Genomic DNA, 124,058 nt, shown 5'->3' on the forward strand with positions numbered 1-124,058 from the left:
GACTGTGTGAGTTGCCCTTTGTGAGAGTGAACAAGTTATCGGAAAGATGGCCATGTTAAAGGTTATGAAGACCATAAACTGTTGGGGGAGGGGGACGCCATCAACACAAACCTGCATTCGTACAGGTAAGCCCGTTTATGTGGCCACTTTCATTGACAGATGCCATCCATCCAGTTAGACATTCACTGTTCCTTCATGTGGCACTGAAGGAACAGTGAGACATTCACTGTTCCTTCATGTGGCACTGAAGGAACTTGGAAAAAAGTGCAATTTGTCGTTGTTGTCTTTAAAGTTCATGTGCTCAGTCATGCATGACATTTGTCAATGCAATTAGGTACCGATGTAAAGAGGAAGAGTTCTTCTTTCATGACAACCAACATTGTGCTCTCCAGCCGACAATAATTATAAAATGGTAGCCCTCCAAAGTTGGATTACTTTTATTTTGTTAGACGCATTGTATTTATTGATGCATGGTATATTGCGTAAAGATGTCAGTTTTACGTACCCGGTATTGAAATGTATAAAGACGATAGACAATACGATGAAGGAAACTGTGTACATGTGGAGGCCTAGTAAAGTGTATTTACCTTTTTTATTTTAGCCATGGAAACTATAGAAAATATGAGGAATCGCTAATCCTATCTTGGCTTCAGTGACACGTCTATGTAATTTATAAAGCGTGAACTTAACCACCGAACCAGTTCACAGTTCCACTTTGCGCATGAGCAGAGAAAGGCCATTGGTACCAAAGGGCATGTTGGTTTTTAAATTTACTGACACAAGCATCCGTGATATAGGTTTTCCCGGTCAAACATCCACAATATCAGATCAAGTGTCACATCAGGTATTTCAAATGTCAATAGGGAAATCAAATGTCCACTTAGCAAGACCAATATCCTGTAAGGTAACTAGGATGTCCATAGCCAAGTCAAATATCCACACAACGGAACCGCTTTCAACCCCTTCGCTCCGTTCTTCCTCCACTCTCCAGTTATCACGTGGTCCCCGCACCTGTACCCGTTATGGTGATCATGGTGATAGGGCTTTTTCTGTTATTTCCCCACTTCTTTGGAATAAACTCCCTCTTTATATTCGTAATGCTGAAAATGTTGATAGGTTCCAGTCATTGTTGAAAACTTATCTGTTTACACAACCTTAATTCTGTTGTTGTTGTGACTGTCGTTGTATCATAACATGTGCATAATGCTGTATTTTATTTTTATGTTATACTTTCTTCTTTTCTTTTTCCAATACAACGCGCTTAGAAACATCAGTATTAAGCGCTATATAAATGTTATACATTATCATTATCATTTCGCGCCATCTCAGGTCAATGAGAGTATATCACGTCATTCATAGGTGATTCAGATACAACATAGGTAATTTAGATATGAGTTGACTCCAAAACACAGCAGAGATATCTTACTCAAGTAATTTTTTGAGATTGATAGCATCATGATAAACATTATCAGGCGAAAACAATTCCATTATCATTCATTATAGATAATCTGTCACGACTTTGTTAAAACAAATAAGAATCTCACTTTTTTTCTGAAGAACACTGATCTTTAGAACAGGGAATACAAAAGAGTGATGAAGCATTAGAAAACTGAAACTTGAGAGACAATTATGAATTTGCAGTAAAATGAACTGCAAGAAAACTAACAAAGAAGTATCATGTTTTCATGGGATGATGCAAAAGAGTTAATAATCATTCTCAGGAAGATTGATTTCCTGTATTTGTTTGTTTATTTATTTGTTTTTACCAAGGAAGTAAATAGTCAGAGCCAGAAAAGTTCTATTCTTATTAACTATGAGATTTACGATGAATGTCCTATCATAAGATCCACAAATAAATTTTTGTTGGTGTGCGAAGATTTCAATGGGTTTCATATTTCTTGCTACCGTAGTCTGGCATTTTGCTGTGTATAACGCACAGGAACATAATAGGCTTTCCCAGTCATAGGCTATAACCGAAGCAAGTATGATAGTAATTCAAATTTCATTATGGAAATCAAATGTCCAAATAGGTACATAAGAAGTCCATAACCAAGTCAAATGTCCACACAATAGAAATTCTTTTGTCACCTCAGGTCAATGAGAGTACTATGTTGGTCATAATAGGTAATTCAAATATCCGTTGACTCGAAAACACCGTAAAAATCCCTCTATCTAAGAATAGCAACAAGAATAGCATCTAAGAATAACAACAGATGTTGTGTATAAGCATTGTATTGTGGAGACTATGACATTATCATGCAAAGACAATTTTAAATGACTTTACAGAAATAATTTCGTTTCTCTTGTTGGTTTTCACTTTCTTGTCTGAAAAAAAAAAACACGATTTTTTTTTTTCCAGGGAATGCAAAAGCAGGCCTGTCAGGGCCTTTGGTAAGGTAAGAGTCGTACCACTTTATAGCCGAAAAGAAATGGGGAGGGAGAAGAATAGAGAAGATAAATGAGAAGAGGAGAGGGGAAAAAAAGAGTACAAAAAAGAAAAGAGAAGATAGGAGGGTGATAAAGGGCGATAGACCCCCACTGAAACCGTTCCACTTTCAAAGTCCTTCCGACAGGCCTGAAAGGACGGTGAAACATTCTTTAGAAAACTGAAACTTGAGAAATTGACATCAAAATTACAGGTTTACATTTATTCATGAACTGCAGCATAATCGCACCAAAAAGGTAGTACAAGAACGACCGTTTTGTATATAACTATTTTTTTTCCATATGGGATGAAGCAAAAAATCACAAGAAACAGTCTAAAGAAAATGATTTCCCTCATGTTTTAGACAATGAAAGTGAAAAGTCTCAAGCCAGAAAATTTCATCCTTTCTGAAATAAGAAATTGCACGTAAGGAAGTCACGCCGCTATTTGACTATAGTGAGATTCATGGAAGTTTTGCTATATTTTTTTTTTCAGTATGTAATTTTACAAAAGTTTTAATAAAAAAATCATAGTTCTCGACAGTTCTGGACCTGTGTTTGTGTATGTAAGTAAGTGCATGCAAGGAATATTACTGAAGAGTGCGTTTACGTATGTAAGGCTACGGTTTTATGTGGTCCAAATCACTATGTAACATTTTGATCTCTCTTAAAATGGACATTGCTCTAGTCACTTTGGATACTTATTTAACTATGCAACATTTTAACTGCCTAGTCTGATATTTGACATGTGCTACACGGACATTCCATACCTACATGGACATCATTTTGAACTGCCTATATCGACAATTGGTTTCAACCAGTGAATATTTCACTTGGAAAACCTGTCCTGAACAAGACAATTATGTGAAATGATAGTTTTCCGGCTCAAAGCATATTAGGGAATAGTCATTTGAAAACATTATTCGACACTGATTTCCTATATATACGTAATTGGATGTCTCTTTTGCTATGCGACATTTGAGCTGTATTGTCTCTTGTCTGACATTTAATAATATTCTATATGCACGGATATTTCATACCTAAGTGGACGTTCGAATTGCCTAATTTGATATCCATACTCTGTTATGAACATTATTCAGTGGACATTATGACCTGGAAAACCTACATAATGATTATTCTTGTAAATCCTTTTTACTCTAGCATATCCTCCTGACAACACACCCTGGTATTTGGTAATACACTGTATCAATAGACAGAGGTTCTTAATGCATACAATTAAAAAACCCCAAAACAAAACAACAACAATGAAATGGTGCCTAAACTGACGGACCATTCTGGTGTATACTGAAGTTCATTCATTGTCTGAACATGAATTTCAGAATTGTTACGTCGGAAAGCTTATGCATTGTGTCACATTGAAAACGAGTGAAATGCCCAATAGTCTGGGTGCCGAAGTCAGATTTTGGGCCTAACCTTGCTTTATCGTCTGCCCAATGTTTTTTGATGGTCTACCCTATTTCGAGGGTGCTGGATTCGAATTTGGATGATACAACTCTAACATCCTTGAGAGTTTTGAGATATTAAAAATGGCTGCCAAAATCTGAAATTCCAATATATTTCCTTATAAAGGGTGAAAAATTGGACGCAAAAATGCAGTTTTACCCCATATCCATATAGGGTGCTGAATCCGAATCTTGATAATGCAACTAATGCATTTTTGAGGTTTGTAAAATATTCAAGATGGCCGCCAGAAAAAAGGGAAATTCCCATATTTCCTTTGAAACAGTGAAAAGTGTGAGGAATCGATGTTCTTACCCTGTTTTGAGGGGGCATAATCCGAATCTAGACGAGAGAAAAAAAAACCCTCTTGCATTCCAAACGTTTTTGAGATACCCAAAATGGCCGCCAAAACCTGAAATCCTATTTTTAAGTATTTCATTATAAATTGTAAAAATTTGAAAATAATTTGATGGTTTTACCCTGTTTCGAGGGTGCTGGATCCAAATTTGGTTGATGCAACTCTTGTATCAATGAGGAATTTTTTAATATCCAAGATGGCCGCCAAAAATGTAAATACCAATTTAAATATTTCCTTATCAATGGTGAATTAATCAATACAACAGAATGTTTTACCCTATTTCGAGGGTGCTGAATCCGAATCTGGTTGATGCAATTCTTGAATTTTCGATATTTTCTAAATATCAAAGATTTTTAATATTTATTTTGGCCGCCATCTTGAATATTTCAAAAACTTCAATGACGCAAGACTTGCATCACCCAGATTCGGATTCAGCACCCTTGAAATATGGTAAAACCATCAAATTATTCTCAGTTTTGTACTACTTATAATGAAATACCTAATATTAGAATATGAATTTTGGCCGCCATTTTGGATATCTCAAAAACGTGTGGGATGCAAGAGTTCTTTTGTCAAGATTCAGATTCAGCACCCTCGAAATAGGGGAAGAACATCACTTTTTCACATTTTCACTGTTTTAAAGGTAATATATATGGGAAATTCCATATTTGGCGGCCATCTTGAATGTTTTAAAATCCTAAAGGATGCAAGAGTTGCATCATCCAGATTCAGAGTCAGTACCATCGAAATAGGGTAAAACCAGACGGTAAAACAAGGTTCAGCCTCTGGCACCCAGACTATAACAAACTGAGGGAAAAGGAAGAAGAGGAAAAAGAAGAAGAAAGCAAGATACGTCATTTGTACCAATGTCCAGGGGCATGAGATATCTCCGAACTGGTTTATTGTGATGTTCCTGTTGTTTCAGCTAATCGTACTATTGATAATAGCAATGCAGGTTAAGAAGAAATATACCGGTAGGCCTAATACGAATAGTCAGTGATTTATAAGATAAGTTTCGAAAGAAAACAAAAATGCAAATCCCTTCCAGGTTATATGGTTGATATTCGTCTATGCCATTAAAAGAATTTACGGTTCTACTATTATGAAATATTTGCCATGTAGGCTGATTCTCAATATTTTGCTTGGTTCACCTTTTACTTGTCTTCCACGAGGTCTCTAACATGAATATTCATAAGGTTTACATTTGTACGAGAGTCTGCCAAAACACTATTGATGCTCTTAACCCTTATAACCACAAACTGTCGCCTGAAGGGGCCCAGACTAATCTCAAGGCAGGGGACATTAGTATTTGAATGCAAACAATCGAGTACTAACTATTGTGCGTCTGGTCTGATGTAGTTTACATTTTCTCGGGTATCAATAGGAAAAAAGAATGTATAACTATATAAAAATACTAGTTGTTCAGCGCGTTCGCTCAGATTGCATGAAAATCTGTGTGGAGGTGAGATAAAGGGAAATCCCCTATCTGTACTTTCCCTCATCATGCTGATGACAATACGTGTTTAACCCTTAGTGTGCTTGGGGTGCTGATTGGCACACAAAAATTCCATGGCGTTTACACACTGTCCAAAAGTCTCTGGCACAAAAAGGGTTAAGTCTGCGTGAATGTCGTTATACCTCCCGCTGAGGTGCAGTCACAATGAGAGGTAAGGCAATGTGATCTCATCTTTTGTTGAAGCGCATCAACCGAGAGAATCGTCAAGAGGTTTACATTTTGCTGTTTGAATGATCCCGGGACTCCAATTTATAATGCACCGGATCTACGTCACCAACCATCGTGGCGTATTGATTTCTTATCGTGCAGATGGTGCGTAGCGTTTAGGTGTTTGACAACATAACTTTCGATCATATGAAAATATTCCCTTTGTTTTGTTTTCATATTCTCTTAATGAATCTTTAGTTGCTTTGCTCTCTCCACAAAAACTTTCGACTACACTGACATCATTGGAATTCTTCAGATAATGAAATACAACGAACTCCCGGTTACTATTCATTCATACGTAAGCTTAAAAATAAACTTCTTTTGCAATACTCTGGTGATAATATGAATCAATATAATTCAGCAGATGATTTGAAATTATTAATACTGATATAGAATATTCGGCATGATTGGAGAACAGATCCACTATGGTTTCATTTTTAATTCTTTTATTTCATATTTCTTTCCTCATGCAGCTGCTTTACCGTCATTGATTCTGTCAGACGGTCTTGTTGGTGTTTTTTCCTCTTCTTCTTTCTCATTCTCTTCTCGTTGTTGTGTGTGCACTTGCGTGCGTGCTGTGTGTGTGTGTGTGTGTGTGTTTGTGTGTGTGAGTGTAACAGTCTGTGTTTGACTCTCTTTCAGGGAACCTACTCTCACAAGCATCTGCTTCTATATGGGTTTCCACAACACACACAATTTTATTCATCCGTCATGAATGTAATGTACTTGAGAATGATTTCAACTGATTTTGTGTCATGTAAAATGTTATTTGTACATACTGAACTTATAATCTATGTATTACTTTACATTGTCATGGGTGATTTTATGATTTGTGTGGAAACTTAATAAATGAAATGAAATGAAATCCTTGCACCTGTGACCATTTATATAAAAAGTATGCTTTTTTTAGAATAAAGTGAAATAAACAATCATAACCAGGCATATAAAAATGAACAAAATATTAGGATCCTTCGAAGTCACAGCTATTGCAGCATTCTTCTCTTCTAAACACATGTGTTTAAGGTGCTTTCACTGATTAAAATAGTGTGTCGCCCATACAAATTAGGCGCATTACAAATTAGGATAAGATCCAAGAATACTTTCACTGGGTATGTGAAAGACACATTTAATTGTTAGCCTTTACTAACTGTAACCCTCCCTCTTTTGCAATAGTATTCAATTGGTGAATTATTCTCTTTGCGCTATTTTTCTTTTACATGCTCTTCGTCGAACCCATCTCTGGTATAATACATTTGCCCTCGCCAGCTGGTGTACCCCGATAAAGTGGCCCAAGAGTTTACATACACCTTGGCAAATCAATTTTCTGTTTGTATGCGTTTCTTTCAGATTAACCAATAATGATTACTGGTCTTCCCTGGAGCTGATAACCAAACTTCCATTCTACATCTTCTCTTCGGAGGCATTTTTTTTTCTCGTGGTCTTCAAGTTGTGACAACGGCCAAGTCACACTCTTCCCTAAAGTCCATTTTTGTGTTTTCATCCGCGTCGATGAATTCCACTTCCTCTTTGCGTTATAATACACAACTTTGCGGAGCTCAAGCATTCTGTATTTCAGTAGGTTGTATGTGGAAAATACGGAATTTATTTATAAATCCTATTAGTTTGACTGAAATCAATTCACCATCACCACATCATTGCACAGTCACCAACAAAATATACACTAGTGCCCATAGGGAGATGTGGTGCTAGCGAACTGCGGGGAGGTAGAAATCGGCGGTAGCATTTGCTGCAGTATATAGTATATGTTGCAATGGCGGGTTTTCCCCAACCTTGGTCCCACTAGCCATTCCGCCGTCGCAATTCACAAGACAATTGCAATCAACCAAAAGCCAATTATATCTCTTTGTATACAATAATATATCTGATAAGCCGTGCCATATACCATTTTATGCAGAACGTGATAAACGATGCATATTCACATTTATGAGCTATGTAATGCACAACATCACCTCACGCTATATGCATGACTAGTAGCATATATCATATCCCCCGTCGGGTTGTACACGTGTGTACATATACATTATATATATATATATATATATATATATATATATATATATATATATATATATATTATCACTATACTGATTATCCGTCGGAGGGAACAGACAGTATATACAGCAGTTTAAGTACCTTCTCTTGGAAATTTGGCTGTGAAGGGACTGATGACTTGTTGTCCCTATCACAAACCAGATAAGTCATAGATCTTATATATTTTTTTTTTGTAAATGACCTTTAAAACAAAAGTGATGTGAATTCTTTGTAATTGTTTGAAGCATTATGTCGAGAGACTAACCCTGGATCCGTCTTTATTCTCTGTCTTCTCTCTTTTAACCTGTTATAATTCTTTGATTTGGTTTTCTCTAGAATCATTTCGTCTCTTTTCCGTCATACATTCTCAGTGATTCTAGTCGTCGGGAATCTTATTCTATTTTGCATTTAGAAATGTTATGTGGCCCATTATATCACGTGACTTGGCTTTAGTGTAGGCAGGACGGTCCAAGGATTATGTTACGTACGTATTCTAACAAAATATTCATATACTCTTCACCCCACAATATCTAATTCATGGGGGGGGGGGGGGTTAGGGGTGTGATTATCATGATTATGTTAGTTTTGGTGAGAAGCAGTGTTTATTACGTTTATTTACGAGATATGAGATAGGGTACGGAAGCTTTAAATGAGTAGGTGACTTGAGCACTCGCTTATATAACAGTTTATAAGGCGGCGACACGGTGCCTTGACAGTAACCCATTGGAGACTAGTCCCGAGTATACTCAGGCAAGTGTCTATGGGAAATGCATGTTGTAGCAAAATCAGCCCATCATGGGTTGAGTTGGTTCAAGGCGCCTTCTGTCATTTTCGTCCCAGTCAGGGCAACTTGGCAGCCTTATGAGTCTGTGCCGGGTTGTCTTCTTACCTTCCTAATTCAAACAAGGTGCCTTAGCAAGTTTGTACACTGCAGGTCATCTTCTCGCATTTTCATCTCAGACAAGGACGACTTGGCGACTTTGTACAAGTCGCCTTCTCGTCATAAACAAGGCGAATTTGCGAATTTGTACATGTCCCCTTCTCGTCTTTTTTCTTTAATCAAAACAGGACGGCATAGCAAGTTGCAGAAATCGCCTTTTAAAGCTTCCGCACCTCTGTGTTTGTAGTCGCTGAATATGAAACGGATGGATGCGTTCATTCCTCTGGTAGGGCTGCCGGTTGTCATATTGTTGTCATGGAAACATAAGTAACAGTCTATCAGAGTCAACAATGGTATGGCACGTGTGCATATGTTGTTGTTTCGATTTTATGAACAATACTTACGACAATTGACAAGAGTTCAGACAAAAGTTTTACAACTGTTTGTTCGAAAAGGTCAAGTGAAGATCACAGTCGCTGGGAGGAGTCACCTAAGAAATGAAGTTGAGGTAAACCCCGCCGCCAGACTGCATGATAGATGTAATGTACTGCATGGCCGTTGTGATCAACTCAGTCTCAAAAACTCATCGCACTGAACCCACAAAATGTCATACCTTGATAAGCGAGAAATTTACAGAAAAAAAAATGTGAAAGAATAATCGAAAAATGTTTTGTAAGAGATTTTGATCATCAGACTGTTGGGTGAAGATTTGATGATTGCAGCCTTTGTCAGAAAGTATTTAACGAAGGCATGGATTTCTTTTCTGGCAACTCAATGCTATAAAATGATTGATCTGTATAAGCTTTGCCTAGAAGCCTGTGGCACACTTGTATTTGACTAAGCTTATAGGTCTCCTAGTTTCGTTTCAAACCAAGAAGAAGAAGAAGAAGAAGAAGAAGAAGAAGAAGAAGAAGAAGAAGAAGAAGAAGAAGAAGAAGAAGAAGAACAACAACAACAACAAAAAGAACAAGAACAAGAACAACAACAAAAACAAAAACAACAACAACAACAACAACAACCCTACAGAGAGTTTGACGCTGAGTTTCCCTCGTTTTCTCTTGGGCTTGGTCCAATCCCAAGGAAGCAGAGAAACTATATTTCCTGTTCAAGTGGGGCTTTCAATTAAATTTGAGATAATTACGATTTCAATCAATTTGTTCTCACGTACACAGTGCAACAAATTTGAACAATAATGAAGTGAAAAAAAAAGGAGACGAGGAGACCTTGGAAAATCAACTTAATAAGTAGATAACTGAATAAAAGATAAAGATAGAAGAGAAAGAGAAAGAAAAAAAAAAAGACTCTTGAGTTGAATGTGCTTGCAATTCACGATGATACTGATCACAATCGGACGAGCATAACAGCATTGAGAGGATGCAATTACTCGCTCACTATAGTAGTTTACATTATAGAGCTCAAAGCCTACTTCAATGTCGAGTGGACATGCACTTAAACGACTTGCATTATAATTATTTATCTCCGGATAGATGGTTGTGATTTACTTGTCTCTCAAAAGCTTCTAGGGCTGATGTAAGTCAGTGTAAGTGGTACTGCGAGTATTTCCCTTTTGTACATTGTGCTTCTATCAATGTGTTGTGCAGGTTGGATACCGACGGTGATACACAAACAAGAGGAAACGGACAAGGAAAATGCATAAAGACCATACCGTACTAATATGTATACAGCACGAGGCCCGATGAAGACCTTTCATACGTTATTAGCAAACAGCAAGCCATCGGCTTGATAAAAAGAAAGAAAGAAAGAAAGAAAGGAAGGACAAACAAGCAAAAAACGTATATGATTACAATGGTTAAAGCTTAAAGTGCAATTAACCCCATTAATGCCATATTGATTTTCATGTCTATACAGGTACAATAACATGTATGTCTATAATATGTATGTGTGCAAAATTTGTGCACATTTGATTCAGTGGAACAGAAAGGGTTAAGAATCTCGTTGAATTCTCTCAAGTGATCTCCTGTAACACTCATCTCGATATACTTTTGAGACTGCACAACTCTATCAATATAACATTTCTATTTCAAACGGCTGAAAGACAAAACGATGGTAAAGAAACCGGAACACTTTATCACTTTGATAAAGATAGACATTTCAATCAAAATAGCAGAATGGTAAAATTTTCTCTAGATCCTTGGATGAAGAAGGGATCGAGACTCTTTTTGAAAGTTTAACATTGTTTTACAAGACAGAGATGGTAGTCATAGTCACATGATAAATACATTGATGATGTCGTCGCATCACAAATCCTCACATTACTTTGATGGATGTCGTCTATCAAGTTTTTATTCAAATGAACTCAAATTAAATTCTAAAAGGAATTATATTTTCGTTTCAAACTGTTATTGATTTGTATGTATAACAACTAGGCAAAATATGGATTTAATCAATGGATTCTGGCACAGATATTACTTTTTATGTGTTAATTTTCAATGAAACATTTACTGTGTTGTATTATATATATATATATATATATATATATATATATATATATATATATATATACATTTATTTATTTATTTATTTCAATATTCTTTTAGCAGGGTAGCCCTTTCAGTTGGTTAACTGTTCTACCAAGGGACCCTGCTCACATTATGTACAGATAAAAATGTCATAAACATCATAACAAAATACAAACAATGAAATAGCTTACACTACAAATCAACCACTAATACTCCAAAACAAAAATACAAACAATTTCAAACATTATTACTATTACAGCTTCATAGGGCAATCAGAAAAGTATTGCCACATTGTCACATCAATCATGGTGAGTATCCTGCATGATTTTTTTTTTTTGAAAACAAACAATGACTGCGCATTTCGAATAAAATTTGGCAAATTATTTCACACATTTGAAGCTTGATAATGAAAAGAGTTCTTAAAATAATCCGTTTTGGGCACATTTATATTATATATATATATATTTTTTTCCCCCCTCATATCCGGAAATGGTTTAAGGTATAATGTACATTCATGGAACTTAATGAATATTCATGTACTGATTGGCAGTGATTGTCTTGGAAACTTTAGGGTCACCGATCCACGTCAATTCAAACTTTCATTATTTTTTGTGTATGCAGTGCCTGAGAGTTTTCTTTCTTGTTCGAATTGTTCTTGTTTTGTGTGAGCCTGCGTGTTATTTTGATTTTGTAATTTTACTGTGTATGTATATTTTTCACTTTTGGAAAATCATTTGTAATTCAGCCTCTGGCTGCGATCAATGATTTGTTGAATAAAGATACCATTAATAAATAAAAATAAATGAATAAAACAAGGGACAGTAACGGTATATCGTGTATGAAATGGTGTGTGTCTGAGATAACGCCGGCTCATCCCATTGATTATCTTATGCAAATATATTAAACTCTGGTACTGAACTTAAGCTACCTTCAACTTAAACGTGGAAAACAACAAAGAAATAGAAATAATGAAACACACACACAAACACACACACACACACACACACACACGCACGCACACACACACACACACACATACACACACATATATATATATACATATATATATATATATATCATAGAGTTGAGTTTCCCTTTAAATACTTGATGCTTAAAACCAACTGGACAGCGGGAGATACGTACTCCAGGTTGGTATGTCGGTTTTACAAGAAGACTCCACATAATTTTAAGTTGGTTTTGATGAGAAGATGAAAATTGAAGACAGTTCGGTGAACGTTATCATCTAAACCAAAGAAATGATAAGATGGTTTGCTTCAAAGCTAATAAATTGACGCTGACTATCAATATGGTCAACTGGCCATTCACATTTATATGCAAATCGAGGTATTCTATCGCCTGGGCACGTTCACATTCTATTTTATCAAAACTTTTCTAGGGTTAAATCTTTTCGTTACTACTTCAGCATCTGCAACCCCACCCAAGTAACTTACAAATTGTTAATCATCAATGCTAGATCAATACAACTGGCAGTGTGACTGGAGAATAGGCTTATGTTCTTGTTATAGTTGTTTGCATTTATTCTACTTCTCAAGTCCAAACAAAATACAATTACATTGTTATAAAGAGTTGAACAAAACATAACTAAAGCATAAAGAAGCAAAAGAAAAGTCTACGATGAAACATAGAAGTACTTTCTTCCCACGAATAAAAGAATAAGATACGTGACGATTTTGTGTGCAATAACGATCATTTGGAATAAAATGAAATTATGGGAAAACATGCTTGCACACAGATGTTCCCGACAAGAATGTACTACTTTACAGCCAAAGTTTAGTGCTTCACGGTGTATTTTGTTATTATACTCGTTATTGTGTAAGTGCAGAAAGAGAGAGAGAGAGAGAGATAGAGAGAGAGAGAAGGAGAGTGGGGGGGGGGGGGGGTTGAGCAAGATCTCGGAATAGAATCACTTTGAAGGTGTGCGTCTTTTTAATCTATTCACGAAATACGTGCATATACCTTGCAATTGCATAGATTCAGTTAGTATAGGCCTACACTGCAAGCGGATTGGGCTTATAACTTCCTAACCCCTAACCACCACTTCCCTCTTTGCCCTGATTCGACAATACTCAAGACCACACTGCGTGACGAGGTGCGGGTTTTCCAGGTGGGATCCTATCCCAGGTATATACCCTCACGGTAGGCAAAATAAAGCACAGCATTGAGTGAATGAAGTGGGTTGGTATCTCACCACTCTACCATGTCTAACGTATACTGACAGCAGTAGTGTCCGCGAAGCCTCTCCGTGGCGACCTGAGTTGGAGCCGACGGCTGTGGGACGCACTGGTGCGTGCGTGATGACAGCAACTGCATAGTCGTTCTCCATTCCGCGTTAAACTTGGTCACGAACATCCCCTTCAGTGGTAACGATCGACGGACTGGCGACCACGGACTGGCGACCACTGACTCGAGGTCGGGAGTATAGATACCTCATTGTCTACGCATAGGTAAGACAAATCTTTATGTTTACCTTCATCCAAACCTTTGAAATGATCTCTGGAAATACCTCTGCGCGTTATTTCGCCCAGGACAAAGACTTTGGAGTGAGAGAACACCAAGAGAATGTAGGCCGTATCATAATGAACATAATAGATCAGCACCAACACGGGAAGTCCACGGAGATACAGTTTGTAGCTCCGTGGCATTCAAGTCCATTACATGACATGCCAGTTGATCTGTGATCACTTTCTCACAGCTGGTGTTAATACCTGGTTCTCAGTTAAAACAGAACGAATCAACAATTCAACAAAATACAAGTGGAAACTTTTTGAGAGCTTATGGGGAAAGGAAGTGTTTACTCAGGTCAAATTTCATGAAGTTAGTGAGACCAAAGTGATCTTGGGATGAAAAAACATTTCGTCATCTTCCATGCTACGTGGAATGGTAACCAGTGCTTGGAATATTTTGTAATTTTTTTTAAACTTTTCACACGTTTTAAAGTCTTGATTTTTGACAACACGAAGTATTCATTCTTCATTTTATTGAATATCGATGAATATTCTTTAAGTTCTAGTACAATACATCGGGAAGGATGTGAGAGGGGATGTCCCCTCTCCACCCCACTGTACAAATCGTACTAAATATAATATTTTGACCTATTCTGACAAAAAATGTATTGACTCTTTGGGTTGTTGGAAATCCATGTTTTGTTATGTGTGTGCTTGTGTGTGACGACAATTTAGGCTAAAGTTAGAAGTGTGTGTGTGTGTGTGTTTTTTTTTTATATTCTAAGTTCTATCTCTGCTTGCTAGAATACCTCCCTTTTTCAAAATTTGGTGGCCCTCGATGTAATGTTTAATACAGATTTACTTTTCCACAAATCAATTTTACATGCAATATCTGTGCTTAGATCTAGAAGGAACATAAATTATGCAAATACTGTCTTATGAAGTCGACTTTGATGGTGTTCATGTACTTATGTCGGTCGGAACTTTATGCGCTGTGGACGGACACGATCTGCTCAGCGACTCCATTACGGGTTGTTTTATATAACTCTACAACAGAAATAAATGCTAACCCTGACCCTTTAACAACAGCACTGCCCCACCCCACAATATCTACCCTTAAGTGATTACATATCGGGTATTTTGAGGGTGAAAACGAGAAAATCGGAAAGTTGGCGCCACAGGGGGCTTAATTATTGACAGTTCTGTGCATCCGTGAAACCCTACATGTGCTTGGTATTATCATAGAGCTAATGTGTTGTTGCTTCATGGTAGCGTATTATCGCCTAGTATTATGGGGTGAAGTTATACCCGTTCAAGGGATTAACGATCCCACTGCCAAACTGGGTCAGAGAGTGAGAAGAGAGAGAGAGAGCGAGAGAGAGAGAGAAAGAGAGAGTGATATATATATATATATATATATATATATATATATGTATATATATATATATATATATATATATGCAATTAATGTCCAATCCAATGTTTAGATTGATACTAATGTTAAGCGCAATTTCGAACAAACGGAACAATGATCTCAATAGAATTGGGCAAGAAATTAAATCATACCGAAGTTTTCATGTTTTCGGCCACAGTAAATTTGGTAACATGATATACAAATAATATGATGTAATGATGATGTCACGGCATGTCCTTGTAGTTGTATGTCTCCAAAAAGCTAGTACACTTATTTTTCACTCACTTTCCTTTGATGTGAATTCACAAAGAAAAAAACACACAAAAGAAAACAAAATCTTCAAAACAAATTGATATAAAGAGTTGAAATGCTTAAACACAGACTTCTTACAGTAAGAAAGAACAGCAGGGCTTATTTCAGTTCATTTCATTTCATTTTCCATATCCAATTGAGACAAAATTGTTGCAAGACAACATTGACGATTTGTACAAGTAGGAGAATTGGCATGAAGCGAATACATATACAAACAATAGTATAACAATATATGCACACCTGCACATACATGCAATTATAGATACACATAATAAACAGATATTATGATCTTCATCAAATCAATGTGAATTGAAATAGCACTAGGTAGTAAGGAATTTGAAAAGAACTTGCAAACAAAGAAAAAAAAAAACCCGGAACTTGTACAAGCAAGTTCCCTGATTTAAAAATAAGTCTTTGTATACTTGCGTATGATAATATCATCGTATCTAAATAAACGATTTGCTCCAGTATTGAAGAAAGAGGAAAATGATGATTTTGTAATCTTCTCAAGCATAAACCATTGGGCGAGTTGTATTGCGACGACGGAATTACCTTGTCTAATGTTATTATAATGGGATTTTGTGATCAATAGCACTGTTTTTGCGTAAACGTGGTAGACTAATGAATTCCCTAATTTGTTCCTTGAGGATTTTAATGACACTTGCACCGCTCCGTTTAATTGACTTTTCCTTGTATCACTCTAAAATAAAAAAAAAGGAGTATTCCTTTAAAATGAAATTTAATTTAATGCAATTAGTTTAGATGCAGTAATTAAACGCATCAAATTATCATTGCCAGGGTAGAAGGCATCAAATTACTATTGTCAGAGTAAAAACAAGAGGAAACAAGAGTTTCACTTTTGAGTGAGTGCTTGATATGAATGAAAGAGAAAGACATTGTCCGAGCAAAACGACAATTTCACTTAAAAGGACTGTATACAGTACTGGTTGAGGTGGGGATTCATGTTTTGAACATTCCTAAGTGAGATAATGAGAAACCTCTTATGAAATATGAAAGAGCATGTAATTTTAAAATGGATTCAACATTCATTTGATGAAAATTGGTTTTTGAAATGGCTGAGATATCCCAAAAAGTGATAATAATAACAGGCGACATGCCACGCCTTTTATTAGGATCTCTTTGTTTCACCTTGTTTTTTTGATATCTCAGCCATTTCAAAACCGATTTTCATCAAATAAACTTTTGACACCCCTTAGAATTGCATGCTCTTTGACATCTCATAGAGTGGTTTCTGAATATCTCGCAAAACGTTAAAAGCTAAATCCTCACCTTGACCAGAACTGTACACACCCTTTAAACCACAGACTTTGCTCAAAAATACTCCTCCGCCTTTAACGGCCTCCGTTCATAATTGGTGTCACGAATTGGTAAATTAACATGATCATGTCTCTTTGTACAAGGAAATGATACATTATTATGTTTTCTGCGGTCCGAAAGTAAATAGATATCGCAGATCGTCATGGAACATCGCCAAAACACTAATGATATCTTGTTTCAGCCTCATTCGATGTAAACAACATGACGAATTCATGTAGATTTGTGAACCGTATGTGGTTTTGTGATTTTGTTTATGGACTGATTTTCGTGTTGTATATAGGACATTTATGAGCGAAATTGGTTCAAGTCTACAGTCAAGCTGTCTTTGTGGATGTCTATAATATTTAGGATTAAATGAATTCTTGTAAAACCAACCTCATAACTCTGAATGATTTTAAGGCTATATCGATGAAAATAGGGGACGTGATGTCGTCAGAGAAAGAAGAAAAGCAACATGAAGAGACACTATTAAACGTTCACATTGAGCGATAGGCCTACATTATGCATGTAGTTTTGTAAACGTGACCAAGGAGAACCCAGAGCGCTGATTCTTTTTGTTTTGGGAGTAAAGTGTATTTCATTGAAAACACATATTATGACGGAATACATATTGAACAAATGACACATTAACTCTCTCCCTCACATCCACCAATACTCTGCGCTAGTTTTCATTAATCAATTAATTAATTAATTAATGCATCCATCTTTCATTTACTCATTCATTCCTGTTTTCTTTTCATTTCAAAACAATATACATGGGTAATACAAACGTCCAAATAATGATGGTATATTCTTGTAACCTATGCAGTGTCACATGATCAGTAGGAAGCAGTTTTGAAGGAAACCTTCTTTCAAAAGTAGTCATATTTTCTTTAGTTATTGCGTCTATCTAAAGTGTACTTGAAGTCATCTATCTGTTGATGTGTTTTTTAATGCAGTTATATCTTCCTTTTTATTTTTTTATTTCTTTTTGATCTGTCAGACAGAAAGTAGCAATATTTTTGCAGGACATACAGATTATAAGCAAATCTGAAAACAATACAAAAATGTAAGTTAGATACTGAGAAATACAGTCTGTATCTGTTGACGTGTGAACGGCTACAAACATGCATGAGAGACAATGCTACTCATCCGCTGCACCGTAAAATTCTACAACAAAATAACCAGTACAATAAAAATCGCGAAAACAGTCTAGCACAGGACATGTGTGCAAAAGAAGCATCGTGATATCAAAAATGTTTGTTTGAGTGTAAAAGAGAGATACGTCAGAATGTGACGTGTTCGATAAAAATGTAAGAAGTATTGAAATATTTTGTAGGATGTATCACATGAAAACAATTATAATGATTAAGTGATAATTTGAAAATGTTAACATTGTAACATTGAAACATTGTAAGATGACAGGGAATGGGGGCATCAACAGAAGTTTTTTAGCAGGCACATGAACCGTGTTTCTAGATCCGTTTTGTCCTCAGCATGTAGTAGGTAGGGATGTAGACCCTGATGGACTTGATCGTTTTCCCCCAACTCTTTCATCTGGTAACACGACACAAGAGCGATCATGACCTGACCTCGTTGCCAAGACAACGATCTACGTAAACACGACAATGCTTAGCTCCACTGCAGGAGACGAGAATCAGTTCTACTTGCGTGTGGTGACGTTGTCACACAAAATATTTTTGGGGATTTTCACTGATATTACCCGACAGATATGCGCTTTTCTTCGAAGCGACTTGACACTTCCTACTTACGGGGAAGGGTGCTCTAGTGCCGGTTGGGTTTGTCGTTTTGGTGGTCTGTTCGATCGACGTCGCGAGATGATATCACACTAATTCATCGATACGAAAATAATTATCTCATTATCTCTTTTGACACTACGACTTAATTCATTAGTTCCACATTGAGCACTTTCCAATCAACTCCGTTATTTCCTTTATGAAACCGGTGTGTTAACAATGCCGATGGGATTTGTAGCCAATTGCTGGGTAAATTGTTTTTGTGTTGATGTTTTGTTTTGTTTGTTTGTTTGCTTTTTTCGTATCATCAGGCCATTGTAGTGAGCAGGGTTTTACGCGTCGCTTCCCGCATATATGATTTGCAATGGCGAGACTAGCCAAAACATCTACAACTACGTGCAGTTAAGCGCGGTGAGAAAACCACCTGTTGCGGGGGTATTATTGCCGTTACCATGGGAACGTCTATTCAACGAAGGCAGCAGTGAGCGGCCATTATGAACGGCTTGGTAGACTTTGAAGTGACATACTGCTTTTCACAGCGGCAATACACAGATATTTGGATATGGCTCGCATTACTAATTCATGTTAATGGTATATAATATAACACGAGGCTTCCTGTCGCTTTCGAAAATGACGTACTTAACATTATAAAAAGAAGATCTAGAAATATGGGAGCAATTTATTCGCATTTTAGAAGGCCCTAAGAGGGGGCAAACTCTCAGTCACATGCTTACGACTGTGGGAACCTACACCCGACATACATAATTTCTTAAAACCGGGTGGCCCGACATCTATTTCTGGCAGCCCCGGGCCACCGCTTATGTCGAGCATCGGGAATACGAAAGAAGTATTCATTTTCTCCTTGGTCATATTACATACGGAGTTTCTTCTCATTCGAACATATTATAAACCCTTACCAACTGGCAACTGCCACGACTGCTTACCGTATCATACACTTGCGATATATTTCATATAAGTTCAGAAAGCATTTCCAATGTTAGAACTTTTTTTATTTCTGTGAGTATTGTTTGAGCCGCATATGTAGCATGGTAATCACCGTAAATTTTCCTTATTCTCATTTTTTTCCCCCTGGCATTGACAGTTTGACTACTGGCATTTGAATTATGCGATTATAGTTTTCAATAGATAACAGATTGTAAAAGCATGCAGTAAGTATACTCTTTACCATCACGATAAGGTTGATTTAATTGCAATCACATCCCACTGTTTCGTAGCCCTTACTCCTGCCGACTTTCCTTATATTAAGATATTGTGGACTTTGAAATGTCTTACAGCACTAAAAATGTCAAAATGTAAGATCACAGGAAGGTTTTCGTCACTAGCTCTGCTTGCGAGCGATTATATTTCGTGTTCTTCTTCCCACATTATATCGCATTTCACGTCGTGTATTGGAGAAGCGCGCTCAATATCAAAGTAACAGACATGGGCGTAAATCCCGGGGGGGGGGGGATGGGGGGATATATCCCCCCTGAAATGGAGGAGGGGGGATGGCCTGTACAATCATCCCCCCTCCCTGAATTTTGAAAAAAAAAATGGAGGAAGCAGAAATGTGATTGTATCAATTTTGGCATATTGCGTGACGCTTGTACGCCGGCCTTCAGACAGGTAACAGAGCTGAACAGTATTCAATCTTGTAGGAAAATGTATACATAATTTTCTCAAGCGCTCGCTCGCTTCGCTCGCTCGCGAAGAAAGTAACATCGACATAACCGTCGGCCTTATGCCAAAAGGGCCTTAACACCATAGACTTTGTACACTATTAGTGCCCTTTTGGCATGAGGCCGACGATACTGTACAATGTAAGGTATGGCTCATACGTTGACAACGTCACATAGTATAGGCCTACATGTAAACATGCTATGATGCGAGTAACTTGGGATCATCTGCAAAATATGTACGAAAACAAACAAACAAACAATAACAAAAAAGCTATATCGCCATAATTGAACCCCCTCCATTTCCTGAATCATTCCTGAGAAACGACAGTGACTGGTGACTCAGTCAGGATACATCTATGGGCATACCCAGGGAAGATCAGGGCGTCGAATCTATCTCGGGGGGGGGGGGGGGGGGGGGGCAAAGGGGCATCTGCCCGCCCCTACGGAAGTGTTTAGGCAGACAAATCATTTATCCCCCAAGCAATTCCCGACATGAGGACAAATCTCGAACCTTCTTAATGGAAAATTGTCCAAATATCGCCAGAACTATGCACCAGATAGTTGTATTGCAATCTTAAACATGCAAAAGCTCCGCTATACAGGATCCCTTTCGATAGACTTTGTACACCTTTGAGATTGACGTATATTTCCCTAATTTATCAAAGAGTGTGCAGCAGATCTTTCACTTAACAAAAGCACCCTCATATGCAGAGGCGTCGATGGGGGGGGGGGGATGGTTCCCCCATAAAAGTGGGACAAACAAAAGCGAAAAATATAGCCACAAACGGCAGTTTTTGGAGTGTAAAATGTCAAAATTTTAAAGCTCGCTCGCTCCGCTCGCTCGTATTTAACCGCTACGCCATTCTCCTGATGTTGCTGCCAGTTGCGCCCGGTTCGCCCCCCTTAATTTCCAAAGCGAAATATATAGCTACAAACGGCAGTTTTGGGACTGTAAAATGTCAAAATTTTGAAGCTCGCTCGCTTTGCTCGCTTCCATTTAATCATTATACCATTCTCCTGATGTTGCAGCCAGTAATTGCCAGCAGTTTTCGCCCGATGCGCCCCCCTTAATTTCCCAAGCGAAAAATATAGCTACAAACGGCAGTTTTTGGACTGTAAAATGTCAAAATTTTGAAGCTCGCTCGCTTCGCTCGCTCGCATTTAATCATGCCATTCTCCTGATGTTGCTGCTAGTAATTGCCAGTAGTTTTCGCCCGGTGCGCCTCCTTAATTTCCAAAGCGAAAAAATACAGCCACAAACGACAGTTTTGGGGACTGTAAAATGTCAAAATTTTCAAGCTCACTCGCATTTAATCATTATGTCATTCTCCTGATGTTGCTGCCAGTAACTGCCAGCAGTTTTCACCTGGTGCGCCCCCCTTGATTTCCAAAGCGAAATAATACAGCCACAAAGGACAGTTTTTGGGACTGTAAAATATCAAAAATTTCAAGCTCACTCGCTTCGCTCGCTCGCATTTAATCGTTATGCCATTCTCCTGATGTTGCTGCCAATAATTGCCGGCAGTTGGCCCGGCGTGCCCCCCCTTAATTTCCAAAGCGAAAAAATACAGCCACAAACGGCACTTTGGGGACTGTAAAATGTCAAAATTTTCAAACTCGCTCGCTTCGCTTGCTCGCATTCAATCGTTATGCCATTCTCCTGATGTTGCCCGGTGCGCCCCCCTTAATTTCCAAAGCGAAAAATATAGCTACAAACGACAGTTTTGGGACTGTAAAAAGTCAGAATTTTCAAGCTCACTCGCTTCGCTCGCTCGCATTTAATCGTTATGCCATTCCTGATGTTGCTGCCAGTAATTGCCGGCAGTTGGCCCGGTGTGCCCCCCTTAATTTTCAAAGCGAAAAAATTCAGCAAGAAACGGCACTTTGGGGACTGTAAAATGTCAAAAGTTTCAAACTCGCTCGCTTCGCTTGCTCGCATTCAATCGTTATGCCATTCTCCTGATGTTGCATGCTGCCAGTAATTGCCAGCAGTTGTGCCCGGTGCGCCCCCCTTAATTTCCAAAGCGAAGAATATAGCTACAAACGACAGTTTTGGGACTGTAAAAAGTCAACATTTTCAAGCTCACTCGCTTCACTCGCTCGCATTTAATCGTTATGCCATTCCCCTGATGTTGCTGCCAGTAACTGCCAGCAGTTGCGCCCGGTGCACCCCCCTTAATTTCCAAAGCGAAAAAATACAGCCAAAAACGGCAGTTTTTGGACTGTAAAATGTCAAGATTTTCAAGCTCGCTTGCTTCACTCGCTCGCATTATTGTTATGCCATTCTCCTGATGTTGCTGCCAGTAATTGCCAGCAGTTACACCCGGTGCGCCCCCTTAATTTCCAAAGCAAATAAATACAGCCACAAACGGCAGTTTTTGGACTGTAAAATGCCAAAATTTTCAAGCTCGCTCGCATTTAATCGCTACACCATTCTCCTGATGTTGCTGCCAGTGATTGACAGCAGTTGTGCCCGGTGCGGCGCCCGGTGCGGCACCCCTTAATTCCCAAAGCGAAGAAGTATATCTACAAACGGCAGTTTTTAGACTGTAAAAGTATTATGTCAAAATTTTCAAGCTCGCTCGCTCCGCTCGCTCGCATTTAATCGCTATGCCATTCTCCTGATGTTGCTGCCAGTGATTGACAGCAGTTGCGCCGGTGTGCCCCCCCCCTTAGTTTCCAAAGCGAAGAATATAGCTACAAACGGCAGTTTTTGGACAGTAAAATGTCAAAATTTTCAATGTAAAAAGATTTCACCGTGGGAGAGGGGAAACCCCCCTACCATACCTCCCCTTGCTTGCTTCGCTCCCACACGATCTCATAACCGCTCCCCCTAAGATCAAATCCTGTCTACGCCGGTGATAGACCCCACTATTTTGTAGGCCTTCGCAGTGATGTCGCACAGGCGGAGCAAGAGCTGAAATACCACGATTTAGTCATTCAATAATATATTGTGAATATTTCATTAGGTGATCCGAGTATCCTCTCGGATCACCTTCTGTATCTGTACGGATTCTTTGTTAGGTGATCCGAGAATCCTCTCGGATCACCTTCTGTATCTGTACGGATTCTTTGTTGGTTCTTCTTCTTCTTCTTTAGGTGATCCGAGAATCCTCTCGGATCACCTTCTGTATCTGTACGGATTCTTTGTTGGTTCTTCTTTAGGTGATCCGAGTATCCTCTCGGATCACCTTCTGTATCTGCACGGATTCTTGGTTGGTTCTTCTTCTTCTTCTTCTTCTTCTTCTTTATTTCTGGACAAAATTTGTGTAGAGGTTAGCTCAGAAAGTCCTCTTCCTATCAATTTCAAAATTATACCATATATGTATCATGTCCCAAAGACGACAGATCTAATGTATAATAGTGATCAGTCGACCGTGACGTCACTGTGACGTCATTATATGAAAACACATTCTCAATCATATCTCACTAATGGAATAGAGTTTTTCAATGAAATTTACGTCACATATATTTCAAGTTATGCGCATTCTACTCATATTCTCAAAATTCATATTTTCTCTTAAAACGTGCGCGTACGCGCGCGTTGAAATATTTGTATCCTCAAATCGAGCTCAAAATTTTTCTGCACACGTTTCAGACCATTTGGAGCATTTTTTGAAAAATTGAAAAAATCGGACGGACGCGTACGCGCGCGCACATATACGCACGCACAGCTCATATGCAATGAAAATTTCCCGTTTTTTCACTTTGATCGGATGTCTGAAATGTCAAGGAATATTTCTACCAAGTTTCAAGTCAATCCCACTCAAAATGACGTCATACGGGCCCGTCAAAGTTGAAATTCCGCGCGCGCGTCAATGGCGATATACAGTACAACAATGCCAAAAAACCGCCAATTTTAAATCCGATTTTACTCGTCAGGATGGACGGTGACCCCCCATTTTCTTTACATATTCTGAAAGCTGATGAGTTGTACATGTCATTTCATGGGTTGGCAATGCTGGAAAAATGATGAAAAGATACCAAATTTCTTAATAAATCAAAACAAGTAAATTTTCAAAATGACGTCATCAAATTTCAAGTTTACTCGAGCGTATCTCACTTATCCTTAGTCAATTTTCACCCAGATTTCAGTATGCTGTAGCTTATTTAATACTCTATCAGTTATGTAATAACACAATTTTGATTGAAAGACAGCATGACCTCATAAAAATGAATTGAAAGTAACCTTGTCGAATTTGACCAGTTTACGTGTTATCTCTATGGGAGTGCAGTTTTTCTGGAAATGAAAATTGACATGACTGTCTTTTTCGAGCACTAGCTCACTTATGCTTCGGTGAATTTCTCCCAGATTTTAATATGTTGTAGCTGAGACCTTGGGCTATCGTTAATATGCATTTTGTTTTTTCATACGATGTCGGGATCACGTCAATAAACGTGGTTGAAATTAAAGCTTATATTCGTTGTATTGAAATATTTCTTTCTTTCTGCAACTTTCTTTGCAATAACTCAAGAAAAACATACCCTATCAACACCATATTTTGTACATGCTTAGTTCATGTCACGTTCATTATTTCATAAAATAACAACTACTTGATCAGATGCCATCTTGGTTATGTAAAGTAGGGTCAAAGGTCATAAATGTTTCATCCTGTATCTTGGTGAATACATCTCCTATCTTTCCCATATTTTGCACACGTAAAGACCATGTGACAAGGATCATATCACAAAATAACCACTTTTTGCTCAGATGACATCTTGTCTTTGCAAAGTGGGGTCAAAGGTCATATGTACTTCTTTCTTTATCGTCATTATGACGTGTTATCTCTATGGGAGGGATTTTTTCTAGATGTGAAAATTGACATGATTGTCTTTATCGAGCACTAGCTCACTCACCCTTCGATGAATTTCTCCCAGATTTTAATATGTTGTAGCTGAGACTTTGCGCTATCGTAATGTGTCCTCCGTTTTTTCATACGACGACAAAAGCACGTCGAAAAACTCGGCTTAAGTAATCAAAGCTTAGCTTCATTAGGTGATCCGAGTATCCTCTCGGATCACCTTCTGTATCTGTACGGATTCTTTGTTGGTTCTTCTTCTTCTTCTTCTTCTTCTTCTTCTTTATTTCTGGACAAAATTTGTGTAGAGGTTAGCTCAGAAAGTCCTCTTCCTATCAATTTCAAAATTATACCATATATGTATCATGTCCCAAAGACGACAGATCTAATGTATAATAGTGATCAGTCGACCGTGACGTCACTGTGACGTCATTATATGAAAACACATTCTCAATCATATCTCACTAATGGAATAGAGTTTTTCAATGAAATTTACGTCACATATATTTCAAGTTATGCGCATTCTACTCATATTCTCAAAATTCATATTTTCTCTTAAAACGTGCGCGTACGCGCGCGTTGAAATATTTGTATCCTCAAATCGAGCTCAAAATTTTTCTGCACACGTTTCAGACCATTTGGAGCATTTTTTGAAAAATTGAAAAAATCGGACGGACGCGTACGCGCGCGCACATATACGCACGCACAGCTCATATGCAATGAAAATTTCCCGTTTTTTCACTTTGATCGGATGTCTGAAATGTCAAGGAATATTTCTACCAAGTTTCAAGTCAATCCCACTCAAAATGACGTCATACGGGCCCGTCAAAGTTGAAATTCCGCGCGCGCGTCAATGGCGATATACAGTACAACAATGCCAAAAAACCGCCAATTTTAAATCCGATTTTACTCGTCAGGATGGACGGTGACCCCCCATTTTCTTTACATATTCTGAAAGCTGATGAGTTGTACATGTCATTTCATGGGTTGGCAATGCTGGAAAAATGATGAAAAGATACCAAATTTCTTAATAAATCAAAACAAGTAAATTTTCAAAATGACGTCATCAAATTTCAAGTTTACTCGAGCGTATCTCACTTATCCTTAGTCAATTTTCACCCAGATTTCAGTATGCTGTAGCTTATTTAATACTCTATCAGTTATGTAATAACACAATTTTGATTGAAAGACAGCATGACCTCATAAAAATGAATTGAAAGTAACCTTGTCGAATTTGACCAGTTTACGTGTTATCTCTATGGGAGTGCAGTTTTTCTGGAAATGAAAATTGACATGACTGTCTTTTTCGAGCACTAGCTCACTTATGCTTCGGTGAATTTCTCCCAGATTTTAATATGTTGTAGCTGAGACCTTGGGCTATCGTTAATATGCATTTTGTTTTTTCATACGATGTCGGGATCACGTCAATAAACGTGGTTGAAATTAAAGCTTATATTCGTTGTATTGAAATATTTCTTTCTTTCTGCAACTTTCTTTGCAATAACTCAAGAAAAACATACCCTATCAACACCATATTTTGTACATGCTTAGTTCATGTCACGTTCATTATTTCATAAAATAACAACTACTTGATCAGATGCCATCTTGGTTATGTAAAGTAGGGTCAAAGGTCATAAATGTTTCATCCTGTATCTTGGTGAATACATCTCCTATCTTTCCCATATTTTGCACACGTAAAGACCATGTGACAAGGATCATATCACAAAATAACCACTTTTTGCTCAGATGACATCTTGTCTTTGCAAAGTGGGGTCAAAGGTCATATGTACTTCTTTCTTTATCGTCATTATGACGTGTTATCTCTATGGGAGGGATTTTTTCTAGATGTGAAAATTGACATGATTGTCTTTATCGAGCACTAGCTCACTCACCCTTCGATGAATTTCTCCCAGATTTTAATATGTTGTAGCTGAGACTTTGCGCTATCGTAATGTGTCCTCCGTTTTTTCATACGACGACAAAAGCACGTCGAAAAACTCGGCTTAAGTAATCAAAGCTTAGCTTCATTAGGTGATCCGAGTATCCTCTCGGATCACCTTCTGTATCTGTACGGATTCTTTGTTGGTTCTTCTTCTTTAGGTGATCCGAGTATCCTCTCGGATCACCTTCTGTATCTGTACGGATTCTTTGTTCTTCTTCTTTATTTCTGGACAAAAGTTGTGTATCTACGTACTCAGAAAGTATTCAGAGTATCAACTTCAAACTCATACCATATACGTATCATGTCCCAAAGACGACAAATTTTATAAAATCATAGTGATCAGTCGACCGTGACGTCACTATGACGTCATTATATGAAAACACATTTTCACTCCTATCTCATTAATGGAATGGAATTTTTCAATGAAATTTACGTCACATATAGTTCAAGTCAAGCGCATTCTACTCATATAATCAAAATTCATATTTTCTCTTAAAACGTGCGCGTACGCGCGCGTTGAAATATTTGTATGCTCAAATCGAGCTCAATTTTTTTTTGCACACGTTTCAGACCAATCGGAGCATTTTTTGAAAAATTGAAAAAATTGGACGGACGCGTACGCGCGCGCACATATACGCACGCACAGCTCTTATGCAATAGAAATTTCCCATTTTTTTCACATTTATCGGATGCCTATAATGTCAAGGAATATTTCTACCAAGTTTCAAGTCGATCCGACTCAATATGACGTCACACGGGCCCGTCAAAGTTAAAATTCCGCGCGCGCGTCAATGGTGATATACAGTGCAACAATGCAAAAAAACCGCCAATTTTGAATCCGATTTTACTCGTCAGGATGGACGGTGACCCCCCATTTTTTTTACATATTCTGAAAGCTGATGAGTTGTACATGTCATTTCATGGGTTGGCGATGCTGGAAAAATGATGAAAAGATATCAAATTTCTTAATAAAATAAAAAAAGTAAATTTTCAAAATGACGTCATCGAATTTTAAGTTCACTCAAGCATATCTCACTTATTCTTTTGTTGATTTTCATCCAAATTTCAATATGTTGTAGCTTATTAAATGGTCTTTCAGTCATATAATAACAACATTTTGATTGGATGACGGCATCACCTCGTAAAAAGGGATTGAAAGTAACATTGTCAAATTTGACCAGTTTACGTGTTATCTCTATGGGAGTGCAGTTTTTCTGGAAATGAAAACTGACATGACTATCTTTATCGAGCACTAGCTCACTTATGCTTCGGTGAATTTCTCCCATATTTTAGTATGTTGTAGCTGAGACTTTGGGCTATCGTTAATGTGCCCTTCGTTTTTTCATACGGAGTCGGCATCACGTCAAAAAACTTGGTTGAAATTAAAGCTTATCTTCGATGTATTGAAATATTTCTTCCTTTCTGCAACTTTCTTTGCAATAACTCAAGAAAAACATACCCTATCACCACCATATTTTGCACATGTTTAGTTCATGTCACGTACATTATTTCACAAAATGACAACTACTTGATCAGACACCATCTTGGGTATGTATATTAGGGTCAAAGGTCATAGATGTTTTATCCTGTATCTTGGTGAATACATGTCCTATCTTTCCCATATTTTGCACACGTAAAGACCATGTTACAAGGATCATTTCACAAAATAACCATTTTTGGCTTAGAGGTCATCTTGTCTGTGCAAAGTGGGGTCAAAGGTCATATGTACTTCTTCCTGTATCTTCGTTATGACGTGTTATCTTTATGGGAGGTAAATTTTTCTAGATGTGAAAATTGACCTGATTGTCTTTATCGACGACTAGCTCACTTACCCTTCGGTGAATTTCTCCAGATTTTAGTATGTTGTAGCCAATTTAATACTCTTTAAGTTTTGTTCAATCAAAGTTTTAATCGGATGATGTCTTCACCTCGTGAAAATGGATATAATGTAACCTTGTCAAATTTAACCAGTTTACGTGTTATCTCTATGGGAGGGAATTTTTCTGGAAATGAAAATTGACATGACGGTCTTTATCGAGCACTAGCTTACTTACTCTTCGGTGAATTTCTCCCAGATTTTAGTATGTTGTAGCTGAGACTTTGAGCTGTCGTCAAGGTTTTCTCTATTTTTTCATACGACGCCGAGATTACGTCAAAAAACTTGGTTGAAATCAAACTTATCTTCGATGTATTGAGTTATTTCTTTCTTTCTGCAACTTTCTCTGCAACAACTCAAGAAAAACACCCCCTATCATCCCCATATTTTGCACATGTTTAGTTCATGTCACGTACATTATTTCATAAAATTACAACTACTTGATCAGACGTCATCTTGGGTATGTAAATTAGGGTCAAATGTCATAAATGTATCATCTTGTATCTTGGTGAATACATGTCTTATCTTTTCCATATTTTGCACACGTAAAGACCATGTTACAAGGATCATTTCACAAAATAACCACTTTTTGCTCAGATGCCATCTTGGCTGTGCAAAGTGGGGTCAAAGGTCATATGTACTTCATTTTGTATCTTCGTTATAGTGTATACGGAATTTGGTACCAAAGATGGCAGACCTGACTCCCTTTTCTAAATGAGAATCCAAACATCACACGGCCAATGTTCCTAAACACAGATGAAACCTGTATGGTCATGCCTATATTGGGATCAGAACTCAAATCATTGATTTTCGAAAAGATCGGATCACCTAATTTGTCAGTGTTGACAAATTCCAAGTCTAGTCTTCTTCTTCTTCTTCTTCTTTATTTCTGGACAAAATTTGTGTAGAGGTTAGCTCAGAAAGTCCTCTTCCTATCAATTTCAAAATTATACCATATATGTATCATGTCCCAAAGACGACAGATCTAATGTATAATAGTGATCAGTCGACCGTGACGTCACTGTGACGTCATTATATGAAAACACATTCTCAATCATATCTCACTAATGGAATAGAATTTTTCAATGAAATTTACGTCACATATATTTCAAGTTATGCGCATTCTACTCATATTCTCAAAATTCATATTTTCTCTTAAAACGTGCGCGTACGCGCGCGTTGAAATATTTGTATGCTCAAATCGAGCTCAAATTTTTTTTGCACACGTTTCAGACCATTTGCAGCATTTTTTGAAAAATTGAAAAAATTGGACGGACGCGTACGCGCGCGCACATATACGCACGTACAGCTCATATGCAACAGAAATTTCCCGATTTTTTACATTTATCGGATGTCTGAAAAGTCAAGGAACATTTCTAGCAAGTTTCAAGTCAATCCGACTCAATATGACGTCATACGGGACTGTCAAAGTTGAAATTCCGCGCGCGCGTCAATGGCGATATACAGTACAACAATGCCCAAAAACCGCCAATTTTAAATCCGATTTTACTCGTCAGGATGGACGGTGACCCCCCATTTTCTTTACATATTCTGAAAGCTGATGAGTTGTACATGTCAGTTTATGGGTTGGCGATACTGAAAAAGTGATTAAAAGATATCAAATTTCTTAATAAAGTAAAAAAAGTAAATTTTCAAAATGACGTCATCAATTTTCAAGTTTACTTGGGCGTATCTCACTTATCCTCTGCCAATTTTCACTCAGATTTCAGTATGTTGTAGCTTATTAAATGTTCTTTCATTAATATAATAACAACATTTTGATTGGATGGCGGCATCACCTCGTAAAAATGGATTAAAAGTAATCTTGTCAAATTTGACCAGTTTACGTGTTATCTCTATGGGAGAGCAGTTTTTCTGGCAGTGAAAATTGACATGACTATCTTTTTCGAGCATTAGCTCACTTATGCTTCGATGAATTTTTCCCAGATTTTAGTATGTTGTAGCTGAGACTTTGGGCTATCGTAAGTGTGCCCTCCATTTTTTCATACGAGGCCGGCATCACGTCGAAAAACTTGGTTGAAAATGGCACGTGGCTTCGATGCAGCGTCATTTTGCTTAATACACAGGGCCTATGGAGCATGAAATAGGTCATTGCATAGCGCATCCGACTCGTAATCCTAAGGTCCCTGGTTCGAGCCTCACCCTTGCCAATATTTTTTTATTTTTTTTCCAAACTCTTTTTTCTTCTTTTTCTTTATTTAGTCTTAATCTCCCTTCCTAACTTTATCTTTTTCTGATTTTTTAATGCTTCTCCTTCAAATTTCTATAAAATAACATAATTTTTTCTTTATTTTTCTTTCTTTCTACTACATTCTGTGCAATAGATGAAGAACAACAATGGTTATCAATCCCATATTTTGCACATGTTTAGTTCATGTCACGTACATTATTTCATAAAATAACAACTTCTTGATCGGACACCATCTTGGGTATGTAAATTAGGGTCAAAGGTCATAAATGTTTCATCCTGTATCTTGGTAAATACATGTCCTATCTTTACCACATTTTGCACACGTAAAGACCATGTTACAAGGATCATTTCACAAAATAACCACTTTTTGCTCAGATGCCATCTTGACTGTGCAAAGTGGGGTCAAAGGTCATATGTACTTCTTCCTGTATCTTCGTTATGACGTGTTATCTGTATGGGAGGGAATTTTTCTAGATGTGAAAATTGACATGATTGTCTTGATCGACGACTAGCTCACTTACCCTTCGGTGAATTTCTTCCAGATTTTAGTATGTTGTAGCCAATTTAATACTCTTTAAGTTTTGTTCATCAAAATTTTAATCGGATGATGTCTTCACCTCGTGAAAATGGATATAATGTAACCTTGTCAAATTTAACCAGTTTACGTGTTATCTCTATGGGAGGGAATTTTTCTGGAAATGAAAATTGACATGACGGTCTTTATCGAGCACTAGCTCACTTACTCCTCGGTGAATTTCTCCCAGATTTTAATATGTTGTAGCTGAGACTTTGGGCTATCGTCGGTATTCGCTCCATCTTTTCATACGACGCCGAGATCACGTCAAAAAACTTGGTTGAAATCAAACTTATCTTCGATGTATTGAGATATTTCTTTCTTTCTGCAACTTTCTTTGCAATAACTCTAGAAAAACAGCCCCTATCACCCCCATATTTTGCACATGTTTAGTTTATGTCACGTACATTATTTCATAAAATAACAACTACTTGATCAGACACCATCTTGGGTATGTAAATTAGGGTCAAAGGTCATAAATGTTTCAACCTGTATCTTGGTGAATACATGTCCTATCTTTCCAATATTTTGCACACGCAAAGACCATGTTACAGGAATCATTTCACAAAATAACCACTTTTTGCTCAGATGCCATCTTGGCTGTGCAAAGTTGGGTCAATGGTCAAATGTACTTCATTCTGTATCTTCGTTATAGTTTATACCAGGGAGGTACCTCCCTGGTTTATACCGAATTTGGTACCAAAGATGGTAGACCTGACTCTCTTTTGTAAATGAGAATCCAAATATCACACGGCCAATGTCTCTAAACACAGATGAAACCTATATGGTCATGCCTATTGCGATCAGGACTCGAATCATTGATTAAAAAAAAAAAAAAATCGGATCACCTAATTTGTCAGTCTTGACAAATTCCGAGTCTTAGTCTTCTTTAGGTGATCCGAGTATCCTCTCGGATCACCTTCTGTATTTGTACGGATTCTTTGTTAGGTGATCCGAGTATCCTCTCGGATCACCTTCTGTATCTGTACGGATTCTTTCTTTTTTTTCTTTATTTCTCCCCAAAATTTGTGCAGAGGTTAGCTCAGAAAGTGCTATGCCTATCAAGTTCAAACTTATACCATGTATGCATCATGTCCCAAAGACGACAAATCTAATGTATCGTTGTGATCAGTCGACCGTGACGTCACTATGACGTCATTATATGAAAACACATTTTCAATCATATCTCATTAATGGAATGAAATTTTTCAATGAAATTTACGTCACATATATTTCAAGTTATGCGCATTCTACTCATATTCTTAAAATAAATATTTACTTTTAAGAAGTGCGCGTACGCGCGCGTTGAAATATTTGTATGCTCAAATCGAGCTCAAAATTCTTTTGCACACGTTTCAGACCATTTGGAGCATATTTTGAAAAATTGAAAAAATCGGACGGACGCGTACGCGCGCGCACATATACGCACGCACAGCTCATATGCAATAGAAATTTCCCGGTTTTTTACTTTGATCGGATGCCTGAAATGTCAAGGAATATTTCTACCAAGTTTCAAGTCAATCCGGCTCTACATGACGTCATACGGGCCCGTCAAAGTTGAAATTCCGCGCGCGCGTCAATGGCGATATACAGTGCAACTATGCCAAAAAACCGCCAATTCTAAATCCGATTTTACTCGTCAGGTTGGACGGTGACCCCCCATTTTCTTTACACATTTTGAAAGCTGATGAGTTGTACATGTCATTTCATGGGTTGGCAATGCTGTCAAAGTGATTAAAAGATATCAAATTTCTTAATAAAGTAAAAAAAGAAAATTTTCAAAATGACGTCATCAAATTTCAAGTTTATTCGAGCGTATCTGACTAATCCTTTGTCAATTTTCACCCAGATTTCAGTATATTGTAGCTTATTTAATGTTCTTTGAAACATAAAACAACAATATTTTGATTGGATGACGGTATCACCTCGTAAAAATGGATTGAAAGTAACCTTGTCAAATTTGACCAGTTTACGTGTAATCTCTATGGCAGTGCGGTTTTTCTGGAAATGAAAATTGACATTACTATCTTTATTGAGCACTAGCTCACTTATGCTTCGGTGAATTTCTCCAAGATTTTGATATGTTGTAGCTGAGACTTTGGGCTACCGTAAGTGTGCCCTTCGTTTTTTCATACGATGTCGGGATCACGTCAAACAATTTGGTTGACATCAAACTTATCTTCGATGTATTGAAATATTTCTTTATTTTTGCAACTTTATGTGCAATAACTCAAGAAAAACATACCCTATCACCACCATATTTTGCACATGTTTAGTTCATGTCACGAACATTATTTCATAAAATAACAAGTACTTGATCAGACGCCATCTTGGGTATGTAAATTAGGGTCAAAGGTCATAAATGTTTCATCCTGTATCTTGGTGAATACATGTCCTATCTTTCCCATATTTTGCACACGTAAAGACCATGTTACAAGGATCATTTCACAAAATAACTACTTCTTGCTCAGATGCCATCTTGTCTATGCAAAGTTGGGTCAAAGGTCATATGTACTTCTTTCTTTATCTTCGTTATGACGTGGTATCTCTATGGGAGGGAATTTTTTTTAATGTGAAAATTGACATGATTGTCTTTATCGAGCACTAGCTCACTTACCCTTCGGTGAATTTCTCCTCAATTTTAATATGTTGTAGCTGAGACTGTGCGCTATCGAATGTGTGCCTTCCTTTCTTCATACAATGTCGGAATCATGTTAAAAAACTTGGTTGAAATTAAAGCTTATCTTCGATGTATTGAGATATTTCTATGTTTCTGCAACTTTCTTTGCAATAACTCAAGAAAAACAGCCCCTATCACTCCCATATTTTGCACATGTTTAGTTCATGTCACGTACATTATTTCATAAAATAACAACTACTTGATCGGACAACATCTTGGGTATGTAAATTAGGGTCAAAAGTCACAAATGTTTCATCCTGTATCTTGGTGAATACATGTCTTATCTTTCCCATATTTTGCACACGCAAAGATCATGTTACAAGAATCATTTCACAAAATAACCACTTTTTGCTCAGATGCCATCTAGGTTGTGCAAAGTGGGGTCAAAGGTCATATGTACTTGTTGTTGTATCTTCGTTATAGCGTATACAGATTTGGTACCAAAGATAGCAGATATGACTCCCTTTTCTAAATGAGAATCCAAACATCACACGGCCAATGTCTCTGACCACAGATGAAACCTGCATGGTCAAGCCTATTGCGATCAGGACTTGAATCATTGATTAAAAAAAAGATCGGATCACCTTAATTTGTCAGTGACGACAAATTACAATCTCTAGTATGTACTTGTTGCTGTATTTTCATTATAGTGTATACAGATTTGGTACCAAAGATGGCAGATATGACTCCCTTTTCTAAATGAGAATCCAAACATCACACGGCCAATGTCTCTGAACACAGGTGAAACCTGCATGGTCATGCCTATTTCGATCAGGACTCGAATCCATGACAAAAAAAAAAAATCGGATCACCTTAATTTGTCAGTGATGACAAATTACAATCTCTAGTTAGGTGATCCGAGTATCCTCTCGGATCACCTTCTGTATCTGTACGGATTCTTTCTTTTTAGGTGATCCGAGTATCCTCTCGGATCACCTTCTGTATCTGTACGGATTCTTTCTTTTTTTTCTTTATTTCTCCCCAAAATTTGTGCAGAGGTTAACTCAGAAAGTGCTATGCCTATGAAGTTCAAACTTATACCATGTATGCATCATGTCCCAAAGACGACAAATCTAATGTATCATTGTGATCAGTCGACCGTGACGTCACTATGACGTCATTATATGAAAACACATTTTCATGCATATCTCATTAATGGAATTGTATATTTCAATGAAATTTACGTCACATATATTTCAAGCCAAGCGCATTTTAATCATATCCTCAAAATTTATTTTTATTTCAAAACGCGCGCGTACGCGCGCGTTGAAATATTTGTATGCTCAAATCCAGCTCAAATTTTTTTTGCACACGTTTCAGACCATTTGGAGCATTTTTTGAAAAATTGAAAAAATCGGACGGACGCGTACGCGCGCGCACATATACGCACGCACAGCTAATATGAAATAGAAATTTTCAATTTTTTCACACGGATCGGATGTCCGAAATGTCAAGGAATATTTCTACCAAGTTTCAAGTCGATCCGACTCAATATGACGTCATACGGGCCCGTCAAATTCAAAATTCCGCGCGTGCGTCAATGGGGATACACAGTGCAACTATGCCAAAAAACCGCCAATTTTAAATCGGATTTTACTCGTCAGGATGGACGGTAACCCCCCATTTTCTTTACATATTCTGAAAGGTGATGAGTTGTACATGTCATTTCATGGACTGGCTATGCTGATAAAATGAGTAAAAGATAACAAATTTCTTAATAAAGTAAAAAAAGTAAATTTTCAAAATGACGTCATCAAATTTCAAGTTTACTCGAGCGTATCTCACTAATCCTTTGCCAATTTTCACCCAAATTTCAATATGTTGTAGCTTATTTAATGTTCTTTCATAAATGTATTTAAACAATTTTGATTTGATGACGACATTACCTCGAAAAAATGGATTGAAGGTAACCTTGTCAAATTTGACCAGTTTACGTGTAATCTCTATGGGAGTGCAATTTTTATGGAAATGAAAATTGACATGACTATCTTTATCGAGCACTAGCTCACTTATGCTTCGGTTAATTTCTCTAAGATTTTATCATGGTGTAGCTGAGATGTAGGGCTATCGTAAGTGTGCCCTTTGTTTTTTCATACGTTGTCGGGATCACGTGAAAAAACTTGGTTGAAATTGAAGTTTATCTTCGATGTATTGCAATATTTCTTTCTTTTTGCATTTTTTTTGCAATAACTCAAGAAAAACAGCCCCTATCACCTTCATATTTTGCACATGTTTAGTTCATGTCACGAAAATTATTTCATAAAATTACAACTACTTGATCAGACGCCATCTTGGGTATGTAAATTAGGGTCAAAGGTCATAAATGTTTCATCCTGTATCTTGGTGAATACATGTCCTATCTTTCCCATATTTTGCACACGTAAAGACTATGTTACAGGAATCATTTCATAAAATAACCACTTTTTGCTCAGATGCCATCTTGTCTGTGCAAAGTGGGGTCAAAGGTCATATGTACTTCTTTTTCTATCTTTGCTATGACGTGTTATCTCTATGGGAGCGAATTTTTTAGATGTGAAAATTGACATGACTCTCTTTATCGAGCACTATCTTACTTATGCTTCGGTGAATTTCTCTCAGATTTTAATATGTTGTAGCTGAGACTTTGCAGTCTCAGGACTCGAATCATTGATTAAAAAAAAGATCGGATCACCTTAATTTGTCAGTGATGACAAATTACAATCTCTAGTTAGGTGATCCGAGTATCCTCTCGGATCACCTTCTGTATCTCTACGGATTCTTTCTTTTTAGGTGATCCGAGTATCCTCTCGGATCACCTTCTGTATCTGTACGGATTCTTTGTTTTTCTTCTTCTTTATTTCTCCTCAAAAGTTGTGCAGAGGTAAGCTCAGAAAGTGCAATGCCTATCAATGTCATACTTATACCATATATGTATTGTGTCCCAAAGACGACAAATTTAGTAAAATCATTGTAATCAGTTGACCGTGACGTCACTATGACGTCATTATATGAAAACACATTCTCAATCATATCTCATTAATGGAATGAAATTTTTCAATGAAATTAACGTCACATATATTTCAAGTTATGCGAATTCTACTCATATTCTCAAAGTTCATATTTTCTCTTAAAACGTGCGCGTACGCGCGCGTTGAAATATTTGTATACTCCAATCGAGCTCAAAATTTTTTTGCACACGTTTCAGACCATTTTGAGCATTTTTTGAAAAATTGAAAAAATTGGACGGACGCGTACGCGCGCGCTCATATACGCACGCACAGCTAATATGCAATAGAAATTTCCCGTTTTTTCACATTTATCGGCTGCCTGAAATGTAAAGGAATATTTATACCAAGTTTCAAGTCAATCCGACTCAATATGACGTCATACGGGCCTGTCAAAGTTGAAATTCCGCGCGCGCGTCAATGGCGATATACAGTGCAACTATGCCAAAAAACTGCCAATTTTAAATCTGATTTTACTCGTCAGGATGGACGGTGACCCCCCATTTTCTGTACATATTTTGAAAGCTGATGAGTTGTACATGTCATTTCATGGGGTGGCAATACTGACAAAATGATTAAAAGATATCAAATTTCTTAATAAAGTAAAAAAAGTAAATTTTCAAAATGACGTCATCAAATTTCAAGTTTATTCGAGCGCATCTCACTAGTCCTTTGTCAATTTTCACCCAGATTTCAGTATGATGTAGCTTATTTAATGTTCTTTTAAACATAAAATTACAACATTTTGATTGGATGACGGTATCACCTCGTAAAAATGGATTGAAAGTAATCTTGTCAAATTTGACCAGTTTACGTGTTATCTCTATGGGAGTGCAGTTTTTCTGGAAATGAAAATTGACATGACTATCTTTATCGAGCACTAGCTCACTTACCCTTCGGTAAATTTCTCCCAGATTTTAATATGTTGTAGCTGAGACTTTACGCTACCGTAAGTGTGCCCTTTGTTTTTTCATACGATGTCGGGATCACGTCAAAAATTTTGGTTGAATTTCAGGCTTATCTTCAATGTATTGAGATATTTCTTTCTTTCTGCAACTTTCTTTGCAATAACTCAAGAAAAACGGCCTTTATCACTTCCATATTTTGCACATGTTTAGTTCATGTCACGTAAATCATTTCATAAAATAACAACTACTTGATCGGACACCATCTTGGGTATGTAAATTAGGGTCAAAGGTCATAAGTGTTTCATCCTGTATCTTAGTGAATACATGTCCTATCTTTCCCATATTTTGCACACGCAAAGACCATGTTACAAGGATCATTTCACAAGATAACTACTTTTTACTCAGATGCCATCTTGTCTGTGCAAATTGAGGTCAAAGGTCATATGTACTTCTTTTTGTATCTTCGTTATGACGTGTTATCTCTACGGGAGGGAATTTTTTTAAATGTGAAAATTGACGTGATTGTCTTTATCGAGCACTAGCTCACTTACCCTTCGGTGAATTTCTCCCAGATTTTAATATGTGGTAGCTGAGACTTTGCGCTATCGTTCAGTTGACCTTCGTTTCTTCATACGATGTCGAGATTACGATAAAAAACTTGCTTGAAATTAAAGCTTATCTTCTATGTATTGAGATATTTCTTCTTTCTGCAACTTTCTTTGCAATAACTCAAGAAAAACACGCCCTATCACCCCCATATTTTGCACATGTTTAGTTCATGTCACGTACATTATTTCATAAAATAACAACTACTAGATCGGACAACATCTTGGGTATGTGAATTAGGGTCAAAGGTCATAAATGTTTCATCTTGTATCTTGGTGAATACCTGTCCTATCTTTCCCATATTTTTCACACGTACAGACGATATCGCGAGAATCATTTCACAAAATAACCACTATTTCATCAGATGCAATCTTGGGAGTGCAAAGGTGGGTCAAAGGTCATATGTGCTTGTTGCTGTGTCTTCCTTATAGTGTATACAGAATTTGGTACCTAACATGGCAGATATGACTCCCTTTGCTAAATGAGAATGCAAACATCACACGGCCAATGTCTCTAAACACAGATGAAACTTGTATGGTCATGCCTACTGCGATCAGGACTCGAATCATTGATTAAAAAAAAAATCGGATCACCTTAATTTGTCAGTGATGACAAATTACAATCTCTAGTTTTTCTTTATTTCTCCCCAAAATTTGTGCAGAGGTTAACTCAGAAAGTGCTATGCCTATGAAGTTCAAACTTATACCATGTATGCATCATGTCCCAAAGACGACAAATCTAATGTATCATTGTGATCAGTCGACCGTGACGTCACTATGACGTCATTATATGAAAACACATTTTCATGCATATCTCATTAATGGAATTGTATATTTCAATGAAATTTACGTCACATATATTTCAAGCCAAGCGCATTTTAATCATATCCTCAAAATTTATTTTTATTTCAAAACGCGCGCGTACGCGCGCGTTGAAATATTTGTATGCTCAAATCCAGCTCAAATTTTTTTTGCACACGTTTCAGACCATTTGGAGCATTTTTTGAAAAATTGAAAAAATCGGACGGACGCGTACGCGCGCGCACATATACGCACGCACAGCTAATATGAAATAGAAATTTTCAATTTTTTCACACGGATCGGATGTCCGAAATGTCAAGGAATATTTCTACCAAGTTTCAAGTCGATCCGACTCAATATGACGTCATACGGGCCCGTCAAATTCAAAATTCCGCGCGTGCGTCAATGGGGATACACAGTGCAACTATGCCAAAAAACCGCCAATTTTAAATCGGATTTTACTCGTCAGGATGGACGGTAACCCCCCATTTTCTTTACATATTCTGAAAGGTGATGAGTTGTACATGTCATTTCATGGACTGGCTATGCTGATAAAATGAGTAAAAGATAACAAATTTCTTAATAAAGTAAAAAAAGTAAATTTTCAAAATGACGTCATCAAATTTCAAGTTTACTCGAGCGTATCTCACTAATCCTTTGCCAATTTTCACCCAAATTTCAATATGTTGTAGCTTATTTAATGTTCTTTCATAAATGTATTTAAACAATTTTGATTTGATGACGACATTACCTCGAAAAAATGGATTGAAGGTAACCTTGTCAAATTTGACCAGTTTACGTGTAATCTCTATGGGAGTGCAATTTTTCTGGAAATGAAAATTGACATGACTATCTTTATCGAGCACTAGCTCACTTATGCTTCGGTTAATTTCTCTAAGATTTTATCATGGTGTAGCTGAGATGTAGGGCTATCGTAAGTGTGCCCTTTGTTTTTTCATACGTTGTCGGGATCACGTGAAAAAACTTGGTTGAAATTGAAGTTTATCTTCGATGTATTGCAATATTTCTTTCTTTTTGCATTTTTTTTGCAATAACTCAAGAAAAACAGCCCCTATCACCTTCATATTTTGCACATGTTTAGTTCATGTCACGAAAATTATTTCATAAAATTACAACTACTTGATCAGACGCCATCTTGGGTATGTAAATTAGGGTCAAAGGTCATAAATGTTTCATCCTGTATCTTGGTGAATACATGTCCTATCTTTCCCATATTTTGCACACGTAAAGACTATGTTACAGGAATCATTTCATAAAATAACCACTTTTTGCTCAGATGCCATCTTGTCTGTGCAAAGTGGGGTCAAAGGTCATATGTACTTCTTTTTCTATCTTTGCTATGACGTGTTATCTCTATGGGAGCGAATTTTTTAGATGTGAAAATTGACATGACTCTCTTTATCGAGCACTATCTTACTTATGCTTCGGTGAATTTCTCTCAGATTTTAATATGTTGTAGCTGAGACTTTGCAGTCTCAGGACTCGAATCATTGATTAAAAAAAAGATCGGATCACCTTAATTTGTCAGTGATGACAAATTACAATCTCTAGTTAGGTGATCCGAGTATCCTCTCGGATCACCTTCTGTATTTGTACGGATTCTTTGTTGGTTCTTCTTATTTCTGGACAAAAGTTGTGTATCTACTTACTCAAAAAGTTCTCAGAGTATCAATTTCAAACTCATACCATATATGTATCATGTCCCAAAGACGACAAATTTTATGTATCACTGTGATCAGTCGACCGTGACGTCACTATGACGTCATTATATGAAAACACATTTTCATTCATATCTCATTAATGGAATGGAATTTTTCAATGAAATTTACGTCACATACATTTCAAGTTATGCGCATTTTACTCATATTCTCAAAATTCATATTTTCTCTTAAAACGTGCGCGTACGCGCGCGTTAAACTATTTGTATGCTCAAATCGAGCTCAAATTTTTTTTGCACACGTTTCAGACCATTTGGAGCATTTTTTGAAAAATTGAAAAAATTGGACGGACGCGTACGCGCGCGCACATATACGCACGTACAGCTCATACGCAATAGAAATTCCCCGTTTTTTAACACTTATCGGATGCGTAAAATGTCAAGGAATATTTTTACCAAGTTTCAAGTCGATCCGACTCAATATGACGTCATACGGGCCCGTCAAAGTTGAAATTCCGCGCGCGCGTCAATGGCGATATACAGTGCAACAATGCAAAAAAAACGCCAATTTTGAATCCGATTTTACTCGTCAGGATGGACGGTGACCCCCCATTTTCTTTACATATTCTGAAAGCTGATGAGTTGTACATGTCATTTCATGGGTTGGCGATGCTGAAAAAATGATTAAAAGATATCAAATTTCTTAATAAAGTTAAAAGAGAAAATTTTCAAAATGACGTCATCAAATTTCAAGTTCATTCAAGCATATCTCACTTATTCTTTAGTTGATTTTCGTCCAAATTTCAATATGTTGTAGCTTATTAAATGGTCTTTCAGATATATAATAACAACAATTTGATTGGATGACGGCATCACCTCGTAAAAAGGGATTAAAAGTAACATTGTTAAATTTGACCAGTTTACGTGTTATCTCTATGGGAGTGCAGTTTTTCTGGAAATGAAAACTGACATGACTATCTTTATCGAGCACTAGCTCACTTATGCTTCGGTGAATTTCTCCCATATTTTAGTATGTTGTAGCTGAGACTTTGAGCTATCGTAAGTGTGCCCTTCGTTTTTTCATACGGAGTCGGCATCATGCCCAAAAACTTGGTTGAAATTAAAGCTTATCTTCCATGTATTTTCATATTCCTTTCTTTCTGCAACTTTCTTTGCAATAACTCAAGAAAAACAAGCTCTATCAGCCCATTATTTTGCACATGTTTAGTTTATGTCACGTACATTATTTCATAAAATAACAACTACTTGATCGGGCACTTTCTTGGGTATGTAAATTAGGGTCAAAGGTCAAAAATGTTTCATCCTGTATCTTGGTGAATACATGTCTTATCTTTCCCATATTTTGCATACGTAAAGACCATGTTACAAGAATCATTTCACAAAATAACCACTTTTTGCTCAGACGCCATCTTGTCTGTGCAAAGTAGGGTCAAAGGTCATAATGTACTTCTTTCTTTATCTTCATTATGACGTGTTATCTCTATGGGAGGGAATTTTTCTAGATGTCATGATTGTCTTTATCGACGACTAGCTCAATTACCCTTCGGTGAATTTCTTCCAGATTTTAGTATGTTGTAGCCAATGTTATACTCTTTAAGTTTTGTTAATCAAAGTTTTAATCGGATGATGTCTTCACCACGTGAAAATGGATATAATGTAACCTTGTCAAATTTAACCAGTTTACGTGTTATCTCTATGGGAGGGAATTTTTCTGGAAATGAAAATTGACAAGACGGTCTTTATCGAGCACTACCTCACTTACTCTTCTGTAAATTTCTCCCATATTTTAATATGTTGTAGCTGAGACTTTGGACTATCATCAGTGATTCTCCATTTTTTCATACGACGCCGAGATCACGTCAAAAAACTTGGTTGACATCAAACTTATCTTCGATGTATTGAGATATTTCTTTCTCTCTGCAACTTTCTTTGCAATAACTCAAGAAAAACAGCCCCTATCATCCCCATATTTTGCACATGTTTAGTTTATGTCACGTACATTATTTCATAAAATAACAACTACTTGATCAGACATCATCTTGGGTATGTAAATTAGGGTCAAAGGTCATAAATGTTTTAACCTGTATCTTGGTGAATACATGTCCTATCTTTCCCATATTTTGCACACGCAAAGGCCATGTTACAAGAATCATTTCACAAAATAACCACTTTTTGCTCAGATGCCATCTTGGCTGTGCAAAGTTGGGTCAATGGTCAAATATACTTCATTCTGTATCCTCGTTATAGTGTATACCGAATTTGGTAACAAAGATAGCAGACCTGACTCTCTTTTCTAAATGAGAATCCAAATATCACACGTCCAATGTCTCTAAACACAGATGAAAGCTATATGGTCATGCCTATTGCGATCAGGACTCGAATCATTGATTAAAAAAAAATCGGATCACCTAATTTGTCAGTCTTGACAAATTCCAAGTCTAGTTGGTTCTTCTTCTTATTTCTGGACAAAAGTTGTGTATCTACTTACTCAAAAAGTTCTCAGAGTATCAATTTCAAACTCATACCATATATGTATCATGTCCCAAAGACGACAAATTTTATGTATCACTGTGATCAGTCGACCGTGACGTCACTATGACGTCATTATATGAAAACACATTTTCATTCATATCTCATTAATGGAATGAAATTTTTCAATGAAATTTACGTCACATACATTTCAAGTTATGCGCATTTTACTCATATTCTCAAAATTCATATTTTCTCTTAAAACGTGCGCGTACGCGCGCGTTAAAATATTTGTATGCTCAAATCGAGCTCAAATTTTTTTTGCACACGTTTCAGACCATTTGGAGCATTTTTTGAAAAATTGAAAAAATTGGACGGACGCGTACGCGCGCGCACATATACGCACGTACAGCTCATACGCAATAGAAATTCCCCGTTTTTTCACACTTATCGGATGCGTAAAATGTCAAGGAATATTTCTACCAAGTTTCAAGTCGATCCGACTCAATATGACGTCATACGGGCCCGTCAAAGTTGAAATTCCGCGCGCGCGTCAATGGCGATATACAGTGCAACAATGCAAAAAAACCGCCAATTTTGAATCCGATTTTACTCGTCAGGATGGACGGTGACCCCCCATTTTCTTTACATATTCTGAAAGCTGATGAGTTGTACATGTCATTTCATGGGTTGGCGATGCTGAAAAAATGATAAAAAGATATCAAATTTCTTAATGAATTTTAAAAAGTAAATTTTCAAAATGACGTCATCAAATTTCAAGTTCATTCAAGCATATTTCACTTATTCTTTAGTTGATTTTCGTCCAAATTTCAATATGTTGTAGCTTATTAAATGGTCTTTCAGATATATAATAACAACAATTTGATTGGATGACGGCATCACCTCGTAAAAAGGGATTAAAAGTAACATTGTTAAATTTGACCAGTTTACGTGTTATCTCTATGGGAGTGCAGGTTTTCTGGAAATGAAAACTGACATGACTATCTTTATCGAGCACTAGCTCACTTATGCTTCGGTGAATTTCTTTCATATTTTAGTATGTTGTAGCTGAGACTTTGGGCTATCGTGAATGTGCCCTTCGTTTTTTCATACGGAGTCGGCATCATGCCCAAAAACTTGGTTGAAATTAAAGCTTATCTTCCATGTATTTTCATATTCCTTTCTTTCTGCAACTTTCTTTGCAATAACTCAAGAAAAACAAGCTCTATCAGCCCAATATTTTGCACATGTTTAGTTTATGTCACGTACATTATTTTATAAAATAACAACTACTTGATCGGGCACCTTCTTGGGTATGTAAATTAGGGTCAAAGGTCAAAAATGTTTCATCCTGTATCTTGGTGAATACATGTCTTATCTTTCCCATATTTTGCATACGTAAAGACCATGTTACAAGAATCATTTCACAAAATAACCACTTTTTGCTCAGACGCCATCTTGTCTGTTCAAAGTAGGGTCAAAGGTCATATGTACTTCTTTCTTTATCTTCATTATGACGTGTTATCTCTATGGGAGGGAATTTTTCTAGATGTGAAAATTGACATGATTGTCTTTATCGACGACTAGCTCAATTACCCTTCGGTGAATTTCTTCCAGATTTTAGTATGTTGTAGCCAATGTGATACTCTTTAAGTTTTCTTCAATCAAAGTTTTAATCGGATGATGTCTTCACCTCGTGAAAATAGATATAATGTAACCTTGTCAAATTTAACCAGTTTACGTGTTATCTCTATGGGAGGGAATTTTTCTGGAAATGAAAATTGACATGACGGTCTTTATCGAACACTAGCTCACTTACTCTTCTGTGAATTTCTCCCAGATTTTAATATGTTGTAGCTGAGACTTTGCGCTATCGTTTCTTTGCCCACTCTTTTTCATGCGACATCGAAATCACGTCGAAAAACTTCGCAAAAATTAAAGCTTAGCTTCGATGTATTTTCATGTTACTTTCTTTCTGCAACTTTCTTTGCAATAACTCAAGAAAAACAGCCCCTATCACGCCCATATTTTGCACATGTTTAGTTCATGTCACGTACATTATTTCATAAAATAACAACTACTTGATCAGACACCATCTTGGGTATGTAAATTAGGGTCAAAGGTCATAAATTTTTCAACCTGTATCTTGGTGAATACATGTCCTATCTTTCCCATATTTTGCACACGAAAGACCATGTTACAAGGATCATTTCACAAGATAACCACTTTTTGGTCAGATGCCATCTTGTCTGTGCAAAGTGAGGTCAAAGGTCATGTGTACTTTTTTCTCTATCTTCGTTATGACGTGTTAACTCTATGGGAGGAAATTTGTCTAGATGTGAAAAATGACATGATTGTCTTTATCGAGCACTATCTCACTTACCTTTCGGTGAATTTCTCCCAGATTTTAATATGTTGTAGCTGAGACTTTAGGCTATCGTAGTGTGCCCTTCGTTGTTTCATACGATGTCGGGATCATGTTAAAAAACTTGGTTGAAATTAAAGCTGCGCTATCGTTTCTTTGCCCACTCTTTTTCATACGACATCGAAATCACGTCGAAAAACTTCGCTAAAATTAAAGCTTAGCTTCGATGTATTTTCATGTTTCTTTCTTTCTGCAACTTTCTTTGCAATAACTCAAGAAAGATATTCCCTATTACCCCCATATTTTGCACATGTTTAGTTCATGTCACGTACATTATTATAAGATAACAACTACTTGATCGAACACCATCTTGGGTAGGTAAATTAGGGTCAAAGGTCATAAATGTTTCATTCTGTATCTTCGTTGTAGTGTATACCGAATTTGGTACCAAAGATGGCAGACCTGACTCTCTTTTCTAAATGAGAATTAAAACATCACACGGTCAATGTCATTAAACACAGATGAAGCCTGTATGGTCATGCCTATTGCGATCAGCACTCGAATCATCGATTAAAAAAAAATCGGATCACCTAATTTGTCAGTGTTGACAAATTCCAAGTCTAGTCTTCTTCTTCTTCTTCTTCTTTATTTCTGGACAAAATTTGTGTAGAGGTTAGCTCAGAAAGTCCTCTTCCTATCAATTTCAAAATTATACCATATATGTATCATGTCCCAAAGACGACAGATCTAATGTATAATAGTGATCAGTCGACCGTGACGTCACTGTGACGTCATTATATGAAAACACATTCTCAATCATATCTCACTAATGGAATAGAGTTTTTCAATGAAATTTACGTCACATATATTTCAAGTTATGCGCATTCTACTCATATTCTCAAAATTCATATTTTCTCTTAAAACGTGCGCGTACGCGCGCGTTGAAATATTTGTATGCTCAAATCGAGCTCAAATTTTTTTTGCACACGTTTCAGACCATTTGCAGCATTTTTTGAAAAATTGAAAAAATTGGACGGACGCGTACGCGCGCGCACATATACGCACGTACAGCTCATATGCAACAGAAATTTCCCGATTTTTTACATTTATCGGATGTCTGAAAAGTCAAGGAACATTTCTAGCAAGTTTCAAGTCAATCCGACTCAATATGACGTCATACGGGACTGTCAAAGTTGAAATTCCGCGCGCGCGTCAATGGCGATATACAGTACAACAATGCCCAAAAACCGCCAATTTTAAATCCGATTTTACTCGTCAGGATGGACGGTGACCCCCCATTTTCTTTACATATTCTGAAAGCTGATGAGTTGTACATGTCAGTTTATTGGTTGGCGATACTGAAAAAGTGATTAAAAGATATCAAATTTCTTAATAAAGTAAAAAAAGTAAATTTTCAAAATGACGTCATCAATTTTCAAGTTTACTTGGGCGTATCTCACTTATCCTCTGCCAATTTTCACTCAGATTTCAGTATGTTGTAGCTTATTAAATGTTCTTTCATTAATGTAATAACAACATTTTGATTGGATGGCGGCATCACCTCGTAAAAATGGATTAAAAGTAATCTTGTCAAATTTGACCAGTTTACGTGTTATCTCTATGGGAGAGCAGTTTTTCTGGCAGTGAAAATTGACATGACTATCTTTTTGGAGCATTAGCTCACTTATGCTTCGGTGAATTTTTCCCAGATTTTAGTATGTTGTAGCTGAGACTTTGGGCTATCGTAAGTGTGCCCTCCATTTTTTCATACGAGGCCGGCATCACGTCGAAAAACTTGGTTGAAAATGGCACGTGGCTTCGATGCAGCGTCATTTTGCTTAATACACAGGGCCTATGGAGCATGAAATAGGTCATTGCATAGCGCATCCGACTCGTAATCCTAAGGTCCCTGGTTCGAGCCTCACCCTTGCCAATATTTTTTTATTAGGTGATCCGAGTATCCTCTCGGATCACCTATTGTATCTGTACGGATTCTTTCTTCTTCTTCTTCTTCTTTCTTTATTTCTCCCCAAAAGTTGTGCAGAGGTTAGCTCAGAAAGTGTTATGTCTATCAAGTTCAAACTTATACCATGTATGTATCGTGTCCCAAAGACGGCAATCGAACTAAAATCAAAGTGATCAGTCGACCGTGACGTCACTATGACGTCATTATATGAAAACACATTCTCAATCATATCTCATTAATGGAATGAAGTTTTTCAATGAAATTTACGTCACATATATTTCAAGTTATGCGCATTTTACTCATATTCTCAAAATTCACATTTTCTCTTGATACGTGCGCGTACGCGCGCGTTGAAATATTTGTATGCTCAAATCGAGCTCAAATTTTTTTTGCACACGTTTCAGACCATTTGGAGCATTTTTTGAAAAATTGAAAAAATCGGACGGACGCGTACGCGCGCGCGCATATACGCACGCACAGCTCATATGCAATAGAAATTTTCAGTTTTTTTACACGGATCGGATGTCCAAAATTTCAAGGAATATTTCTATCAAGTTTCAAGTCGATCCGACTCAATATGACGTCATACGGGCCCGTCAAATTCAAAATTCCGCGCGTGCGTCAATGGGGATACACAGTGCAACTATGCCAAAAAACCGCCAATTTTAAATCGGATTTTACTCGTCAGGATGGACGGTGACCCCCCATTTTCTTGATATATTCTAAAAGCTGATGAGTTGTACATGTCATTTCATGGGTTGGCGATACTGAAAAAATGATTAAAAGATATGAAATTTCTTAATAAAGTAAACAAAGTAAATTTTCAAAATGACGTCATCAAATTTCAAATTCACTCGAGCGTATCTCACTTAAATTTCGCCAATTTTCACCCAGATTTCAGTATGTTGTAGCTTATGAAATGTTCTTTCATTAATGTAAAAACAACATTTTGATTGGATAACGTCATCACCTCGTAAAAATGGATTGAAAGTATCCTTGTAAAATTTGACCAGTTTACGTGTTATCTCTATGGGAGAGCAGTTTTTCTGGCAGTGAAAATTGACATGACTATCTTTTTCGAGCACTAGCTCACTTATGCTTCGGTGAATTTTTGCCAGATTTTAGTATGTTGTAGCTGAGACTTTGGGCTATCGTAAGTGTGCCCTCCATTTTTTCATACGATGTCGGCATCACGTCGAAAAACTTGGTTGAAAATTGCATGTGGTTTCGATGCAGCGTCATTTTGCTTAATACACAGGGCCTATGGAGCATGAAATAGGTCATTGCATAGCGCATCCGACTCGTAATCCTAAGGTCCCTGGTTCGATGCTCCTCCCTGCCAGTGTTTTTTAAATTTTTTTAAACACTATTTTTCCTTCTTTTTCTTTAGTTAGTCTTAATCTCCTTTCCTAACTTTATCTTTTTCTGATTTTTTTCATGCTTCTCCTTCAAATTTCTATAAAAATAACACAATTTTTTCTTTATTTTTCTTTCTTAAGTCTACTTTCTGTGCAATAGATGAACAAAAATAATGGCTATTAATCCCATATTTTGCACATGTTTTGTTCATGTCACGTACATTATTTCATAAAATAACAATTACTTGATCGGACACCATCTTGGGTATGTAAATTAGGGTCAAAGGTCATATATGTTTCATCCTGTATCTTGGTGAATACATGTCCTATCTCTCCCATATTTTACACACGCAAAGACCATGTTACAAGAATCATTTCACAAAATAACCACTTTTTGCTCAGATGCCATCATGTCTGTGCAAAGTGCGGTCAAAGGTCATATATTCTTCTTTTTCTGTATCTTCATTATGACGTGTTATCTCTATGGGAGTGCAGTTTTTCTGCAAATGAATTTTGACATGACTATCTTTTTCGAGCAATAGCTCACTTATGCTTCGGTGAATTTCTCCCAGATCTTAATATGTTGTAGCTGAGACTTTGGGCTATCGTATTTTACCCTTCGTCTTTTTCATACGATGTCGGGATTACGTTAAAAAACGTGGTTGAATTTAAAGCTTATCTTCAATGTATTGAGATGTTTCTTTTCTTTCTGCAACTTTCTTTGCAATAACTCAAGAAAAACAGCGTCTATCACCCTCAAATTTTGCACATGTTTAGTTCATGTCACGTACATTATTTCATAAAATAACAACTTCTTGATCAGACACCATCTTGGGTATGAAAATTAGGGTCAAAGGTCATAAATGTTTTATTCTGTATCTTAGTGAATACATGTCCTATCTCTTCCATATTTTGCACACGCAAAGACCATGTTACAAGAATCATTTTACCAAATAACCACTTTTTGCTTAGATGCCATCCTGGCTGTGCAAAGTGGGGTCAATGGTCAAATATACTTCATTCTGTATCTTCGTTACAGTGTATACGGAATTTGGTACCAAAGATGGCAGGTCTGACTCGCTTTTCTAAATGAGATTCCAAATATCACACGGCGAATGTCCCTAAACACAGATGAAACCTGTATGGTCATGCCTAAATTATGTATTTGTTGCTGTATCTTCGTTATCTAGTGTATACAGAATTTGGTACCAAAGATGACAGATATGACTACCTTTTCTAAATGAGAATCCAAACATCACACGGCCAATGTCTCTAAACACAGATGAAACCTGTATGGTCATGCCTATTGAGATTAGACCTCGAATCATTGATAAAAAAAAAATCGGATCACCTTAATTTGTCAGTAATGACAAATTACAATCTCTAGTTTTTTTTTCCAAACTCTTTTTTCTTCTTTTTCTTTATTTAGTCTTAATCTCCCTTCCTAACTTTATCTTTTTCTGATTTTTTAATGCTTCTCCTTCAAATTTCTATAAAGTAACATAATTTTTTCTTTATTTTTCTTTCTTTCTACTACATTCTGTGCAATAGATGAAGAACAACAATGGTTATCAATCCCATATTTTGCACATGTTTAGTTCATGTCACGTACATTATTTCATAAAATAACAACTTCTTGATCGGACACCATCTTGGGTATGTAAATTAGGGTCAAAGGTCATAAATGTTTCATCCTGTATCTTGGTGAATACATGTCCTATCTTTACCATATTTTGCACACGTAAAGACCATGTTACAAGGATCATTTCACAAAATAACCACTTTTTGCTCAGATGCCATCTTGGGTGTGCAAAGTGGGGTCAAAGGTCATATGTACTTCTTCCTGTATCTTCGTTATGACGTGTTATCTGTATGGGAGGGAATTTTTCTAGATGTGAAAATTGACATGATTGTCTTTATCGACGACTAGCTCACTTACCCTTTGGTGAATTTCTTCCAGATTTTAGTATGTTGTAGCCAATTTAATACTCTTTAAGTTTTGTTCATCAAAATTTTAATCGGATGATGTCTTCACCTCGTGAAAATGGATATAATGTAACCTTGTCAAATTTAACCAGTTTACGTGTTATCTCTATGGGAGGGAATTTTTCTGGAAATGAAAATTGACATGACGGTCTTTATCGAGCACTAGCTCACTTACTCCTCGGTGAATTTCTCCCAGATTTTAATATGTTGTAGCTGAGACTTTGGGCTATCGTCAATATTCGCTCCATCTTTTCATACGACGCCGAGATCACGTCAAAAAACTTGGTTGAAATCAAACTTATCTTCGATGTATTGAGATATTTCTTTCTTTCTGCAACTTTCTTTGCAATAACTCTAGAAAAACAGCCCCTATCACCCCCATATTTTGCACATGTTTAGTTTATGTCACGTACATTATTTCATAAAATAACAACTACTTGATCAGACACCATCTTGGGTATGTAAATTAGGGTCAAAGGTCATAAATGTTTCAACCTGTATCTTGGTGAATACATGTCCTATCTTTCCAATATTTTGCACACGCAAAGACCATGTTACAAGAATCATTTCACAAAATAACCACTTTTTGCTCAGATGCCATCTTGGCTGTGCAAAGTTGGGTCAATGGTCAAATGTACTTCATTCTGTATCTTCGTTATAGTTTATACCAGGGAGGTACCTCCCTGGTTTATACCGAATTTGGTACCAAAGATGGTAGACCTGACTCTCTTTTGTAAATGAGAATCCAAATATCACACGGCCAATGTCTCTAAACACAGATGAAACCTATATGGTCATGCCTATTGCGATCAGGACTCGAATCATTGATTAAAAAAAAAAAATCGGATCACCTAATTTGTCAGTCTTGACAAATTCCGAGTCTAGTTAGGTGATCCGAGTATCCTCTCGGATCACCTTCTGTATCTGTACGGATTCTTTGTTGGGTCTTCTTCTTCTTAGGTGATCCGAGTATCCTCTCGGATCACCTTCTGTATCTGTACTGATTCTTTGTTCTTCATATTTTTATTCTTCTTTATTTCTGGGCAAAATTTGTGCAGCGGTTAGCTCAGAAAGTGCATTGCCTATCAATGTCAAACTTATACCATATATGTATCATGTCCCAAAGACGACAGATCAAGTAAAATCATAGTGATCAGTCTACCGTGACGTCACTATGACGTCATTATATGAAAACACATTTTCATTCATATCTCATTAATGGAATAAAGTTTTGCAATGAAATTTACGTCACATACATTTCAAGTTATGCGCATTTTACTCATATTCTGAAAATTCATATTTTCTCTTAACACGTGCGCGTACGCGCGCGTTGAAATATTTGTATGCTCAAATCGAGCTCAAATTTTTTTTGCACACGTTTCAGACCGTTTGGAGCATTTTTTGAAAAATTGAAAAAATTGGACGGACGCGTACGCGCGCGCACATATTCGCACGCACAGCTCATATGCAATAGAAATTTCCCGTTTTTTTATACTTATCGGATGACTGAAATGTCAAGGAATATTTCTACCAAGTTTCAAGTCAATCCGACTCAATATGACGTCATACGGGCCCGTCAAAGTTGAAATTCCGCGCGCGCGTCAATGGCGATATACAGTGCAACGATGCCAAAAAAACGCCAATTTTAAATCCGATTTTACTCGTCAGGGTGGACGGTGACCCCCCATTTTCTTTACATATTCTGAAAGCTGATGAGTTGGATATGTCATTTCATGGGTTGGCGATGCTGGCAAAATGATTAAAAGATATCAAATTTCTTAATAAAGTAAAAAAAGTAAATTTTCAAAATGACGTCATCAAATTTCAAGTTCACTCGAATGTATCTCACTAATCCTTTGCCAATTTACACCCAGATTTCAGTATGTTGTAGCTTATTAAATGATCTTTCATTAATATAATTACAACATTTTGATTGGATGACGGCATCACCTCGTAAAAATGGATTAAAAGTAATATTGTCAAATTTGACCAGTTTACGTGTTATCTCTATGGGAGAGCAGTTTTTCTGGCAGTGAAAATTGACATGACTCTCTTTTTCGAGCACTAGCTCACTTATGCTTCGGTGAATTTCTCCCAGATTTTAGTATGTTGTAGCTGAGACTTTGGGCTATCGTGAATGTGTCCTCCATTTTTTCATACGATGTCGGCATCACGTCGAAAAACTTGGTTGAAAATGGCACGAGGCTTCGATGCAGCGTCATTTTGCTTAATACACAGGGCCTATGGAGAATTGAATAGGTCATTGCGTAGCGCATCCAACTCGTAATCCTAAGGTCCCTGGTTCGAGGCTCACCCCTGCCAAAATTTTTTTAAATTTTTTTAAACACTTTTTTCTTCTTTTTCTTTAGTTAATCTTAATCTCCCTTTCCTTACTTTATCTTTTTCTGATTTTTTTATGCTTCTCCTTCAAATTTCTATAAAATAACATAATTTTTTCTTTATTTTTCTTTCTTTCTACTACTTTCTGTGCAATAGATGAACAACAACAATGGCTATCAATCCCTTATTTTGCACATGTTTAGTACATGTCACGTACATTATTTCATAAAATAACAACTACTTGATCGGACACCATCTTGGGTATGTAAATTAGGGTCAAAGGTCATAAATGTTTCATCCTGTATCTTGGTGAATACATTTCCTATCTTTCCCATATTTTGCACACGCAAAGACCATGTTACAAGAATCATTTCATAAAATAATCACGTTTTGCTTAGACGCCATTTTGGGTGTGCAAAATGAGGTCAAAGGTCAAATATACTTCATTCTGTATTTCCGTTAGTGTATACGGAATTTGGTACCAAAGATGGCAGGTCTCACTCCCGTTTCTAAATGAGAATCCAAACATCACACGGCCAATGTCCCGTCAACACAGATGAAACCTGTATGGTCATGAATATTGGGATCAGGACTCAAATCATTGATTTTCGAAGAAATCGGATCACCTAATTTGTCAGTCTTGACAAATTCCGAGTCTAGTTAGGTGATCCGAGTATCCTCTCGGATCACCTTCTGTATCTGTACTGATTCTTTATTCTTCTTTCTTTATTTCTTTATTTCTCCGCAAAAGTTGTGCAAGAGTTAGCTCAGAAAGTGCATTGCCTATCAATGTCAAACTTATACCATATATGTATCATGTCGCAAAGACGACAGCGCAAGTAAAATCATAGTGATCAGTCGACCGTGACGTCACTATGACGTCATTATATGAAAACACATTTTCATGCATATCTCATTAATGGAATGGAATTTTTCAATGAAATTTACGTCACATATATTTCAAGTTATGTGCATTCTACTCATATCCTCAAAATTCATCTCTACCCTTAAAACGTGCGCGTACGCGCGCGTTGAAATATTTACATACTCCAATCGAGCTCAAAACTTTTTTGCACACGATTCAGACCATTTAGAGCATTTTTTGAAAAATTGAAAAAATTGGACGGACGCGTACGCGCGCGCACATATGCGCACGCACAGCTCATATGCAATAAAACTTTCCAGTTTTTTCACTTCGATCGGATACCTGAAAAGTCAAGGAATATTTCTACCAAGTTTCAAGTCAATCCGACTCAATATGACGTCATACGGGCCCGTCAAAGTTGAAATTCCGCGCGCGCGTCAATGGCGATATACAGTGCAACTATGCCAAAAAACCGCCAATTTTAAATGCGATTTTACTCGTCAGGATGAACGGTGACCCCCCTTTTTCTTTACATGTTCTGAAAGCTGATGAGTTGTACATGTCATGTAATGGGTTGGCGATGCTGAAAAAATGATTAAAAGATATCAAATTTCTTAATAAAGTAAAAAAAGTAAATTTTCAAAATGACGTCATCAAAATTCAAGTTCACTCGAGCGTATTTCACTTATCCATTGCCGATTTTCACCCAAATTTCAGTATGTTGTAGCTTATTTAATCATCTTTCATTCATATTATAACATAATTTTGATTGGATGACGACATCACCTCGTAAAAATGGATTAAAGGTAACCTTGTCAAATTTGGCCAGTTTACGTGTTATCTCTATGGGAGTGCAGTTTTTCTGGAAATTGAAATTGACATGACTATCTTTCTCGAGCACTAGCTCACTTATGCTTTGGTAAATTTCTCCAAGATTTTAATATGTTGTAACTGAGACTTTGGGCTATCGTAAATGTGCCCTTCGTTTTTTTTATACCATGTCGGGATCACGTCAAAAAACTTGCTTGAAATTAAAGCTTATCTTCGATGTATTGAAATATTTCTTTCTGCAACTTTCTTTGCAATAACTCAAGATAGACAGCCCCTATCACCACCATATTTTGCACATGTTTAGTTCATGTTACGTACATTATTTCATGAAATAGCAACTACTTGATCGGACACCATCTTGGGTATGTAAATTAGGGTCAAAGGTCATAAATATTTCATCCTGTATCTTAGTAAATACATGTCCTATCTTTCCCATATTTTGCACACGTAAAGACCATGTAACAAGAATCATTTCACAAAATAACCACTTTTTGCTCAGATGCCATCTTGTCTGTGCAAAGTGGGGTCAAAGGTCATATGTACTTCTTCGTGTATCTTCGTTATGACGTGTTATCTCTATGGGAGGGAATTTTTCTAGGTGTGAAAATTGACATGATTGTCTTTATCGACGACTAGCTCACTTACCCTTCGGTGAATTTCTCCCAGATTTTAATATGTTGTAGCTGAGACTTTGCGCTATCGTTATGCGCCCTTTGTTTTTTCATACAATGTTGGAATCACGTGAAAAATCTTGGTTAAAATTAAAGCTTATCTTCGATGTATTCAGATATTTCTTTCTTTCTGCAACTTTCCTGGCAATAACTCGAGAAAAACACACCCTATCACCCCCATATTTTGCACATGTTTAGTTAATGTCACGTACATTATTTCATGCAATAACAACTACTTAATTGGGCAATATCTTGGGTATGTAAATAAGGGTCAAAGGTCATAAATGTTGCATTTTGTATCTTGGTGAATACCTGTCCTATCTTTGCCATATTTTGCACACGTATATAGACCATGTCGCAGGAATCATTTCACAAAATATCCACTTTTTTCTCAGATGCCATCTTGGGAGTGTTAAGATGGGTCAAAGGTCATATGTATTCGTTGCTGTATCTGCGTTATTCAGTGTATACAGAATTTGGTACCAAAGATGGCAGATATGACTCCCTTTTCTAAATGAGAATCCAAACATCACACGGCCAATGTCTCGAAACACAGATGAAACTTGTATGGTCATGCCTATTGCGATCAGGACTTGAATCATTGATTTAAAAGAAATCGGATCACCTTAATTTGTCAGTGATGACAAATTACAATCTCTAGTTCTTCTTCTTTCTTTATTTCTGGACAAAATTTGTGTATCGATTAGCTCAGAAAGTGTTCTTCCTATCAATGTCAAAATTATACCATATATGTATCATGTCCCAAAGACGACGGGTCAAATAAAATCATAGTGATCAGTCGACCGTGACGTCACTATGACGTCATTATATGAAAACACATTTTCATTCATATCTCATTAATGGAATGGAGTTTTTCAATGAAATTTACGTCACATATATTTCAAGTTATGCGGATTCTACTCATATTCTCAAAATTCATATTTTCTCTTAAAACGTGCGCGTACGCGCGCGTAGAAATATTTGTATGCTCAAATCGAGCTCAAATTTTTTTTGCACACGTTTCAGACCATTTGGAGCATTTTTTGAAAAATTGAAAAAATTGGACGGACGCGTACGCGCGCGCATATATACGCACGCACAGCTCATATGCAATAGAAATTTCCCGTTTTTTCACACTTATCGGATGCCTGAAATGTCAAGGAATATTTCTACCAAGTTTCAAGTCAATCCGACTCAATATGACGTCATACAGACCCGTCAAAGTTGAAATTCCGCGCGCGCGTCAATGGCGATATACAGTCCAACAATGCCAAAAAACCGCCAATTTCAAATCCGATTTTACTCGTCAGGATGGACGGTGACCCCCCATTTTCTTTACATATTCTGAAAGCTGATGAGTTGTACATGTCATTTCATGGGTTGACGATGCTGAAAAAATGATTAAAAGATATCAAATTTCTTAATAAAGTTAAAAAAGTAAATTTTCAAAATGACGTCATCAAATTTTAAGTTCATTCGAGCGTATCTCACTAATCCTTTGCCAATTTTCACCTAGATTTCAGTATGTTGTAGCTTATTAAATGCTCTTTCGGTAATATAATAACAACATTTTGATTGGATGACGGCATCATCTCGTAAAAATGGATTAAAAGTAACATTGTTAAATTTGACCAGTTTACGTGTTATCTCTATGGGAGTGCAGTTTTTCTGGAAATGAAAACTGACATGACTATCTTTATCGAGCACTAGCTCACTTATGCTTCGGTGAATTTCTCCCATATTTTAGTATGTTGTAGCTGAGACTTTGGGCTATCGTAAGTGTGCCCTTCGTTTTTTCATACGGAGTCGGCATCATGCCCAAAAACTTGGTTGAAATTAAAGCTTATCTTCCATGTATTTTCATATTCCTTTCTTTCTGCAACTTTCTTTGCAATAACTCAAGAAAAACAAGCTCTATCAGCCCAATATTTTGCACATGTTTAGTTTATGTCACGTACATTATTTCATAAAATAACAACTACTTGATCGGACACCTTCTTGGGTATGTAAATTAGGGTCAAAGGTCAAAAATGTTTCATCCTGTATCTTGGTGAATACATGTCTTATCTTTCCCATATTTTGCATACGTAAAGAACATGTTACAAGAATCATTTCACAAAATAACCACTTTTTGCTCAGACGCCATCTTGTCTGTGCAAAGTAGGGTCAAAGGTCATATGTACTTCTTTCTTTATCTTCATTATCACGTGTTATCTCTATGGGAGGGAATTTTTCTAGATGTGAAAATTGACATGATTGTCTTTATCGACGACTAACTCAATTACCCTTTGGTGAATTTCTTCCAGATTTTAGTATGTTGTAGCCAATGTAATACTCTTTAAGTTTTGTTCAATCAAAGTTTTAATCGGATGATGTCTTCACCTCGTGAAATTAGATATAATGTAACCTTGTCAAATTTAACCAGTTTACGTGTTATCTCTATGGGAGGGAATTTTTCTGGAAATGAAAATTGACATGACGGTCTTTATCGAACACTAGCTCACTTACTCTTCTGTGAATTTCTCCCAGATTTTAATATGTTGTAGCTCAGACTTTGGGCTACCGTGACTATACCCTCCATTTTTTCATACGACGCCGAGATCACGTCAAGAAACTTGGTTGAAATCAAACTTATCTTCGATGTATTGAGATATTTCTTTCTTTCTACAACTTTCTTTGCAATAACTCAAGAAAAACAGCCCCTATCACGCCCATATTTTGCACATGTTTAGTTCATGTCACGTACATTATTTCATAAAATAACAACTACTTGATCAGACACCATCTTGGGTATGTAAATTAGGGTCAAAGGTCATAAATGTTTCAACCTGTATCTTGGTGAATACATGTCCTATCTTTCCCATATTTTGCACACGTAAAGACCATGTTACAAGGATCATTTCACAAAATAACCACTTTTTGCTCAGATGCCATCTTGGCTGTGCAAAGTTGGGTCAATGGTCAAATGTACTTCATTCTGTATCTTCGTTATAGTTTATACCAGGGAGGTACCTCCCTGGTTTATACCGAATTTGGTACCAAAGATGGTAGACCTCACTCTCTTTTCTAAATGAGAATCCAAATATCACACGGCCAATGTCTCTAAACACAGATAAAATCTATATGGTCATGCCTATTGCGATCAGGACTCGAATCATTGATTAAAAAAAAAAATCGGATCACCTAATTTGTCAGTCTTGACAAATTCCGAGTCTAGTTAGGTGATCCGAGTATCCTCTCGGATCACCTTCTGTATCTGTACGGATTCTTTGGGTGTTCTTCTTTTTAGGTGATCCGAGTATCCTCTCGGATCACCTTCTGTATCTGTACGGATTCTTTGGGTGTTCTTCTTCTTTTTCTTCTTCTTTATTTCTCCTCAAAAGTTGTGTATCGATTAGCTCAGAAAGTGCTCTTCCTATCAATTTCAAATTTATACCATATATGTATCATGTCCCAAAGACGACAAATTTTATAAAATCATAGTGATCAGTCGACCGTGACGTCACTATGACGTCATTATATGAAAACACATTTTCATTCATATCTCATTAATGGAATAGAATTTTGCAATGAAATTTACGTCAAATACATTTCAAGCTATGCGCATTTTACTCATATTCTCAGAATTCATATTTATCATAAAACGCGCGCGTACGCGCGCGTTGAAATATTTGTATGCTCAGATCGAGCTCAAAATTTTTTTGCACACGTTTCAGACCATTTGGAGCATTTTTTGAAAAATTGAAAAAATTGGACGGACGCGTACGCGCGCGCACATATACGCACGCACAGCTCATATGTAATAGAAATTTCCCGCTTTTTCACACTTATCGGATGCCTAAAATGTCAAGGAATATTTCTACCAAGTTTCAAGTCAATCCGACTCAATATGACGTCATATGGGCCCGTCAAAGTCGAAATTCCGCGCGCGCGTCAATGGCGATATACAGTGCAACTATGCCAAAAAACCGCCAATTTTCAATCCGATTTTACTCGTCAGGATGAACGGTGACCCCCCATTTTTTTGACATATTTTGAAAGCTGATGAGTTGAACATGTCATTTCATGGGTTGGCAGTGCTGAAAAACTGATTACAAGATATCGAATTTCTTAATAAAGTAAAAAAAGTAAATTTTCAAAATGACGTCATCAAATTTCAAGTTCACTCAAGCGTATCTCACTTATTCTTTTGTTGATTTTCATCCAAATTTCAATATGTTGTAGCTTATTAAATGTTCTTTCATTCATATTGTAACAACATTTTGATTGGATGACGGCATCACCTCGTAAAAAGGGATTGAAAGTAACATTGTCAAATTTGACCAGTTTACGTGTTATCTCTATGGGAGTGCAGTTTTTCTGGAAATGAAAACTGACATGACTATCTTTATCGAGCACTAGCTCACTTATGCTTCGGTGAATTTCTCCCATATTTTAGTATGTTGTAGCTGAGACTTTGGGCTATCGTGACTGTACCCTTCGTTTTTTTCATACGGAGTCGGCATCACGTCCAAAAACTTGGTTGAAATTAAAGCTTAATTTCGATGTATTGAAATATGTCTTTGTTTCTGCAAATTTCTTTGCAATAACTCAAGAAAAACATACGCTATCACCACCATATTTTGCACATGTTTAGTTCACGTCACGTACATTATTTCACAAAATAACAACTACTTGATCAGACTCCATCTTGGGTATGTAAATTAGGGTCAAAGGTCTTTTAAAGGTCATGAATGTTTTATCCGGTATCTTGGTGAATACATGTCGTATCTTTACCATATTTTGCACAAGTAAAGACCATGTTACAAGGATCATTTCACAAAATAACCACTTTTTGCTCAGATGCCATCTTGTCTGTGCAAAGTGGGGTCAAAGGTCATATGTACTTCTTGTATCTTCGTTATGACGTGTTATCTCTATGGGAGGGAATTTTTCTAGATGTGAAAATTGACATGATTGTCTTTATCGACGACTAGCTCACTTACCCTTCGGTGAATTTCTTCCAGATTTTAGTATGTTGTAGCCAATTTAATACTCTTTAAGTTTTGTACATCAAAGTTTTAATCGGATGATGTCTTCACCTCGTGAAAATGGATATAATGTAACCTTGTCAAATTCAACCAGTTTACGTGTTATCTCTATGGGAGGGAATTTTTCTGGAAATGAAAATTGACATGACGGTCTTTATCGAGCACTATCTCACTTACTCTTCGGTGAATTTCTCCCAGATTTTAATATGTTGTAGCTGAGACTTTGGGCTATCGTCGTTACTGCTCCATCTTTTCATACGACGCCGAGATCATGTCAAAAAACTTTGTTGAAATCAAACTTATCTTCGATGTATTGAGATATTTCTTTCTTTCTGCAACTTTCTTTGCAATAACTCAAGAAAAACAGCCCCTATCACCCCCATATTTTGCACATGTTTAGTTCATGTCACGTACATTATTTCATAAAATAACAACTACTTGATCAGACACCATCTTGGGTATGTAAATTAGGGTCAAAGGTCATAAATGTTTCAACCTGTATCTTGGTGAATACATGTCCTATCTTTCCCATATTTTGCACACGCAAAGACCATGTTACAAGAATCATTTCACAAAATAACCACTTTTTGCTCAGATGCCATCTTGGCTGTGCAAAGTTGGGTCAATGGTCAAATGTACTTCATTCTGTATCTTCGTTATAGTGTATACCGAATTTGGTACCAAAGATGGCAGACCTGACTCTCTTTTCTAAATGAGAATCCAAATATCACACGGCCAATGTCTCTAAACACAGATGAAACCTATATGGTCATGCCTATTGCGATCAGGACTCGAATCATTGATTAAAAAAAAAATCGGATCACCTAATTTGTCAGTCTTGACAAATTCCGAGTCTAGTTCTTCTTCTTTATTTCTCCTCAAAAGTTGTGTATCGATTAGCTCAGAAAGTGCTCTTCCTATCAATTTCAAATTTATACCATATATGTATCATGTCCCAAAGACGACAAATTTTATAAAATCATAGTGATCAGTCGACCGTGACGTCACTATGACGTCATTATATGAAAACACATTTTCATTCATATCTCATTAATGGAATAGAATTTTGCAATGAAATTAACGTCAAATACATTTTAAGTTATGCGCATTTTACTCATATTCTCAGAATTCATATTTATCTTAAAACGCGCGCGTATGCGCGCGTTGAAATATTTGTATGCTCAGATCGAGCTCAAAATTTTTTTGCACACGTTTCAGACCATTTGGAGCATTTTTTGAAAAATTGAAAAAATTGGACGGACGCGTACGCGCGCGCACATATACGCACGCACAGCTCATATGTAATAGAAATTTCCCGCTTTTTCACACTTATCGGATGCCTGAAATGTCAAGGAATATTTCTACCAAGTTTCAAGTCAATCCGACTCAATATGACGTCATACGGGCCCGTCAAAGTCGAAATTCCGCGCGCGCGTCAATGGCGATATACAGTGCAACTATGCCAAAAAACCGCCAATTTTCAATCCGATTTTACTCGTCAGGATGAACGGTGACCCCCCATTTTTTTGACATATTTTGAAAGCTGATGAGTTGAACATGTCATTTCATGGGTTGGCAATGCTGAAAAACTGATTACAAGATATCGAATTTCTTAATAAAGTAAAAAAAGTAAATTTTCAAAATGACGTCATCAAATTTCAAGTTCACTCAAGCGTATCTCACTTATTCTTTTGTTGATTTTCATCCAAATTTCAATATGTTGTAGCTTATTAAATGTTCTTTCATTCATATAATAACAACATTTTGATTGGATGACGGCATCACCTCGTAAAAAGGGATTGAAAGTAACATTGTCAAATTTGACCAGTTTACGTGTTATCTCTATGGGAGTGCAGTTTTTCTGGAAATGAAAACTGACATGACTATCTTTATCGAGCACTAGCTCACTTATGCTTCGGTGAATTTCTCCCATATTTTAGTATGTTGTAGCTGAGACTTTGGGCTATCGTAAGTGCGCCCTCTGTTTTTTCATACGGAGTCGGCATCACGTCCAAAAACTTGGTTGAAATTAAAGCTTATCTTCGATGTATTGAAATATTTCTTTCTTTCTGCAACTTTCTTTGCAATAACTCAAGAAAAACATACCCTATCACCACCATATTTTGCACATGTTTAGTTCATGTCACGTACATTATTTCATAAAATAACAACTACTTCATCAGACGCCATCTTGGGTATGTAAATTAGGGTCAAAGGTCATAAATATTTCATCCTGTATCTTGGTAAATACATGTCCTATCTTTCCCATATTTTGCACACGTTAAGACCATGTTACAAGGATCATTTCACAAAATAACCACTTTTTGCTCAGATGCCATCTTCTCTGTGCAAAGTGGGGTCAAAGGTCATATGTACTTCTTTCTTTATCTTCGTTGTGACGTGCTATGTCTATGGGAGGGGATTTCTCTATATGTGAAAATTGACATGATTGTCTTTATCGAGCACTAACTCACTTACCCTTTGGTGAATTCCTTCCAGATTTCAATATGTTGTAGCTGAAACTTTGCGCTATCGTACGCGTGCCCTTTGTCTTCAAATGGTGTCGGGATCACGTCCAAAAACGTGGTTGAAATTAAAGCTTATCTTCGATGTATTTTCATATTTCTTTCTTTTTCCAGCTTTCTTTGCAATAACTCAAGAAAAACAGCCCCTATGACCCCCAGATTTTGCATATATTTAGTTCATGTTACGTACATTATTTTATAAAATAACAACTACTTGATCAGACACCATCTTGTGTATGTAAATTAGGGTCAAAGGTCATAAATGTTTCATCCTGTATCTTGGTGAATACATGTCCTATCTTTCCCATATTTTGCACACGCAAAGACCATGTTACAAGAATCATTTCACAAAATAACTACTTTTTGCTCAGATGCCATCTTGGGGGTGCAAAGTGGGGTCAAAGGTCAAATATACTTCATTCTGTATCTTCGATAGTGTATACGGAATTCGGTACCCAAGATGGCAGGTCTGACTCCCTTTTCTAAATGAGAATCCAAATATCACACGGCCAATGTCTCTAAACACAGATGAAAACTATATGGTCATGCCTATTGCGATCAGGACTCGAATCATTGATTAAAAAAAAATCGGATCACCTAATTTGTCAGTCTTGACAAATTCCGAGTCTAGTTAGGTGATCCGAGTATCCTCTCGGATCACCTATTGTATCTGTACGGATTCTTTCTTCTTCTTCTTCTTCTTTATTTCTTTCTCCTCAAATGTTGTGCAGCGGTTAACTCAAAAAGTCATTCACCTATCACTTCTAAACTGATACCATATATGTATCACATCATAAGGACGACAGATCTAATGTATCACTGTGATCAGTGAACCATGACGTCACTATGACGTCATTATCTGAAAACACGTTCACATTCGTATCTCATTAATGGAATGGATTTTCTCAATGAAATTTACATATCATATAGTTCAAGTCAAGCTCTATTGATATATTTCATAAAATTTAGTCACGTTCATAGTAAACGAGCGCGTACGCGCGCGTTGAAATTTTAACATGCTCCAATCGAGCTCAAAATTGTTTTGCACACGTTTCAGGTCATTTGGAGTATTTCAGAAAAAATCGACGGACGCGTACGCGCGCGCGTATATACGCACGCACAGCTCATATGCAATAGAAATTTCCCGTCTTTTCACACGTATCGGATGTCTGAAATGTCAAGGAATGTTTCTACCAAGTTTCAAGTCAATCCGACTCAATATGACGTCATACGGGCCCGTCAAAGTTGAAATTCCGCGCGTGCGTCAATGGCGATATACAGTGCAACAATGCCAAAAAACCGCCAAATTTAAATCCGATTTTACTCGTCAGGATGGACGGTGACCCCCCATTTTCTTTACATATTTTGAAAGCTGATGAGTTGTAAATATCATTTCATGGGTTGGCGATACTGAAAAAATGATTAAAAGATATCAAATTTCTTAAAAAAGTAAAAAGAGTAAATTTTCAAAATGACGTCATCAAAATTCAAGTTCACTCGAGCGTATCTCACTTATCCTTTGCCGAGTTTCACCTAACTTTCAGTATGTTGTAGCTTATTTAATGTTCTTTCATATTTATAATTACAAAGTTTTGATTGGATGACGTCATCACCTCGTAAAAATGGATTGAAAGTATCCTTGTAAAATTTGACCAGTTTACGTGTTATCTCTATGGGAGAGCAGTTTTTCTGGAAGTGAAAATTGACATGACTATCTTTTTCGAGCACTAGCTCACTAATGCTTCGGTGAATTTTTCCCAGATTTTAATTTGTTGTAGCTGAGACTTTGGGCTGTCGTAAGTGTGCCCTTCGTTTTTTCATACGATGTCGGGATCACGTCAAAAAACTTACTTGAAATTAAAGTTTATCTTCGATGTATTGAAATATTTCTTTCTTTTTGCAACGTTATGTGCAATAACTCAAGAAAAACATACCCTATCACCACCATATTTTGCGCATGTTTAGTTCATGTCACGAACATTATTTCATATAATAACAACGACTTGATCAGACGCCATCTTGGGTATGTAAATTAGGGTCAAAGGTCATAGATGTTTCATCCTGTATCTTGGTGAATACATGTCCTATCTTTCCCATATTTTGCACACGTAAAGACCATGTTACAGGGATCATTTCATAAAATAACCACTTTTTGCTCAGATGCCATCTTGTCTGTGCAAAGTGGGGTCAAAGGTCATATTTTCTATTTTCGCCATGACGTGTTATCTCTATGGGAGGGAATTTTTTAGATGTGAAAATTGACATGACTCAGTTTATCGAGCACTATCTTACTTATGCTTCGGTGAATTTCTCTCAGATTTTAGTATGTTGTAGCTGAGACTGTGCACTATCACGACTCGAATCATTGATTAAAAAAGAAATCGGATCACCTTAATTTGTCAGTGATGACAAATTACAATCTCTAGTTAGGTGATCCGAGTATCCTCTCGGATCACCTTCTGTATCTGTACTGAATCTTTCTTCTTTCTTTGTTTCTTTCTTTATTTCTCCTCAAAAGTTGTGCAGAGGTTAGCTCAGAAAGTGCATTGCCTCTCAATGTCAAACTTATACCATATATGTATCATGTCGCAAAGACGACAGCGCAAGTAAAATCATAGTGATCAGTCGACCGTGACGTCACTATGACGTCATTATATGAAAACACATTTTCATGCATATCTCATTAATGGAATTGAATATTTCAATGAAATTTACGTCACATATATTTCAAGTCAAGCGCATTTTACTCATATTCTCAAAATTCATTTTTATCTCAAAACGCGCGCGTACGCGCGCGTTGAAATATTTGTATGCTCAAATCGAGCTCAAAATTGTTTTGCACACGTTTCAGACCATTTGGAGCATTTTTTGAAAAATTGAAAAAATTGGACGGACGCGTACGCGCGCGCACATATTCGCACGCACAGCTAATATGAAATAGAAATTTTCAATTTTTTCACACGAATCGGATGTCCGAAATGTCAAGGAATATTTCTACCAAGTTTCAAGTCGATCCGATTCAATATGACGTCATACGGGCCCGTCAAATTCAAAATTCCGCGCGTGCGTCAATGGGGATACACAGTGCAACTATGCCAAAAAAACCGCCAATTTTAAATCCGATTTTACTCGTCAGGATGGACGGTGACCCCCCATTTTCTTGACATATTCTGAAAGCTGATGAGTTTTACATGTCATTTCATGGGCTGGCTATGCTGACAAAATGATTGAAAGATATCAAATTTCTTAATAAAGTAAAAAAAGTAAATTTTCAAAATGACGTCATCAAATTTCAAGTTTGCTCGAGCGTATCTCACTTATCCTTTGCCAATTTTCACCTAAATTTCAATATGTTGTAGCTTATGAAATGCTCTTTCATAAATATCATTACACAATTTTGATTAGATGACGACATCACCTCGAAAAAATGGATTGAAGGTAACCTTGTCAAATTTGACCAGTTTACGTGTAATCTCTATGGGAGTGCAATTTTTATGGAAATGAAAATTGACATGACTATCTTTATCGAGCACTAGCTCACTTATGCTTCGATGAATTTCTCTAAGATTTTAATATGTTGTAGCTGAGACGTAGGGCTATCGTAATGTGCCATTCGTTTTTTCATACGTTGTCGGGATCACGTGAAAAAACTTGGTTGAAATTAAAGCTTATCTTCGATGTATTGTAATATTTCTTTCTTTTTACAACTTTATGTGCAATAACTCAAGAAAAACATACCCTATCACCACCATATTTTGCACAAGTTTAGTTCATGTCACGAACATTATTTCATAAAATAACAACTACTTGATCAGACGCCATCTTGGGTATGTAAATTAGGGTCAAAGGTCATAGATGTTTCATCCTGTATCTTGGTGAATACATGTTTTATCTTTCCCATATTTTGCACACGTAAAGACCATGTTACAGGGATCATTTCATAAAATAACCACTTTTTGCTCAGATGCCATCTTGTCTGTGCAAAGTGGGGTCAAAGGTCATATGTACTTCTTTTTCTATCTTCGCTATGACGTATTATCTCCATGGGAGGGAATTTTTTAGATGTGAAAATTGACATGACTCTCTTTATGGAGCACTATCTTACTTATGCTTCGGTGAATTTCTCTCAGATTTTAATATGTTGTAGCTGAGACTTTGCACTATTAGGACTCGAATCATTGATTAAAAAAAATCGGATCACCTTAATTTGTCAGTGATGACAAATTACAATCTCTAGTTGGTTCTTCTTCTTCTTCTTCTTTATTTCTGGACAAAATTTGTGTAGAGGTTAGCTCAGAAAGTCCTCTTCCTATCAATTTCAAAATTATACCATATATGTATCATGTTCCAAAGACGACAGATCTAATGTATAATAGTGATCAGTCGACCGTGACGTCACTGTGACGTCATTATATGAAAACACATTCTCAATCATATCTCACTAATGGAATAGAGTTTTTCAATGAAATTTACGTCACATATATTTCAAGTTATGCGCATTCTACTCATATTCTCAAAATTCATATTTTCTCTTAAAACGTGCGCGTACGCGCGCGTTGAAATATTTGTATGCTCAAATCGAGCTCAAATTTTTTTTGCACACGTTTCAGACCATTTGCAGCATTTTTTGAAAAATTGAAAAAATTGGACGGACGCGTACGCGCGCGCACATATACGCACGTACAGCTCATATGCAACAGAAATTTCCCGATTTTTTACATTTATCGGATGTCTGAAAAGTCAAGGAACATTTCTAGCAAGTTTCAAGTCAATCCGACTCAATATGACGTCATACGGGACTGTCAAAGTTGAAATTCCGCGCGCGCGTCAATGGCGATATACAGTACAACAATGCCCAAAAACCGCCAATTTTAAATCCGATTTTACTCGTCAGGATGGACGGTGACCCCCCATTTTCTTTACATATTCTGAAAGCTGATGAGTTGTACATGTCAGTTTATGGGTTGGCGATACTGAAAAAGTGATTAAAAGATATCAAATTTCTTAATAAAGTAAAAAAAGTAAATTTTCAAAATGACGTCATCAATTTTCAAGTTTACTTGGGCGTATCTCACTTATCCTCTGCCAATTTTCACTCAGATTTCAGTATGTTGTAGCTTATTAAATGTTCTTTCATTAATGTAATAACAACATTTTGATTGGACGGCGGCATCACCTCGTAAAAATGGATTAAAAGTAATCTTGTCAAATTTGACCAGTTTACGTGTTATCTCTATGGGAGAGCAGTTTTTCTGGCAGTGAAAATTGACATGACTATCTTTTTCGAGCATTAGCTCACTTATGCTTCGGTGAATTTTTCCCAGATTTTAGTATGTTGTAGCTGAGACTTTGGGCTATCGTAAGTGTGCCCTCCATTTTTTCATTTGAGGCCGGCATCACGTCGAAAAACTTGGTTGAAAATGGCACGTGGCTTCGATGCAGCGTCATTTTGCTTAATACACAGGGCCTATGGAGCATGAAATAGCTCATTGCATAGCGCATCCGACTCGTAATCCTAAGGTCCCTGGTTCGAGCCTCACCCTTGCCAATATTTTTTTATTTTTTTTCCAAACTCTTTTTTCTTCTTTTTCTTTATTTAGTCTTAATCTCCCTTCCTAACTTTATCTTTTTCTGATTTTTTAATGCTTCTCCTTCAAATTTCTATAAAATAACAATTTTTTCTTTATTTTTCTTTCTTTCTACTACATTCTGTGCAATAGATGAAGAACAACAATGGTTATCAATCCCATATTTTGCACATGTTTAGTTCATGTCACGTACATTATTTCATAAAATAACAACTTCTTGATCGGACACCATCTTGGGTATGTAAATTAGGGTCAAAGGTCATAAATGTTTCATCCTGTATCTTGGTGAATACATGTCCTATCTTTACCATATTTTGCACACGTAAAGACCATGTTACAAGGATCATTTCACAAAATAACCACTTTTTGCTCAGATGCCATCTTGGCTGTGCAAAGTGGGGTCAAAGGTCATATGTACTTCTTCCTGTATCTTCGTTATGACGTGTTATCTGTATGGGAGGGAATTTTTCTAGATGTGAAAATTGACATGATTGTCTTTATCGACGACTAGCTCACTTACCCTTCGGTGAATTTCTTCCAGATTTTTGTATGTTGTAGCCAATTTAATACTCTTTAAGTTTTGTTCATCAAAATTTTAATCGGATGATGTCTTCACCTCGTGAAAATGGATATAATGTAACCTTGTCAAATTTAACCAGTTTACGTGTTATCTCTATGGGAGGGAATTTTTCTGGAAATGAAAATTGACATGATGGTCTTTATCGAGCACTAGCTCACTTACTCCTCGGTGAATTTCTCCCAGATTTTAATATGTTGTAGCTGAGACTTTGGGCTATCGTCGGTATTCGCTCCATCTTTTCATACGACGCCGAGATCACGTCAAAAAACTTGGTTGAAATCAAACTTATCTTCGATGTATTGAGATATTTCTTTCTTTCTGCAACTTTCTTTGCAATAACTCTAGAAAAACAGCCCCTATCACCCCCATATTTTGCACATGTTTAGTTTATGTCACGTACATTATTTCATAAAATAACAACTACTTGATCGGGCACCTTCTTGGGTATGTAAATTAGGGTCAAAGGTCATAATTGTTTCAACCTGTATCTTGGTGAATACATGTCCTATCTTTCCAATATTTTGCACACGCAAAGACCATGTTACAAGAATCATTTCACAAAATAACCACTTTTTGCTCAGATGCCATCTTGGCTGTGCAAAGTTGGGTCAATGGTCAAATGTACTTCATTCTGTATCTTCGTTATAGTTTATACCAGGGAGGTACCTCCCTGGTTTATACCGAATTTGGTACCAAAGATGGTAGACCTGACTCTCTTTTGTAAATGAGAATCCAAATATCACACGGCCAATGTCTCTAAACACAGATGAAACCTATATGGTCATGCCTATTGCGATCAGGACTCGAATCATTGATTAGAAAAAAAAAATCGGATCACCTAATTTGTCAGTCTTGACAAATTCCGAGTCTAGTTGGTTCTTCTTCTTCTTCTTTCTTTATTTCTGGACAAATTTTGTGTATCGATTAGCTCAGAAAGTATTCTTCCTATCAATGTCAAAATTATACCATATATGTATCATGTCCTAAAGACGACGGGTCAAATAAAATCATAGTGATCAGTCGACCGTGACGTCACTATGACGTCATTATATGAAAACACATTTTCATTCATATCTCATTAATGGAATGGAATTTTTCAATGAAATTTACGTCACATATATTTCAAGTTATGTAGATTCTACTCATATTCTCAAAATTCATATTTTCTCTTAAAACGTGCGCGTACGCGCGCGTCGAAATATTTGTATGCTCAAATCGAGCTCAAAATTTTTTTGCACACGTTTCAGACCATTTGGAGCATTTTTTGAAAAATTGAAAAAATTGGACGGACGCGTACGCGCGCGCATATATACGCACGCACAGCTCATATGCAATAGAAATTTCCCGTTTTTTTCACACTTATCGGATGCCTGAAATGTCAAGGAATATTTCTACCAAGTTTCAAGTCAATCCGACTCAATATGACGTCATACAGACCCGTCAAAGTTGAAATTCCGCGCGCGCGTCAATGGCGATATACAGTCCAACAATGCCAAAAAACCGCCAATTTTAAATCCGATTTAACTCGTCAGGATGGACGGTGACCCCCCATTTTCTTTACATATTCTGAAAGCTGATGAGTTGTACATGTCATTTCATGGGTTGACGATGCTGAAAAAATGATTAAAAGATATCAAATTTCTTAATAAAGTAAAAAAAGTAAATTTTCAGAATGACGTCATCAAATTTTAAGTTCATTCGAGCGTATCTCACTAATCCTTTGCCAATTTTCACCTAGATTTCAGTATGTTGTAGCTTATTAAGTGCTCTTTCAGTAATATATAACAACATTTTGATTGGATGACGGCATCATCTCGTAAAAATGGATTGAAAGTAATCTTGTCAAATTTGACCAGTTTACGTGTTATCTCTGTGGGAGTGCAGTTTTTCTGGAAATGAAAATTGACATGACTATCTTTCTCGCGCACTAGCTCACTTATGCTTTGGTGAATTTCTCCCAAATTTTAATATGTTGTAGCTGAGACTTTGGGCTATCGTAAGAGTGCCCTTCGTTTCTTCATACGACGTCGGCATCACGTCAAAAAATTTGGTTGAAATTAAAGCTTATTTTCGATGTATTGAGATATTTCTTTCTTTCTGCAACTTTCTTTGCAATAACTCAAGAAAGACAACCCCTATCACCCTCATATTTTGAACATGTTTAGTTCACGTTACGTACATTTTTTCATAAAATAACAACTACTTGATCAGACGCCATCTTGGGTATGTAACTTAGGGTCAAAGGTCATAAATATTTCATCCTGTATCTTAGTAAATACATGTTCTATCTTTCCCATATTTTGCACACGTAAAGACTATGTTACAAGGATCATTTCACAAAATAACCACTTTTTGCTCAGATGCCATCTTGTCTGTGCAAAGTGGGGTCAAAGGTCATATGTACTTCTTTCTTTATCTTCGTTATGACGTGTTATCTCTATGGGAGGGAATTTTTGTAGATGTGAAAATTGACATGATTGTCTTTATCGAGCACTAGCTCACTTATGCTTCTGTGAATTTCTCCCAGATTTTAATATGTGGTAGCTGAGACTTTGGGCTATCGAAAATGTGCCCTCCATTTTTCATACGATGTCGGGATCACGTCAAAAAACGTGGTTGAATTTAAAGCGTATCTTCGATGTATTGAGATATTTCTTTCTTTCTGCAACTTTCTTTACAATAACTCAAGAAAAACAGGCCTTATCACCTCCATATTTTGCACATGTTTAGTTCATGTCACGTACATTATTTCATAAAATAACAACTACTTGATCAGACGTCATCTTGGGTATGTAAATTAGGGTCAAAGGTCATAAATGTATCATCCTGTATCTTGGTGAATACATGTCCTATCTTTCCCATATTTTGCACACGTAAAGACCATGTTACAAGGATCATTTCAAAAAATAACCACTTTTTGCTCAGATGCCATCTTGTCTGTGCAAAGTGGGGTCAAAGGTCAAATATACTTCATTCTGTATCTTCGTTAGTGTATACGGAATTGTGTACCATAGATGGCAGGTCTGACTCCCTTTTCTAAATGAGAATCCAAACATCACACGGCCAATGTCCACTAAACACAGATGAAACCGGTATGGTCATGCCTATTGGGATCAGGAGACTCAAATCGTTGATTTACGAACAGATCGGATCACCTAATTTGTCAGTGTTGACAAATTCCAAGTCTAGTTTTCTATTGGGGTTTTTTTACGAAAAAAAAACACACAAATTTCACCAAACGTGTTCACCAGATCGCTGAATTTCAGGTCTTAAAAATGCAAAATCTTCCTCGTGTGGGAGAGGGATACACCCCCCCCCCATACACACCCTCCCCCCGTTCGGTCCCTCCGCTCCCTCTCACAAGCAACAAAAAAAGCAACAAGAAAAAAAATCTTCATATTTTTGCTGCCATTCTCCTCCCACTTTATATTTCTGCAAAAGAGTGGGACATTCGATCCCTGTAAAGTGTGTGTGTGTGTGTGTGTGTGTTTTTTTTTTTTTTGGGGGGGGGGGGCACAAAGCTTCCCTCCCCCCCCCCCCCCCCCCAAGGCTGCGCCGGTCCGGTTATGGGCTTGTGATCGTGGTGATGGTGACCATCCCCCCCCCCCCACTCCTCAGTACGGATTTACGCCGTTGGTAACAGAACATCAAAACAACCATAATCGTGCTGTTTTGTTATTGTTGAACAGAACTTGGTCGTTTTTATGGACCTCATGAAATGTGCAGTCCTTTTCGCTTTCATCGTGTCTTTTTATTTCTTGTTTTTCGACAACACTGATTTGCTACCACCTTTGCAATTCGAGTGTGGCTCCTCAACCGATAGTATTGTGCTAATGATAATCAGGGCAGAACCCCAGATTGGTATATCAAATCAATCTAAAACTGTGCGGATGCTCATATTGAATAAAATGATCGAACATCGATAATACTTCGTTATCTAAAGTAGAAATAGTTTCTACCAGCGTGTGATATAACTTGAAATGCGGACAAGAGAATATCGCGATTTTTTCCAGCCAAAGTGCAATGTTCGATACCGTAATCTGACACAAACCGCTCGTGATGGATTACCCGAGGTAATCCCTCCGCGTGATGGTTAAAGTAATATGGATCAAGCGATGATCGCTATTCCTGACCAGTCTTTAAGCTCCACTAATATCTGCTTCTCATGTTACCATATATGCAAAATATTTTCCGGGTTTCGAGAAAGTGTTAACACACATTGTTTCATAGACAACGATATTAAGTGACATTGTCATTGAAATTAATAATATATCAGTAACAGGTCGAGGGAATATGCATATTTTTTTTATTTGATAATGATATTTGTGGAAGTTCTTTCTTTATATATATATATATATATATATATATATATACATATACATTTACATTATTGTCCTGCAGTGACGTCACGAACTGAAGTAGTCATCTCTTTTGTCGATATCGACACTGAAACTGTTAAAAGTCATAACTTTTCAACGGGTTGTGAGTTTTCTTCAAACTTCGCCGATGCGTTATAATTTACCATGTATATTGCTGCACGGATTCACTCAATCCACATGAATGTGGGTTTTATTTTCCTGTAAACCTCCTTGATATATAAACACGCTCATAAAAACATGTACACGCGTACACTCACAAACACACGCACGAACACGGACACACACACATACACACACGCAGACAAGCTAGCAATAGGTACTTGTGGGATTACCCCATTGTTTCTCCCGTAGACAAATACTCCCACAATGTAATTTTTACCCCCATCAGTGTCCAACTAAATAAAGCGAAACATAGGATGGATCCCCCCCCCCCCCACATTGCTCCTCATGCTCGTCCACATATAATACGGGCACATAGAAAGAAAAAGAGATGACCTTAGCTATCTAAGCAAACATTCACTGGCACATTTTCCAAGTGTATTTGTATACTATTAAACTTAAATAATCGCAGCATGACATTTTTGCTAATTACTATTGAAGCCGATGGTCTTTTCCACGGCATGAAATTTTCACGAATTACCCATGTCTGTGCCAGTGGATATGTAAGAACTTTCGCATGCATTTCGCATGCGAAATTCGCGAAAATTTCATGCAAGCAAAATTTTGTGGTTTAACAGTACAGTACCAATCGACTAAATGACAAGTCGTGACGAAAACTGAAACAAAACCAGACATATAAGACGGACGATGTATTTCCGGTTCCCGTATTTAAAGGACACGGAATCCCGTATATTGCTTCTTAAGGTGACCTCCAGATGATCGTTAGACTTTTGCTTTGAGCATCTATATCGATCATACGAGATACGGAATGTCGGAATTTATAGTGATTGGGATGAGAATGTCTTTAAAATTCATGACAAATCACAATGAACGAGGATGATGACATGGCAGCTTCACATAAAAATGCGTGACTGAGTGCTATAGGAAGCAGAAAAAAAAAAAGAGAAAGTATGCACAAACTTGACACATGAAGCTGTTAAGCTAGTGATAGTAGAATAACATTAGTATATCACTCGAATATGTGAGCTTCCTACGTCATCATCGTTATTCAGTGTATTATGCTTGGGGTTTTTCAGAATATTAGTCAATCTGCTTAAGGACAATAATAAATTCCACAAATCTATCCATGACACTATCACCTATGTACTACATGACAACGCAGAGATAATAAAAGAAACAGGAACAGATTGAACGAAATCAGAGGAGACGTCCCCCTCCACCCCGCCTCCCCCCAAAAAAAAAGGTAAAAGCTGAACTAAAGAAAGGGGAGCTCACTCGATTTTGAATTTGTTGTTGTTGTTGTTGTTGAAGTGAATGACTACTAGTATCTAGTAACCATCTTGTCTGCAAGATTTTTTTTCCTTAATTCGGGAAAAGGAAAGAGATGGAGAGAGGGAGAGAGATGGAGAGAGAGAGAGAGAGAGAGAGAGAGGGGGGGGGGGGGGTTCATGACCTCTGTGAGAAGCCCATTGAGCTTACACAGTCAGACATACATTATTTTGTCATGATACCGCCCTTTAAAACTCACTGTCACACTAAAAAAAATAGGTTCAGCTTTTCAACTTTAAAGGTGCAGACCAATACCACACTGGGAACACATTTAAGGGTGCAATTTGCGCCATTTGACAAGAAAGGTACAAAAATGCCCCTTAAAGGAATCGAATAGTTTTGGTTACGAACTATACTTCAGGTTTCTAAAAGTTTTTGGTGAGATAATAAAAAACTTTTCATGAAATATAAAGGAGCATTTCATTTTAAGAGCAATTCAGTATTTATTTGACGAAAATTTGTTTTGAAATGGCTGCGATATCCAAAACAGTGTGACCCTAATAAAACTTGGGACCCACCTTTTATTACGATCGCTATGTTTTACTTTGTTTTTGGATGTCTCAGAAGTCCCAAAACCGATTTTCATCAAATAAACGTTGAATTAGAATTTGAATAGAATGGTACCCTCTGTACTATTTCTTAAGTGGTTTCTTGGTATCTCGCAAGAAGTTAAAAGCCCAATCCTCATCTCCACCAATACTGTACCATCCCTTGAAAGGGGATGGCTAGTAACTGATCAGTGGGAATGCTGGGGATGATTGTTCCCATCCTTGTGGGATTCATTTAAGAGTACATTATATATCTATTGTTGTGTGAAAATTATTTGCTTCAGAATGGTCTCATATTCAAGTAATGTGCAGTTTAATGTTTCCAGGTTAGCATGCCTGTACAGTGACGGGGCATTACATTGCACATGACTTGAATATGAGACCGTTCTGAAGCAAACAATTTTCACATAACAATAGATACATATTATGGTCTTAAATGAATCCCACAAGAATTGGAACAATCATCCCCAGCAAGCATTCCCACTGATTCCCACTGATCAGTTACTAGCCATCCCCTTTAAAGATGTTCCCATTGTAACAGTGGTCTGAAAGGTGCAAAGTTGCACCTGTGAAGGTGCTCCCAGTGCATATGACATTGGTAAAGGTGCAAAGTTGAACCTGTCATTCTTGGAGTGTATTGTCAAAACTTGCATGGGCAAACAATATACCTTTGAAAATGTCTGGGCAAGGAGCTGCAACACTGTGTAGTAAAGCTCCACCGTTTGGTCAAAGCGTGTGTGTGTTTATACGTTTTCTCTCACCTATTTTTGATGACACTGTCCTTGCCCATCTGAGCGTGCATTGATAAACTGCCATGTTTTCTTTCTTCCCGTTCTCAACACTGCAGGAAATCATAACTCCAATTCGAAGTTGGACATTGAACCAGCTGCATGGCTTAGATTTCCCACTCACAGACGATTAACTTGACAATTTGGACACCACTTCAACCTCTCACTTTTCCTTGAGAGTTTCTTTTTTTTTCTTTGTTTGTTTACATCTCACTACACTAATCGCGTGAAGAACGAAACCATGTGTTCAACGAAAGGAATACAAGTCTTGCTCTTCATAGAGAACTTTATATTCTGGGTAAGTTTTTCACATAAGCGTACTGTACCACTTTCTTCATTTGTATTAGCTCAAAGGGCAATGATTCAGACGTGAGTTTAGAACTTTAAAATTTCTTTCCCGTAGAGAGGGGGAAATAGTTAACGTTAACGGAAATGAAATATAACTTTCGTATATAATGATCAGAATTAAATGGTGTAGACCGATTTCACAGTCACGCAAGCTGATATACTATTGCTACAAACTTTCATACGCATTTAATCATACCATAACTTGTTACACACATGGCGCACACCGATCATGCAGTGACATGCCCTGTAGAATATCCCGTGATTGACAGTGTGGGAGTTGATGGGACATGATATTGGTCTGTTATGATGAAGGCCTTGTCCAATTGTACTCGCTTCAATACGATAAGAGTCATAATCGTTTGTGTTTTTTATGTCGCTTTTGTAGGGAAGCAGTCCAATTAAATGGGTTTGGAAAAACTGAAAAGAGGTGGTGGGGGGTCCAAGCACAAAGCGTTTTCTGTTTGTGTCTTTTCTGTTATGTTTTTAAAGTAGAAATTCACGGTTTCATATGTGCTTTTTGCTCGACACTCTGATATCGGGTTTCTGCCAGGTGAAACAGATGTGCTGTCTGTATAATGCCTCCTACACAAGCAGATCTTTCAAACATACATTAGCTTTGAATGAAAGTGTACTCAAATCCGCAGCCAAATGCCGTTTTCCACTGAAGTTTGGGGGACGTGTGGGATACTGTAATCTTGTCTGACATTGTATTGATGTTGTTTTTTAAATTTGCGTCTGCATTTTCCTCGCATGGTTTTCCCACCAAAACGTCGCCGACCTCCTCACCGCTTGTCGCCATGGTTACGCTGACGCTCTGCGGGCTTTGAAGCTGGTGGGTACGGGTCTGCTTGGTTTGGGTGCCTACCTCCTCATCGGGAACGATCAGCCCGGTATTCTCCGGGTGCTGAGTGAGGCAAAGGTATGGTGACTGTTTTTTTACCCTCTGCAGTGTATATTTCTCTTCTCTCCCTCCCCCTCTCCCTCAAAATACTATTATCTATCTATCTACAGTATCTATCGCTCTATCTATCTATCTATCTGTTTATCTATCTTTCTATCTATCTGTTTATCCATTTGTCTATTCATCTATCTGTCTATCTATCTATCTGTTTGTATATATTTACTTATATATATACATATATATATATATATATATATATATATATATATATATATATATATATATATATATATATAACACATATACATTGTATATACATTCCAAAATGCAACTGTACGTGCCCTTCCGCTCACTGTTACACATTGATACATAGAAACATATAGCTGTAGAGGGGTACCTTTAATATAAGAACGTAGCAGAGGATAATGACAAGGAGAGCGCGAGGGAAGAAAAAAAGTAGGTATTAAACATTTATGAGAGAGACTGAGAAAGAGAGAGAGAGAGAGAGAGAGCGAGCAAACTTAAAGGGAAGAGTTACGCAGATGTCACAAAAAGACAAGTTTGGTATCGAAACTGCCCTCAGACGCCGTGAAATGACTCATGCGTCCGGTCATTATTGTACTTTCTTCCTCGCTAACAGTGATAGAATTTTTCTCTTTTTTTTTCCCCACTGCTCCGTGAAGGCCTTTCACATAGTCTGATGTGGTTTGTTGATCAGTTTGATTCATGGCCTGTCATGGACTAGTCTTGAGCTACATAAGCTTCTTTCTCTCTCTTGATTTTCTAATGATTTCATTTGCTCTGATTTATTCACAAAATGCATACACACATTATACACAAACATATAAATAATTTGTACATGCAATATGTCATTAACATTTTTGTGTGGATCGTTTTGTCATAAGCCTTTCAAAGCTTGACTGGAACGTCCAATAGATAAAACTTACCCATTATGTAAGGAAATATATTATCATACAAGAAATGTCAGTAAGTTTCAGAGCTAGGGATTTATGATAGGAGGAGAGAAAAGGGAAGAGAATTAGGGGAGGGGTGCTATGTAGCATGATAGTTAAAGCAGGGCTCGACACTAACGGTGGCCCGGTGGCCCGGGGCCACCAAAAACGCACGTTGGGCCACCAAAATTTCAGAAATGACGAATGTGGTGGCCTGATCGGGCCACCAAAAAAGGTCGGATGTTTGCCTTTGGGCAATTGTTGGGCCAACAAAAATAAAAGTTAGTGCGGAGCCCATGGTTAAAGGTAAACAAATTTAATGATTCTGGTAACACGGAAAGACTCGTTTCTATTTTGATTGGATGTACGCATGTAGTAACATAATATGCCTGTGAACCTGGGGAGTGCAGGGAAGAACCACGCAATATACAGTATTGCTCAACATATTTACTACGGACGGCATTTTTTACTTGTCTCTATATAGTATAACTGTTTTATTTGGCACATATTCGTCGGTCTATTACATGTCTGTAACATGTCAACATGATACAGGCTATTATCGACGATAAAAACACTTACTTGCATGTACGCATGGCTTTCTCTCTCCCTCTCTCTCTCTCTCTTGTTTCCTACATGAATGAGCTGTGTTTAGTGATATGCGTTGATACCAGGCTGGGAACGGTTTAATCTCGCCACCAACTCTGCTATTATCATAAAAATTTATCGAACTTTATTGTGCCAGAGCTCGAATTTCCCATGCTTTCCTATCGCTTTCAAACGGAGACTCCTATTGCTTTGTTCTGTCCCAGAATAACAGTTAGGTTGAAATAAATTGATTTTGGTGTTTACATGTATAGTCCTTTTTGTTAGGGTGCTGTTTTTTTTTTATGGTAACGTCTAGGTCTATTTCAGGTATGACTGTGGAGGGGGGGGGGGGGGTGGGGCGACTTCAGTATGCCTGTCAATAAGTTGATTCATGCACTAACACAGCAATGCACCTGACTCATAACATAACTCATCGAATCATCTTTTCTTCTTATTTTCGAAGCCCCTCAGTTATGGCCAACATAAGTTACAGTGTTTTAAAACCAAATAGGTCTATAAGCGCTTGTGTTTGTTGTGTGTGTGTGTGTGTGTGTGTGTGTGTGTGTGTGTGTGTGTGTGTGTGTGTGTGTGTGTGTGTGTAATTATAACAGTGCAACGGCAGCAAACTATATACCCAACGATTTACAGTCACAATTTGATTCATGTTCATTTCGTGGTTCCCTTGCGGATGTGTCACGAGTTCACATCAGTTGTGATGATCTATTCAATGATAATGGTTGCGTATAAAGCGTAGTGATGTACGTACATCTATTAATCTCTGTCTGTCTGTCTGTCTGTATGTCTCTCTGTCTGTATGTCTCTCTCTTTACATATATGTCACTGTATGTTTATATTGTATAATACTACATTGTATCAAGTGATATGTGTATGGAACATATTATATCATATGACATACAATGCTATACTATTACTGTGATATATGTGTATATGTATATTTTGTACGTGAAATGTTTGGGGATTCCTTTATTGAAAATATGCTACAATGTAAACATTATGCGTGTTATTATATGTGTTGTTATTTCAAATGATTACTGTATGTCATTTGTCTTGATATACTCTTTTATATATAATCTTCATGATTTTCATTTACAACATTTGAATTGTCTGTTATATGTCATTTAACAAGATTGTGGGGTAAACACCAGGTACACGTCCTAATTTATGCACTTTCATACGTCACGCATTTTTGTGTTCAAAGTTCTTGATGGCTCAAAAAGCTACTCGGCGTTGTTTTCAATGATCCACATTTCAATGGTTATTTTGAAGCACAGGAACATTCGTATTCTTATTTTTGCTCCATTTGCGTTTCAGACCTTGTGCTTCATAGCAATCGGTGCCGGAGCTTTCCTCTTTCTGCTCGGTGAGTTCCGTTGTGTTCGCTGTATAGAAACACAAACAAATACGATATGACACAGCTACAGGGTTATGCGACACAATGGCGTTGATGCGACTTTGTCTGTTGTTGCGCTTTCAGGTACCGATACAGCATAGTGTGCAAGTTCGAACTGCACTTTTTTTTTTCTTCCACATTGTGGTTTGTGGTATGCATCTCCGTATACACAGTACTATTAAGTTTTGTTCGTGGATTCACGGGTGTAGAGAAACTAGATTTTGAAGCAAGTCCACGTTTTCCTTTTCTCGAAAGCAATATGCCTGTGAATCAATATGGAAAAACGTTCGGCGGCCCCTGTTTTTATCTGCATTTTACTTGTTACCGTAGTAGTCTGCGTTACACAAGTGCCATTCTCATCGAATAAACTGGTCGCGCATAGTAGGCTACTAGAAGGCAGCTATCGAAATAAAGGTTACAGTTCGTTATTCCGAAGGTTCGTTAATCCGAAAATGTGATAAGGTTTGTTATTCCGAAGGTTCATTGATCCGAAAATGAAATACGGTTCATTATTCCGAAGGTTCTTTAATCCGAAAATGACACAAAGCTCGTTATTTCGAAGGTTCGTTACGGGCCCTATTCATTCATTCATTCATTCATTCATTCATTTATTTTTTTTTTCATCTCCAACAGAACTTGTAAATACATTTTTTTCTCACATAAAACATAAGTACATATATGTGTCAACAATTACAAAATATGAAAAATGATAGTTAAGGATAAACAAATGATAGGGTGGAAAAAAAAAAGCACAAAACATTTTGAAGTTTAGAGAAAGCAGGAGATGGGGAGGAATGCTGAAGAAGCAATGCTTGTAGGGTGCATTCCCCCAAACATAGTGAAACAAAATAAACATAAGATATTGATCTGTTACTTTTGTACACGAAATTGAATTTACAAAAATGAATTACACAAATTACGAATAAAATGCTAACTAACCCTAGACAGACACCCAGACCCTATTTCATTTTGGATCAACGAACCTTCGGAATAACGAACTCTATTTAATTTTGGGATTAACGAACCTTCGGAAAAACGAGCCCTATTTCATTTTCGGATAAACGAGCCTTCGGAATAGCGAACCCTATTTTATTTTCGGATTAACGAACCTTCGGAAAAACGAACCTTCGGAATAACGCCACAAATGTTCGGATTAACGAACTCTTTTTCCTTTTCGGATTAACAAACCTCTAGATATAGGGAATTTGTGTGTTTCGGATTAACGAACCTTCGGAATAACGAACCTTCGGAATAACGAACAGCACCCGAAATAAGGACGTTTAAGTTTTAGGGGACAACAACTGTAAATCATCCACAGCACCAAATTGCAACATGCATTAAAAAAAAAAAGGGTTTGACTTGATTCAAATAGGGCCTTCTTTTACATAGTCGTTCTCCAGAACTGCATAGAAAATTCTTGATTTGTCAAAACGAACCTTTCTTTTTATTTGTTTTCAATAGTTTACTCCCCCTAGCTACGCCTTCATTAAGATAGGCTGATTACACATGTATAAATTATTAGGATATTAGGAACTGCCTAGGAATCTATAAATCTTTAGATCTTAACTCTCTCGCTTGGTATAGCTCAAGGTCACAAAAGTAGAAACGAACGCTGTACTGAGTGTGGCCAGTAGATGGCGACATACACACAATTTCGCGTTGAGCTCATTGCTTCATGTCCATCACGTGTAACACGTAAAAAAAATTTTCCTTAGGGACGAATGTTAAACATCATGAACATTTGTAAAACACGCTAAATATTGATAGCGTTTGATGTTTGAAATATCAAGCTTCATCACATACATCAGCGCGTCTTTTGCTCCTTTTCTTTTGCTCAAATCCAAAGAGATATTTTCCTGTGGTATAGACTCAACTGGAAAGTCAAACGCTTTCGGTGTCTGTAGTACAGAGGGTTATTATAGTCATCTATATTACAAAACTCTAGGACATAGGTTACTTCTACAACCTGACAGCTTGCATGAGGCTTATCCGACTTAGTTATTTAAAGTTATGATATCGTTCTGATTAAGATGGGGATTCGGGTTTCAACTTAATTAGAAACTTCTTGTATGAAATATCAAAAAGCAATTCTACGAGGAATTCAAAGTTTATTGGATAGAAATCGGCTTTGAAATGGCAGAGATATCTAGAAACAAGAAGATCCAAATAAAACGCGGGTCCCACCTTCTATAACGACCACTTTGTTTTACTTTGTTTTTGATATCTCAGCCATTTCAAAACGGATTTTCATCAAATAAACTTTAATTTCCTGTTAGAATTGTTTGCTCTTTAATAAATCATAAATGGTTTCTAATCATCTCACAAAAAAGTTAAAACCTTAATTCCGCATAGCAACCAAAACTATACTTTCCCTTTGTTCCTGTTTAGATTTTGTGATTTTGGGAGTTTGCGGTTAATTGGCATCACACATGTAAATACGATTACTTTGACCATAATTTTACATCATCCAACCGAAGTATATGTAGTAAATTTGCCGAGTGGAACTGCTCACAAATCTCCCCCAAATTATGAAAAAAGGTTTTTTTTTTGGCCATTATTAGAGCTAACGTGACAGCTTTCGATGCGTGTAGGGTTTATAATCCGCAGTTAACATGGTGCTCATGTAGTGGAAGTTTTGAAAAAGAAAAATTAGATTTTGATATCCAGCGTTGATCACTCGTAGCGTGAAACAAACCGAGATCTTTGAATTTAAGAAAGAAACTTTATACCATAATAATTATAACTGACCCTCTCATGTTGTTTTGTGTACCACAGGTTTCATTGGCTGCTGTGGCGCCGTAAACCACAACGGATGCCTTCTGAAAACTGTGAGTAGTATGATTTTTTTTTTAATGCTTCTGAAGGTTAAGACATTAATCGCTCTGCTTTATTTGTTCTTTATCATAATTAAACGATGAAAAAAAAATCGACTGTCGCGTAAGTCGCATTTTTTTCTTTTTTCAGTCCCGAGAGCTTCGACTCGTGCGAGGTTTGCTGTGTATGCAACATTTGCCATAGCCTGTAGCTTGTCAATGTCACATTTTCATACTCAGTTTGTTACCTCTCTGGACAACTCCCTTTGAGGAATATTTCACTGCAATGTTGTCATGGGAACTATTATCATGTTTTCGTTGGGTTTTTTTTTTTGTGTTTGTGTTTGTGATGTAATGTATTTTGTTAGGCAGCTCACCACAAGCTTTGCTTTTTTGAGGTTCTGCCTTCCTGTACAATAATTTCATGCATGTGATTTCCTACATGGAAAAAAAGATGGAAAATAAATGTTATACAAACTTGAACTTGAACAAGGGAAGAAGAATGAATATAAAGGGGAAGTGGCATCTTGTGTCATATTTGCCTGTTTTTTTTTTTTTTTTTGGGGGGGGGGGAGGGGCTAAGACAGTTAGGTTTTGGACAGGACATCACCTAGCTAATTTTCCATTAACACAAACATGTCTCTTTCACCAAAATTTGAGATTCAAGGTCTTAATTCACACCGGAGACGATATATACATTAAATGCACTATATAAATACATTAACTATTTTTGTTCTATTTTGCTCTTTTTTTTTCCTTACCACACAGTATGTGTTCATCTTGATTGTTTTCGTGCTCGCTGAGATCGGCATTGGAGTATACATCGGCCTTGGGTTCGGCGTGTCGCAGGTGACAAGAGAAGTCTTTCCTTCTTATAGTTGACTAGCTTATTCAATAGATATATATACTATATTGCCTCGTTCGGGCAGAAATGGAAAATGTAGAGGCAGCATTGAGTATTCGCGCTTGTCATTAGTCTTAAATACTTCATTTTTAACTACTTGTATACGTGTTGTTGTTCTTTTTTTATCAGTAATAAACCAGCGGTTCAAGTATTTTTTTTCTTGCTACCAGATTTTCGTAATCATTTCGTTTGCCTCAAATGGAACATGTAGAAGGTAGTATGAGTTGGTCAAAGTGATTGTTGGTCTCAGCTTTTGTACGTTTGTTTGTTTGTTTGTTTTTAAAGTCATCTACAAGCCAGTGGTTCAAGTTACTGCTTTGTGTTTCCAGATTTTCTTGAGCTTATCAAAATAAACCTGGTATGATTATTTGTTCATGAATTTATAAATATCTTCAGTGATGTTTTTAGTCTCATAATTTCATCTTCACAATAAAATATAGAAATAAAAAAAGAGATTATCAATTGAGAGGGGTGAATATGCGCTTTAACACACACATATATATATAGGGCCTATATATATATTTTTTTTTTTCCAGCAATCACCACTCTCTGCACAAATGCATATGGAAGATAGCAACTACTGGTCTAAAATTTTTAACAAATAATTATGTCCGAAAACAAAACAGACAGATTTTGAAAGATCTTGCAAATGCATTTGCACAGAGGGTGACAATTGATAAAAAGTCTGTCATAGCACAAAATTCAAAATTCAGTGATCTAACTTAACCCTAAATTCTGCAGTGCGCAAACCTTTTGTTAAGTAATTTTTCTTCATTCACTTCTAGTTTCTGAAATTTTAATATGCTATGTTATTCTTAAAATTTGAAATATAAGTTTAAAGCATATTCTTATGAAGCATATTTCTTTTGAAAATGAAATATTTAACAAATTCTTATTCGTAAAGTACGACATTCACCCGATGACAATAGTTTCAACAACTTGTCCAGTGTGCATTTTTTTTTTTGTTCGCAAAGTCAGCAAACATTATTATTTCCTTTGTGTTGGCAGTTGGAGACAATCTGGGATAAATTAGATAAAACAAGCAGAGACGTAATCCAGGAAACGGTAATTATGACAGCATATTTTTTTTTTCTCAGTCAAGTGAACAAACTGAACGTTATCATTACAAGTTAAATGTAATCACACGGCTAAGGAGCCTATAGTATTCAGCAGGATATGAGCCTCGCTAATTGCAGTGAATGTGATTTAAAGACAGCACGTTGTATTTGAAACTGATGTTTTGGTTAATCTCCATTCTCTTTACCAATGCAGACCACTGTGATCTATATAAATATGTCTTCTCTTGAATGTGTTCATTGGAAGCCTTAAGTTGCCTCATTTGGTATGAAATTATTGTCTTATAGATAAAGCGACTGAAATTAGTACTCGCAGAACTAGCCTTTCCACAAGAGATATTTTTTTTTTCTTTACGGTGATTCGAGTATATATGAAAGGTGGCGCCTTTTATACTCACTTGGTCCATGTAAAGAAGGCCCGTTTATTTGGATACTTTCATTGACAGATTTCATCCATTCAGTGAGACATTTATTGTTCCTTCATGTAACACTTAAACTTGGAAAAAGGGCAATTTGTCATTGTTGTCTTGAAAGTTCCCTCCAAAGTTTGATTACCCTTTTTTTTTTTTTTATACGAACTTTACAACTTTGTACAAGCTCTCTATACTTGGTAGTAATCGGCGCAAAACATGCATGTGCACCACCTGTTCACGCACTTACTTTCGTTTTGGAGTAATATCAAAACAGTTCAAGTGCTTGAGTAACGCCATATTACAGTCTTTCACGCTGTCTCTCAACAGTTCAAGTGCTGTGGATTTTACAACAGAACCAACTCGTATTCCGCCCCCAAGGACGTGCCGCAGTCGTGTTCTGAAATAGAGGTACGTAAGGATTCTGTAGAATCAATGTACTGTAACCTTTTATAAGACGAACGCGTGATGTCATGTTGCTGTTTTTAAAGCTTTCGTACTTTGTATGATAACGCATGACTTATCCTCATCAAACTTACATTAATACTTCTAAACTTTCACTGTATGTGTGTACACAACAACTTGTCATTCGGATCCGCTTTATGCTACAGTCACACACGGCCGGGTCACAAAACTGATTTGATCCGGGTGAAAATGAGCCGGATTAATCCCAGAATGGAGGGTAATTTTTGCTACAGTCATACACGGCCGGATTTCGAACCGGGTCCATAAGGAATTAAAACCGTATCGACCCGGTTACAGCCGTAGAAACCCGTATTGACCCGTATCGAGAACGTTTATAAAGATCCGCTTTAAATCCTCAACTGAATCCTTTTCGACTCCTATCATCAACCCGTGTCAACGCGCTTCGACCCGTACCGACCCGGATGTAAACCTTGTCATCATTTATTTGTTGCACGAAGGCAATGCGGTGTACGGCAAGGGTCCATACGGTTTTACGCTGCGGGTTGCAGCGGGTCGATTCAAGTCAATGCAGTTCGAACCGGGTCAATTCGGATATCAATACGGAATTGAAATCCGTGAGAAAATTTTGAACATGACCAAAAATTTTTCACCGCCGTATCATAGCCCCCGGAATCCATCAGAAATTGACACGGGTTACGATGCGGAACTACGCGGGTCTCTACGGCTCGAACCGGGTCGATACGGTTTTAATTCCTTATGGACCCGGTTCGAAATCCGGCCGTGTGTGACTGTAGCATTAGGTTGCCACACCTTTCGGCTTTCCAAAGCAAACCGACACACACTATCACTTCGTCACATCGCGATCGTGTCTAGACTACAAATGTTTTATATCCTGGGCGTTAAGCAAATCTGCAGAGATATTTTAAGTGTCATTTCAAGAAATTTTAAAATGGATGAAATCTCTTCTTGAAGACATTGGGAGCGCGGTGACAATCTCAGTTATGGAAGTAGCCTACAGCCATTGAAATCTGGTGAAAAAGATGATAATTACAAAGATTATGATAATAACTTTGGCATTTGCTACAAGGGCGGAAAATTTAGAAATTAGTTTCACGTTAATATGATGAAACAGTTACGTGAAAGAGGCGCTTGAAAGAAAGATATTATGTCAGAAATTATAAAGCCCAAACCCACTACATATTGCAAGAAACTAAGGATAACAAAAGACAAAACTTACATTTCTGTCACTAACAGGTCACATGCAGGGGATGTGATCAGATGATTTGCCCAATATTTTTTTTTTAAAAATACCTTTGTATTTGGAGTGTATTCATAGTCTGTATGATGAGAAAGCCCCTTTTGAATGAAAAATTTTCTTGTGCCAGGCTTTTCAGCTTGACCCATCAACATCTGTAGACAGTATACAATTAAACAGGGCGTTGTATCAAGCATTGTATTGACGAATCAGTAACGAATTAGAACCTAAAAGAGTCGAGTCGGTAATTGAATCAATTGTAATTAATTTATTTTGCGCACTGTAATTTCAGTGTCATGAGAGAACAATCAAGATGAAGTACAGTGAGTTGTTTGTCGTATTTTTCTTATATACGATGTATCATATGTATGTATATATATACAATGTATGTTTCTTTACATACATCACATAGTATGTAGAAACATATTTATATATACATGTTATTACATAGTATGTATGCGCCTTGAGAAATCTACAGAGTAGGTTTGGCGCAATATGAGTCATAACCGTTATCATTATCATTATTGTCATCATCTACAATATGTATTACGTTTCTATCATATTTGTTTGTATGTGTTCATAGTATGTGTTTGAATAATGTTTGATGTCAAACAAGTTCCAACCGACTCTAAATTAATCGGATAATAGCGGAACTATGCTGCTGGACTAGGCAGGTCTGATATGAGTGGTAGATGAGGCTATCTGTATTCCACTGGTGCCTACATGGCGATGACCGTTTCTTTCTTGTTTGGTCTGTACTTTGAAGATCGGCTGCTTTACGAAGATTCAGACTGCGATCAATAGCTTGGACATCATCTTACTTTGTGTTGGAGCCGCTATTGCCTTGCTGGAGGTGAGGACATACTCTTCTATAATGTCGTTATAATAGTGTTGTTTTGATTTCTTATCATTTGTCATTGTCGTATCGTAATGCAAACATACATAATTATGTTATTAACCTAGTCTGCTGTTCAGAATACATTTTTTACATGAATGTGCAGTTTGTGAGCATGCGGGGTAATTGAGTCGTGGGAAAATTCATTCAGAGAGTTCACGGTTTATGATTTGGTTTGTTTTCAGGAGCAATTTATGCCTGTGAGCCAGCAAATCTCTCGATATATATAATGTATAAATATATATATATTGTTATTATTATTATTATTATTATTATTACTACTATTTTTATTATTATTATTATTATTATTATTATTATTATTTATTCGGCTTTCAATCACAAATATCATATTAAATTTTTCGAAATCAGAAAATACACTGGAGTGGTAAGGGTGCACCAGGTTGGGCAGCCCGGGTCTGGAAAGAGCCAACAAAATGACTGGGGCCCTCGGGCCATCCTCCCCAACCCACCTGGTGCACCCAAAACAGTCAGTTTACAATATAAAAGATACAAATATATATATATATATATATATATATATATATATATATATATATATATATATATACATATATACATATATACATACATATTTATGTATATATATATATATATATATATATATATACACTATATATATATATATATGTACATATATAATATATACATATAATGGATAATACGTAAATATATAGGCCTATAGAGAAACGATGTATTATTTTTTTCTTTTAAAATTGAACCGGCATCGGATGACACTCATTAACTTCATTCATGTTGCTTGTTGTGCACTGCCATTATGAATCGATGCTATGAATAGAATTGACTATTCATATCAAATGGTGCATGCCTCTATTCCTGCACCATTTTAGGGTGTGTACGCCTCAGATGATTTATGCATTAGCCCGCATGCACTTCTTATCGGGGCTCAAGGTGGAAGACGTATGATGGAACTTCACTTGGGCCACAAAAAATATTTGTCTTGCTTGCAATCTTGAGTATAATAGTACATTCGAGATAACGTACTTTCCCTATGATATAATTTTTACTCTTTTATCGACCTCAGTTACTTGGAATACTAATGTCAGGATACCTCGCTTGTCACAGTAAGGAGGTTGAAGACAATCAAGTAATGCCTATGCGTAAGTAAACAACCTGATCATATTTTGTTAATAAAAGAAAAGGTCAAAAGTGTAGCATGTTAAGTTTTCTTCGCACAGTATTCATGTGTGTGTGTGTGCGTGTGTGCACGTGTGTGCACGCGTGTGTGTGTGTGTCTTTGTGTGAGTGTATGGAAGGGTTCTTTTTTCATTTCAATTTCATGTGCGTCCTTTTAACATTATCACAACAGTCAACATCAATAACATATGCAGTTATCGTTTTGAATGACTTTCCTATCATGCCGTTTTTGTTATCATCTTATATACTGTACTAGTAGTTATTATTGGTAAACGTACACTGCAAAAAGTCCGGTGTTAAATATGAAACACCGAGCTGGTGTTAAATTTTCGGTGCTCATTTTTGGTGTTAAATTAACACCTCCTGGTGTCACTTCAATGTATGAAAATGTTTTTTTGACTAGTTTCTTGGTTACTGTTTTTCTTGTTGATTTTTAACTTTCCGATAAAGTACTTGATTTTGGAAAAAAAAGGTGTGAAAACATTTACACCACAGTAACACCAGTTGGTGTGGTCCCTTATTGAAGCTGGGCGGGTGTTATACCATTGAAATGAACACCAGCAATATCAACTCAACACCATGGGGTGTCAATGTTGAATTAACACCAACGCAGTGTCAGAATATCACCAGCTACAGTGTCAAATTAACACCACGAAGTGCCAGGTGAACACTTTTCAACACCATAACAACATACTTTCAACACCTGTCGGTGTGTTCCTCTATTGACACTTGATCGGTGTTAGATTTAACACCCATGGTGTTAAATCTAACACCGATGTTTTTACAGTGTACCAGCAAATCACAGACGTAATTCCAGTAGTAAAGGTATAGCTCCAACGTCATCGTTAGTACCCTTCACTTTCCTATCATGATTGCAAAAATCAAAGTCATTAACGTTCTTATCAGCATAGTAGTAATGGTATTGAGCATCATGTTATTTTAATTCATTGGGACCGTAATTTTCAGGTTCACTCTATCAGGATACCATTATTGTGCAATTGAACTGGACTTTCCTAATCATATGCACCAAAACTGCGCGGATCATGAGGAATGGGTATAAGCCGAAAATAATGTGCAAAACTTATTAAGTGTTTTGTCGGAGAATATATTTGCAGAAAACTCATCGTTGTTGCTTTTATCAGTGAGTGAAAATAACCACACCTTTTTCTAATGGCAGATTTCGAGACAAGTATAATGTCTCCCTTAACAATTTCCCTAATATCTGAACTTACCTGATGATTTTGGTTTGGCAAATGTGTGTGTAAAACCTTTTGATCACAGATATTCCTTCAATGCATTTTTGAAGGTGTCACACTCGATTTTCCATTTGTTTTTTTTTTAATATTATTTACAGAACCACGAGGTCAATACAACGGGGGCTACCGCTAATGGTCAATCTGACTTGTCATCGGAAGGATAAAAAAAGCACCCTTGAAACAAAATCAAACACCCATTAGCCATTCCACTCCCACGAAAGAGGCATGGGGCAAAGAGAGCTAACCTTGACGGACAATGCAAGTGGAATGCTGTGGATTCGGCCGACGACAGTCCGCCATATTGTTGATAGAATACTTTATGTATGAGTGTGCGTTTGCGTGTGTGTGTGTGTGTGTGTGTGCGTGCGTGTTCCGCTGCCCTTGTAAATATAACATCAATATCATCTTTGCCAGGATGGAAGAACTGATACCAACTTGACCTATCCAACAAAAATGCAACAGAACGGCAAAGGCATTATTTCGACAACTTAATGGAGAAATCTTGTAATAAAAGTGAAAGTTGATTTGCGTGGAAAATCGAATAACGATAACCCAAAAGAAAAATATTATATTAATTGGTATCACATTGTGTCCGATGAAGAGTCTTGAAGGATAGCATAACTCCCCCAGAACAGACTGACTAAGCATCGACCACCCGAATTTTGGTTTTTATCAATGTCAACTGCTCCCTGAAATTATGTTCAGCGGCTTATTCACCGGCAATATAAACGCCAATAGTAGTTGATTCGGCAACCGACCTGTCACGAGTATATTCTACCTTATATTCAGTAATGTTATAACCCTTGCGTTGTGTTCTTTTGTTTCTTGAGGGTGCAAATATAGTTTATATTCAGATTATATTATGAATCATTGAGCCATAACCTTGTAAAATTGAAAAACTGAAAAAAAAAGATGGTCTGAGTTCAAAACTTCTAATGCAAGTAGAGAATCATAAATGTAAATTTGTAATTATGCTGAAATAGCCTGTTTTAATTTGTCTGTTTTTTTTTTTGAATGACACAATTGTGAACGGCTGAAAAACGAAAGTTAAATTCATGTAATGTGCGATTTTGTCAAGAGGCTGAAACAGAGGACGAGCGACTCATTTTTTCCCCTTCAAATTGTAGGTTTAATCATCTTGAAATAAATGCAGTACTTAATGCCCCCACGTGACATATTTTGGAACCATGTGACATTGGGACGCACGTTGCGCTTATAATTTACTGTCCTGTTTATTCCACAAGCACTTAAAATTTTAGTTTTGCTTAGGCTCGATAAAATAATTCATGAACTGGTAGTCCTTTGAAATACAATAGGATATGTTTTCAAGGCAGAGAGGCTCGGCAAAATAGGATCAATAGCAAGAATTAGACTCACAGGTACGTCTGTTTTTCAAAGTAAGTATCTGTCGTTTCATTGTTTTGCTTTGGTTTTTTTTTTTCCGAATGTGAGTGTGACTTGCAATCGTGATGAATATTTTGAATATTGCCGTGGTTTTGTTTGGTCTTAGGCGTAATTTCAGCTGTTTCATTAGTTGTTTATAAGTTGTGCATTGACCAATTCAACTACAACACATACAATTCTGTAAATTGTGTATTTCAATTAAATTTGTTCCTTTACTGCACAATACATCAACATCTTTGAATCCAGATTGTACACCTTTTTCGCGCTTTTTTTGAAAAAGTATAAAATCTGTGATTGATCAGATCTTTCCCCTTAGTAAGAAAAAAGAAATTCAGAATTAGATGAAGGCTCCATTTCTGCCTTTCCATTATATTGTCTGTAAAATTCCACCTGAACTTACAGCGAATTAATTAAAATGTAGCTATTTAAGCGAAAATACGCTTACTTGTTCCATATTCAGCCCAGTTACTAAAAGAGTCATTGTTGAAACTGAATATTTTATAAACAACCTTTCTAATGTGAGATGATGCCAGTGTATTCAGTGACTGAATACTCGCAGACGATTGGTTGTACTCTGCCGTTTGGTCACGCTAATAGTGTTGCAGTTTGTTTTAACACATCATTGCGCTCCAATTCCATTCCAACTCCACCTTTACATTATGTCATTCTGATCGATGCAAAGCATCGCACGGACGAGGACGAAATTTGACATGTATGCAGAGTTTATTGTATATATGGATAAACCGTTCCATTCTAAATACTGTAAAACTAGACAATAACATTTATCTCATACCACTAGTTGGTGAAGAATATTGATAATATATATAGTGAACGTGCTGTGACAAAAAAAGAAGAAAGCGATATAACTATGTAAATACTTTGCAATGATATTGAAAATATTGCAGCTGATTGTTTTTGTCCGATTTAAAGTATATCAAAGTAGTCCTGTAAAAATAGAATACCTGAATATAAAAAGACCCAAGTCTATAACAGAAAAGTTTGAAAAAATAGAAATCATTAATTAATTTCCTAATGTTTTTAGTTTAGTCAGTTAGTGAAATGTTAGTTATACAAATTTAAATGTGGAACATTCATTTTACTGATTACCAATCTTTGCAAGACTTCGTAAAGGGTCTCCAAAGACGATAACAAAATTTAGACTTGGGCCGTTTTTACATTCAGGTATTCATATATATATTCTCTACTGTCACAGCAAGTTATAACCTGTCATTAATATAAGGTCTGTCCTAATTTGTATAGGTAACTTTTTTCACGTGTCTAATTGTGACAATACATTAAAAGTTCCATAGCCTGGTTCTTTGCTTGCGAAAATCTTTACACACTCTTATACTTGTCTATCTGTGCCTACTTTTGCAAATTGCGTTTGTGTTGAATAATATGCAAGAATTCAATAACATTTTGTTTTCAAGAAAATTAAAAACTAAGAATATAATGCAAACAAAAAAAAAACCACACTTATCATTCGGGCTGATGTATGAACGAAATTATTATTTTTCTACTCATACACTAAAGAATGCTTTCAAGGTGTAGCCAACAAGGAACAAAAACAATTAAGAAGAAGTAGACAAAATAATGAAAGAATATTGCTGAGAAGTTATTCGACGCATTTCATTCCACTAATACATGTAATATCAACTTGATTTCCACAATTGAAGACCAAATTAATCAGGTTTTTATACAGGTCTTTACACTGATCTTAAAGTTTGACCTGAGAGAATAGTGTGTAGCATAATAGCGTATGCCTCTGAAATTCCTGCCCATACCTCTTTGTTGACATTGGCAGATAAAATTAAGACTACATTCTGTTTATAATTTCAATAGAAGTATTCGTTGCCTCTCCCGAAATTTGTGTTTATTTTGATTAAGTAATCACAATTTGAAACGCATTGCGGATGGGAAATCGAGACCGTTTAATCACCTGTGCCATAATTTTGCGCGGGAAAAATTGATTGATCCTCTTGTGAGATTAAAACATGGTCCTTTTACTCGGGGTAACCCCGTCACTGTTAGCAGTGCTCCCCTAAGAGGAAATATCAGCACATAACAAGGCATTGATTGTAAAGAAGAATCGTATCGCATAATGCAGACAGGTTTCATAAAATAGTGCCAGTATAGGAATAAATGCATATCATGCATATCACATGAATAGACAAACACAAACTAACCAAAAAAAAAAAAAAGAAAGAAAAAGACCGAGAAAATGCAAGTCTTTCATTCACTTTAAAACCGCATTCTAAGCATATTAGTGTAATTACCCAAGAAATTAATTTAATCATCTAGTTCGATGAACATTTTAGCTGTCGCCTTGATCGGAATTGTAGATATCTTCTATACATTTATATGTACCCGTGTCCTTACTTCTAATCGAGAAACTATATTCACTATGCTTGCCTAAACTCCAACAGACATATATACACCCTATCATACATCTTAAGGTGTTGAATGTCTTAGCCTTTCCCATTTGATTCACCCGTGATGAAAAATAAAATAAAATAAGAAGAAAAATAATTAAACCTTGAAAACGTATAGGAAGAAATACTGAAGACGTGTAACAACGAAAGTTACGCTGTAAACTTTCTTTCTCTGTGGGTAAAGAATGACGGATGCATTGGGAACGACAATTTTTCGTTCCCGTCTGTTATTCTGAAGGTTCGTTAATGTGAAAATGAAATAAGGTCTGTTCATGCGCATCTTTTTATTTATTTTTTTTTTGATCAATGAACCTCGGAATAACAAACCTTATTTCATTATCAGAAATTTAGGAATTAACGAACCTTCGGAATAACGCTACAAATGTTTGGGTTTACGTAACCGTTTTTATTTCCGGATAAAGACACATGAAGGTATAGGGAATTTGCGTGTTTCGGAATAATGAACCTTCAAAATAACGAGCCTTATTTCATTTTAAGATTAACGAACCTCACCCTTTGCTGCTAACAGTTGCTAGAACACCTTGTTTATATAAAGGCCGACAACGAGTAAGGAACAGCAGTGGCCGAATCGAGGTTATCTCAAATTGAATGTTCAAGTGGTCTGGCTTGTCGGTGCAACTGTAGCAGACGTGGCGATGGGTGCCCTGAAGCGGCCTCGGAAGATGTTCCTGATCGCGCCCCGGAAGTGGGGGTGCTTCGTGCCGTAGATGAGAGGGTTGACGCAGCTGTTGAACAGCAGGAACGCCTGGCCGAGCGGCACGCCGGCTGCGACGCCCGGATTGGAGAGCACAACAGTGCCATACGGGATGACGCAGACGAGAAAAGCAAGCACTACGTAGAACATGTTCTTCGTGATGCGGTTCTCAAGTTTGCTAGTCTCCGAACGATTCTTGTTCGTCCCACCAGTGGCGTTTTTCTGCTGAAAGATAGCATTAGGGAGAAAGATGCACAAACATGAAAGAAAGAGAGAGAAAGAGAGAGAGAGAGAGAGAGAGGAAAAAAAACACACCCACAAATTCAAGCAACTCTGCCAAGTAAAATGTGATGAGTTTCAGGTGTTATACAGCAGGGCTCAACATCAGCAGAGGCAAGGTGCGTGTTAAAATATTACCCACACCATGCATTTCAGTGTTTCGGTGTTTTCTTGTTCTTGATAATGACTGTCAAAGAAAAATTTGTTCCAGATTAGTTTCAGATACTGTTATGTATAACTATACGTATACACATAAACATACATCCCGAGACCAGCTCGGGGTACCAAAGTCAAAGTCGTCAAATCTGATTTTTATTTGGTGGCCTAAAATTTGAAGAAAATATAAACAAAATCATTTGATAAAGCATCAAAGTAACGCAGTAAGCATCGATATTTATATTTTTGAGCAGGACCGACAGAGTGCTTCAAATATCGCATTCAAAGAGAAAACACTTTAGGATACAATGATCTACTATAAAAAAACAAAACAAAATAATCGTAAAAAACATGTTTATTACGTTTAAATTGTCAGGCATGATAAAGTGATTCAAATGCACTAAGTGTAGTAGCATTCAATATCGAAATGAAGTATAAACGTAGGTTTTGCATGACGTCCCATCGGTTCCAGGCAAGCCTACACAGCCTGCCATAGGAGGGCCAATATAAAGGGTTCACACCTGTAAATAAAATGGACTGTCCCAGACCCCTTCACAAAATCGTGCCAAAGATACCAAAATAAATGAAGAAAAAATTACTCAAAAATCAATCATGCAGTTTGGCAAAAAACTTAATAGCTGCAGATATTGAGTATGAATTCCTCTACAAACTGCAAACATTTTGGTTGGAAGATGAAAGCTTTTCTCATGGAATTTGAAGGGACTATATTTCATTGGGTGCATGTACAGAAAATAGGTGACTTTTTGAGTGAAAAGAACTTGTAGTCTAGCTTTTCGGACCCTTGGACAGAGTTTGAGCTGAAGAAATCGCCTTGGGAATTTGATGGATGAAAGGATTATATCTCACTTGTCCAGGTTAGTGAAGATGAATAACCTCATTTCTCCCAGCTATTTTAGAGAATTTTTTGAAATTTGAATTTTAACACACGTCTCTATGGGGAATTATTTACCCCTGTGAACCCTATAAATGCCTTCTGTTATCCTGCGCCCTCTGCCACTGTATATTTTGCAGCCTGGTTGTTGCTGTTTAGACACAAATTCAAGTATACTCGCATGTCGCTTGATTTTAATTCAGATAGTATTTTACATTCAGAAACTGACTTAATCTTATTCTAGCATATAACTACTCTATATACACATACATACACATGGGATACATTCCTGGAAATTATATTATCCCTCCCCCCTTTTGAACGTCACTGGGGCATCATTTTCGAAACGCTTTACGCTTGTCTTTCACTTTCAGAAAGTTTTTAATTGGATGTCATTTAATTTGTAATTTTATGCTATTTACTCACCCAGGGCTATGCCGTAATTTCAGCTCGTTCAGTCACCAAAACAAAACAAAACAAAACAAAACAAAACAAAACAAAACAAAACAAACACAAAGGTAGAATCATTTTCATCAGCCAGGAATGATGATTTATCTACAGCCAAACAAAGTTTTAATGAGTACTTTTCTATAGATAACAATAATTTGTCACAGAGAAATGTGTCCTTCGGCACCCATTAGCTGATTATCATTTCCAAATTAAAATACTTCTGTAGGTTGCATCGTTTCACATACAATGACTGGCTGAAGAAGTGCACGTGCACTTTAATTAATAGCATATTCATCCTTTCAATAGAAATATTTCCATGTCAATACTTTTTCTACTTTCTTCTTGTCTATTTTAGAAAGAAAACTTAAATTGATATCACGAACACGAATTATTGACTCTTAAAGGGGAAATTCAGTCATGGTAAGTTGTGAGGGGATGACATGCTCACTTTTCCATTTGCATATTCATATTGACTGTTCAAGAACTGTTTCCATCCAAAATATCAAAACTTCAAAAAGTCATAACTTCCTTATTTTTCATCCGATTTCGATCAAAATTATACCGTTGGACTCGTAATATCTTACTCTTTCTTATTAGAGTAACTTATGTTTGGACTGGATTTCCCCTTTAAAAGACAAACTCTATCATACATTAAACCACTGGGCCCTCTTCTGCAATGAAATTCAATCGCAAAGCATCAGGAAAGTGGGGCTCAAGAACATGTCTCGTGTTCCAAAACTTGCCGTCTACCACACGTCGTGTAAAAAATGCTTTCTCAATTACCTCTCATTGACATGCGTCTGAAATGGGGTTCAGTCATTTTGGTTTCAAGTTGAGGAATATTTAATATCACCGTAGGTCCCTGACAACCCGATTTGATATTTACCGCCATTTATCAAGCTCTACTGCCAAGTGATAAACATGCGCTTTAAAAAAATGCTGCTAATGATTGTAGAACATCACTAGACAATGAGTGTGACATTGACTGCAGTGCAAAACATGAGGGGAAATGTTGCTAGAATGAGGGGAAAGTGTTGCGTACCAGTGGGAATGCAGAACGTAATTACAACTGTACTTGGTGGGGATAGAAACTTTAGGTGTCTTTGCTTCCAATGTTTTGGAGGAACCTAATATTGTGGTAATCGCACGTTGCACTCTGCGTAGGAAGGTCCCAAATCGAATTTGAAAAGAAAAGAAAAGAAAAGAAAAGAAAAGAAAAGAAAAGAAAAGAAAAGAAAAGAAGAAAAGAAAAGAAAAGAAATGAAAAGAAAAGAAAAGAAAAGAAAAGAAAAGAAAAGAAAAGAAAAGAAAAGAATAGAAACGAAAAGAGAAAAACAAAAGAAAAAATAGAGAAGAAAAGAAAAGAAAAAAGTCCTTAATTTTCGGTCCATTAAGGGTCAGAGCAGGATCATTAAGTAGCTTCGCTCCCTCTTCCTTACAACCAGGATTCGATGCCATGAGAATTCATTTTTTTTTTTAGCAAAATGACGCGCTGACGTGCTTTCCCCGAATTCGTTTGTCGAATTGGATATGACATTTAAATTGTTCAATTCATTTATTTTCTTTTAGTTTATATAAGAATACGAGGCAAAAGTATGAAAGCCGTGGAATCATGAGAAGCACAAATTATAGGCTAAGTGAGAAATGAAGAGTGAGCAACGGATACTTCTTGTCAAACGAATGAATGAATGAATTGAAATAAAAAACAAGTAGGGATATACATGAGCCAGCTCACCCTTCACCACAGCACCAACACCCCCCCCCCCACTTGAGTAGTTGATTTCAGTGTTGACTTTTGTTGTCCTGAAAAGTCACTGTGATGTTATATACAGCACTTCCTTCTCGAGGAAAGATCGATTAATGGAATCATTCTCGTATCCGCTATCACTAATCACATCAATAAGCAAAGATCATCCCTCACAAAATGAAGGCGCGTTCGGTGCGTGGCTGTGTTTAATGTTTCATAATCGCCAAGTTATCAGGGATCTTCAGTGTTTCATTCTCTTCCGTGTCAGATATCCTATAGTTTAATCTTCATGCTGTTACAGACACCGTGGTTATGATGTCATTGCGCATGAAGGCATAGATGATATTCTCGTTACTCGAGTACTGTAACTCAGATAATTATTTACAAAAAAATGATTTTATGAAGACAGATCCGTCCATATCTCCATCTCTGTAGTTGAATATTTAACTTTATTGCAGCATTCAGGGTCCTTTTAATACCCCTAAAAGGGTTGAACTTGTAATTTTTGCAGTAGCACGGAGGCATTCTCACAAATCACAATGGCATTGATGTATATTAATATTGGTCCCTTTATGGAGCAGAGGGCAGGGGGATTTAATGGGTCTGATTGTATCCAGTGCAGAACACAATGGGAGGAAAACCAACCAACTGGATTGGGGACGTGGGGACAGTGCACTCTATAAATTGGTGGATTTAGGGGTGTTAATGTAGTCTTTACGTTTCATCGGCTGGCGTAATCTCGTTCATGGGAACCCAATTGAATCCCGAAATAATTCACTCACTACCCACTTTCTGAAGCTACCCGGGACTCATTCATTACAGCTCCAAATAACACGCGCGTTTTGCAATAATTGTCGTTTCCATGACAACAGCTGGAAAACAACATACCGATGGCCACGATCGTAATCATATTACTGTGGCAGTTTCCAGTGTGCCTTAGGACAGTTACAAATATCGTGTTAAACCTGTACAAGGGAAACTATCACTACTGAATGAAACCCCTGCACGGTAATGAAACAAAACTAAATACAATTTCCTCAGCTCTTCCACTTCTGACAACACAGTAAAGCTTCGGTTAACTTCATTTAGGCCAATTAAGTTTAAACATGGAATCGAACACGACTGATTTACACTGACCGAAGTTGCATTAGCTGTGCTCGATGAAGTGCCCGCTGCGTTCCCATCCCCTCCCGTCCCCTGTTCTTTTCCATCTGCTGGAGCGTCTTTTGCCGCCGAGGTCGAGCCCGTGGCGGCTCCGCCCTTGGCTTGCGGCCTCGATGCTCCCCACGACTTCTGCTGCTTTGCGTGGTTCCTGATGTACACGAAAATGCGGAGGTACACCATGAGCACGATGCTCAGGGGTAGGCAGGTGAGAAAGGTTGCTGCCAGATAGGAGTGTGTCAGGTTCACGGTACCGTCATCGTTGTCTTCGAGATCGCTGCACATATGAGGACCGTCATCGTAGCCCAGTCTTGTCGCGCCGACTGCGAAAGGGACGATGATGACGCTGAACGGTATCATCCAGGTCAGGATGAGTATGAGTGCGGTGTTGACGCGGCTGAACACCTTGACGGCCAATATTACATGGAGGGTATGAAGAAGGAGTGTTATTGTATATACTCACATCACACTTCCTCCCACACACGCGCACGCACACATACACATACACAACCAAACCAATGTTTCCTTTTCACATTTCTCCTTTAAAAAAAGAACAAGAAATATATGCACAAATGTAAAGCTTTTAGTTTTGCAATGTATAAACAAGTAACGTTTTTGTCCTGTATTTCATTTCTCTAACTTACATATTTATGTTATGATTAATATCATATGCAATTCATAATTAGTGCTCTTCGTTACAAGTAGCAATAACCCTAATTAAAAGAACTTGGTTATTCCCAAATTGCCTTCTACTTCCTGTTTGGTTGTATTTCATAGTAATTGGAATTCGAAAACTGAAACAGAAATGGAGCCAAAAGGAAAGGAGATAACAGAGTTCAGAGGAGTCTGTAAAGAGATAGCGTATCGTCTGGCAGAATTGATATCTTGACGGTAGAAGGTGCAAAATCCTTCCCGTCATTCTATTTCTACTGAACAAAAGCAAAAACGTGTTTCTTCCTCTCTCCTTTCCATACGTGTAAACTGACTCTGCCTTTAAGGGCAGCAAACAATCAGGCATTGCTTAAGGTCTACTCTTGCTATTTGCTCAATACTGCTTGCTTTATTTGGCGCTGTCTGTAAAATCTATATCGGCACTTAATGTTCTAAACAATATTCAAGCATAGCATGCAAAATTCATATGTTTTGCCCATTGGAGCTTAGAGCAACTGAAGAAACCAATGACTGACACGCTGAAATGAAAATAATATATAATACTTTCACCTTTCAGGACCATGGACCACCCCAAAATGCCATCAATGCAGTGTACAAGCAAGTAATGACCAGCTATAGATAATCTAACACGAATCATATTTCTGCACGTGATTTATTACATATTTTTTTGTTTGTCGTTAAGAACAGCAGGTGCAATATTGTATATTCAATTGCCTAAGTTTTGGAAGCAATAATAATTATCACCTTATAAAGAAAGGACATGTCGTTAAATCGGCACCAGCTAAGAAAAGTGATAAGTCGTCTGGTCACGTGGAGTAGTCACGAAACAATAATAGCCACTTAAAGGACGACAACCAGTTATGTAAAAACAAAACAAACATTACAACAGATTGACAAATTGCCCTACATCGACGTAAATAAGCACTGAATTGATCAGTGTTTTATTAGCAGCCATGATACTGCTAAAACACTGATCAATTCAGTGCTTATTTACGTCGATGTAGGGCAATTTGTCAATCTGTTGCAATGAAAACATCTCGACGGAAGAATTTCATGAATTTGAAAAACAAACACTAGTTTGAAAACAACCGTTGGTGTGAAGACGATCACCAAAAGTGCAAGCGACAGGTGTGAATTCAACCACCTGTGAGAATAAGGGGATTGCTTTCACATCAGCGGTTGTTTCCTCATTTGAAGGCTCCACAACTCACCTTCCTATACGTGGCTGAGGAAGTCGTGATGAGGATCATTCTGTTGAATCCGATGGTGGCTAGATGCCACACGCTACTTCCGCTGCACGTGAAACGGATGACGGCAACAAGCACGCAGGACGCTGGCGAGAACGGCCAACCGTCCCTGACGAGCAGGCCGACGATGATCCAGGGTATGGTGAGGCACATGAGCACGTCGCCCACGGCAAGACTCGCGATGTACACGTTGGTGGTCGTCCGCAGTTTGGGAAATATTATCACCGCCAGAACGACAATGGAGTTGCCGATGAAGCCGGAGACGGACACGAAGCCGAGGAAACTGCTGAAAATGATTTTGGGGACGATGTTCTTGACGTCATCCTCGACTTCGTCTGCGGCTTGCGTGGTGTTGATCAGTGACATCTGCGTTTGTTCCATTTCTGTGACAGACGGATATAAACTGCTCAGAGAAGTATAGGATACCCTGTATGCAGTTGACATTTGCGATATCGTATGATGGTATTATGCCTGTTTCCAGAAGACGAAAACTCTTTGTTGATAGCAAATTTGACATGTGTATCATATCATGTACCAATATCATTGCTGCTGCCATGATGTCAACAGCTAAATTTTGTGTTTGACAAGTTTCGTGATGACTACACTGGTTCTTATACCAAAGTAATAGTAGAACCATTATATCTTAAAACTAGAAATGCCGCTACGGCGACTGGTGTATGCCTCCGCCATAATGCATGGTTCTCCTAATAGGTCTATAGTACAATGTCTTGACAATGTGTGATGACAGTTTCACACAATTGGCAAAATATTAAAATGACAGGTTTGCCACAAATGTGCTGAATGATCACATTCCTAGAACTAGGTTCAATTGGATGAATGATTAAAACGTCAGAGTGCAGGTATTTGGGGGAACTGATGATTTTTACTTGACTTTTGACCCTTTTATAAGTTTATACATTGAGTAATTTTCAAAGTATTGAGAAAAAGTATAATTTCACTATCAAATGGTAAAATAGTATTATCTAAACCTGGCCTTTGACCTTGACCTCACAGTTCCAAAGAGAATCACTGTTAGGCAGAACATGCATAAATATGTAAGTTTCATGATAATAGCTTGAGTTACTTTTGAGATATGGAGGAAGAAGTGCAATTTAGCATTTTCACTTGACCTTTGACCTTTTGACCTTTGACATTTGGCAAGAAACTTCCTACAGAATATATATTGGGTTATACATGCATACATCAAGTAAAAAAAAAATCCTTCAGGCATTGCATAAATATAAGGAAAGTAGTGATATTTTGAGGAGTTGACCTTGACCTTTGACCCCTGACCTTTGACCCATGAGCCCCAACTTCCCTAGATACTCACTGCCCATCGGTACATGCATATATACTAAGTTCCATGAAGATACCTTGAACCATTTGCGAGATATGGAGAAAAACATGAAATTTCAACCTTTTTTTTTCACAAAATAACCTGTGACCTTTGACCTTTGACCCCGTGACCCTAAAATCCAAGCAAAGTATCATCCTTCCAGGATATACCCTCATGCCCAGTTAGATGCAAAACCACCTCACGGTTCTTGAGATATCGACAAAAACAAAACGGGACGGACGTACGGACGTACGGACGTACGGACGGACGGACGACCCGAAAACATAATGCCTCCGGCCACTTCGTTGGCGGAGGCATAAAAATCCACACAACTATAGCAACTAATTATACATATATTTTTACTGAGCTACTGAGGTAACGTAAAATCATTAAATCATATCAATAAATACTATTAGAATAACATACGTAATACATTAGTAGACAAACTGGTAGGGACAGTAAAAAGAAGCGACAGGAAAAACAAAACAAAACAAAACAAAAAGACAAATAACGTGATTAATATGTTTGGACCAAAATAACAATTGATAAAATAAGATTAAAACATTTAAGCTCGTATTTGTTGAAAGAACAAAAAACAAAAAACAAAAACAAAAACCACCCGAATAATGTAATTGAAATTGAATTGGTTTAGTGATAAAAGCACACATAGTAAAACATAGCAGTCAGCAGGCTAAATTGCTGTTTGTATTTTACAATTATTCAAAATTACACTGAATAGCACACTAAAATCTCTGAGGTATAAACATAAAACACTTGATAATATATGGACTTAACCATATGTACAAGCTAAAATTAATTGATATGTGAAAACATTAGATACACAGAAAATAAATGAATCATAAATCTAGCTTCTGACTTCCTTTGATGTTTTACAACAGCAAAAAAAAAATATATATAGTATATATATATTGTCTTTACCTACTTATAATTGCTGTACGATCCGCAAATAATTAATATGCCACATAAGATGTGAATTAAAATCAGAGCTAAAACGGAAAGCAAGCAAACCTGAATTATGAAATTAAGATTTTTAGTTTTAACACATTACACCAAAAGATATTCTTCTCTCTGCAGTTTTATCTTTGTTTCCTTTCTTTTTTTCTTTATCCGTATTTAGTTCCGTATTAGTTCAAAATGCGATCAGGAACATCTAAAACAGTATACACAAGATGATTAATTTCTTAAGCCAAATTGGGATTTTTAGAATGAATTATTATTATCAATGGGTTCTGATAATCTATTGGAAACCAAGAGAAAAAAAAAAGAGAATAAAATTATTAGTCAGTAATTCTAAAAAAAAAAAAACCCAAACCAAAACACACACACACACACACACACACACACACACACACACAAAACAACTGCCCAGAACACACAGATCCCAGAACGATGGGATCACCTTTTCCGACAATTTATATCAATCTTCCTGCTTGATAATTCTTTGGTAATTTGCTCGACCAGATTTTGTTTTTTTGTTGGGTATATAAAGAATTAGCTTAGCAATGAAATGCAAAATATGTTATATGCTATATTGACCAAGAACATCAAAATCTGTGCTTTTGTTTGAATTCAATTGTTGAATAACATTTGTACGGTTTTTTTTTCGTAAGTACAGTAAAAGAAAAAAATATCAATTTGTCCCAAGCACCATACTGGGGTCCGTTTCATGAAGCTATCACATAAAAGCTATCACATAAATCTTAGAATGGCAAAAGTCGCTCATAGCTAAGGAGAGACTTTCACAGAGAAGTAAAAACCATTTCACGATGTCTCTCCTAAGCTATGAGAGACTTTAATTATTTCAATCGTCATGTTCGAGGTTAATACTAATTAACATATCATTAGCATATCATTAACGTGTTCTCCCCACATGCGGTGTGCAGTCGCCACATAGATATATCACGTAAGCCCTACGTATACACACAGGGTACGGTATACAGCGCAGAGGCAACTTACAGATCTACGATGGAGGCAAGATCCAAAAGGCCAAGTTCAATTCAATTCAATTCAATATGGTTTATTGTGCAAGTATAAAAACAATAAAAAAAAAAAAATCCAGCAGCTCGAAGGCTGATACGGTTGCTTTACATTAGAATCATTAAAACAAAATAAAATGACATTGATAAGATAAGCATGCGTGAAATATGTAAAAAAAAAGAAAGACATAATACACATCAGACCGGGGCATCAGAAAATGGGATAGGTGATAGTATTGCACAACAGGTAAAAAGCTACAGTATGTACTTGTATAGAGAATAACAAATATGGCAAGATGGAGACGAGCGGGCAAGGAAGTAAAATGTTAAAGTGGGTGAAAAATTTCAATGCATCTAAGCAAGAGAACTACAAATAAAGATTATGATATCGACACAACATCAAGCGGAAATACATATTAGTTATCATACAAAATCCGTAAATTATTTATTTAAACAAAGGATAGAAAAGGGAAATGTATTCAAATAGTGGAAAAAAGGAGACGAAATTTTGATATGAAATTAAAAAGGAAAACCTAAAAATTATTGCCGGTTGATATATCAAAATTTCAATACCATTCAAAAAGTGAGGATGTGTTTCCCATGGTTAATGAAAGGGGAAAATAACCGATTGAGGTGCCATAAAATATGACAGATGATATCACAAACGCATACAGAATCATACCTTAAAACAACAAAAAAGTAAAATAAACCAACAAATACTTCATATTATATCATATCACACATACGAATGTCTTCCCTTAACCACGTTGACTTTAGAAACATCCAACTATTTCAGTCCTTCAAAACCTCACTATCTAAACATTGTTATTTATGCAACCATCCCTTTAAATATTTATACATAAAACAACTCAAAATCTGTTGTAATTGCCAGAAGTGTGAGATATGGAATTGTATTGATATCCAACAGTATGAGACTCATTCAAATTCACGTAACATTACAGATTGGAGTTAAGTAATGCAGCAAGATGAGGTATAGATGACTGTTTATACCTTTGAGTTCTACAGAAAGGTAAGTTCAAGTGTTCAGCGTTTCTCAGAGGCAAGTTGTAGCGAGAGATAGATCTACGAGTGGGTGGGAGCATGTTGCGGTGCCGCTCAGACTTAAGAAGGGCAGCGCCGAAGCGACATAGTAATTCCTGCCTCCTGTCCTTCAAGGTAGGAATGTCAAAGTGATTCAACTGTTGGCTGTAAGAAGTGGTGTTTGGGTACGTAATACACCGGAGGGAGCGTTTTTGTACCCTTTCGATAGCTTCGCTCTGGGCTGCAGTTATGCTAGATCCCCACACAGGCACCCCGAATTCTAGCAATGGCCTTATGTACATTTTGTAGATGAGAACGAGGTCGGAGACACAGACACCATTCCTTCGCAAGGTGCAGAGTATATACAGGCGTCTAGAAGCACGCGAGACCATTTGGCTGACATGGTCATCCCACTTGAGATCGGAACGGATGGTGATACCCAGCAGGGTCAGTGGTGACACTTTCTCCAAGGAGACATTTCCGATTATTATTAAGCGGGTGCGGGGCACTCCTGAGGAAGGAGACCTGTATCAGAACCTTACATTAAAATTCTCCGGTTTGGGTGTGACGTCATTGGCTTGACACCACTCGCTGAGCGAATCCACATGTGTCTGCAAGGAGCTCTGTTGTGACTTGTGGAGTACTTCGACCAAACTGAGATCGTCCACATACTTCCAACGCAGGTCAGTAGTAAGGGCAGCATCATTTACAAGAACAAGGAATAGGATCAGGCCGAGCTTTATTCCCTGTGGTACTCCACATGTTATGTCGAGGGGTCCGGAACTCTGCCCTAGGTAGCGTACGGTTTGAGTTTTACCGGTCAAGAAACTGCACACAGTGGGTATGATGGACACATTGGCGCCTAAATGGATGAGTTTTTCAATGACCTTCGTATGGTTGACGAGGTCAAAGGCCTTCTTGAAATCCACGGTACAAATGTTGGCATAATGACCCTGTTTGTCGAGATTTCGATGAATTGTGTCAAGCATGTGAACGAGGTAGTGGTTGATGGAGCTTCCTCTCATATTCCCGTATTGTGAAGGATCGATGTTTGGTTTGAGGTCAGCTGTCAACCACTCCGCAATGAAGCTCTCAAACACCCTTGCCAGAACAGACGTGACAGATATCGGGCGGAGTTGATCATATGTAGTTGCTTTGGGAGTTTTCGGCACAGCACACACAGAGGCATTCTTCCATCTCCTAGGAAAGTGTCCCTTATCCAAGCACACATTGAATATTGTCGTAAGTGGACCAGATATCTCCAGGGCAAACTCTTTCAGGAGACGCGTAGGTACATCTCTGGGATGTGATGCCTTCGATGCATGAAGATGTTTCAGGCGTTTGTACACGTCATACTGCTTGATCTTAGGAGGAGGAGTTGGTGCTGGGAGGTACGACGTGAGAGCCTGAGGGTCTAACGGGGGCAGCTGCGTGCAGACGTCTGTGAAGTAGGGGTTCAAATCGTCCGCCATTTCACGAGTTGTCATGTCATTTGCCAGTCGGAGTGATAGGGGCTTATCTCCTATTAGATCCTTAATCTGTCGATGCCATTTACCCGGTTCAGTTGTCTTTAAATGTTCGACTTTACTTTGATAGTGCTTTTTCTTGGTTTGTCGGATGGTGCGCTGGACTTTGTTTCGTAACTGGTGAAACAGAGTAGTGTTGCCACAGTCATGTGCGGAGTTTCGATCTGCTATCATCCGACGGATCGAGTCATTGAACCAAGGTTTATCAGCAGATTTCACCTTGACATTGATTTCCACAAAGCATCGCATATACTCTTGTAATAGTGTTCCATGCAGATACTCTACCATGTCGTCAGGGTCAGGAATATGTTGTAGTTCATGCCACATGAAACTGAGTGATCCAACGACCAAATTCCCTCACGGAAGAATCGCGAAATGGTCTCAACGAGCGTGTCTTCGCCCTTTCCGGTTTGATCATGTTGATTGCTCGAACTTTCACAACACGATGGTCACTCGTTGCAATCGGAGAATGAGTATTGGGTTCCGCGTATCGTTCTGCGACATTGGTCAACACTTTGTCTAAAACTGCGTTGTCGCGAGTAGGAACATGCACTGTTTGACAGAGCCGAGTATTTAGTTCGATAACGTCAGTTTTCAGGTCATTGAAATCACTGAGGACAAAAATTGCTGCATCGTCTATAGAATTGATAATGTCGACAGTTTGGATGATGTGCTCAGTGATTGCCTGGTGGTGAGGAGTCCGAGGTGGTGCGTAAACAACACACACGTACATTGGCTTAGGCAGATGAACAATGCCCGACGATGTAACTCTGATCCATAATATCTCAAGATGCTGGGGAACAAGTTCAGTGAACACAAGGTTTGAATTGAGTGTATCACTTACATAGATTGCTACACCGCCGCCAGTCTGTCCGTGACGGTCCTTACGATGAAGTGTGAATGCAGACAGGTTGAAGCACGCCGATGGTTTTTCAGGAGAAAACCATGTCTCTGTTACTGCGATTACTTGGACGTCGTTCTGCAGAGTTGATATCGTTGCTTCAAAATCATCAAATTTATTACACAGTGATCTAGCATTCAGGAGCAAAAGCGAAGGCCAGGCACTCCGTGTGACATTCGGTCTGTATGAGGACTCGACGTCAATGTAGCGTATTTAAAGTCCTTGTTCTTTTAGTTTGTGATGGTCCTTGCGGGCGTTCTTGCTGGACAACTGAAATCCGGCGCCGCGTTTTTCTACCTGCTCGACGCCCTCTTTGACGAGATATACCAGGACTGCGTATGCTGTTGAATACATCTTGGGGTATCCGGGCGTTGCTGGCAGAGACCTTGTTACGTAACTCCAAAAGTTCCGAACTTGAATAACGAAACGTCTCATTGAACGGAGCCCTTCCCATGCAGAGTCACGGGTATTGTAGAGTTGGAATGCGGCAACGAAGATTTGTCCGAGGCTTTGATCATGGTCATGCCAATTGTCGACATTACAAGGGCAGCAAGGGTCAATAGGACATACAGTCTGAGCTTGGACAGCGAGCTGTAGCAAAGCCCGAGTGCGGTGCACGGACATGTATGCAGAGAATGATGACGAGTCATGGTAATACTCACACAGAATTCCGGTAAACGAAGACACGAGATGATTCACAAAATCACTCACATTGGTCCATGAACACCAAATACATCATTGATACACAATTCAAGTTGAAAAACGAATCCACACGTGAAATTTTAATGCAAACAAGTGCGAAGAAAGTGGAGCATGTTGAAAACACGTCTGCACCTGCTGAACAGTTGCATTCTACACCGCTACTAGTACACATTTCTATCAGTACGTATATTTTAAGCTGTCTGCAATTGAAAAGTAATGCATGTGGATTCATAACATGATATTATTTGAATATGGTTTTGTTCGAACCTTTTACAATTCTCCAAGGGCTAGCTAGATGTGGATCTAATCTTACCGGTAGTAGCGTTATCACAATAGTCCCACGTAGCCACATCGCCGTTTGTTTGAATGACCAAATAGCCAGCTGAGTTAGGTAGTTTGTTAGCATGGACTATTGTTAGTGAAATGTTTGTGGGTCGATTTTTATGATATATTCAGCGTGCAGATATTTCAAAAGAGCAATTGCCCGATTTGTTCATGTATGGGTGAATTGCAGGTAAGTTAAGGCCTGAATAGTGAAGGGACCGAAGAAGCAACCGGAAATTTCATATTAAGAATGGTCTGCATTTTATTATTTTTTTTGTTGAAAAGACGTGTCTAGATAATTACACTAGCTGTGTGGATAGTATTCAGAAGTGATACAAATTTTTCGTTTTGTGTCAAATCGACAGGAAAGATCTGTTTGTTTGTTTTTTTTTTCAGTCTAGAAAATCTAGGTTATTTTGTCCCACAGAATTATGGGCCTAGCCTAGGCCTAACGTTTTTAGGCCCTAACGTGAACTTTAGCGTTAGCATGTCACAGAGAACCGGCTGTAACTTTACCTGTGTCGTTGTTACGTTTACAAGTCCTAATGTTACTAACCTTACTATGGGTCTACAACCAAAACTTGCAAAGTACTAGGGGTTAGAGGTTATAACTGCGACCAGCCCAAACGCGAAGCACTGTGTACAACTTGCAGGGAGTACCCCGGGGTTAGGGCCGGTAGTATTACATGTATCTAGAGAGTCCGACAGTGGTTAGACTAGATCTAGTACAGTACTAAAGTACTACTACTAGTACTTAGTAGTAATAGTAGTAGTAGTAGTAGTAGTACGTAGATCCAGGTCTACACAGAATATAAATTGGAAACCATGGTTCAGATCTTGGTTCAGACTTGAAAGCTATCTTCAACAGCACTATAATCGCAATGCATGTGTTGCAGTTGGATAGAGAATGATGTTTACCTAAATGAATCATAGGCATGGTATGGAACCTAGAATTCTACTGCTATACTACCAGATGTCTATAGATCTAACGTTAGAATCCAGTGGTATAGTGATCCCGAGTAGCACCTACTGACCTAGATACTACTTATCCGGTGTATAAGTCAACCAGACTAGAACCTTAGCTTTGGTATTCCTAGATCTAATTAAACACATTATCACTAACATCAGTAGGCCTATCACTCATCAGTTTAAAAGGAAGTTAATAGGTCTTCTAAATAGTGCTAGTATCTAGGCAGCTATAGTAGATTCTATAGGTCCATACTCCGATGCTAGTAGCGCTTACACAATTTCTTTTAGCAATTTAATTCATGATGACATGACAACAGTTGATGATAAGAGTCCGACTGTGGCTGCATCTCAGGCTGTAACTGCGACCAACCCGAATGTGAAGCCACAGTACAGCTAGTACTACCAGATCTTAGGTAGATGTAGACCTTGCAACATGGATGCCTATTGACAAGATCTAGAACCTCAAGAAGTCTTAATACCCCAAACTATAGGCTTACACATGTTGAATTGAGACAACTCAAATACCAGAAGTGTGTCTTTTAATCACCCCCCCAAAAAAAATATAAGGTCCTTTATATATCTAAGCTGCAAAAACATGTGAACTGATTTCAAATTTCATACTGATTCTAGACATTGTGTGTAAAATCTTGTATAATCAAACAACAGTTTGAAAACACACTTTCTATTTTGTATTCACATTATTAATTATAGTGTTAGATATGAAACATCAGTCAGACTGCTACAATCAGACTTCTGCATCTCACAAAGCCCAGAGACAGTTGCTGAACTTCACTGAACACAGAACCAAACTGCTGAACGTCCATCTTCTCCACAGCTAGACTGCTACTGAACTTCGTCGAGACTTAGCTACCGGCATGGTCACCTTCAACAGAATGCAAGTATTTCAGCTAATACTATTTTCGCAGACAACATATCTGTATATGTATATTTTTAGTGGAACACTGTTTTCCATCATTGTGATTATTTACTACTTTTGTTGCTATGGCAAAGTGCATTGTTTCTTTTTTATGACATTATTCGTGCATATACTTTATATTGTATTTGAAAAAAAAATCCTTTATCAGACGAGTCTAAGAAAAATGAAAAAAAAAATTGTATCACTTTGGATTATGTCAACTTTTTCTTTTCTTTTTGATGATGGAAATAAATAAACTATTGAATTGAATTGAATTGAATATATTTTCAAATACTACAATTGCAACATTATTTACATTTGTTCATCAAATTGTTGAATAGTGTTAGACAGGAAATATTGAAAACAATGTTTGCTGCAAATGTCCATCTTGGTAATTGAAAACAAACATTCTTATCCAATAAATAGTGACCCTTTTAGAAACAACTGTTGTGTGTATTTTTTTTACTTCAATATCTGTAGAATATGGCATAAATCATGGAACGGGGAGGGGGGGGGGGATACCTGCATGTCTACATGTATCAAGCTCCTGAAACAAACTGTAGCAATCACGTTATCTTAATAATGTACTGTGATTGTTTGTTATTACCCTCTCCCTTTTCTAGTATCAAAACAACCTCATATGCTCTCACAATGTTTGAAACAAGAATATTTGACATAGCTAATAATTTTAAACTGTGAAATGTCATATTTACAGCTTATCAGCAGATACTAGTAAATTCAGTCTTTCAAAATCAGTGGTAGGGCTTTTCAATTTGATTTATATAGCATGTTAAATGTTATAGGCAAAGGCTAAGCACCCATCTCTAATGTACATATACTTTCTAATGTCCCATGTCCTGCATTCTGTGTTTTGTTTGTAAGATATTAACTGTTCTTGTATATTGAATAAACTCCAAACAGCCAAGGACCAGACAACAGGGCCCCGTTTCATAAAAAGTTAATATGATAACAACTCTTGCTGGAATGTCAATTGTCATGGTAATGACAAGAATGCAGCTTCCTGATTGGCTGTTGCTACGGGAAATTGTCATTCCAGCAAGAGTTGATATCCTAACATCTTTTATGAAATGGGGCCCAGGTGAACTTCATCCAGTTCAGAGTTAAGGACTGGGAGGAAGATGCAAATGGAAAAGTCAAGTGACATTGTCATAGATATTCCACCATCTTCATTTGGTATGTTAAATAAATATTTTTAGCTATTGAAGCAAGTTGAGAAATCATGTTATCTTGATCATCTAAAGTGAATGCTTGTTATTAATTTCCCCTCTCATTCATTACTAAAACTACCCTATACTCTTACAATTTGCTAACAGGGGCTCATTACAAAGTGATTCAAACTTTGAAAACTGGCAATTACAACTTGTCGTTCACATAATATATCTTACAAAATTGATAACCATTAATGAACATTTTGTTGCTATTGCTTGTTCTAATAAAGATGTACACCCATCTCAGATATTTTCCAACTATCCCATTTGTGCATCTGATGTTTCTGTTTGTATGGTATTTAACTGTTCTTATATTTGCACACCCAAAGGCCTGAAGAGACCTGAACCTTACCAAGCCTTGGGACAGACAACCGCAGCTGAACTTCATCCAGGTCAGAGTCAGACTGCAATTGGACTATGAAATGTATAGCAGCATCTATCTACGACAGAACACAGGTATGCTTTTCTCAAATCAAACCTGAAAGTATAAAGATTTTACAAAATAAACAACTTGAATAACAGTTGAAAAAAAGGCAACCTCTGTTGATGACATATAAGTTACAGGTAATTCGGTCTTTCTTATTTTAGCAAATATTGTAGACTTGGTGGACAAACCATGTCACCTCTATATGTAAACTGTTCCACACAAGAAATGAAGAAATTAGTGCATTTATTCACCCCAGTTGGGAGTTGGTTTAATGTTTATGTCTTTATCAGCCACAATTGGGAATTCAGTACGGCTTACATTAGTTGATTAACGCACTGGCATAGCAATGCAGCTGATTTGTTGCATAACCCATTGAATCATCTTTCTGTTTATTTTGGAACCCCCAGCTTGCCTGACATAAATTACAATCCTTTTTAAAAAGTCATGAGTGTATAACGTTCTGTCAGATGAGTGTTTAAAGTCACAATCACATTCTCATTTTGAGTCTGTGTCGCACCTTTTTTGTTATCAGGAAGAATCCGCTACACTAATTCTTGTGTATGACATCCCAGACAATTTTCTTAGTTTTTTTTCGTAGATGCTGTTAAACTGTTTCTAATATACTGTATAAGAAATTGCTGAAAAGTAGTTCTGTGTAATGATATGTGTGCCAGTCATGTGTGTATTCATTCAACTGTAAGCTCACATATTTTAACACTCTGTATAATGTCAGAAACCCAATTTGGAGAAACCCAATTTGGCTTCAAGTCGGGGTCTGGGAAACGCGATGCCATATCTACTATGCGCATCATTACGGAGAAGTGCTTGGAAAAGGGAAAAGACCTCTATGTATGCTTCATTGATTATGCTAAGGCATTTGATAGAGTCAAGCACCAGAAAGTTTTCGAGTGTCTCCGCAATACCGGGATGGACAGTAAGGATCTGAGAGTGATTGCAAACCTGTACTGGAACCAAAGGGCATGCGTCAGGATTGACAATGAATTTTCTGATTATGCAGAAATCAAACGAGGTGTTCGTCAGGGATGCATCATGTCACCTAGTTTGTTTAATCTATACACAGAATGCATTTTTAAAAGCATTGAAGGCATGCCTGGCATTAACGTTAGTGGAGTAATGATAAATAATCTGAGATATGCGGATGATACTGTGTTGCTTAGCTGACAACAAGACCTGCAAACAATTGTTGATGTCATATACCGCCAAAGTAAGGCATTTGGCTTGGAAATGAATGTGAAAAAGACCAAAACGATGGTAATATCTCGAAAGGTGGAAATACCAAGGGTAAACATCTCTATCAGCAACACTCTCCTGGAACAAGTCAGTGAATTCACATATTTAGGTCAAAATGTTTATGAAGATGGGAAGAATGGTGGAGAAATTAGGAGAAGAATTATTGGAATGGCTAAAACTAAGTTACCCAAATGAGTAAAGTGTTGACATCAAGGAAGATATCTACTGCAACCAAGCTCAGACTGGTCAAATGTTACGTGCATTCAACTCTCCTTTACTGTTGTGAAAACTGGACATTGTGCTTGGATGATATGAAAAGGCTGGCTGCATTCGAGATGTGGATATTCAGACGCCTGGGCCGTATATCATGGTCAGACAGGAAAACAAATCAGTATGTTCTAGATCATCTGAATGTCACAAAAACCTTGATGAAAGACATCAAATCAAGAAAACTCAAATATTTTGGCCATGTTAAAAGACATCAGAACATCCAAAAAAGTGTACTGGAAGGGATTATAGGAGGCAGGAGATGCAGAGGACGCCAGCGCAGTGTGTGGTGTAACAACATAAAGGAGTGGACAGGAAAGAGTGTGGCTGCATGTAGTAAGGCGGCCATGAACAGAACAGAGTGGAGGTCCATAGTCGCCAACCTTCGGACTGAAGACGGCACTTAAACGAACGATAATGTCAGGCAGAGGGGATGAATGGCATGTCGTAAAATTTCAGTATGTAACCAATATTTGTTTTTCCATATTTGTATTTCTTTTTTCCTTTCTTTCTTTTTTCTTTCACATAGATTCTCAAGGGATGGAGCTTGCCGAGGGTGATGCAGACAGGTTGAATGCAACATATGATAGTTTTTACCGCTGTATATATATATATATATATTATATATAATTTAATCTTTCAAAATCAATGTATATACAGTGAAACCCCGTTATAACGAGGTCTATGGGACCGCCAATATTGCCTCGTTATAACTGGTTCCTCGTTATAACCGTACGCACTAAAAACAAAGAAAACATAAGCATGGAGTCACATATACCAAGCAATCAAACTTATGAGCAGTCTTTGTGTTGTTATTACACAAGTAAATGGATCATTATTATTGAGAAAGAATAAAAAGGAATCATTTGTGAGTTGATACCAAAAGAATAAAAAAAAAGAAGGGGTTGAAAACGCGTTGTTTGTTTTTCTTCTGAAAAAAAAACCCCGACATGGTTGAATTCGTGATCCTTTTTACGCCTATCTCTTCCTCATTATAACGGACCATTCTGAAAGAATGAAATTATTCATTTGTAAAATAAAGTGTGAAATAATATGAACATCACGATGATTTCATTAATTATTTCGGCTGTAATCTTTTACGTAGTGTACACATCAATGTTTCACAACCAGCAAAACAACTGGAAGTTTGAACTAACATGGAAAGGATTATGATTTTGCAGAGGTTGTGCTTTTCTAATATATATATATAGGTTAGGAGAGTCCATCTGAATTGAGTTGTAGATCTTTTTAAATCTTAGAGTCTGCTTTTTCAGAAAGAGGATTGAGCTTTTAACTTTTTGCAAGATACTAGGAAACCACTAATGAAGTGCTACAGAGCATACCATTCTCAGAGGAATTCAAAGTTCATTTGATGAAAATCGGTTTTGAAATGGCTGAGACATCCAAAAGCAAAGTAAAACAAAGTAAAAGCGATTCTAATGAAAGGTTGGTTCCACCTTTTATTAGGAATCGCTTTATATTGGATATTTCAGCCATTTCAAAACCAATTTTCATCAAGTAAACATTGAATTCTTCTTGGAATTACGTGCCCTTTCATATTTCAGAAGAGGTTTCTCATATCACCAAAAAAAAAAAAAAAAAAAAATCTGAAACCAGGTCTCAACCAAAACTAACCATCCCTTTAACCAGAAATCCATGTTTGGTGACTTTTTGTGACTTTTTTGGGGTTTTGTGATGCAGAGTCACAATTGCAGTGTTAGATATGAAGCTACAATCAGACTATTGCAGTTTGACTGCTGAACTTCACTCAGAGTTTTGTCACAGATGAGTCCATAGGTGATGGCATAAGTGCTTTGCCAGGCATTAACCAAACCAGAAATGAGACAAATCGCCCTTAGAAAAAAAGAGAAGCAAATGCATTGCAAAACAAAACAGAACAGCTAAGCATGCAAAAAAAGTTAGTGAAAAGCAAACGGGTGAATCGAAGCACATAAAAAAAAAAAACGAAGAGAAGATTTATAGTAAAGTGGAAGAAACCATTTTAAAATGGACAAATGCAAATATCTGTCAGCACATAACAGTCTGATTTCTGATTGCTTTGATGAATAAAAGCTATTGTGTAGTAGACAAGGTCATTATCATTAGTACTGTTATCATAATTACTATTCTGATGTAGGGAACCTCAGAGTGCAAAAAGAGTGGATTGCAACACATATCATTGTATGCTTACAAAATGTTTGCAATGATAGAATTGCTTAAAGTTCAGCTGCTTTCACAGTTTGATTAATAAACCATGAAAATGTTTCAAATGATTATGAAAGATGTGTTGAGGTATAAGTGATCCAAACATAAATACATCAGTGAACATTGCAGTGCATTATTTTTGTTATTGTTTCCAGGCGTGTGACGGCAAACTTTATGTAACCAAGTTAGAAAATTATATCTATGCGGGCAATTATAATTTGAATAGAAAGGTATAATTAAGAATATCTTATAATGTAGAAATGAAGTAGAGTGTAATACCAGAAAATACTGTGAGTGATAATAATTTCACAAAGACTCTTACCAGTATCATCATTGTGGTTATGATAATTGTGCTGTGATTATGACGATATTGAATAATGAAATACATGTTTTCAAGATCAGATTTTCCAATGAATCAGGCAACCAGAATACGAAAATTTGACAACAACTGTTTCAATAGTTTCTGCAGTTACATAATCTGTCACATGACATTTAGTTAAATTGTGTAGAACTAATATTAATGGGTATGAAATTGATAGTAGTGAATAAATTAAATAATTGAATCATTATCGGCGCTTGTCATTCTGCGTCTTTAAATGAAATGTGTTTCAATTGTGACAATTGATGAGTAAAATCAAATCCAAGTATGAAACCATGAATACCTGCAGAAACTAGAACTATCACTCATTGTGATTTTTACCTCCACCTCCAACTGAGGGAGTTCGTTCAACCAGCACTAACTTTATACGGTTTTATTAAAAAAAAAGATGTTACCATGGGAACGCATTGTTCAACATTGAATAAAGTTGTGTTTTGTTTGTTAAGAAATTCTGTTCGTCATATGTGTCATAATCACGTATCGCAAATCAAGTGCTAAAAAACTGAAAGAGTTAGATGAATAAACTGGTAAGTCCTATGATTTTCATAAAAAAATGTTACCATGGCAACACACTGTTCAATATTTACGAAAGAAAATTTAAATGAAAAGTTTGCACAAATACATATTATGACTGTCACATGTGTCAAATATCAAGTCAAATGCTCAATAGCTGAGGAAGTTAGCTGAATCCACAGTATTTTATATGATTTTCATTCAAAATACTCTGTTACCATGGCAACACATTGACAACGAAGACAAAGAAGAAATTCGCACATCAGTCAATGTACTTTAGCAGTCTCATGTGCCAAATTTCAAGTGAAATGCTCAAATACTGAAGGAGTAAACTGAATCCACAAATTTTTTGTATTATATTCATTGAAAATGCTGTTACCATGGCAACACAATGTTCCATATCTATGAAAGATTGAAGTTTGCACAACTGCATATCATAGTGGTCACATGTGCCAAATTTCAAGCCAAATGCTGAAAAGCTGAGGGAGATGGCTGAATCCACAATAGTTTTGTATGCTTTTTATTCAAAGTCTGTTGTTACCATGGCAACGCATTGTTCAACAATGACGAAAAATAAAGTGTGCACATCTACGTACTATACCGGTCACATGTGCCAAATTTCAAGCCATATGCTCAAAGACTGACGAATTTATCTGAATTCACAATATCTTTAGATGCTTTTAAGTGAAAAAAATGCTATTACCACGGCAACGCATTGTTCAACATCAACAAAAGATTAGTTTTGCACATCTACATACTGTAGCGGTCACATGTGCCAAAATTTAGGTCAAATGCTAAAAAAACTAAGGAAGTTAGGTCAATCCACATATTTCTTTGTATGATTGCTATAGAAAAAACTTGTTGCCATGGCAACAGATTTCTTCACACCCACACACGGAAAAAAAGCGTCTAGCACAACTACACATTACATTGATCTGATTCTATGCTGAATTTCAATTGCATTGCTTTAAAACTGAGGGTAGTAGTTTAATCCACAATAATTTGTATGATTTTTATGAAAATATGTCGTTGCCATGGCAAAGCATTACGCGATATTAACGAAAAAGATGTCTTGCACGTCTACCTTTGACAGTGGTCACACATGCCAAATCTGGGGTCAATTACTCCAAAAATGAGAAAAAACTTTGATACAATGACTCTCAAAAAGCTATCACATAAACTTAGGAGTGCTCCTGACCACTCCTAGATTTATGTGATAGCTTTGCCAAGTTAGGAGAGACTTTATGTGCTAGCTTTGTTCATGAAATTGTTTCTAGAAAAAGTCTCTCCTAAGTCTGAGTTTATGTGATAGCTTTATGCGATAGCTTTTTCATGAAACGGTTTTTAGCAAAGTCTCTCCTAAGTGTGACTTAGGAGAGAGAAAGTCTCTCTTAAGACTTTCATGAAACGGACCCCTGAATACAGTATGTATCAAAGCGACATTCAAGTTTCTTGATATTTTGAGATTTAAGGTTGGTAGCAAAATGAGAAATAAAAGAATTACATCTACATACAGTCATTTGATAATCAGTAAACTTATAAGCACCGTCATAGAAATAGCCAGGGTGCTGACGTTTTTCTCTTTCCGTTGGTAATCATAAATGGCTTCCCATGCTATAAAAGTGTAACCTCTGTTCCTCTAAAATTCTAAAGTGAAGTAGTTATCCAGGTTTTGCAATTTGTTTTTGTTAATCTTACAAGGTATGAAACTAGAATCATATTATGTATTTAAATTTACTTGAATATAAATCACATGCTTCTTCTAAATTGCATTAAGTATTTCATTCCAATCTACCATTGGTAAATCTTAAAGTGAAATGATCTTCAACTTGAAAAATCTGTTTGATATACACTGGACAGCAAAGGAAAGTACCCACTTCTGTCAAAGGCCGCACACAAAAATTCACGCCCTAGAAATATATATATATATTTTTTTGTACACAGGTGCGCTACAATGCCCCTTACTAATCACATGCACATAAGCAAGTGAATGTCTTCATAACAAAGAAGAACTTGACATGCACAGCATCTTGGTCACTGAATCGAAAGTCCCACACAAAAGCACTTTCCATCACGCAAAAATGTTTAAACGACCAACATTGATCCAAGTTCTGCAGGAGGAATGGACAGGACTTCCCCAGGACAGCTTGTCCAGAGCTTGACCGAAAGATCGGTCTGTATCTGGTCGTCGGGGAAATGTTCCGCGGAGACTGCGTCTGGCTTCACGGATCCCCTGGAGGAGAGCGATAACGTCAAAAAAAAAAAAAAAAAAATAAAAGACTCCTCCGGACAGACGGATCTTTCTGTCTAGTCCAGAGCAGGCGTCAGAGATGCCTGGAATGTGTCCAGGCACCAGGAGGACATACACATTATTGAAAATTGATGTTTGTGACTGCTTTTTTTTTTCGTCCGGTGACACCGATTTTTGCGTAAAACTTGTAAGGCTCATTCGGTTATACATTTTGTGACTTTTGATTCAGTGACCAAGATGCTGTGCGTGTCATTTTTTTCTTTGTAATAAAGATAATTTACTTGCTATTGGGTATGTGATTACTAATGGATATTGCAGCATACCTGTGTACAAAAAATGTTCATTTCTAGGGGGTGAATTTTTGTGTGTTCTGCCTTTGACAGAAGTGGGTACTTTATTTTGCTGTCCAGTGTGTATATATATATATATATATATATATATATATACCTGGAATAATGTTTGGTAACGAGGGCTAAGAGTTCTTGTTTGAGAGGCACCTCTAGATGGATACTACCTCAGCTATTTTTCCTGGCCAGGTACGCAGTTTCTAGTTAGAGTACTATTCTTGTGCACCTAACCGCTGATAAATCTTCACATTTCTTTCCCCACTGTTGCCTCTTGTACGTGTTTTTAATCAAGTTAAGTGTTATCAATTTTGTAATCTCGGTCTAGTAAGGCATCAGTTTGTCTGTGAAGTCGGTTAATGGGGTCATAATATTTGGAAATCAGGGCTTGAAAACTGGTACTTTTGATTGTAGCCATAATATCTTCGTCCATTAGCACCTCCTTAACCTCGTTCTTTCCGGAGCGGGTTGTACTGTAGGATCCACGTACTATGAAACGTGCGTGAATGGAGTAATGTCACATAAAATTAATTGAGTAAAAGGATTTACCTCTCAAGTAAATGATAAATAGGAACCAGGATAGACGGGACTTGAAAGGCCTGAAAAGCGATCCAAACCCAACTTAAAGGGAAGATAAACCCCAAAAACAATGTGGATTGAGTGAAAGCAGCAACATTAGTAGAACACATCAGTGAAAGTTTGAAGAAAATCGGACAATCGATGCAAAAGTTATGAATTTTTAAAGTTTTGATGTTGGAACCGCTGGATGAGGAGACTACTAGAGGTTATGACGTATGAGTGGACTACAATATCAAGAAAATATAAAGCAAATGCTACAAAAATCTATTTTTCATGAAAATTACAAATTCCATCAACTTGATACTGACATATGTTAAGGGTAGCAATTATTCCCCCTGCTTTCTGAAAGCGGTTGGTCCACTGCTCTTTCATAATTCTAGAAAAGTTAATTTTTGTTGAATATCCTTTATATTTTCTTTGTATTGTTGTCCTCTCATACGTCATATCCTCTAGTAGTCTCCTAATCCAGCGGTTCCAACACCAAAACTTTAAAAATTCATAACTTTTGCATCGATTGTCCGATTTTTCTCAAACTTTCACTGATGTGTTCTACTAATGTTGCTGCTTTCACTCAATCCACATTGCTCTTTGGGTTTACCTTCCCTTTAAAGATGTATAAGTGGAACTTCGTCCCTTACAGAAGCAAATGTGAGAATCAAAAGTAAACTGGCACAAGACATGAATTATACCGACAGAATACATCAATGCGATAAAATGGTAGGTTTAAAAAGCTAAATATCAGTAAACCTTTCTCATCAAAAGTCATCACATATATGGGTAAAATAAGCTAATATTTGAGGGAGAAGAGAGGCACAAAGCTACACACATTTGCATCAGCTACATACAACATTCAAAATGTAGAGTCATGGACATTGATGTATCTTATCATCATAACATCATAAGCAAAGGCAAGTGCTAGGTGACAGCAAGAAAAAAAAACAAATCTTTTTTTTTTTTGATTCAGTGTTATGATCATCAGTAGAACTCCTTTAGACGTAGACAGTACACAAAAGCCACACTGGAAAAATGACAGCATGATCTCTAACCTTGTTTCCAACTTTTAATCTTTTCCTCACAAGCTATACTAACATTTTATATCATACTTTATATTGCATATTGTGTCAGCAGATTGATAAATTTAAAGAAATATACATATCCTGTGTATAATGACAACTGTCAGTCACTTCTTAACTCTTGTCATCACTAAAGGTTACTTGTATCAATTCATCAAAGTGGCACATAGAGCTAGTGTTTCCGAGACGTTATACAACAAGATGTTTTTTTTTTTGTATCGTGCCAACAACAGCTGCTGTACCTTAAACATGTGTTAAAACAATTTTCATCTTTGTTATATGAACACATTGCAAATGACTATGTGTCTTTTTTTTTTTTGGGGGGGGGGGATTCCCTTAACTTGTGAACAGGAAGGTCACTGTGCTTAACATGAGTTAACATATTTTCATTCTAGATATTCCTACCCGTTCGCACGACAAGATACCGATTTGATATATCGCCATAATGAAATGAACATTTCAGTTCTGTTTGCATGAATCATTCTGCTCTCTTCATTTGTGGTTGCAAATGTTTAAAGCCATGAACAGTCTTGTAACATCCAAGACGCAGACATGACAGAGAAAACGTCTTGGACATGTTGTGTAATCTCAACATCTTACTTACGATTTTACTACACAAATATTCATCAACTTCGAACTCGTACACATATTACAGCCACTACGTTACGTTCGTTTGTATTGTCCTAGTACAAACTTGCCATTACGCTGCACCGAAAACCCAAACCATGACACAGTGACACGGCCATTAGCGCCACTGACTCATAGTCGTCTCATACAGAAGAAGAAGAAGAAGAAGAAGAAGAAGAAGGAGGAGAAGAAGAAGAAGAAGAGAAAGAAGAAAAAGACGAGGAAGAAGGAGAAGAAGAAGAGGGAGAAGGAGGAGGAGAAAAAGAATGACTGTTTTTATATCTGTACCTCCTTGGCTATAAAAGGGTGTCATATGATTTTGTTTGTGAAAAATAATTAAATTTGTGAAAAAAATTGAAAATATAATTCACGTTGAAGGTTATTTTTAAATACGTTTGCTGTATATTTATGTGCCTGACCGTTTGTGTGAAAAGAAAAAACACTCTCAAATGTATGCAGTACAACAGCATAAGGTCCTATGCTTTCCTGATAGCATA

The 124,058-nt window shown here is 37.1% G+C and overlaps 2 protein-coding genes across 2 annotated transcripts; one reads left to right on the top strand and one right to left on the bottom strand.

The window, feature by feature from the left end:
* Positions 1-13,783: 13,783 nt before the first annotated feature.
* LOC140245638 (leukocyte surface antigen CD53-like) lies at positions 13,784-91,827 on the top strand. Its single transcript, XM_072325200.1, has 11 exons — positions 13,784-13,843; positions 77,200-77,438; positions 78,318-78,407; positions 81,260-81,308; positions 84,114-84,166; positions 84,920-85,000; positions 86,064-86,120; positions 86,872-86,952; positions 88,989-89,075; positions 90,181-90,256; positions 91,648-91,827. Exons 2-11 carry the CDS (start codon positions 77,382-77,384, stop codon positions 91,680-91,682), a joined length of 666 nt encoding a protein of 221 aa, XP_072181301.1. The 5' UTR covers positions 13,784-13,843; positions 77,200-77,381; the 3' UTR covers positions 91,683-91,827.
* Positions 91,828-95,998: 4,171 nt separating this feature from the next.
* On the bottom strand, positions 95,999-103,085 carry LOC140245179 (G-protein coupled receptor moody-like). Its single transcript, XM_072324778.1, has 3 exons — positions 102,669-103,085; positions 100,762-101,190; positions 95,999-96,325 (listed from the first exon to the last, which is right to left on the bottom strand). The coding sequence occupies exons 1-3, from the start codon at positions 103,083-103,085 to the stop codon at positions 95,999-96,001; spliced, it is 1,173 nt and encodes a 390-aa protein (XP_072180879.1).
* Between the last annotated feature and the right edge of the window lie 20,973 nt (positions 103,086-124,058).

The sequence above is a fragment of the Diadema setosum genome, chromosome 22, assembly GCF_964275005.1.
Source record: "Diadema setosum chromosome 22, eeDiaSeto1, whole genome shotgun sequence".
Taxonomy (NCBI): domain Eukaryota; kingdom Metazoa; phylum Echinodermata; class Echinoidea; order Diadematoida; family Diadematidae; genus Diadema; species Diadema setosum.

Bases quoted from the DNA above. Each gene is read 5' to 3' on its own strand.
- LOC140245638 (XM_072325200.1), top strand. From the start codon at position 77,382: ATGTGTTCAACGAAAGGAATACAAGTCTTGCTCTTCATAGAGAACTTT. The intron at 77,439-78,317 runs GTAAGTTTTTCA...CGGGCTTTGAAG, and splicing joins TAGAGAACTTTATATTCTGG to CTGGTGGGTACGGGTCTGCT. The intron at 86,121-86,871 runs GTAATTATGACA...GTCTCTCAACAG, and splicing joins GAGACGTAATCCAGGAAACG to TTCAAGTGCTGTGGATTTTA.
- LOC140245179 (XM_072324778.1), bottom strand. From the start codon at position 103,085: ATGGAACAAACGCAGATGTCACTGATCAACACCACGCAAGCCGCAGAC. The intron at 101,191-102,668 runs GTGAGTTGTGGA...TTGGCCGTCAAG, and splicing joins CCTCAGCCACGTATAGGAAG to GTGTTCAGCCGCGTCAACAC. The intron at 96,326-100,761 runs GTCAGTGTAAAT...GCTATCTTTCAG, and splicing joins GCACAGCTAATGCAACTTCG to CAGAAAAACGCCACTGGTGG.